Below are 114689 nucleotides of genomic sequence, written 5' to 3'. Positions count from 1 at the left end.
CTCCACCACCACCACCACCACCACCACCCAATCCGCCCCTCTACCATTGTATAGCTTCCTCGTCCTTCCTCTGACCATTGTTTTTTCAACAAGCTAAATTTATTTACATATTATGCAGAAAAAAATTAAATATGAAATGAGTAATTTATGCAATCAAAAGTTCCAATTACTGTATCCAAAAATAAAAAGAGAGATTACCATTTGCTTTTGGAGCAAATGCTATCTCTATTATTGGGTCATGAGGTGGACTCAGCTGGGTATATGAATATTATTATAGCTTTTTGCCATTATCGGAGGTGATGTTTGAAGAAGAACAAAAAAAATAAAATAGAGGAGTTTATCAGAAATTAATAAAACCCATATTTCTTTAAGTTGAAGAGTTTGTAGTGTATTCTTTGTATTTAATCCCTCTGTTTTTCTTTAGCATGGGGCTTGAGTTGTTTAACTTTTAAACCCAACGATCCCACTTGATTTCATAAATTGGAAGTTAAGGTATGTTCATATTTTTGACTTGTTCGTTGATATTGTGGGTACTGATATGACTTTTTGATTTTAAAACATATATGCGTGATATCATGTAAATTTTAGCATCATCATAGAATTAAAACATATAGCCAAGGAATAAAAAAGAACGAAAAATTGAAGTCATTTGTATTGGTGGTGGTGGGTCAATCACAGAAGTGGAAGGTTGAAGACAATAAAAAAAAATATAGTGTTGGTAGACTATAATAAAATCTGTGCTCTTTTTTGATCCAATGGTAGAAAATTAACTTTCTCAAACTTGTGCATGATACACAAATTTGTGTAGTGTGTATACTAAATGCCACCATTATTTGGGGTGGCATTTAGGGTGGGTGAGGAGAAGAGTTTCCCACTATGGAAATTTTTTTTTAACCATTAGATTAAAGTGGTGTATTGATTTTATCATGGTCTATCAATACTATATTTTTTCTCTTTCTCTTTCACATTGTCTTCAACCTCCATGCTACTTATTTTTTCAGAGATCTGGAATTTTACATGCAAAATCTTAGTCTACCGTGATTTAAAACAAAAAATTGTCAAAACATATCTACTGCAAATTTTTTTCTCAACATGTACAGATCCATTAACTCACCAACCAACATCACCGCCCACACCGTAATGCGCCGACATATAACCATTAGATCTAATCAAATGCTGTAATACAGCTAACTAATATGTTTTAGTCACTTTTAAGTGTAGACCAAACTCTAGTCATCTTCATAGTTTTATTAAGATTGCTTCAATTCATGGAACATAACAGTACTTTTCTGTTTTCAAATTCTTCATGGTTTCTCATTAATTTACTTTGAATCACCTTGTTCATCAATGGTTTTTCAATTCCATGCTCTGAATCTTATTATTCCGTGCTACTTAGCCGCATCAACCAGGTACATGTTTCAAAGACAGAAAAAATAGGAGGAAGACGATCAAGAAAAGGGGTTATAAATTTCTGGGTTTTTCTATTAAAAAAACTGGGTTAATTTGAAGTATGTTCAAGAACATTGCAGAAAAACAAAACCCACGATAAAAGAGAGGCTGGAATTGAACATTCAATAGAAGTTTATTGTAAATTTATCCATTGTAAATGTGAATTGTAAATTTTCAGATCTAAAAAAGTCAATATTGATGAGGTTGAAGACATCATGAAAGAGGAAAAATAATATATAGTGTGCACAACCCATGGTAAAATCGGTAGTCCTCTCTAATCTAGTGGCAAAAAAAAAACTTTTCCATAGTAGAAAACTCTTCTCCTCACCCACCCTAAATGCCACCATTATTTGGTCATATTGATCAATTCAAGACAATTTATATTAGTTTGATGTAAAATTTAAAATCTATGGACTATAACCCGTAGCACGAAAATATTCAAAGCCTACAGACAAGAAATAGTAAACAGTTAAGAAACTTAATGTCAATAATTGACAATTATATGTAAACAATTTTATTTTTCAAAGTCTATCTATTATAGTCTCTGTTTTATTATTTTGGGTAACACAATAATCTTGTACTCTCTTTGACGGAGCCAAGACCATTATTGACTTTAAAGTTTTTTTTTTTGACGTTAAAAGATAATTTCATTAATGAAAGTCTGGCAATAAATCAAATCCCGAGACTGCAGAAATACAAGGCGGAGTTTCTTCAATCCATATGCAATCTAAATTCTTAAGAGCATATTTTGCTAAATAATGAGCAGATTGGTTGGCTTCACGCCTAACATGCGAAAAATTTAAACTACGAAAACTACCCTTAAAACTAATACAATCTCGAATAATTGATCCAACATAGTTTGGAGATTGTTGGTGAGCATTCAACGCTAAAACCACATTAGAAGCATCTGATTCTGCTATAAGATTCATAAAAGACATGTCTTTTGCAAATTCCAAACCCTTCCGCATAGTTAAAGCTTCTGCAACCTCTGAATCTGGTGATGAAAAGACTTGCCAACAACTAGCACCAACGACAACACCTTCATTATCTCTCACCACAGCACCAATACCCCACTTATCACCCTCTATCGGACCTGCTGCATCAACATTAAGCTTATTGACTTTAAAGTTTGAATGAAAGGTTTCCAATAATTTTTAATATACAAATACAAGTATATTACTTCTGACGTCCGTGTGAATCTTTAAATAATTTAGTATTTTTTTGGAAAGGAATTTACTAAATTTTTTAATAAGTTCTAGTAAAATATATCAAATTTTATGAAATAATGTTTTGTTTAGTCACTATATTTTGTTATTTAAAATTTATATTTAAAAATATATTAGTAAGTTATGAAACTATAAATGTTCTAATTATAGCACTATTATTTATTAAAAAAACATAGTACTATTATAATAAATAACTAAAAATTCACTAATATAGTGTATCTTATAACTTTTAAGTTTAATCGATCAATAACTAAATTGGTGTGAATGAATGTGTAATTATATAGGTGGAATTAATTGACTAACTTGACATTGACAGCAACCACATAAGAAAAAGGAATTTGTTGTGCTGTATCAGCAAGTCATTGAAAATATGAAAATCAAATTAAGCTGACCACAAGATCTTAAACACCATTTGCATTGCAGCAAAGCTGTTACTTGGATTTGGATTGAAATTAAATTGAAAAGGTTAAAAACTTAATAGTTATTATAGGAACATAACAAAATTCTATCACTCTCAATGAGTCATCTTAGACCGGTTTTAGCATTTATAGTTTTTAACTTTTTTTCCTTTGTCAATGACAATTGACAAGGTCATACAAAAGCGTTTTTAGTTGTAATAAAAAAATAAGAACAAAGATAAGCAAGCAGGGTCCAATATAATTTGAATTCCAAAAATTACCGAATCTGAGTTGCAAAAGTAGCTATTTGACTCCATGCCTAAACCACGGGTTCAGAAGTTCCATACGGTTACACTGTATCTATGCTTGTCAACCAAGTTTTTTTTAGAGGACACTGAAACAAGTTTTATACGTTCAAATGTTAGGCGCCCTTTAGTTTACACCATCAAATAGAATGGTCCAACTTACACCACTAAAATAATACCTTGTAACAACTTTTTCATCATAAGATCTGGACCGTTAGAATAAATTTATAATATATCAATGGCTTATATTGAAGTGATATAAGTTGGGGCAATGTATTTGGTCGTCCAAACTATGCTTTGCCCAAATGTTAAGATATAAGTGTGATACATATAAAAAAAATTAAGAGCGGGGGTTTGTGCCTCTCTGTGGGTGATCTCATCATCTCTCTTTTAGATGGGTGGATTTGTAACATATGTTTATAGGGGTGTCCAGCACCCGATAATTGTTGTTCTCACTTTGCAATTTGCTAAAAAACTCATCCGGAGGTAGTTAATTGCCGATATTTCTTGTTCCTTGGTAGTCAATTGTTGAAATGACATTTTTTTAAGCATAGATCCGGCAATAGTTAACTATCGATGGATAAATGTGTAATTTATTGATGTTTCATAACAAAGACTGAAGCGGGAACAACATTTTTCCCCGCACCCTCTTGGTGTTTTTTGGCTTACTTTGGGCCTTATGCTTTATTTTCTTTGTTGCCTGGTCCGTGTGTCAGATCGAATTTTTTTGGCTTAGTTTGGTGTATGACTTGTATCCCTTAAATTTCATATTTGTCATTAAACAAAACATATAGAAAATTTAGAGGTCAGTTCGACCAAAATCCTAAATATAACCACCAAACCAATTTTTCACATATGACCAAAGGTTTGTAATAATTCGAGATCTATAGTTTTAATTTCATTTAACCTTAGAAAAAAGATATTTACAAATGTTTGTTCAAGTCGATGATAGATGGTCATTAAAAAGACAAATCTGACTGCATATTGACAAGTCATTTGTGAGTACGAGTAAATGTTGAATTTCATGATAGCTACCATAAGACTCTCTCTCAAAACATAGTATAGTATAGGTAAAACGAGCCCACAAACATTTTAGCAAACACACGAGGTGTAAACTTGACATCTTAAAAACATCAACAAAGACATTAGATATCAAATCCGAAAATGATAGAGTAGGCAAAAAAACAACTTTTCTACGATGGTTGAGGTGGAAAGATGATTCATTGTAGAAAGACTTGTAAGAGTAGGTTTTACTGGGGTAGAATTTTGACCGTAAGATTTTAACTTCAATTTGCTACATGTAAAATAGTTATTTTTTTCTTAGAAGAGTATTTATTATATTAATATCTTAAACAATTTTCATTTGATATACGTACTGTTTCATTTGATGTCGGACATTTCTTAATATTTTTTTTTTGAAATAAACATTTCTTAATAAAATTTATTCCCCATAAAAGTAATATTAAGAAAAACAATGTTGTCTCGTAAATATAACTACAATGTCATCTAATACGTTAGGTGCAGATTTAAACGTACAATCTTTCACAGCATTCATTTTCGATGAGTTTCGTCATTAAGCTATAAAAAAATAACAAATTTGACCAACATAGATTGGGTCTAACAACATAAGACAATTAATAGACTCTTGCAACGTGGAGAATTAGGGTTTGAATTGCGACCAGGATATATATACACTTTCAATACCCAACACGTCTCAAACATCTGACACATCTCAAATAATATTCTTTAGCGAAGAGACATTGGCTGACGTTAAAAATCCAAATGAATATATACGAGACTTGAATAATTTATGGTCGATTTTATCATGCAGTCCAATTTTTTTTCTTTTTTCTTTTTCTTTTAAGGAACGTGCAGTCAATTGTAGGCCTTTAAATTAATAAAGAGGCAATATTATTTTCACTCTTAATACAATATGTTATTGTTATGTTAGTTGAACCGTAGAATTGGTTGCAGAGAATCTATAATGGTAAATCTTAGTGTTTTTAAAGTAAATTATGAAGATTTGAAAAATTGATTTTCCAAGTTAATTAGGACGCAAACAATATTTTAACACTTCATAAAGTGAAACTGAATTTGTGTATGAGATTTTGTTCACATTTACAGAAACCCAAAATTAATTATCTTGTTCACAAGTGCTTTATACAGAAATTCAGGATGTGGTGTTGGGTATTAAACTCTGGGCAATCGGAGCTAACAAGGGTGGTTTGCTATTGAGACTCATTTCAAGAAATGCAACTGATTACTACAGGAAACACTCCTTAATTTGCACCATTGTGTTAACCTATTGGAGATCATTCATGATTATATGAAGAAGGATTGAATTTTACTGTCCATCACTATCCATCATATTCTTTGGGAGGAGAATGCATGCACAATTTTTTTTTTTTTGCTAGATTGAGATCCAATTTATAGTGATAGACAATTTTGGCGGATCAAAAGTGATTTCAGAGGTTGTAGAATTGATTTTATCATTTGGATGATTTTAATGAGAGTTGATTTTGAATGTATAATTGATTCTATTTGAAGTTATAATTTATAGTTTTTTTTTTTGGTACATAATTTATAGTTTTTAACTTCTATACTTAAATTTTAGGGAAAATTACATCAACCTCCCTTAAAGTTTATGCAAATGTAAGATACACCCCCTCTATTTTTTCACTATGCACAAACTTCCCTTATTTATTTGATAAATCACGTGTGAGACCCCCTTTGCCTAACACCGTTAATTGACGGCCATTATAGTAACTTTTCTCTAAGTGTAAAGAGGTATGTTTGATCTTGGTTCCTAAGAAAGGTTGTGTTGTTCCTTTTCTGCGTTCCTATTTCCGTTGGTTCCTTAGAAAACTTACAAAAGGGAAATATGAATTGTTACTCGACTTGAATTGAATCCTATCCAACAATTGTTGTGTTCATTCAATTGTTGAGCAATTAATTATTTGCTTAACAGTGGGCTGTTGTTAGGTTTAAAATCTATATATATATATATATATTTACATAGTTCAATCAAGTATTATTTGAATATCCTTTTATTCAAAATTACCAATATCAGCTTAATGGGGCTTTGAATCTTGCAAGAATTACTGGTATGTTTATTAATTTGTTGAATTGCATTAATCTGAGATGTTATGCTCTGAATCAATTTAGCGATTTGGGTCTCATATAAGTGATATGAATGGTAGTGGGGATTCAGTTGGCTGATTTGATAGAAAGGATGAAAGATTGTTGTACAGAAAACTTCACTTCATATACTTAGAAAAGGTTAAAGAAGATTTTGATGTTTTTTTTTTTTGGGTCATGTTAACCGGGGGCACTGGTTAAGGAAGGCAAAAGTGGAAATTTTAAGTTAAAAAGAACACTTTTTAAGCTTTTAATGCAATGACAGCACAACTTTCAATACAAGATACTACTATATTTAACTCCTTAACCAGTGTCCGGGGGCACTGTTAACATTTCCCTTTTTTTTTAATAAAAAACTAAGATTGCTTTTGATGACCTGGTTCCATATACTCGGTAGTTTATTGATTGACGTCCTTTGGGTCTTCCAATCGAAGAGTGAGAAATGCCTTTTCCAGAATAGCATGTTTATCCTTTTCTCTTTAACAGAAGTTGGATGGTTCTAACAGCAGGGGAGGTGAATGATTTTTGGGAATATAGAGGGGGTGTTTGTTGTATTTACACTAACCTCAGGGAAGGTCAATATAATTATCCCTAAATTTTAACCTACACGAAATATATTTTTCGAAGGTGGTTGGTTGATGCTTTAGGGATGTTTTGTTAAGGATCTAGTTTCTAATTTTTCTATTGTTTCCCTTATGTTTTTCTTTTCCTTTTACTCATGTAACCGAAGAAATCTAATAAATCAGCAAACTAATTCCAAAGGTTATAAATTAATTAAAATGAACTACAAAATTTATCAACTACAAAAAAATGATCGATAAAATAAAACTATAAAATTAAATTTAAAAAATATTTTCTTAAAAAGTGTTACTATGATCGTTCATTGTTAGTATAGAATATTTTTAACCTTACATCCAATGAGAACCATATATTTTCTAACATCATATCATTAATTTTTAACATATAGTTACACTAATAAGGTAGTGTGACAATATTGGTTTTGTATTTGATTTAAGTGTAAAATTTATTTATACATGTCTTCTAAAATACAATACAATCTAATACATCTAATTAATCTTGTTTAGTGGTGTCGGTATGCCATGTGTGTCATCCCCAATCTCTCTTGTTTTTCCCCCTCTGTAATCATACATTCATACTGGTAGTGGTACTGTTACTACTATTGGTTGGATATTTGAGAGAGAATAAGAGAGTAGGTACAGTGTACAGTCATAGACACTATGCGGGTGCAGACTGCGTGGTGCGTACGGTACGAAGCCTAAGAAAATCAGCAAAGAATTTGGGATGGGAAAGTGGGGTCAATCCAAAACAATGTGGGCCCAAATGGGGAACTTGTGCCTTCACTCCAACCGACTGGCCCTTAGCCTATAGTTGGTGGTTCATGATAGTGACACCCATTAAAACGGTGGAGAAGAGGTGCTACCAAAGAGAACCATCAAATATCATATCTTTTCCAATCTCAAAGATTGTGAAAGCATCACATATTTGCATATAAGTCCATATTTACAAACACCCCCTTAAAATAACTTCCAATATTACCTTAATTTTGCTTTCACGCTTTCATTTGTGAACAATCTTGTGTAACTAACTGTTTGCATAGGATAGGATCATTATAGATTGAAAATGAATGTAATAAGCAAACACAGTCACAAGCTACCTAGCAAAAGCCTTGAAAATTTCATAATAGATAGATGTGGACAATGACAAGTACCGGTAGACCTAAATGGACCGTCCATGTGCATGTGAACATGTTCCCATCATATTTACCTGTTCACTCAACAAATCACCGTCACTTCCCTACGTTTTCGCTTGATTTTGTTGGAGTCTATGTCTCACACTCACTCTCACTCTTGCATTACTACTTATTACCATTCTTATAGTATTGGATCAATTATTTGACCAATGTCACGTACCTATATCTTCTATGGAAGATAATCTCATTCAAGGCAAATTTAATTGTGGAGTTAACCTAGCCATAATGTGGATATATCGAGGAGCTATTACTTTAAGCGAAATACTAACGAGTAATTTGGGACACTCTTTAATAACCTTAAATGGAGGTATTGCTAACGAATGTTCTCATGACATTTTTTAGCCTCAACTACTAACAAATGTGGCGGTCAATATCCTGACCTCAAACGCATGCTATTGTGTTTTTAAAATATTGTCCGGTTTAGACCATGAATGAACTTTCACGATTTTGTCATTTGAAAAAAAGACCTCTTTAAATTGAAAAGTGTAAGCATTATTTATAAATTATCAATTATTAAGAACAACTTTACTTGTGACCATAGTAGAACTCCTCCAATTGTTAGGCACAATTACCACAAAGTGTAAATTGCTTGAAACAACTTTATTACGGCAAATTATTTTCAATTTGATTTAGTTTGAATTCATTGCTCCCTCGATATATCGACATCATAGCTAGGTAATTAACTCCACAATCAAATTTTGGCTGAGAGATATCTACAATTAATATTGAATGAAATTATCTTAAATAGATAGAAAGAAAATATAGGGAAAAAAGGACTTGATTGGAATCCTACGTGTTTATTTTTGTCACACACATTGTTAAAGAGGTTACATAATTAGTAATAGTATGTAATCCTCCAACTATTTATTTACGTTTGCTAGTAGTAGAGCACAAAAGATCTAGTGTATTTGGCTGCATACGAAATTCCTAATGGAGTGAAAGGACAAGTATTACTACTAATTGGTCAATATGAACGGCTCTTCATATACCAATCATACCACAGAACAGAACTAGCTGATATTGCAGTTGTAGGGCCTGCAACGTTACCATATCAAACCATGAATCACACACTCTGATATGTTGTGATCCGATGAAGATGGAATTGATCAACAATAAAACTCTTACGTAAATAGCAGCTATATGTTGCTCACCAGTTCACGTTAAGTTGATGTGGTACAAGGCAATTATGATACTATTTACTAGCTGAAAAGTTAAGGGTTGCAGTTCATAACTGTGTTTATAGCATTAGAGTTATAGAGGGAGACAAATAGTAACAAGTGCTGTAAAAGCATCTCTAATGAAAGTAATTTTAATGGTTATTTAACTTACTTTTTTTCTTAAAAAATAAATAAATTACTTTTTGTGGAACTAATTGTTGTAGAAGTGACTCAAAATTGGAGTTTGGAGTGCAAAATCATGTTTGCTGGAAGTCCCAAAATCGGCGCCCGATTTCTGGAAATCGGGGCCCGATTTTGGCTGTCTTTGGGAGGCTTCCTGTTCTGGAAAAATCGGCGCCCGATTTTGCGTGCAGTATTTTTCAGAAACGTATTTTTATGGGCAAGATTTGTTCCAATTTTATGGGAGTTACTTTTACTATAAATATAGGCATTGTATCAGTGTAAACCTTGAGATAGAGGAGGTTGACACAAGGGTTTAGAAAGGCAACAACAAAACTAAGGTTTGTGTAGAGTTTGTCTCTTTGGAACAAAGACTAGGGTTTGAGGGTTGATTCACCTTGGGAAACACTATTAGGATTGAGTCTCTTGGTTACGGGAAGAGATTGGGGCTTTGGGTAGAATTAGGCGGGAGACTTATTCTTGTAACTCATTGACATCTCTTTTGTAACGTTATTCATCATATAGTGGAACAGAGGGTTGCTCTCTCCCCCAGACTAGGTCAATTTGGACCGAACTGAGTCAACAAATTCTTTTGTGTTCTCTCTTCTTTTCTCTCTCGCCGTTTTCTACTTTTGGCTTGTGATTATAACTGTTTCATACACTTTGTTTTGGTTGCTTGATTATCCTTTGCTCCACACATCAAGTTTGTTATTGGTGTGTTTTCTCATCGAATTCACAACACTAATGTCATCTAATATTTAGGCAATTCTTAGATAATTCCTATTTCTTAAAGGTTATTTATATAGATATAGATTTCACGTTTTTTTCGACGGAAGATATAAATTTCACGTTAATTCTTGACATTTAAGATGTAATATTTTATTCAAATATCGCTATGTGCATGTATCTATATCTAGATTTTAATTATATTTGCCATTTATCATTTATGAGGCATATATTTGTGACCAAATTAAATAACAAAGCTAACTTAATTTTTAATTAATTAATTTAATTGATATAAACTCAAATATGAATAGATCATTGATGCACCATTTTAAAATAATGAGAGCTTCTAAGGCATAGAAATGGGACAAAGAAGTGGCTTTGAAAAAACCATTCAAAATACAAACTAGAACCTTCCTTTCCCTCTCATTTTTTTAGTGATAAACCACCTCCAAAAGATAGATTTAATCACATCTATAATCTCTTCAACCTCCAAATTATTTGAAGAAAAAATAACTCCGTTTCAAGCCTCCCAAATCTCATAAATTGTTGCATGTTAAACGAGAGTTATATTCCTTTTGGTGTTTTGTTTGTAATTACTAAATTAATTTCATGGGTTGTTTAAAACATACTAGTACTCCTATGTTTATAGCATATTTACTTATTAAATTTTACTTCTCTCCTATACACACACACGTAACGCATGCATGAAAGTGTATCTTCTATGTGATTATTTGTTTAATTTTTTAAGTAGTTTTATTTTTGCTATATTTATTTATTGGATCACATGTATCATTCCCACAACTTCTATTATTGGTTTTCCTCATGAAACAAAAGTCGAAATAAAGTGATAGACATTACAAAAGTAGTGGAGTACTCAAACATTCAATAAAATAACCAAAGTCATTTACCCAATAAGGAAGAAAAAGGAAAAACATTGTGCTATATAATATGAACACATGATCATTAATTAAGAAATGTCTGGAGTGATGTTTCAAGTTATTCAATTTACAATATAAAATTTTGATTTAAATTTTCAGTTCAAAAGTGATATTATCTTTGTAGGGTGACATTTAAGGTACACAAATGATAGAGCTACCATACACAAATGCAATGTTAGCCATTGATTTATTATAACTTTAAATTTCAATGGTAATTTTTTTATAAGAATAACTTGTACTGAAAAGTATGAGAGTGGGAAAAAGAGTGAGCAACCACAAACTGAGAAGGTTGGGGGTAGAAAGTGAAAAATCTAGTGTGCCGCCACCACATAAGCCTAAGATACGATTTCCACAAAGGATTGTCAAATCAAAATTGGATGAGCAATTTAAAAAGTTTGTTGAGTTGTTGAAAAAGACCTACATTAACATTCATTTTATTGATGTTCCGTCTCAAATGCCTTCTTATGCAAAAAAAAAAAAATTGAAAGAAATTTTATCAAAGAAAGGAAAGATAGAGGACAATGAGACTCAAATGTCTTTTTTTGCATAACTAGAGAATGTAGTGTTGTAATTCGTGGGAGGCAACACACATGTTAATGTTATTTCTTTTGTTTGTGTTTTTGTAAAATAATAAAAGAAGAGTCGCATGATAGATATGTCTTGGATGCAACATTCTCATAGCCAATAGGTGTCTTCGCGTGAGCAGCATTGAATCATGTGAGTTTTCTCATCCCTTTTGTGTTGTTTTTATTTGAATCATTGAGGACAATGTTTGTTCTAAGCATGAGGCGGTTCAATTTATTTGGTATTTTTAGTATCTCTAAGTGCCTTTTGTTTTAAGTGCCTTGTTTTTGAATTCTGCTTGTTTGAATTTTTGTTTGTGTCAAGTTAAAAGGCGATGAAGCAACATTTTCTTTAGCAGTATAAAAAACGGGGCTAAGTTTTATGAAGAATTTCTGCACATAAACAACTTTTGCTTTAAGTATTTTACCAAACCCGCATAAGTTTAATTGTGAACTCTTCTCTTTTAGAGAATCACAAAGTTGCAGACTTTGAGTAAGTGTGTAAATAGGCATTTTAAGGAACAATGAGAACTTTGGTATTAAACATAACTGTATAATTTAACAATAAAAGTAGTATAAATTAGTGTTGGTGGTCCTATATTAAAGGATCGGAGCACAAAAAGAAAAATATATAATAATAAAGGATCACTGCCAAATATAGTGTAGGTTGTCCTAAAAACAAAGAGAAAGCGATAATAGGGTCTTTCTCTAATAAAAAAGTGATTATGAGTCTCCCAAAAAAAAAGGAAAAACACCAAATGGCTGAGGAAAAAAAATCACCTAGTTTATATGTAATGATAATGACATTTTACTCGTATGTTCACTATCAAGGTTAGGATTTTTCCCTTATAATGTCGTTTACACAGAAGCAATAAAAAGCTAGACTACACACACGCACACACACACACACACACACACACACACACACACACATGTACGAACGATGCCTAAATTTTAGCGAATATACGAACATCATTCAAATTCAAAGTTTTAGTTTTGTTACGCATTGTGACTTTGATATTATGTTCTTCAAAATGTATAAATAGGTCAATACCAATGACTATAAGGTTAGGTAACTTTTTAAATATTTTTAACTCTTACCGTTCATCATAGTTTCTTGCAAAAGAAAATTTATTCAATCCTTAAATAAATATATTAATATTCAGGGTTAGAAATAATGAACAAAGTCAAAACTTTTTTAGAAGAGTATCAAAATTGTTGTTGTACATGTTATTGATTTTATTGGTAGTATGTTATTGCTTTATTGTTATGTTAATTTCAATATGCAATACACTACATATACTAAAATTTAAAGGAAAAAAAATTACATTATCGAGTGTTTATTGTATTGTTTTCAACTTAAATCATAGGTTAAAATATATTATCGTGATAAATATATTATTACCATACAAACTTTCTTATTAAATATACACAACGTCATAGTCATAATCAATAGTCACTCTAGTGGGACAACTTTATTCTAGATCACCCATACCAAATTCCATTTTTGACACTGATCCAACACATAATTATTGACAGTTATAAATAGTTATTCAAACTCATCACAACTTTTTACGGTTTTTCTGATATGATCTGACAGATTTTGCTAGCATGTATTGTTTGCAGACAATTGAGTTTGGTTTTAGAGTCTCATTTCAATCACCACATCCTAAATAAAGAGATAGCGTTATGTATGGTGTGCAGTGTAAACAATAAAAGGAAAAATCTATTCACAGTATACAGATTGCGAATGTATCCCCATTTTTAAGTAGCGGCACAAAAATACTTCAAGTCAACGTACTCTGGATCCACATCATACAAGAATCTTGATGTTGTTTGTCAAACACCTTTCGGTTCTAACACCACATTTTCGTAGGAGAAATAGGAAGGGTTAATGGTATTTTCGATCAATTTTCTACGTATAATTATAAAACATGGCTCATTAGGAATGTCAAACTCAACCACTGGATTAAGCAGACTAATAGTTCGAACCTCCTTCTCCTAACATAGTGTTCTCGTCTTTAACTTTCGCCTTTTCTTCCGAAAGACTTTGTATTCATAAAGACTGCCTTTTTGGCTTTAGATTCCCATAACATTCTAGTTGTAAAAAAATATGTGGATAAAAAACAATATCAACAATCACACCAATTATTAAGGAAAACTAAAGTTAAAAAATTGATGTTGTTATCTATCTATTTTGTTAGAATCAATTGTAAACAACTATTATAGCGAGATGATGGTTATTCGTTGATAAATATGTGCGACTTGTAGACATGGACAAACAATTAAACATATTTCAAATGAATCCTTACTAAAATCATCAAAACCACAATAACTAAACCTTCATAAAACATTTGTTTCAGATAAGAGTATAAATATCTTCAACCTTCGTTTCTATTTTAATCAACCGTTTTGTTTTTACGAGGCAAAAAACTTAATAGTTTAACCACATGACATTCTTTTTTTTGAAAGAAACCACATGACATACTTATCAACTATAACTTAACCTAAACCACATATTACAACAAATAATTAGTTAGAAATTTAATGTCTCAACAACACTGCATTCCAAACTTAATACTTACTTCAAATTTAATGAATCATCAAATCAAATTCATAAACAAATCAAAAACTTCAAAAGTTACTTCAAATTTGATGAATCATCAAATCAAATCAAAAACTTCAAAAGCTAAATTAATATCAATCATATATGAACATATACATAATAAAATTATTGAGTAATTATTGCTTCTTTCACTGGAGATAAATAATTATTTGATTAGTTTTTTGTACTTATGTGGTCAGTTACTAAAGGTAAAAATATATGTACTAATCATTTAAATACAAACGCAAATAGAAAAAGAATCTTTAAACACGGTGCTAAAGTATAACAATATTGTCATTGACGGATAGCGAATTTAATTACGATTTCTTCAAACATGTACAAGATCGTTAATGAATACAATGACATGATCATAATTAAAGACACCTTGATGTTTGGTTTTGGTACATAACGGACGATGCCCAAATTTTGGTGAATATACGAACATCATTCAAATTCAAAGTTTTAGTTTTAATATGCAAAGTGGTTTTGATATCATGCTCCATCAAATTTATAATTAGGTATGGACCAATAACAACAAAATCCAGCTAGGTAGTTTTTTGTTTTGTTTTGGTACCACTACAAAGTTAGGTAGTTTCCTAAACATTCTTAATTCTTAACTTTTATCGTAGTTTATTGCAAATTAAAATATATTCAATTTCTAATTAAACATATACAGAATGACAAATAATAAATAAAGTGATAACATTTTTGGAAAGGAATAAAAATTATTGTTGTATATGTTTTTATTTATTTTTAAAAAAAAATACTATCAATAAAATCAATAACATATACAACAAATTTATTTATTTATTTATTGTTATGTTAATTTTAATCTGTAATGCAACACATACACCAAATTTTGAAGGAAAAAATTTACATTGTCGAGCGTTTATTATATTTTTTTCAACTAATATTATATGATAAAATATACTACCGTGATAAATATATTTTTATTATCGTCAAACTTTTTTATTGAATGTACATAATGACATAGTCATGATTAAAAAATACTATATGGGGCAACTTTATTCTAGTCCACCCATACAAAATTGCAATCCTAACACTGATCCAACACATACTTGTTAACAGTAATAAATTGTTCTTCAAACTCATTACAACTTTCTACGGCTCCTATGATATGATCTTTTAGTTTTGTGCTACCATAAAGACAATTTAACTTGGTTCTAGGGGATCATGCCGACCGCTACCTCCTTAGTAAAGGGAACATGTCATGTATGATGCACAATAGAAGTGATAAAAGCGGGAATATATTCACAATGGGGAACTGTGAATATTTTTCCGCTTTTGAACTGCATCATAAAAATACTTTGAGTCAACTTTCTCTGTATCCACATCATACAAGAACCTTGATACTATTTGAACTTACAGTTTCTTCAAGCATGTACAATATTGTTAATGAATACAATGACATGGTCAAAGTTAAATGACACCTTGGTGTTTGGTACATATACAAACAATTCTCAAATTGTGGTTAATATACGAACATCATTTAAGTTCAAGGTTTTAGTTTTAATATGCAACATGGATTTGATATTATTTTCATTCAAATGTATAAATAGGTCAAGACCAATGGTCACAAAATTTGTCTAGGTAGTTTTTTTGTTTGAGAACTACTACAAGTCTAAGCAACTTCCTAAACAAAATATTGACTCTTAACTTTAATCAAAATTTGCTGCAAATAAAAATCTATTCGGTCCCTAAATAAACAGATACAGGGTGGCATATAATAAACAAAGTTGTAACTTTTAGTTTTGGTGAATATACAATCATCATTCAAAAAAGATTTTGGTTTTGATATGCAATGTGCCTTTGATATTACGTTCTTTTAAATGTATAAATTGATCAAGACCAATGGTCACAAAATTTAGATATGTAGTTTTTTTGTTTTGGTACTACGTTTCATAAATAAACATATACATAATTACAAATAATAAACAAAGTTGTACTTTTCTAGAATGTAATCAAAATTGTTGTTGTACATGTCATTGATTTTATTGGTAGTATGTTCTTTATTTATAGGTATGTTAATTTTAATATGTAACACAATAAATATACTAATTTTTTTTACAGTGTCGAGTGTTTATTAATGGTTTTCAACTTAAATTATAAGATAAAATATATTATCGTGATAAATATATTTTCAATTATCACACAAACTTTCTTATTGTGTGTGATAAGACCAAAATATACGCTCATAAATGGAAAACATACTTCTCCTTGAATGTTGATATTGTAAGAGTTGAGTTACATCGTTCAGATAATAACATGAAAGATAGTTTCAATTCTGTCAAATGACACCCATATATGTTTATAAATTGATCATAATTTTTTCGTCTACAATAACCTTTTTTTTTGTCCGCAAACATTTGCTTAAAATCTTAAAAAGGTTTATATAAACAATCATATGAACACATTGCATCCTGACAAAATCATTTGGACATTTAGAAATAAACATAACTAATAGTTTTCTATAAACTTTGAAAGCATTTCGATTTTGGAAGACATACATGCTCAACACTTTAAGTTTCCGAACAAAGCAATCATCCACTGCAATTTACTAAGTGAATGAAACAATGAAAAAGGACAAATGAGTTTTTTTTTAAATGAAAAATATATTGATAGGATCTACCCTAAGCACAAGGAGTGTAAATAATATATCAAAATGAAAACACCAGTACATAATTCATTTATAATTAATTGTGCTAAGACATGCAACATATAATCAGACTCCCCCTTGCGAAGACCATGCCATACCAACCACCTATATTACTTGTACAATTCTCCAGACTAAAACGACAGAAGCTATATAAACAAACGCCAAAACCAAGTAAGCTATACTCTCAATTCAGCAACCTGACCACGACTAAATGATAATTGAATTGATGAAAAACGAGTTATGGAAGAAATGTGTAAACGTTGGAATGGAGGTGGCGTTGAAATTGAAAGATATGGGGAAAATGTTGTAGAGCCAACATTTTTCCTAATTTTTCTTTCTTTTCGATAAGCCCCATTTTAAGTTTTTTATTTTATCTCTCTTGCTCTCTTTTATTATTATTTTTATACAAAAACTCATTTGTCAATTCCTTTCTCTCTCTTCGCCAAATGAATTCTCAGAAGCTCTCATCCTCTTAGAAACCCTAGCCGTCACAACACTGTTGATGACCTCCTTAATCCATTTATGTCCGCCTTCTGGCGAGCCACTATCACAATCTTCATCTACTCCTTCTCCTTTATCATTCTATTAAATATATTTGGGTTAATTATTGAAATTGATCTTGTAATCTACGTGAAGTCTGAAAAATGACCTTATAAAATAAAAAACACATGTTCTAACCCTGTAATTTGAGATAGTTATTATATATGACCCTGTAATATGCGTGAAGTCCAAGAAATCTAGTTATGACCCTTTAATATATGTGAAGTCCAAGAAATCAACTTAGAGATTGAATTTTTTCATGATTTTTTAAGGCATGCTAAGAATGATAAAATTGGATTTTACACAAAAAAAATTAGAAATTTTTGACAAACGGCAAAAACTCAAAAAGTAAAATAACGGAAATCTCAATCTATAAATTGAATTTTGAACTCATTGTTTGCAGAGACATCTATAAAATACATAAAAATGATATGCAAAGTTTCCTACCATTTCGAAGACGTTTCAATTTATTTTTATTTTTTAACCAAAACGTGCAAAATTGAAATTTCGTTCCTAGTAAGTGTATACTCAGAGTCATAGGTCAAACGTCGTTCCCTAGTTTTGTATGCATGGTTAGAACATAATAAGAATCTTCACAACGAAGTTTTGCAGTTTTAAAATGAGAGACAAATTAATTATAAATTGTTTAAAAAATTCATAATTATGGGAAATAAAAATTCATAATTAATTTGTCCCTAGTCGAAATCAATTTTTTTTGTGTAAAGCCATATTTTAACTTCCTAAACATGCTTGAAAAAAATCATGAAAGAATTCAATCTCCAGGTCACTTTTTTGGACTACACATATATTATAGGGTCAAAAATAAGAAGAATATGAAATTACAAGGCTAGAATATAAGCTTTTAATTTGATTGGGTCATTTTTCAAACATAGTGTATATTTCAGGGTCAATTAGAACAATTAACCCAATATATTTTTAGACGAGATAAATTTTTAAACATTTCAACCACCACCTTCTCGGCAAGATCTCGACCAACTTAGACAACATTTTGAAAAATCATCACAGTAAAAAGTCTCTCCTCCATCTCCTCTACAAAGCCCATAGAAAAGATCATAATTTAAAACACCTTTGTCGGCGACCACTGCGCTGGAAATTGCGGCCACCATTGTGTCACAGTCTGAAATCTAGGTTGTTGTTTTCATTAAGGTCATGTTTTTTACATCTTTTGTTTCTATTCTTTTACTTTCGCATCATCTATTTTTCTTCTAAGATCATTGATTATTTAAAGTTTAACTCACTTTTACACGAATATATCTAAACACAAGCAACTTTTAATTGTAATTACTTGTAACCCAAATCAATTATACATAATCAACTATGAGAAATGATATTTGTACAACTATTTTGTGACAACTTTCTCTCTCATACTCACATACTCCCTCCGTCCCTCAATAGATGATCTAGTTGACTCCGACACACATACCAATGCATATGTTTTATCTTTGTTATCTTCAATTCTCTACTTAAAAAATTTATAAAAATTTAATATTTGAAAAATATTCATCGAGACGAATCCAACATCTTACATGATATTATTTATTTTTGTGAATTAGTAGAAAAATATGGTCAAATTATTTATTTTTGTGAATTCGTAGAAAAATATGGTCAAAATATGTCAAATCAATAATATATATTGTCAAATAGGTCATCTATTGAAGGACGGAGTGAGTATATTTTGTACTTTATCTTTCAATTACGTTGATTTTCTTGCTAAAACCTAGTACATTTTCTTTTTAATTTATGGTTGTCTAAAACACTGTCAACAAAAATATTATTCAAATAACATCCATCATAATAAATTATATCAAAATCACAATTATTCTCACAGGATAACTAAACACTTGCATAATCTCCGGTGCTCAAAGAAACTCCTTTATAATCCCCCAATTCCCAAACAAACCTCGATAACTCTCGATCTACATGTGAAAATGGGGGATATTTTGGTATATTTGACAAGTCACTAGGTAGAACGTATTTACGACCAAGTTAAAGGGGTAGTTGAGTAAAAACAATCTTAAAATAATAAAAAACGAAGATAGAGTACATTTTGGGGGATATTTGTCAGTGAGAAGATCACAACACCCAATGAAAACTCTTTTCTCTCTTTTTCCCTCTGCTTCTTCTCCACACTCTTCCCAACATATTAACATTCATTAACACACTGACACACACCACTTCTCAGGTGCCGATCCTTTCTTTTTCTTCCTCAAACCCCACCACTTTCCCTCGCCCAAATGCAGGAGATACAACATTCCATCGGAGGCGCCGGAGGAACCAGATTCTTCGGTGGCGGAGGCGGTGATCGGCGTCTCAGACCCAACCAAAACAACAATAACCTGAACCAAGAAGTCATGAAATGTCCTCGCTGTGACTCCATCAACACCAAATTCTGTTACTACAATAACTACAACCTCTCTCAGCCTCGTCACTTCTGCAAAAACTGCCGACGTTACTGGACTAAAGGCGGTGTCCTCCGTAACGTCCCCGTCGGTGGCGGTTGCCGGAAATCCAAACGCTCTAGCAAACCAAAAAAATCTTCCTCCTCAGATTCCACTGTTTTACCGACAACTCCACCGGAGGCGCCGGAGAATAAGTCTAACTCCCATTCCAGCAGTGAGAGTTCCAGCCTCACCGCCGCTGCGGTGGCTGAAACAGTTTCAGAACCAACACCACCGCCGGAGAAGAAAATCAACAAAGGTTTTGAGAATGATTCACTTGAACAAGGAACAGGTGATTGTGGTATATTCTCAGAGATCGCAACTTTCACAAGCTTGATCACTTCCTCTAACGAGACATTGCCGTTTGGTTTTGGTATCGGTAACGATAACCGTAACGGTAATGTTAACGTTAACGGGTTTAATGATGCGTCGTCGTTTCAGTGGCAAAACCAAAAGCTGATGAGCGTTACCGGCGATCAAAAACATCATGAAGAAGACGCATTGAAGTTGTTACCGGAGAATATAGGTGCTGGTGCTGGTGGGGGTGGTTCTTCTGGTCCTGGATCGTTGCTGGACCATGGTATTGATTTCTCTTTGCTCACTACTAAAAAAATGTCATTTTCGGACGAAATTTCGGATGGTTTTGGGACGGAATTTACGGACATTTCCCACGGAATTCGGACGGAAATGTGTTTTCGGACGGAATTCGGACGGATAAGGCGTTGTCCGAAAAAGCCGCGTCGCAAATCATAATTCCGTCCCAAATTTCGTCCCAAAAATATTTGGGACGGATTTCGCACGATTACGTTTGTGGGACATGTGAATAGATTTCAGACGCATTTCGGACGGAATTAAGTTTAATTTCCTACGAATTTCGGACGGAATTAAGTTTAATTTCCTACAGTTTTCGGACGGAATTAAGTTTAATTTCCTGCAGTGTTCAGACAAATTTTCCAACGATTTTCGGATGAAATCTTAAGGAACCTTAAAATATTTACCACGCTTTTCGGGAGAGATTATATGCTTTTTTTTTATACAGAATTGCAACAAAATTAATTTATTTTAATGAGTTTAAAATAAATTGAAATCCCAAAATTATATTCAATAATACATACTAGATTCAAATAAAAATAAATAATAATTCAAGAGTAAACAAATGCTCATTGTCTAAAACAAAATTATACAAACTAGATTCATATATGTGCTCAATGTTCTAGCACAATATATCACAAAATAACATGACTAAATTGTTCACTAGTCAATACTCAAAAGTAAATTAACAAAAATTTGAGTAATACTTTGTTCAAAAGATGACGTACTCGAACACAAGACAAACATATACCCATAGATATAGAACCATCGGTATGAATGGAGCTCCCTTGAGTTGAGGCACTATTTGCAATGTTTGCCACTGATAAATTCTTAAAATTTTTATCGGATGCCCAATAAAGTATTAATTGATTCCATATTGGCTCAGGGATGTACTTTAGCCATTATTTGGAATTTTCTGCATAGTTTTTCGTCTCTTGATACATCATACCTCTGAATCTACCTTCTCCCTTGATTTCAAAAATTTGGCGAATCCTAGCATCATATTTAGGTTCCCATTTACAATACTTCTACAAAATTGCACCCAATTAACCTGTTAGCAATTCAAAATTTTCAAGAGTCTTTAATTGTTCAATAACTAATGGAAAAAAAAAACACTTAGATAAAGTACTTTGTGCACTGTTTGTACTGTTCTACACTAATATTCATCTTAACTACCAAAAACTTACGTCAGCAAAGGCATTTTGTATCTATTAAAACAAAGTCGTTTAGCGAAATTTATGTTAACCGACTGAATTGTATATAAAGCATTGTAGCTAAGTATTCTTCTTAAAGAAATATATTACTAATTAACTATAAATTACTAATTATATAACTATTACCTTAAATTCAGTAAACCATAACAACTTCTGGTCAAGAGATGCATGTCCCCATGTAGGACAAAACCAATCAAATTTGCTCTTAATGGATTTCGTCAAGAAACGAATAGCAGTTGATGGATTGAACCTGTTAATACAAATTGTTAATATACATGCATCAATTATTTTCTACAAAAAATTAAGTTAATTTCTCAAAAGTATAATATTTAACTTACTCATTTCGATACGGCTCTATTTTCTCAAGGCATTCTTGATCAATTCCTTCATCTTCATCAGGTTCAATGGCAGATGATTGAGTGTGTGGCAAAGTTTGTTCAGAATTTTGAGGTATGGTAGTTGATGCGTTCGGAGTGTTTATGTGTGGTGATGGTGTAGGTTGTGCATGTGATAATGATTGACTTAGAGATACATGTGGAGATGGTGTAGTAGGCGTAACTTATACAGCAATTCGCCCTCTACCAGTTGAGTATCGACCTCGAGAGGATAAAGTCCTTCCACCTCTGTTAGTACCTCTTCCAGACATCTAAAACAACAATTTGATTAACTGCCAAAATAACTTTTCTTTTTAAATGACAAATTTATTCCCAAGCAAAACAGACCTAACAAACCTAGGCAATTAGACCAGCACTAACAATAAAACCACACCAGAAAACCAAATGGCATAATGTACATATCAAGGCTGAACATAGTAAAAAAAATTATTAGAAATATTTACATTTTAATAGCATGAATGAAATCCAGACATAAAACCATTACAGCAATTAGTGATGTCAATGCATGTTTTTTCCTCTCATTTTTAAGTCTCTATGATAGTCCATAGTTTCTATACACAACCTGTCTACAATTGAAGATTCACTTTAAACATGAATTGTGATCCGTAATTTATTACTCCCAAGTCTAATTATGCCATGTTTTGCGCCTAACAGTTGGTAAACTGGATTCACTTTTCAATAGTTCAACCAAGTTATGTAAAAAATTCCTTTAAACTTATAGAATGCACCAAAACAAAATTAAGATGATAAGTTGAAATTCCACTTTTTGAAAGTTTATTCTTAACCTCTATCAAGTGTATTCTTTCAACTATCTTGAATTCTAGAGTGCCTGACATGCTAAATTTCAAAATCTCAAGACCAACTCATACCTTCCAATGCAGCTAAATTTAGCATCGCTATAACCAGTATTTGACATTATTTTTTACTAAATAGAACACTGAAAATTTCTTCAAATTCTCCTATGTTATAGCGCCAGTATCAACATAAACTCTGATTGATGCTAAAAATAATTCAACAATGACATGCATGATAATTAAAATTGGGCAAGAGCAATTTATTTCTTTAAAGAAGGACAAAACACAAAGTGCATTTAATTGTAAACAACGGAAAAATTGTGACACCATAAGGATGGTTGCTTCTCCTTAATTGCAAAACCATAGTCCGTAGCCAGGTATTGAGTTGCAGAACTACTGCCACAGCTGGTAAACCCTTGAAAACTTAAAAAAAAAAAAAAAATTTGATCATTATCATGTCCAATGGAGATAATCTATAACTAGGTGTCACCAAAAATATAACACCCAACATCAGGTATATCTAGCTACCAAAATACAACACCAAAAGTATGCCAACAGAAAAACAGAACTGAGATACACACACTTAAACACCAAAACAGAAAAGAAAAAAACAGCACAAAAACACTAACTGCATCTAGAAAGAACAACCACCTAGAAAAAAATACACTAACAACCACAACAGCAGCACTCTAGCTGCACAAACACACTAGCTGCACCTAGAAACAGCAGCAGCAAAGCAACGCCCCATACACAGCTGCTAAAGGCACCAAAACTGGCTAAAAAGAAAAGAAAACTCAGCACTAAAACAACCACAACAGCAGCACTCTAACAACAACGCCAAGAATCAACACCGGGTACTGTGAAGGATGTAGAAGCTAGTCAGATTCAACTAACTTCATCTAAAGTCAATTAGGACAGTTATCCATCTGTTAGCAGTAGATGTAACTATTATTAGTTAGTAGTTTAGTTAGCTAGCTATTGTGATTTGTAAGCCGCATATATAGCTCAAACACTTGTATTTTTTCTGCAGTCTATGCAATATGAGATTTCTCTCAATTCTCTATACTTAAAACACAACTAATAAAAATTGCATTGCAATGACATTTAACCGCGATATCAATAATTGCTCTGTGATCGCAACCACAAACAGGTTATTTCTTGCTAGCATCTTAAAAAAGTGGCTGCATTTATCCGCATTATCAATGATCAAAACGTAATTGAAACCGTAACTGTAAGTCTATAACCACAGTTTAGAACTTAAAAGTGAATCCAAGTCTTTCAACAGAAAAAAGTGAACAAAGAAATAAACCCACAATTATTTTCAACACAAAACCCACAATTAACATGATGCCTAAGAATATATGCAAACGACATTAATCTATCTTTAAAGAAAAATATATATGAAATTTATCATTATAAACAAAAAAATTCCTAGCACAATCCAGCATTTAAGTCTAAGAAACTCTCCCTCAAAAAACAAAAAAAAAAAGTCTACGAGACTCAATTGCATTCATCTAGTTTTTTTAATGTTCATCTAGTTTTTTTTTTTTTTTTTTTTTTAATGTTCAATTTAACCCTTCTTCAAAAAAATGTTCAATTTAACCCTCCTAATGTCTAACTGGATGCAGTTTAGTCCTATCGAAGAAGAGAGTAAATTACGTTAAATTGGAACTCAGAAGAAAAAGATGGGAAAATAACAATACTCAAGAAACAAAAAATGAAATTTTATAAACTACAGTAACTAAAAGAGATTCTAATCCTTTTCGATTTTGACAACGAAATTAATCTTCAAATTAGTAAAAGTAAATACCACAAATTACTATTCAATCACAATTATTTTCAACACCAAACGTGAATCCAAGTGTAGGTAGTTAAGCACACTAAAAACCTTAATAAGTAAAACAAAATAAACCCTAAAATTGAACCAAGAATCAGGTACAAGTTTATGGGAACATGCTTGATTTGTTGAAGAAAACACTGAGAAATTAAAAAAAAAATACAGATAATCCACAGATCTGGAGAGAAGAGAAGAGAATCTTGGATACCTTGAAAGATTGATTGACCAGCTTGAGAAGTTTTTGGAAGAAATTGATTGAAGAGCAGCACAGGAGAAGTTGATTGAAGAGCAGCACTGAGAAATTGATTTTGAAGTTGGTTTTAGGGTTATGAAAGAGGGAGATGAAATTTTAGGGTTATGAGAGAAGCACACGAGGGAAATTTTGTGAGATAAGCGGGAGATGAAATTTTCCCAATTAAAACCCTCAAAAATATTAGCCGTCCGAAATCCGTCTCAATATTTCACACGGTTTTGGGACGGAATTGTTTTTTTAAATAAATCCGTGCGAAATCCGTGGGAAAAAACCCTGTTTGAACATGTGCTAAAATTTTCACACAATTTTGGGACGGATTTGAGACGAAAATTCCGCTCCGTTAAAACCGTCCCAAATCCGTCCGAAAAATTCAGACAAATTCGTATCCGTCCGAAAATTCCGTCCGAAACCACTGTTTTTTTAGTAGTGGCTGCAGAGTAAAACAAGCAACGGTGGATTTGGATCGTTGGATTGGAATGGTGATGGTGGTGCAGATCATCAAGGTTTGTTTGATCTTCCTAACACCGTTGATCATGGTTACTGGAATCACACTCAATGGTCTGATCAGGATCATTCTTCTCTCTTTCATCTTCCATGATATAGTTACTATTAAGGCTCAAATCAACTTTTTTATTTTATTTTAACCTTTCATGATTATATATATTTTAACTTTAAACAAGAGCAAAGAATATTTGAAACCAAAGTAAAAAAGTGAAAGAGAAGAATGAAGATATGAAAGCACTTCGTATTATTAATCAAGAGGTGTACTATATTATTATTTTGTTTATTTTTTCTTCTTCAAATCTTGGAGGCCGGTGTGATTGAGCTTGGTTTTAATTGCTGATGTGCATGCACAACTAACTTCCATGTTAGTTTCTTATCTGATTTGTTTTAATATATGTAATGTTGAATTTGATTGATTAGAGAAATAGAAAATATAATCCAAATGTGTTTTAATTAATGTATGTCGGTTGTTTACTTCCTTAATCTTATTTTACCTTGTTTAGATAATAATGCAAATCCTTCAATTAACGGCTACGAGTATTACTATGGGTATGAGTATGTCTATGGCATCACTTTGATAATTATAAATCAAACTAAACTCACGAATAGTTAATAAATAAGAAACCGATTGATGGAATATGATTTTGATCAATATTGTTTATTATTCCATTGAGAGGCGAAGACGTTATTTAATTTTTTTACTTTGAAAGTAAAATTAAAATATCTTGCATATGTTTTTTAAGGAATTATCTTGTTAATTAATGTTAAATAGTGAATTATGAATTTAGATGTATTTAGTTCAACATCGATGGGTTAGTTAGTAATGAGTCACATAGGATAGCATGCGCGATGATGAGTGCGCGTGCGGAAGAGAGGGTAGACACGTGGGTTAGTGTGACAAGACAAGAATGTGATGTGAAGAGTCGGTTGTCTTGTGGTGGTTTATTCTGGTCCTTACCCTACTGATACCATTGTGTGATTAAATCAAGTCTCACTCACAGTGCCAATTTCATGGAACAAGGGTAACCAAATAATTAGGATGGTGGGGAAGTTGTGTTAGTGCATTCATAGTGGAGAAGTGTCAACTCAATGGCTCTTAATATGCATGGAATGGGTGATGATGATGATGATGGGTGCATGTATGTATGTTATGCCGGTCTGGATAAATTTAAGATACTAAAAGCTTAAATTCACACAAACACACCAAGCTGTAGTATTAAATTTCCAGTTTGACGGATTGAAACTATAAGGTGAAAATTGGGGTCAAATTTTTCATAAAAATGTGAATCAACGAGGCGTGGTGCAAGTGATTGATCTCGTGATGTGGATGCCTCGTTTCAAATAGGAAAAGCGATTAGCACTACATCGACATGGGGTGGGAGAGCATTTTTAATGCAGTTCTCACTAGGTTCTAGTTGCTAACGAGATTATTAAGATTAAGATGGGTTGAAGGTGATGTCACATCTAAGATTAATTTTCCTAGATAAGATTTGGTTATTATCTCAAGAACGTCAAAAAAATTCATTTCCTTCATTCAAAATGTAATTTTCATTTCTTTTGTTTCAAAATCGAATCATATTCATCATTAATAGTAAACTGTCCCCAATTCATCGAGGGTAACGTAGGCGTCGCCCTTGAAACCACAAACACGATAATTTAGTAACAAGTGTCATGCTAACAAAAGTAATAGGTGCTCTAAAGATATTATTTTAAGAAACTAAAAGTAATACATCAAAAATTACGTCAAGCAAAATGGTCAAATATGAGAAAACGTGTTTTGACAATCAACATGTTTTTATACATTTGCATTTGACATAATTGACTTTCTAGCATTAGAGATTATTGACCTTATACATAGAATTCGAAGGATCATATATAACAATGTCATGGATTTTAGGTTCATGAATGTTGTGTTTATGAGGATTGGTTTTGTTATCCAAAAAGTCTAATGCGCAGCTTATTACCCACTTACTTTTTATTCATGTGTATATAAAAAAATACTCGTTAATTTAAAAAAAAAATGAATTCATCATTTTTACCTCTTTAACACAATACTTTTATTTTTGTTTCTTTAACAAATATCTTAAAGGCTTTTGAACATTTTTTTATAGGAATAGTGGGGCAATTCCTCGCCATAACTCAAGCAGTCAAGCTATAAAACGAAATCTACGATGAAAACTCCAAATTGTAAATATCATCTGAGGATTTTTAATCCTTTTTAAAGGGGTCCTATATACATTTAGAAGCATAATTACTCCTTCAAATGTCTACATTTAGAATTTATATAATGCTATTAATGTAGAAAATATAACTTCTAAAGTAGACTTAAAAATGGTAACTGATGGTAAAAAAAACCTATCGATAATGTCTACAATACCTCTTGATGAATTGAAGGTAATCTACCCATAATGACAAGTAGAATTTGATTCTAGAACGAATGAGATTAAGATCACAAATTGAATGTAAAAGATGAAGTAGTTTGATTTTCTTTGAAATGAAAATGATAATCCAATATAAGAATAAAGATGAAGAAAATACGATGTTTCTTTGATAGGATAAATTTCCCCAATTCATCGATGCGTAACGTAAAAAAACCGATTTCATACATTTCATTGAAACTCTAGGTAATCTTACAAAGTTTTGATCACGTATGATCTCTATAGGTGATTACGTCTTAGACTATTATTGATAATTGATGGGGTTGAAACTTCGACCCCGGTGAAGTGGTAACTAAAAAGTGCATAAACTCTTTGAAGTGTTTTTTTAGTGAGAAACAAACCTTTCTACAAGTGTTGCCAAACGAGTAATCGCTTTCATTTTACCGTTAGAATTCATTTGCAATGGTCAAATGTGATTTGACCATATTTTTATGATGTTAGACTTTGTTTTACCGTTAGAATTCGTTTGGAATGAGTAATTGGGTTGAAACTAATTTGAGTTTTTCTAATTTTGTTATAAATGTTGGAACTCTTTTTGATAATCACACAATCTTATAATTTTGATCGACAGTATTCAATTAAAAAATAAAATAAAAATAAAATTTTAAGTGAATTCACTCTACATTTAACAAAACATAAATCAAAATTAATTTTATAAAATAAATTAATACATTTTTTTTTGTTCAAGAGAATGAATTCAAAATTATTATTTATCACCGTAGAACAAACACATCAATGCATAAATTAATTTCAAATACTAATAATAAGTAAAGAGTTTTTCTATCATATGCAAATTTAATATTAAATATACATATTTTTAATGAATATTTGTTGTTTTTCAATAATTTTTTTTTTACTTTTAGTTGTTTTAACATGTGCAATGTTTTACACATGTTAAACAAACCCCTTAAGTTAAAAGGTCTTCTTAGTGTGAATTTTTCTTACTTAGAACATAATGGCTTTTTGATGGTTTTAAAATTTTTATTCGGGTATTTTTAAAATTTTAGTGTGTTAAACCATTTCTTAGTATTTTTATGTCAATGATTTTTTCGTGACTTTTTTTTTTGTTGTATCACAAATATCTCAACATATGTGATGAGTATGTAACATAATACTCCCTTCATTTTTTTTTGGTCAGAATACTCTCTTCATTTTACTAATATTATACTCTCTTCTTTTTACAACGAGTGTCGTTTTAAAAAAAAGTAAAAAATATTTGTTTTAAATTGAATGTCATTTTTAACTTATACGTCTTTTTGACTACGTTATTGTATTCATTAGTCTATGTGCAGTAACCTTAAACAACACTCATTTTAAGTTTGAGGGAGTAATATAAATGGAGTTATTTAAAAAAGAACATTGGTTAAATATCTTTAATTAAAAATGTAATCCAACACGTATTGTTAAAGTTTTTTCCTTATAAATAGTTTTTAGCAAGAAAATTCTTGTTGATAATTTTTTTTCTGGTTGTTAGAAGCTAGTGGTTTGGCTGTGAGGATGTTTTTCGTAGAATTTTGAGTTCGAACTCTGGTCACCACATTCTTAGAACATAGTTTTAAAATATAAGTATACAACACCAAGAATGATCACTCAATATGTTGTTTCCATGCCTTCTCAATCATTGTCATACCCATACCTAAATGAAGGAATAAGTTCATTTAGGTATAACTTCAAGACAAAATTAATAAGGATCACTCATCCTCCAAGAGTAACGAACTTATTCCTCCAACTACTCGATCTTTTATCCAAAACTTCAACAATTGTTGAAGTTTTGGAGAAAATATCGAGTAGTTGGAGGAATAAGTTCGTATTGTTTAAGTTTTGGAGAAAAGATCGAGTAGTTGGAGAAATAAGTTCGTTACTCTTGGAGAACAGGTGATCCTTATTAATTCGGTCTTGACTTCCATCCCTAATTTCTGCCCTTCTTACTTGAAAATATCGAAAAAGTTAATGTAAGGTATTTACGAGGATATTTGAAAATCTAAAGTAGAAGGGGGTTGGGGGTTCAAAGACTTGAAAATCTTCAATTTAGCACTACTTGCTAAATGAAGATGGAGACTGGTAAGTAACGACCATGCACCTTCGAATTAAGTGTCGCAAGCTAAATGTCGAAGAAAAATTACCTCCCTCTCCATCCTACATTTGAGCTCAAATTTTAAGTATCCATCACTTTGGTTGAATATGCGAATAAAATTCTAGGTAACAGAGAAAAAATTTATTTTTTGCTTGACTCTTGGATAAGCACTCTTGCGGAGGAAGCAATTCTTCACATGAGAAGAGAAAATCTACTTGGAATTGTGGAACCTTATACATGGAACTCCCGTTCATCTTGGTAGAGATAGGTGGAAGCGGGAATTCGAATTGTGAGACATATTCATAGTTAAATCTTTCTATTTGTCTTTATGTGTGGAAAATTTCTTCCCCTGTGTGTTAAATGCGGCTACTCTTAGGTGTTTGAAAGTTATATGGGATAGTTGTTCTCTTTGAAACATAATAACTTTTTCTTTGCAAATACTTTTTCATCGGTTATCCACTCGTAGGAGTCTAGTTAGAAGGAAAGTTTTGAGTGAAGGGGCCAACTTTCGTTTGTGTTTGGTTCCCAGGTGTTTAAGAGGTGGAGGATCACCTATTACGCAAATGCAGTTTCGCAAGATCAGTATGCTATCATACTTTCAAATAGATTGAAAACACTGATAATATTGTTAGGTAATCTCCTTACACTTTTTTAATGTTTTACGACATTTCCTTAGAACAAAAAGTACCGAAAAAGGTCTTGATCTTATTTGGCACACACTCATCTCGAAAATTTGAGAGGCCAGAAACAAAGCTATTTTTTATTCAAAGGATCCGGTGGTTGAAGAGTTTTTGAAGCTATCAAATTTATCTATTGAAAATGGTTTCAATACCTCTTGTAATTTTATCAATTTGGTGGATCTACTACTCAAGGCACTTCTTTCATTATCATCTAATAAAAATTGCTTTTGATGTTAAAAAAAAATTACTAAATGAAGTTTCAAGCCTTTTTTGTGGAAACAGGAATCTCTACACCAATATCATATTCATATCTGTGTTTTACAGTAGGGTTATAGGATTTTTGGTCTTCACTTTCAAACGACGGTATACCAATTATATGCAAAATATAAATTTAATTATCCACGTACAATATTGACAAAACTAAATGGACAAACCATATACGAATACGAAGTGAATGTTGTACCACGATTCACAACAAAACAATAATTTGAAGTTAATCATTGTTGTCCGGAAGCTATTGTAATAATGGTACATAAAAATATGATTACAATAAATAACCGACCAATTTTCCTGTGTTTGAACATTCAACGTCAAAGCTGTTGTGTTGCCCATACTATTGGTTGAAGTTGATGTATACTCCTATATAACTAGAAGAGTAAAAAAACAACGTAAGTAATAAGCCAGGAAAATGCACAGGGAAATGGTACAAAGGAATGGGAAAATTCAAATACATCAAAATAAGGAAATGGCAGCATTTGTTTAAGAAGTAGCCAATTTTATTGCCAAAATAGGTCCGGGAAAGATGGACTATATGTACAATTGGACTATGTTGTGGTGTTTTAATGTGACAGAGTATCATGGATTGTGACAACACCCATGTTATGGACACAGAACAAGCCACATGCTTTTCGTGGTCCTTCATTTTTTGCCATGGAGTACATGTCATAGCTTCCCCTTATTCAACCTTTACGTCTGAATTTGTGCAACTGCAACCATTATTACTTACTTCCCTTTCTATGCTGCCACTAATAATCAAACTTCAACTACTATACATTATTGGAATTGAATCAGAGTTTCATGATTTAGAAGAGTTTGTTGAATCTGATCATTATGTTGATGTTTGGAAATGCTTCATATCCTGCCAACAGATATACCATGATATTTGCCCCTTGTATATTCATCTTGGCAGTATATATTTGGATTTATCTTAAATATATTATAGTGTTCGTCATGACAATAACATATGATATGAGTTATATATACCTTCATATCATGAACATTTTTTATTTTTTATTTTGCATGAATTAATTTAAGCATGGCTTGTTCAATTTAGGGTCGATCCAGGGAGGCCTTAGCCTTAATTAAGCCTATATATGAAAAAATTAGACAAATATTTTGTTTTATTAATTAGTATGCCCCTCAGTGCATATTCAACATGACCTTTACTATATGTACATGAAAGCCTCTAATCCAAATTTTTTTCCTTTCTGAAGAAACTCTAATCCATTTAATTTCTTGGCACCAATTAAGAGCTTTACATTCACACTTTGCTTTGAATGCTACTTTCCTCACCCTAAGACTAGTTTGAAAGTTTTTTTTTTTAATAAAAAAATGGAGAAGGAGAAATTAATGTTAATTAAAGTGAATTAATGATCATTTTACGAGTTATCATATAAAATTTGAACAATAGACCTTGAGATTACAAGAGTTTGATTTTTATTTTTTTTTGAGGGAAAGAGTTTGAATATATATATATATATATATATATATATAGAAAAAACATTAAATTTTACATGTCTGAATGTGTGCGTCTTAAGAATTTCTACGATCGGAGGCACACTTCTAAAAACACGAAAGATTTTTTAAGGGTTTTATCAATGAGTACCTCATGCTAACTCTTTAATGATTTCAAAGCATAAAATTATTAAATTAAGAAGTCAAATATGGGAATTTCCCATAACTTTAACACTTCTAAAATCATTTATGGTCTTTAAAGAGTGTTCTAGATACGTTCGTTAAGATTTTCTAGTATTTTTTAATAGCAAAGGCAGGAAAATGCAACATCTTTTTTTTTTGACAAAAAAATAATATTCGTTCATTTAAATTAATAGATCGTTCTCGTGAGCTTAGCTCAGTTGGTATGGACAATGCATAATATATGCAAGGTCTGGGGTTTGAACCTCGGCCACCACAAAAAAAAAAAAATTAATAGATCAAAATTGATCATAAGTTACCTCTTTTTGTTAGATCAAGAAGAAAAGTGATGATGGATTACAGCTCGTTAAGGAGAAAAGGGAGAGTTATTAACTAACTTCTTTTTTCTTTAGCCTTCAATTTGTAATAATGGATTCCCCTGTATATAAGACACCAAATTTAATTAAAAGGGATTATTATCTCTTTCTTCACAACATCTCTTTCTTAACAACATCTTAATAATTGGATAAGATCATATCTTTCTTAGCCTATAATGATCTGAAACCTATGATTACAACTTTGACCAATTTTCAAAATGAACAAAGTGTTCAGTTAAGATGTTTGACGCTTTTAACCTTTGATTAATCATTTAGTCAAAATATTAGGGATAGTCAAATTTTAAATACAAGAAGTGTTTGGTGTTCGACAAAATGACACATCAACTTACTTTTTAAATTATTATCGGTGACGAAGTATCCATGTGTATGTGTTATTGCCTGTTTCTTTTCACGGTAGAACCACATCAAACACACGTCTATGCTGAAGCTCTATTTTGTAGCTTTGCACAAAACGTGGCATTGGGACGTGCACCCCGTTGCCGAAAAACCAATCCAAACATACTATTAATACTTCATAGAACACAGTCTATTTGTTGAATGCACGGTTTGTAATAGACATGGATTGTCTAACGGACCCAACTCAAGTACTATTTGTAATGTACATGTATCTCCTTGATCCTCTTCCTTCGGATTTTGTGTTTGACATGTATGTATGTGCCTCCTACCAATGGGATAATAATTGCTGAGGGAATGCAGAGGATTTCTACGGAATCCAAATCCTATTTGGACGAGTTTCTAACTTCTCTATATTAGGTTGCTCAACTAGAAATCCAAATTTGGAAGAAATATGGCACCAAAGTCAAATGTCATTAATTAGCATTGAATTGAAGAACCAAGAGTTTTTCAACACTTACCATCATTCGTGCCATCAAGACATGTATTTATAGTATTGTTACACTTTTACGAGTGGTCTGGTCTGAATGAGGAGAATAAGATAATTAGTACGTAGATTTTTTTCTTGCAGGCCACATTTTATATACTTGTTAGTTTTTCTTCTTACAAATATAGTTATCACCATGGTTATTTAGATTTAAATTGTATATTAGAAGTACCTCTTTTTTAAATGAAAATCAAATCTTATTATGAATTATAAGATACATTGTTGATAAAAATGCCATTAAAGTTGGTATATCATATATGAAAATTGTTTGGTTATACAAAGTTGACAAAAAATAGTTGACTTAATTAGCTAGGTTTAGATAGTGATTCAATAGAACAAAGGCTTAATTGCACTTTTACCCCCTATATTTTGCCAATTGTGCGATTTTGCACCCCATTGTTTCAAACGAGCGATTTTGCACCCTATATTTTGCCAATTGTGCGATTTTGCACCCCATTGTTTCAAACGAGCAATTTTGCACCCCATAGTTTTCCCCCTTTCTGATTTTGCACCCCAAAGAATCATAAAAATATTCAGTTTTTTTCCAAAAAATTTAAAAAATCGAAAAAATTAGAAAAAAAATCAGAAAATATAATCAGATTTTTTTAAAAAAATTTTGGAATTTAATTTTCAAAATACAAAAAAAAAAAGTAAATTTTCAAAATTTTAAAAATATCTGACCTTTTTTTAAATTGGTATCCAGATTTTTAAAAATTAAATTTTTTTCCAGAATTTTTTTAAAAAAATCTGACCTTTTTTTAAAATTTTGAAAATTTACTTTTTTTGTATTTTGAAAATTAAATTCCAGAATTTTAGAAAAATCTGATTATATTTTCTAATTTTAAATTTTTTTTTTCGATTTTTTAAATTTTTTGAAAAAAAACTGAATGTTTTTATGATTTTTTTGGGTGCAAAATCAGAAAGGGGGAAAACTATGGGGTGCAAAATCTCGTTTGAAACAATGGGGTGCAAAATCGCACAATTGGCAAAATATAGGGGGCAAAAGTGCAATTAAGCCAACAATTGTGGTTCATCATAGTCAACTGTGTTTATTTTAGTATCGTTAGATATTGATAATTGGCATAAACAATTCAGACAAGTATAGCAAACAGCTTCTCAGTTTTCAATATTAAATTCAATGGAAGTGGGGCTAGGATTTGGCCTTTTTCATAGTACGATATATATCTCTAAACTCTATATCTTGTGTCTTGTTTTGGAGAAGAGTTATCCTCTCAATATTGCAGGACTGGCTCCAATCTCTCAAGCAAAATTGCACTTTTTCATAAAATATATATCTTCAAAATCAAACTAGTAGATTGTAGCAACGATAACTATCCATAAATAACTTAAACCTCAAACAAACAACGATAAAAGTAATTTTACACTTTTATTGTAGAAATGAATTCAGATTTGCTTTACCAATCAAAATTTATTTATTGTCAATTTGCGTGAGAGATAGACACGGATGATAGATTAATCTGATCCATTTTAATAAATGGATCTCATTAATTGGCGTAATTAATCTTCCAATTGTGTCAATCTTCTTATTAGATAAATAAAGAAAATCTGAACTCTGCAAAAACACTAATGACATACCCTTAATCAAAAGTTTTTTTTTTTTTTAAAATAAATGTATTTTCAATTTTTTTTTTTGAACAATCAAAAATGGAATTATATTAACAACAAGAGTCTCAGTAGCACAAGGCGTGCCACAAAGACTCCCAAAAAACAACAAAGTTCAGTAGTCTGTACAACAAGAAAACCAACTCAGCCAATACCCAGACATTGTAAAGGGCTTGACCACCATGTATTAGTGCCAAACAAAAAAGTAGCTTTTCTAGCTTTCAACCAACCTAAAGACAAATATTTTACTTTGTCGAGCAACCTGGGCAAAGGAGTAATAGTATTATTAAAACACCTGTTGTTACGTTCAGTCCATAAAACCCAGACACAGAGTAACCAAATAAGCTGGAAAAAAGACTTTGTAGCCTTACTGCCACCTGTTGAATGAACAAACTGGACAAAGTGTTCAGACAAAACATTAGTATCCACTCCAACAAAACCAATCCAATCACGAACCATTGGCCAAAGTAAAGCAAAGGAAGAGCAAGAAAGAAACAAATGTTGCGCCGATTCCAAAGCACCGCATCCAGAGACACACAAACCAGCTTCTGGTGAAATGACACCTCTGTAAATCAGATTCGATTTGATAGGCAAACGATCACGAAGAAGCCTCCAAGCGAAAACTGATACCTTCAAAGGAACTTGTCTGTGCCAAATCATCTCCGCTGCTGAGTCCACCAGAGGTAAATCTTTAGAAGTCAACACGGAATAGGCCCCCCGAACAGAGTAACCCTGCGTGGGGTCCGGGATCCACAGCCACTGATCTGAAACATTAACATGCAAAGAAACATCAAGCAGAAGAGCCCTACACTCCTCTAACATCTCCTCCTCCCACGCCCACAATCTCCGCCTCCACTGCCACGCCTCACCCCCCTCCTCAACCCCAAGAGAAAACAAACCTGCCACTGTAACAGATTTATTTTCATAAAGCTCAAACAACCTACGAAAACGAACACAAAAAGGAACCGATCCCAACCAAGTATCAAACCAAAAAAAAGTATCATTCCCATCCCCCACCTTCTTAGTAACACATTCCTGAAACCAACCTCCCCCATCACCACCGTCCCCATCCCTAATCCTCCTCACCTCCCGCCACCAAGAAGAACAACTCCGGCCCCCATCCTCCAACCTCCCACAGACCTCGCCATAACGAGCGACTAAAACTCTATACCAAAAACCACCTCTATCCACTAACATCCTCCAACACCATTTCCCTAGTAAGGCACTATTAAACTCCTTCAACTGTCTAACCCCTAACCTTCCAAACTCCTTTTGGAGACAAACAGAACTCCAGCCTATCCAAGATATTTTCCTGTGTTCCTCACCCCACCCCAAAAAAATTTATTAAAAAAAGATTCAATGGCAGAGATTATACCTGACGGAGCTTTGAAGAAGGAAAGAGCATAGACAGGCAGAGAAGTCAAGACAGATTTGAGAAGAACCAAACGACCACCAAAAGAAAGGAAACGACTATTCCAACCCGACAGTCTAGCTTTTATACGATTCACAACAGGATCCCAGAAACACAATCGTCGAGGATTACCACCAATCGGCATACCCAAGTATAAGAAAGGCACCTTACCCACTTTACAATTTAGCACGGACGCGGCCTCAAATAACCAGGAAGGGGCGATGTTAACCCCTACCAACGAACTCTTGTGGAAATTTACTTTCAAACCAGACATAGCCTCAAAGATAACAAGAGCCGCCCTCATAGCACGAACATTGGCCCAACTTTTAGTACCCAACAACAAAGTATCATCAGCAAATTGGAGGTGAGACACCACCACCGGATTGACGTCCCCAATGCTATAACCAGTAAACAACTGAGTCTGAACCAGCGACCTCATCAAGACATTAAGGCCCTCTGCCGCCAATAAAAACAGAAAAGGAGACAACGGGTCCCCTTGCCTCAACCCTCTCTTCAACGGAAACTCATCAGTGGGGCTGCCATTCACTAGGACAGAAGCTGTAGCGGTACTAACACACTCTCTTATCCATTTTCTCCAAAGAACCGGGAAAGACATTTGGGACAGAACAGAATCCAAATACCCCCAATCGACCGAGTCATACGCCTTTTCAAAATCCACTTTAAACAACATAAGGTCTTTTTTCTTTTTCCGAGCCTCATCGACAACCTCATTAGCTATTAGAATCCCATCCAGAATTTGCCTATTTTTAACAAAAGCCGATTGAGAGTCGGAGATAACAGAGTCAATCACCCCACGAAGTCTATTAGCGAGCAATTTTGCCAAAATTTTGTACATACTCCCCACCAAAGAGATAGGACGAAAGTCATTAAGCTTCTGAGGACTATCAACTTTAGGAATCAAAGCAATAAAAGTAGTGTTGATACCTTTTGATAATTTACCGTTGCGGTGAAATTCGGACACAAATCTCATGATATCATCCTTCATGTCCGACCAGAAATCCTTGATAAAGCCAAAATTAATACCGTCCGGACCCGGACTCTTGAAACTATCACAATCCCACACAGTTGCCTTAACTTCATCAACCGAGAAAGGCCTTATTAAACTCACCCCCTCCGCCACGGATAAAGAACTAAACTGCATATTAGACACAGAGGGGCGGTTAACGGTCACTGACTGAAAATGAGTTGCAAAGTGAGTGAAAACAGCATTACGGATAGGTTGAACTCCCTCCACCACCACATCATCAACCAAGATAGAGCACAAAGCATTATGGCGCCTCCTCCTTGACATAACTGAGTGGAAAAATTTAGTATTTGCATCCCCATCGCGCAACCACTGAACACGGGACTGCTGCCAACAAATACTAGTATTGAGACGGGACAAAGAGTGTATATCCGACGAAACACCAAATAATTCAGCACATTCGTCTTCAGTCAACATCTCCACTTCACCTTTACCATCTAAAACTGCCATACGTTCCTTGAGGTCGAGAATTTTCCTTGGCAAATTTTGAGTATGGGAAACATGCCACTCCTTCAGAGCTAATTTTATCATTTTCAATTTTTCCTTTAACACACAACCCCCCCATCCATCTACCTGTAACGATTTCCATTTGCTACTCACAAATTGATTGTACCCCGGAATATCCTTCCAACAATGCAACAACCTCGTTGGCCTCGGTCCCCAATTTTCCTCATCCACAGACAAAACTAAAGGACAGTGATCCGATAATCCTCGCAACTGCGCTATTTGTAAGCAGTTAGGCCACATCAAACACCACTCCTCAGACAACAAGAACCGGTCAATCCTACTCATCGACTTACCGTCCCTTTTGAACCAAGTAAACATTCTTCCTCCCAAAGGAAGATCACACAGAAAATTAGAGTCAATAAATGCATTGAAATGAGAAAAATCTAAGTTAAAATTTCCTTAGGAAGCGGACCTCTTCTCCTCTCTACAACGAACTGCATTAAAAATCCCCACATACACAAACTTTCTTCCCCCTCAAAAGATGTAACCGAGGAGATAAAGAATCCCATAAAAGTCTTCTGGAAGCAGCGTCACAAGGAGCATAAATATTGAACAGATAAAATTCCTCATTGGATTTGATGAAGCGACCATTAATGATCAAATAATGCGGACAACTAATAGAAGACCACACTTCCACCTCTGTATTATCCCACAATGTTAGCAATCCTCCGGACGCCCCTTAAGAAGGACGGAAAGAAAAGGAAACCGCAGAGCTCCCCCACAGAGAAGCACAAAAACCGTCATCACACACTTGCATCTTAGTTTCTTGTAAACACAAAATCAACGGACTCTTTTCGATAACAAGAGAACGGACTTCCTTTCTTTTTTCTAAGCCTCCTAACCCCCGCACATTCCAAGAAATCAGCTTCATCCCTAACACCCTCACCCTTCCTCACACCCTCCACCTCCGACACCTAACAACCCCTCTCAACCGCACCCCCTCCTCCCACAGTGTCCTCACTACTAGTTTGACTCCTTCCTCTACCTCTTCTAGCTAACACCCCAAACATATTATGGGACTCCCCATCAAACTGAACCCCAATAGCCTTACCAATACCCCAAACATCCTCCACCGCAACCTTCTCATTCCCCTTTAAAACCACCCAGTGAGACCAGTCATTATTCACAGAGTCAGATGAAGAATTACCATCAGAAACACTTTGAGACACCACCTCCACCGCTTTCTTAAGCCTGTCAGAACCTTGACGTTTCCGAACATTTTTCTTCAATATTTTTAAAACAGAAGAGCGGTCTTTACATGGTAACCTAGCCACTTTTTTCAGACTGTGCACTGAATGACGCAAGACGCCATTCACCTTCTTACGTTTCTTAACAATGTTGTCAGCCGGATGAGAACTAGGCCGCACCACCTTCTTAACTTTCTTTCTGGATGAAGATATAACGCCTGCAGCCCCATGATGTTGATCACTCAACCACTCAAGACTCCAAGGTCCCGTCTCTAAAGAACGAGTACCCCGGGGCGGACATGATAACCCACGGCCTTTTCGACTCTTCTTCGTAGGCACCAAAACAACATTATCATTCGGATCCATAACCTGAGGAGCATCAATAGCAACTTGTCCCTCTTCCGCGTTATTAGGCAAGGACGTACTCTTACTAGTACTAGTTACAAAATGATCACAACAGACACCATTATCATCAACACACAAACCCTTAGGCACCCCTTTTGGAGAAGAGGAAACATCACAAGACTTATTGGACAACATAACATCTTCATCTCTATCTGTTGACAAAACTTTTCCTACATGCTCAACTATAAGTGTCTCGGCTTTACTCCCCTCAACTATGTCATTCACAATTTTTTCCACAACAAAATCAGCGTTTTCACAATTATGTTCAGGGTCAATACCAAAAACATCACGATCAGACTGCGCAGATTGTGAGCCATCATCATTTTCATACAGACATACATCATCCACCATATTGAAACCCCACTCCTCAGTAATTTTTATCTCCACAGTCACACCGTCAACAATAATATTCTCAACACAATTGACAACCTCCAAAGAGGATGTCGCAATCAAAACACGAGCATAATCAAACCTGAATTTATCCAACGTACAACTATCAGTTCGTAAAAATCTTCCACAATCAAGCACACAAAGTTTGAAAAAATTCTCATTCCAGGCGTGTAGCGGAATACTGAACAGTCTCAACCAAGCACCTCTCTGAAACGGTAAAACTTTCTTATCCCACCTCGAAATATTAGAAAATAAAAGTGCAAAAAAATCACGAGCACTTTCAATAATTGAAAAAACATCTTTACCAAAATTACTACGGATAAATACTCTGTCAGCCCCCAACGGACGCACATCTAAATCACCAAAACCCGCATCTTCAATTCTATTCTGAATCACAGGAATAGCCTCACCATTAATCACAGACGCCGTCAAACCATTACGTGCCCATTCCACATCTTTCTCCGTGGATCGATAAGAACGTAACAATTTTTGGATTGAAGGTTGTCGCCCTACTTGAATAACCTTTTGAGCCTTCACCCCATTACTTCCACTCCCTCTATTTTTTACCAACAAAGCCTCATCAGCAGCCTTCGAGACCACCTTCCCCTTCGCCTTATCCAGCCTCAACGTCACCTTACCCACTGTCACCCCATCTCTCCCTACAACTCCCTCATCCACCACCAGCACCGCTTTCGGGTCCTTACCCTCACCCACTCTCGGCCAAGCTCCTTTCTCACCTATCCTCAACATGTTTTCTCCCTCACCATCACCTTGCTTCCCCTTCTCCTTAACCACCGCTCCCTCACCCTTACTCACCCTCACCGACGCCTCATGAACCGACCTATCGAATCTTGCAACCTTTGCCTGAACGCGGAAGTTACCAAAACACACTGCATTAACTGCCTTAAGCAACTTACTCACATCCCTCACATTTGAATATCTCACAAAGCCATAGAATTCCCCATTAACATTGCGTTTACTAGGAACAACGACATCCTCTAACATACCACATACTTCAAAACCCTTCCGTAAATAAAAGTTCGATAATTGAGGCGGAAAATTTGTGAAGTAAAAAGTGACAAACCGTTTGAATTTGGTACCGAGAGGTTGATCAATTGCTTGAAAGGTTTCTGTAGCTGCATCTGGTATCACCACTCGGGCATCATGAATTGTAGCTTGCTGGGATTGGTTTGCTTGCTTATTATCAATCCTGCGAACACAGATAGCAGCCCTGCGTAGTACTGTATGAGACTTGTCTGCCTTGCGATGGTCTACATCTGTTCTACCATACTCAGCATCTCTCCGTCTAACCTTCGTGTGACCCTTCCTGAAAACAGAATGCCACGCCTTGCTGTCTGGAGCTTCCCTAACCTGAAGACGATCAGAATAGAAACCCCCGTCGTCGTAATCGCTGAAATCCTCCCATGAATCCCTAAACCTAGACTGTCGGTTGTCTCGATCATCCCAATCTCTGCGCCGCTTGTTCTCCCGCTGCCTATCCTGACCTCGATCACCCTGTCGCTGTGCTTTCCTCCGTCGCGGACTCACGTCAAACCAATCATCCCCATTCCCACCCCTTTGTGGCACCCTGCTTGGACCCCTTCCCCCCCGAATGGACCTCACTTCCGGCGAAAAGGAACGCCGGCGTGACTGTTCGTGGCGGAACCGCGACCAGTCATCTCGCTCTCTCTCAAAGTCGCACGCTCTCATGTTGTACTAAAATGCAAAAAAAATTGTATTTTCAATTGAATTCAAAATAATATTATCTAGACTATATTTTCTGCCAGAAAAAATTATTTAGCCTATATTGTGAGGATATACTGCAAATAAGATTTAAATAAAAGATTAATTGATTTTACATTGAAAAAAACATTAACATTTTTTTTTGGTACAACATTAACATTTAGTTAATATTATTATTCGATAAGTTATCATTTATTTGAATAACAATTAGACAACTTTAAAGAAGTCGATACTATTAAACTTGATTTTGATTCAACAGTTATAATCTTTCTAATCAATTTCAAAAAATTTATTTGACAAAAATGACTTTTAACTTTTGATTCAACAATTATCATCTTTTAGTCTTTTAGATAAATTTCATTCTGCTTGCAACATAATTCTAAGTCCTTATATCAATTTTTTGGCTGGATAAGTCCTTATCAATCTAATAAAAAATTTAAATATACTTGTGAGGCTATATAATTAAAAATATTCTCATGTCTAGATCTCTAATTAACGCAAAATTAAATCTTTAAGTGTTTGATTAAAAATGAACAAAAAAGTGTTCATACCCCCTAAAATATTAGGTCATGCTAGTAGAACATCCCAAATATGCATAGAACCGGCCCGTGACATAGTACAAGATGCTGGGCCACATAGAGTTTCTACAACACCACAAGAAAATTGCTTTTTACACATATGAACTTTCTTAAAAACACATGAAAAATACATTTTTGTCTTCAACGTTAGTTAGCTATTGTTCGGTCTTTCCAGTGATAGTTAACTACCGTTTGATATATACAACTTAAAAAAAAAAAAAACTTCAACAATAGTCAACTACTAAAACTAAGACATGATACATAATTGAGTTTTGCAACTAAGACATGATAAATGAATCATGAAACCCAAACTAATATTTTTATAAGAGGAGGAAGTTGAAGGGGTAAGTTAGTCATTTGAGAGTTCATATGACTAAGTTAAAGTTGTATGATATCCGTTGTTGCAAATCGAAACGAACTGAGCCGTTTTCAAACTGTAGTCATTTCCAAGTCTCTTACTCTCTATCTCGATCGATCAATTCTACAGTGAGAAATCAAAATGCAGCATTTCGCGGATTTGCAAAACAGTTCAGAATTCGGTGACCCAGATTCATCCACCAATGCTGTTTCTTCAGCACCTAATTCCAATTTGAATCGTGACCTCTTTAACGATCTCGTCGAAATTGTCCCTCTCGTTGAATCCCTCATGGTAATTAACCATCGAAACCTTTCTCTTCCAAATTCAGGGTTAAAAATGATATATTTTTTACTTTACTGTTTTTATTTGTAACACTGAATGCTAGTAGTGAGTGTAATAAAACTTGTGCAAGTTTGAATCTTTGATTTATCAGTTTTTGTCAACTGGGTTGTTGAATTTATGATTTTAATTTTAGGATCGTAAAGCGAGCCGTTCGTTTACTCGTCGTGGTTCCATGATCTACACCAAGGCACCCGCAAGAGAATCATTGTATAAAAAGGTAGAATTTGCATTCATAGTAGGTTTATTTATGTTAAAATTTCAAGGAATTAAGGATTTATTTCCTTTTGATATAGTTTACACTATTTGGATTGATTTGGAATAATGCAGACTCATGTTTAGGGTTTGTGATACTTCATTCATACTAATATTTGTATATTTGTGCTATTCTTTTCCTATTTTCATGAATGGAAGACAAAATAAAGGTGAAAGATGAAAAATTGCAGAACTAATTCATTTCATTTTTTGAGCATGGTTTTTGTAAATTCACTGCATTATGCATATTTCTATTATCATACCATATTAAACACTTTCTGTTGCTCGGTAATTCGGCTTACATGTTCATCTAGAATCATATATTAATAGGCTGTGACAGTTATCTTTGGGAAACGCTGTGCGGATAAGTTGCTAAGTGATAGTTATTCATGTAAATGACATGTGTTTTGTGAGTGACATGACATTTTTTAAATTTTGTGTTGTTTCTTCATCCTTGCTTTGGAATGGCAATGTTTTAGTACTAGGGTGGCGCATTATATCTTGTGAAAGACATTGCTGCATTGTTGACTGTCCTGTTTTCACATTATAATGTTTGCCTGTGCAATGCATTATAACCTCTTACATACTTTGTCTTTTGATTACAATACTTTCTTTGAATTTGCAAACTTTATTATTTTATTTAAAGTGAAACCATTAGGTGTCCTTATAGGTTAGGTCAATTTGAATTGACGACGAGACTAATCCCTATTTGGCCACGGCAGCAACCCAATTATGCAGCCTCCTATCTATAAGTGCTTCATTTAGATTCGGACTTGCCTTCTTGTCCTTGGTGGTCAATGTTGCGTATCACCTTGACATACTTGGTATGGGTTGGACTATAAACTTCCTTTCCCTTAAGGATTTAGACTAGAAAAACCTCAGGAAGTTGGTTTACAGAAAGTTTTTTTTTTTTTTTTTTTTTTTTGAGGGGTAAAAGCCTACAGAAAGTTCTTTTTGTTTATAACGTGATTTTTCAATATTATTTGGTAACACAAGTGAAAGATTGCTAGGCATATTGGTATTACCCTAGACTCTGGAGATATATGATTTTGTTATTCTTAGTTTCTACTCAATAATAACATAGTATTCCTAGACTATGGAGATGTAAGATTTTTTATTCCTAGTTTCTGTTCAAAATAACAGTATTCATTTGGCTTACAAGTGACAAGAGAAACTTCACTGAATGTTTTTTGCCAACCGTATATTGTCTGTACCATATAGCACCCTAGTACTCTGCTTCTAAAAATGTTCAAAAACGATTTTACAAATGAGACTATATTGCTAAGCTAACCGTTCTCAGTGTTATTGTTATATTATTTTTGTTATTTTTTTGTTAATCTTGATCATATGGCAATCTAAAACCGTCCTTTCAAAGTAATGACTTCTTTTGTAAACTGTAATCATAATAACGTATAAGTTTGCTGTGCACAGAGCTTTATGACTGATATTTTTTGTTGTGATCACCATACTGAATCTTTAATGTGTACTTTGATAGGCAATTGATTCAAAAAGCAGGAATGTTGCTCAATCTACTCCTTCCGGGAAGATAAACGACCATGGAGCAAAAGAACAGGGAAAAAATGACAACAGTAATTTTGATGCTGATAGCTTTTCTATGTTTTCTGGAAGAACTTTTACATCAGAGAAGGACATTGAAGAGTTAGCTAAATTGAAGGAACAGGTAGAGGAACTTCAGCTGAAGTTAAGGGAGAAAGATGAACTTTTAAAGTCAGCAGAAAATTCGAGAGATCAGATGAATACTGTTAATGCAAAACTTGATGAAATGAAACACCAGGTTTCTGAAAAGGAACATTCACTAAAGTATGCTCAACAACAACTCTCTGATGCTAAGGTACTGATTTAATTATGTGTTTTCATTAATAGTTTGGCACAACTAGTTGCAAAGTCATTTACAGTCAAGCATGGTCCATCTCTCATAGTTGTCGAAAGCTCTATTCTGTAATTCTTAGTGCTAATCTATTTAGGTATGTGTTAGCGTGGAGCATGTTGAAGCTTCACATTGCAATGAGTTTAACTTTGACGTGGTCTATTGTTTTGATTGTACTCAAGATTAGTGTTTTTCTTAGACACTTTGGATATAGTTAAAAAATTTGATGTGTTGTCCTATTTCAGGCTCATACGATAAAATAGGGGGATAAAATGACCATTTCATTCAAGAGAATGTTTAGAATGTTTTCTTCTTATGCATTTACTGGTCTCTTTCCACAGATTAAACTTGCAGACAAGCAAGCTGCCCTTGAAAAGATACATTGGGAAATGATGACATCCAACAAGAAAGTGGAGAAACTTCAAGAAGAGCTAGACTCTGTGCAAGCAGATGTTTCGACATTCACGTTGCTGCTTGAAAGCTTCGCAAAAACCGACACTGCTAAATACACTGATGATTATGACACCAAGCCTTATGTTTTCAATCACGTGCCTGATATTGTGAGTTTGTTAACATTTTTCCAATTAATATGCAATACATTTGCACATGTTGCTATTTATGGTGACAATTTCAACACAACACTATGTTAATTGTGCGGAAATAACTAATCCTTGCATGTTGACCTTTTCAATGTAACATATCTGGTTTGACAGGATGATATGGATGAGATGGAATGCCAGAAAATAGAAGAAGCGAGAAAAGCTTACATTGCCGCAGTTGCTGTTTGCAATGAAAAACGAGATGAAGAATCTGTTGCTGCCGCTGCTAATGCTAGGTTACATCTTCAGTCACTACTTTTCAAATCCAAAAATTCCAACCTGTGATTTAAACTAATTCAGTTTACACGTCGGGCTATTTAGTCACTAATGGTAAAGCAATCCAGTCTGGGAAGGTGGGGTTTGTTTGTTTACATGCCTCCCTGTGAACAAAATATAAATATGTTCCATTTTATGTAACAAATCAAAAAACTAGAGCTTGTTTGACTAGGGTTAAATGTGAGTCTTTGCATTCTAGTTTTTTTCTAGTAGCTGATTCTAAGATGCAGTGGCTGTATTTGTGTTAGCCTGTTGGGGCTTCGGTTATTGTTCAAAACAGCAGCAAACTGTTACTATCATGATTCTAATTCCTGAGTTGTGTCTTCCAATTTCCCCTATGTGGCTATGTCTATGTGTGGGCGTGTATTCAAGTTGTCTTCTGGTTTCTTACTTCCATTATGTGCTCCATAGCTATGTATCGACAAGCTAAACCAGTCATCTGTATTGTTAATATTTGCGCTTTTATTTTTGTATAAATTCTGCAGTCAATTTGGTTTTTGTATACATTCTAATGAAAAGGTGAAAATGTACTTGATACTTGTTCATATTTTTACTATCTATCTATTGTAAGAGAAAAACAACAAAATTTGCTCATTTCCTTGCTGTAAAATAACCTTGAACGACTCTTGAAAGCGAACATTGATAGTACCTTCAAGTATGTGATCAAGGGTGAAAGTCACTAGTTTTATTGTGACCACCAATACTTTTAGTTATGTCTGTTGAAATTTCATTTCACTACTTATTTTAATGTTGATATATCATCAAACTAAAAGATAAATTCCGTCTACAGTAAAACTAAAGAGGAGTTGAAATCATAAATTAAGAACTATATGTATACATGTTAGAGTCATGTAACCCCTTTCGTACCAGAAAAAGAAGAATCATTCAACCTTTGGATTAAAACAAACAAATTAAGAACTTAAAAATAAAAGAAAATTTTCCTGGACAAACTCAATTCTAATGAGGAAAGGGACAGTAATACATGTAGAGTTTAGGTTAACTTTTGAAGCAAGGCAAGGATGAAACTGAAAGAAGTTCTGAACAATTCTCTGTATGGATTTGCCTATTATGAACTCGAGCTGTATTTAGTATATACATATAGCAGCAACTGTATAAATAGATGAATCGAGTTATGTAAATTCAATAAATTGAAAAAGGCAATGAGAAACGTTAAGTGAAATTGTCCAAGCTGTTAGTACTTTTCAGAAGAATTAGAACTTCTTGATTATGTGATTTCAAGAAAAAGAATTGATTTTCTAAGACCTGTTTCAAAAAGTTTAAAAACTTTTGGTGATATTTGTTGTTGTGGTGGTTGTATTAATTAAAAGTATTTTAGAAGAATTCTTCTTGGGTTTGAGAAATCGAACTTTTGACGCCTCTTAGAGGTGGGGAGATTTTTTGCAAAATTATTGCACTGAAGTGCTTGTTGTTTTGTTAATGATTTAGGAAATCCTTTGGAATGTGCATTAGGATATCCTGATTCCTTCATGTTTTAACAAAGTGTACTTAATCAAGTGGTTCATGAAGGAAAAGAAAGGACCTGTTGCCACAACAATGAAGACCAACTATAATCTAAAAATGAACTGAACATATAAAATAGCAATGCAGGTATTTTCCTCAGCTCCCAGATATATGTCAGAACGAGTTAGATTTTACAGATAGGGAAATCATGGCGAAGGGACAAACAAACATCACTTCTACAATGCTATCAAACAAGTAGTAGATATGCAAATTGATCATCATAATAGTTCAAAGAACACATGCAACAAAACTTCAACAACCAAGTGCATGTTTTGAAATTCATTTTAGAGATCTTCCAATTTGTCTGGGCCAGAGTTTAAGCTCTCTCTAAGTCTAACCTCATATCTAAACATACTAGTATAAATTACAATAATCAAAACAACGAAATGTGAATGTTCAGCAAGATATTATGCTTAACTTTCTCCTCCTATCATCCAACACAACCCTCTTTGATTCCCCCATCAATTCCAAGCCCTTTTTCGCGGCACCTTTGTTCAGCCCAGCCAAACCCACGGAATTATCACAACAAACCATTTCACTCAAAGCCAAACTTGAATTATCAACGTCATCTTCAACTTTTCCAGATTTCTTCTTGGCAACTAATTCTTTCTTAGCAGAACCACTGTTTCTAACAGTAGCATCCGTCTTAGAACTCTTTGGAGTTTTCCCATTAATTTTTCCGTTTCCTTTGGCTTCATTGGGTCCATTATTGCCCCAAACATTTTTGAAAAGTCCAAACGTTTTTTTGTCACAGGATTTAGTATAATTGTCACTGGTTTCAAACTTCTTGTGAACCTTCTGCTTCAGTTGTTCGCTGGTAGGGTCAACATGCGGCGATTTCTTCACGAAATTGGGAAATGCGGCTGTGTCCTTCTGCTTCTTTAGGTGATGTTGACCTTCTGGTTTAGGCATTTGCGTTGGAGTTCCAATCCCTTCCCAATCTAACCTGTTTTGCAACGAAAAACCACCATCTAGTACTTGAGAAAATGTAACAATAAAGTTCTATATATGTTTGACCATTATTATATATGACTTCAATTTTGATAGTGTAAAATAACATCATCGACAAATCACAAAACTAGTTATAAAACGTTTTGAATATGGCAATAATGACTGATTAACAATATTTTTTTTTAAATAGACAACTGATGATTATGATTGACTGATAGTATAAGATTGACTTACACAGGGAAAGCAAATGAACCAGTACTGCCTTCAGATTGAAAAGAGTTCCTTGATTCTGCAAATGACATCTCATAGTCTTCAATTCCCTCAACCTGCATAAAGCATATTTTAATTAGTCATAATTCTCTTATTATATCAAAGATTATGACGCGGCATTGCGGCCGCGATTTAAAACCTTAGTTGCAACACTTGAACACAGACATGAAAAAGGTCAAAGGTTGTGTGTGGTAGGGTACCTCTTTATAAGGGGTTATTCTACAATCTTGATCTTTTTGGTCAGTATCATGATAATTTGTATTCGATCTTTTGTTATTAATGTTGATGTTGCTAGCTTGATCTGCATCCTCATCATATTTCACCTGCTTTTGAGTCATGTAAAGTAACAAAAACAAATTTTTAACCAAGATCATTCAACATTTTTTATTATCAATGCTATGGTATCATACGAGAATGTAACAGTTTAGCTAGGTGAACAATTTCCTAATAAAATGGAAATAGCTACATACCTGAAGCTTCAAAGGCCTTGCAAATTTATGCACACAGCCTTTGTCATCTTTCACCACGTCAAACGGTCCATCTTTATCAAAGCAGAATACTATATAATCTTCATCCGGAAAAAATGACCTACTTGATTCATCAAACTTGTTCACAGTTGGAACACCATTTTTGTCATCAACCATCGGTTTGTCGTTTCTCTGTCTCTTGTTGCATTTTGTGCTTTTCTGTGAGGAATTGTTTTTGTGGAAACTACTATTAAAGCTTTCTTCTTTTCTCTTGTCAAATGTTTTCTTTCTCACTATCACTCGAGGTGATGAAGCCATTTCGTCAGCATCTGCGGAGAGATTAGAAAATCAAGAAAAAAAAATATTAAAAGTGGTTTTTAGATATATAGTAGATAGATAAACATACATACAAGGAGATGAGAAACAAATAAGTAGTCCTAAACAACCGAGGAAAACTAACAAATGATTAAAAGCGAATGTTTGTCCTTTTCTATCTTTTTTAACCAAAAAATATTTGTACTTTTCTAATGTACTTTAGATGTGACGATAATTGACTAAATATAATAAAGAAAGAAAAAAGAGACAAAGCATACTTGAAGGAAGCCTGCATGGCAAGAAACATGATGTGATCCATCTAGCAAGCCAAGCCATTGTGGTTATTTTTGTGTGTGATTTGTTTAGATCTTTGTGAGGATAGTGTTGTAGATCTTGGTAGTAAAAAAGAGACTGTTATTATAGAAGAAAATATGAGTAGAAGAAGGATCATAAGGAGGGAATTTACCATCTGAATTCGGAAATTTTTCACGGGGATTACGGTATTTAACGTAATTAATTATGAATGTTATTATGCATGTAAGAGGTGAGAAATTTGTGGCAAAAACCAGCTGTATTATTTATTTGCTATCGATCAAGAGTTGAAAATAAAAGACAAAAACCAAAGGATTAGGACATGATATATGCCATTATTTTAATGTCATTATTTTAATTGTTACACTTTTTTTTTTGGTGGAAAATTGTTACACTTTATTATGAAGATATTTTTTTTAAATAGACAAAATGATAAAACCATTATAAACTCACACACATGTACTAGTGAAAGAGCCGGGAGTCGAACCCCTCTCGTTGTGTTTGGGTTAACAATTTCTTTATTTTTACAGCTAGGACTTGTGAACTATGAAGATTTTAATTGTTAGTACACTAAAATAAAATGATGCTTAAATTACGACTAGATTTCTAATCATTTGGACCTTGAATTCTTCATCAAACGTTTCATTATTTAGTACTAAATAAATATTGTATCATGGTTCCTAAAAAAGGAGATTATATATTTGCAATCAATCGAGAATCGGAATATGTTACCAAAAAAAAAAATCGAGAATCGGAATAAAAAGGACATGATATATGTCGGTGTGATACTAATCTTCATTTGTGTTTATCTTTCTCGTGAATGAAATGATAGATAAATACGGAAAATATGAACTAAAAAAAATGATGCGTAGATTACTTGACTAGATGTCTAATAATTCGGACCTTGAATTCCTCCTCAAATGTCTCAGTATTCAATAATAAATAATCAAGAGTTGAAAATAAAAATAAAACTAAGAAAAAGACATGATATATGCCATTACTTTAATTATTTAATTAATATGCAATTATTTTAATTGTTACACTGTTTATATGAAATTTTTTATTTGTTACACTAAAATGTTGCATAAATTACGACTAGATTTCAAACAATTTGGATCTTGAATTCTTCATCTTCTTCATCAAACGTCTTATTATTGCTAATAACTAAAAAATGTATTATGATTGCTTAAAAAGGAGATTATTTATTTACCATCGATAGAGAATAGGAAATTAAAAAAATGATACAAGTCATTGTGAAACTAATTTTTTATTGGGAAATGCTAACCGGTGCCCCCGGGGCATTGGTTAAAGATATGAAAAAGGAAATTATATAGTAGTTAATGCATTGAAATTGTGTAATTAATTTATAATAAAGTCAAAAGCAGTTTCCTTTTATGATAATAATTCTCATTTATGGTATATTTAACTAGTGCCCCAGGAGCACCGGTTAGCAGGACCCTTTTTTATTTTTTATAGGGATTGTTAAACACAGCAATGAAATCTTTCAAAAACTATTCTTTTATACTTGTGCCTATTTATCACACATTAATGAAATCTTTCAAAAACTTTTCTTTTATACTTGTGCCTATTTATCACATTAATGAAATCTTTAAAAAAAATCACTTTTTTTTGGTGGCTGAGGTTTGAAACCTTGCATATATTATGCATTGTCCCTACCAATTAAGTTAAGTTCACGATAACAAAAAAAATCACATTACTGAAATAATATATAAATGGACCAAACTTGAATTAAAAAAAAAATGGTAGATTACTTGAGGTCTAATAGTCCGGACCTTCCCTTAAAAAAAATCATAATTCGAACCTTGATTCCTCCTTACGGGTCCGTTTGATGGTCAGGATAGGGAGACAGAATATGATACATTAATCATATGCTGCTTAAATCTCATGTTTGATTCACCAAAGGGATAGGATAAAATAAATCATTTTCCTATCCTATCCTGACTTTCCTTTGTAATTTCTATCCTGAGTATAAGCTGGGTTAGAAATTATCCTGATGGGATTAGAAGATCATTCCTTATTTATTAGCTTGATATTCTTCCATGTTTAAAATACTGTCATTTTTAAAATATTGATAGCATGTATTTTCTATTATAATTAATAACATGTCATTTTTACAATATTTATGAGAGCAATTTTTTCATTTAATTACAATGATATCCTGTTTGTTATCATGTGTGCATCAAACACATGATAGGATTAATGCTTATCATGTCTTTATCATATCCTATCTCTATCCAGCTTTATATCATATCATGCCTCTCTCCTATCATGACCATCAAACGGACCCTACATGTCTTACTATAAATAAATAATGCATTATAGTTAGTGAAAAAGAAATCAAACAATTAAGCAAAAGTTGTTAATGGGAATATGATGCTCGAACCCCGATCCCTACATATATAATATGATATCCCTCTACCAATTTATGGACATAAGACATCTAAATGATGCTTGCTACTATAAACTGAGGTTGAAATGTTTAAATTGATTAATCAATAATTTGGATAAAACAATCGGGTATGAATTGTATGTTTCAAAGGCTTCATAAGTGACTTGTTTCCCGAAAAAATAACTTGAATAAAATAGTGCAAAAAGAATTTAAGCTAATGTGTCATAATTGTTACATGTATGATTTTTATGATAAACATTTAAGTATTTTGTCAAAAGATAAACATATAAGTATTCTTATTTTTAGTTAGAAGATATAAAAAATGTTAAACTTATTTTTTATTATAAAAGGTAAAATTTTATTAATCGATTAATGACAAACAATTGTCGCATGTGTGAATTGTACGCTCCAATTAGGGGTGAGAATAGGCTAGGCCGAGCTAGGCTTTGCAAGGTCTGAGCCTGACCTGTCAAATTTTTTGAAGGCCTAAGTCTGGCCTGCGGCCTGTCATAGGCTTACTTTTTAGGCCTGAGTCTGGCCTTCTGAAAGCCTGATACGGCCTGCTAGCCTGTTTAAAGGCCTATTTCATACGAACATCTTTAAATAAGTATTGCAATCTAAGTTTAAATAGACTAGCGAACTAATATATCAGTTAGATTAAACTCTCTTTTGATAATCAACATGAGTTTTTAGGGAATTTGACTATATATTGTATCATTTTTCAATTCTAGTTTATAATAATACATTTAAATATACAAAAAAATTAATGTATACTAATAAGCTTAAATTACTGAAAAAGTTAACAAATTTTTATTTTAATTCAAAGTACAAAATATAATATAAAAATAAATAATATTATTCATATTTACTTAAATAGGCAGGCCTAATATGCCTAAGAGTCTTTTTAAATGACATGTGGCCTGACCTTTTAAGTTAAATAGGCTTTTAAAAAAGCCTAGGCCTTCTCTGTTTAAGAAAAAAGCCTGGCCTGGCCTGACCTATTCCCATCCCTAGCTCCAATGATACTATTTAGTGGCTCATTTTGAGAAAAACAACGTAAAAACGATAAAGTGTGCAAAAATTATAATTGTTCGTCTTTTCATATCAAAGACATGACTAAAAACCTATTCAGTATATATTAATTTTAAAGGAAATACTGACAAGTGTTCTAAGAACTTTTGTTAAAGAGTGTTCTAAGATCATTTGTTAAAAAATTTAAAATAAAAACTTTAACTTAAATTTTTTGCATTAAACACAGTTGAAACAACAAAAAGTAATTTTTTAATACTTAAATTTCATCAATCTTTTCTTATTTTAAATTCTTAACCAGTATTTTAAGGATATTTGTTAGTATAACCCTAATTTTAATATGAAGTAAACTCATACGAGTTTCTTTAGTCGACATGAGGTGAAAACCCGAATTTAACAACTCACGCATTCTCCCAGTGAGCTAAAAAACTCATTTTTGATGACATTTTCAAAGTTTATATACACCTGTCCAGAAATGTTAGGTTGTTTTCTTGAGAGTCACATTTCACATAGAATCCTTTTTGTTTGCAATTTGCAGTGCATACTATACGAAGAAAACGTTAAAAATAATAATTAAAGTTGGTCATTTTGTTTTGCTATAGTTTGCGTCAAATAATTAAAATCTGAATATGTGACAGCTACGTACGGTACACATACATCATCATGAAATGATAAGTGAACACAAAATATTAGACACAAATACAACACCATGGACAGTTTAGCCATTTTAACCATAAAACAGGGGTAGTTTTGTAAAATCCCAACATCCCATCTTCTTCTCTCATCTTCTCTGCCTTCTCTCAGTTTCTCCTCACCACCACTTTCCTCTTCACCACCACTGTCCTCCTCCGTCGTCCATCCTCCTCACCACCACTGTCCTCCACCGTCATCGCCCTCACCACCGTACCCTCTATCCTCAACCACCATCGTCCTCACCGCCATCGATCTGTTCGATCTTCTCTCTGTCACACCGCGGCCGGCGACATCCTCTTCTCCCTCACACCACCAGCGATTCGTTCAGATCAGAACAATCACGCCGGTGACAACCTTCTCAGCAACATCGCCTCCTTAATCTTCTGTGCAGATCGGCAAATAACGACAGCGGTGAGACGACTGATGACCGGATCTGAGACGAAGGAAGACCACTGGAGTGAGAGACTGGAAGATGACAGTTGTGGTGGTGTTGTTGCAGTTGGAGCATGAATGACAGGATGAAGAAAAAAAAAACGGGTTCTGTACAGAGGGAGATGGTGGTGCAAGGAAGAGAAGAAAAGGAATTAAAATAAATAAATGTATTAAGCAACAGTAGAATACACATATGGTGTCGTATATGTGTCCAGTTTTTTGTGTCTATTTATCATATCTGCATTGAAAATTGAGCAAGCGAGTGAGAGAGTTGTGTGAATCAGAAATCAGAAAAAAAGCAATTGATGGGTTGGGCAATAGCTCTACACGGCGGCGCCGGCGACATCCCATATTCACTTCCACCGGAACGCCGTCAACCACGCGAAGAAGCTCTCCGTCACTGCCTCCAAATTGGTGTCAAAGCTCTCAAATCCAACATGGCCCCTCTAGACGTCGTTGAACTTGTTGTATGTATTCATCATTCACAATATTTATCACTTTCAAAGCACAAACACTCCACAGTTTAGGCTTGTCCCGGTGACACCGACACGACACCAACACATATAATTACATTAAACTATATGATTTTCTCGAATTATTAGCAGTGTCGTCGTGTCACTGTTTGTGTATGTATCCATGTTTCATAGCTCTCTTCTGTTTTGAATGTGATTCTTATAAGTTATAATAATCATTGTTCATAGGTTCGTGAGTTGGAGAATATTCCACACTTCAATGCTGGTAGAGGTTCTGTTCTTACCAACAAAGGCACGGTTGAAATGGAAGCTTCTATAATGGATGGAAATACTATGAAATGTGGTGCTGTGTTTGGTCTTACTACTGTTGTGAATGCCGTTTCTTTGGCTCGTTTGGTTATGGAAAATACGCCTCATATTTATTTGGCTTTTGATGGTGCTGAGGATTTTGCAAGACAACAAGTTGGTTTATTTCTTTTCTCAACTCATTTTCAAGTTTCTGCATTTAAGACATGTTTGGATTGATTTATTATTTGAGTTTACCTACTGTCGTAATCATTTTAGATATTGTTTGTGAGAACTTATAGAAATAATTTAGGACATGTTCATAAGTTGTTTTCAGGTTATTTCCATAAGCTCTTCAGGATTGTTTATGCAAACAGTTTAGAGCTTATATATTATGGAGACTGTTTGACTCTGTGTTATCTCTTGTTGTAGAAATGACTTTTACATTAGCACTTATTGATACATGTTTATGTTACAAGCGCTTAATTAAATTATATATCCAAACAAAACTTTAATATAATGTTTTACTATAACCAATGTCTTCAATCACTATACTGGTTGCAATCGCGTTGTGAAACTTGATATTGTTGAGAATGCGATTAATCAAATGTGGCTCATGTGGCCTTAATTGCGATCACATCGCAGTTACGTCACAGAGACATAAAAACCCTGACCCTTAAATGCAGAAATAATGTATATAGAAATACATATGTTTCTAGTTTGATACCTTGTGAAAAATAAATATCTTTAGAGAAGTTCATTATTCAATAGGCTTTGTTTGAAAAAAAACTAGTCACCTTGAATTACTGGTGAATTTGTAAATAATGATCATAGTTTGTGGCTCATTTTCATTCATGATCATGTAGCCTTATTTTGCAGGGGGTTGAGACTGTAGATACAAGCCATTTCATTACTCCAGAAAATATTGAAAGGCTAAATCAGGCAAAAGAAGCAAATAGGGTCCAGGTATATAACTTTCATAGAACTAGTAGCATATATTTATGTTACATTAATCACCTTATGTATTTTTTCCCTTCTCCTATGATATTGAATTTACGTATATTCCTCACAAATATATAGATTGATTATACCCAACCAATCCAAAATGATCCTACCAAGAGTGAAACAGAAACACCAGTTGCTAATGGTGATAGTCAACTCGGAACTGTTGGATGTGTAGCTGTTGATAGTAATGGAAATCTAGCTTCTGCAACATCAACCGGTGGATTAGTGAACAAGATGGTTGGTCGGATTGGCGACACGCCACTCATAGGTGCTGGAACATATGCCAATGAATTTTTTGCAGTTTCTGCAACAGGAAAAGGGGAAGCAATAATTCGCGGGACAGTAGCAAGAGATGTGGCTGCAATGATGGAATTCAAAGGTCTTTCTCTAAAGGAAGCTGCTGATTGTGTTGTACATGAGCGTACACCAAAGGGTACTCTTGGTTTGGTTGCTGTGTCTGCTGCTGGAGAAGTTGCAATGCCTTATAATACAACAGGAATGTTTAGAGCTTGTGCTACTGAAGATGGGTATTCTGAGGTTGCAATTTGGCCAGATACTAAAATTGAGTGATTTTTAGACCTTTATGATTTCCAAACTTAATTTTATTATGACATTTAATGTTGATGATTCATGTATGGTTATATCATCAGGAAATCTATTTAATTGTAAAGGTACGTATTGTTGTTTGGTCCCTGCGCATAGTCTTCTTTAGGGCCTCATTTTTAATTTGTAGGTAGACGAGATGACAATAGCCATTGAAAACTCAAACCCATAAGTGGAGAAGCTAGGGTTCAAACTCCTTTCATGACATCAAACCTAACAATTTGGACATTTTATCAGTTGAGCTAGGACATATGGATTGTGGGTCCAAGTATGCCATGTAGGATTTAACAATCACTTAGTTTTTTCTCTCCAATGCTAGAACTTAACACATTTCCTATTTTACTTTATGTAGACCCCTCATATTTCTTCTCATTTTCCATTATACCTCTTCTCTCTCCTTTTTTTACTTTTTATGATGCAGTCACTGCTTGCTAGATCGTGTTCCACTAGGAGAATTGTTCTCCACAGTGTCATCCAACTCATTGATCTCCAATGCATATAACATAGAAATATTTTCTTGTTTGCTAAGAACACTAAGAAAGAATGGGTGCTGGAGATGGGTGCTAAGAACACAGAGAAATATCTTAGGGTCTCATTTTACACGACCTTGCTTGCTAGTATAGTTTGTCATATAAATCAATGTTTAAAATGTCACTTATTTTAAAATATGTGCCTATATACACATAATTATATCAATGCTACTATTTCTATTGAGAAATGAACATAATCCCTAGTGGCAATTATTTCTTTTAGGCAAAGAGAAGTTGAATACTCTTATGTATATTATAAAGCACCATGATTATTCTAGCACAGATCAGGTCACGAAGCACCTTGATTATGTACATTACAAAGTTCACGGTAGTATAGTTGCCTTTTCCATTTGGAGGGGAACAATATTCATTCTTTGCATGTTATAAGTTATAATTCATTCATTGCGTTGTAATTATCAGTCGTTTTATTTCTCTCTTTTTTTTTTTTGGGTATAATGTCAAAATTTCCTTATTATTTTTTATGACATTTCGGATTTGTATATCTAGAAATGAGAGGGTTGTTAGGTAGTTTTCTTGCAAATGCATACCATACGAAAGAAAACGTTAAGAATAGAAAGTTGGTTGTTTTGTTTTGTTTTACAGTCCGTTAAATTACTATTTTTGAGAGAAGTCTACGTGAAATTATTATTAAAATCTGAACTAACTGCACTTTCTTCTGTTTATTAATCATTTAAACGTAGACTATTCAAAACACATACATCATCTTTGAAAATTGAGCAAGCAAGCGAGATAGTTGTTGTGTGAGTCAGAAATCAGAATCAGAAAAAACCAACTGATGGGCTGGGCAGTAGCACTACACGGCGGCGCTGGCGTCCCATGTTCACTTCCACCGGAAGCCCGTCAGCCACGCGAAGAAGCTCTCCGTCATTGCCTCCAGATCGGTGTCAAAGCTCTCAAATCCAACATGGCCCCTCTAGACGTCATTGAACTTGTTGTATGTATTCATCATGATCATAATATTTATCATTTTCTTTTATGAAAACTTGGTATCCGGTCTAAGGAACAATTAACCCAGAGGTCTAATCCTACCGTCTATTTGAACTTTCTTCTGTTTTGAATGCGATTCTCATAATAATCATTGTTCATAGGTTCGTGAGTTGGAGAATATTCCACAATTCAATGCTGGTAGAGGTTCTGTTCTTACCAACAAAGGCACGGTTGAAATGGAAGCTTCTATAATGGATGGAAATACTATGAAATGCGGTGCTGTTTCTGGTCTTAGCACTGTTGTCAATGCTGTTTCTTTGGCTCGTTTGGTTATGGATAATACTCCTCATATTTATCTAGCTTTTGATGGAGCTGAGGATTTTGCAAGACAACAAGTTGGTTTATTTCTTTTCCAATCTCATTTTCTTAAGTTTTCCCTTGTAGGATTTGTTTGGATTCACTTATTTAAGTTTATTCACTAACATAACCATTTTGGATACTGTTTGTGGGAACTTATAGAAATAACTTACGACATGTTCATAAGATGTTTCCAGCTTATTTCCATGAGCTCTCGAGGATATGTTATATGGAAACAGTTTGACTTTATGTTATTTCTTGTTGTAGAAGTGACTTGTACATAAACACTTATTGATACATGTTTATGTCATACGCGTTTAGTTAAGTTATTTATCCAAACAAAACTTTAATATAATAACATAACAACGTTATTGTATAACCAATGTTTTCAATCACGATAGTGGTTGCAGTCGCGTTAAGATACTTTATTGTTATTGTTGAGATGTGATCAATCAAACGTGGCTCATGTGGCCTTGATTACGATTGCAATACACATTGAAATCGCAGAGACGTAAAAACTCGGACCTCTAAGTGCAGAAAGAATGCATAAAGAAATACATAGGTTTCTGAGAAGGAGCATACATGTGGATTTCATCGTGAAGAAACTAGTCACCTTGAATTGCTGGTGGATTTCTAAATAATGATCGTAGTTTATGGCTCATTTTCATTCATGATCATATATCCTTATTTTGCAGGGGGTTGAGACTGTAGATACAAGCCATTTCATTACTCCAGAAAATATTGAAAGGCTAAATCAGGCAAAAGAAGCAAATAGGGTCCAGGTATATAACTTTCATAGTACTAGTAGCAAATTTATGTTACATTAGTCACCTAATGTGTTTTTTCCCCTTCTCCTATCATATTGAATAACTTATATTCTTCACAAATATATAGATTGATTATACCCAACCAATCCAAAATGATATTACCAAGAGTGAAACAGAAACACCATTTGCTAATGGTGATAGTCATCTTGGAACTGTTGGATGTGTAGCTGTTGATAGCTACGGAAATCTAGCTTCAGCAACATCAACTGGTGGATTAGTGAACAAAATGGTTGGTCGAATTGGCGACACGCCACTCATAGGTGCTGGAACATATGCCAACGAATTATGTGCAGTTTCTGCAACAGGGATAGGCGAAGCACTAATACGCGGGACAGTAGCAAGAGACGTGGCTGCAATGATGGAATTCAAAGGTCTTTCTCTAAAGGAAGCTGCTGATTGTGTTGTACACGAGCGCATACCAATGGGCACTGTTGGTTTAGTTGCTGTGTCTGCTGCTGGAGAAGTTGCAATGCCTTATAATACACCAGGAATGTTTAGAGCTTGTGCTACTGAAGATGGGTATTCTGAAGTTGCAATTTGGTCAGACGCTATAATTGAGTGATTTTTAGACCTTTATGATTTCCAAACTTAATTTTGTTATGACATTTTATGTTGATGATACATGTATGGTTATATCATAAGGAAATCTATTTGATTGTCGAGGTACATATTGTTGTTTGGTCGCGCATAGTCTTCTTTAGGGCCTCATTTTTTTTATTTTTAGGTAGACGAAATGACAATTGTCATTGAAAACTCACACACATAAGTGGAGGAGCCGGGGTTCAAACCCCGTTCTTGATGTCCAACCTAACAATTTTGATATTTTACCAATTGAGTTAGACATGTGGACTCTTTAGGGTCTCATTTTACATGACCTTGCTTGCTAGTATAGTTTGTCATATAAATTAATGTTTAAAATGTCACTTATTTTAAAATATGTGCCTATATACACACAAAATTATATCAATGAAACTATTTTTTTTGAGAAATAAACATAATCCCTAGTGGCAACTATTTCTTTTTGGAAAAGAGAAGTTGAATACTCTTATGTACATTATAAAGCACCTTGATTATTCTATCACAGATGAGGTCATCAAGCACCATGATTATGTACATTATAAAGTTTACGGTAGTATATTTTGCCTTTTCCATTTGGAGGGGAACAATATTCATTCTTTGTATGTTACTTATAATTATAACTCATTCATTGCGTTGCGTGTTGTAATTATCTGTCGTTTTATTTCTCTAACCACTGGCTAAAATAACTTGATTTGGTAATGATGCCATATAACAAGATTAATTTTAATAGACTAAGACATTGACTTAAAAGGTGTAGAAAACCACTATCTTCCACAATTCCTAACCACTTAAACTTCACATGCGTGACAGAACCACTTCCATTTTGTTAATGAAATTGTCCTACTTGAGAATAATAACCACCTGCCACCATAAAGTTAAAGAACTCTCTAATTATGTCTGATTAATTAGTCATGTACCAGAGTAACTAAGAACAAAAGATACCACTAAAGAGAAAGAGTGGCATTTCAAGTTACCTTAAAGCATAAAAGATGATATATTAAATTGACAACAAAACATATAAAGTTGATACAAGTCTACACGATTATGTTATTATTATCATGTATAGATTAAAACCGAAGATTTGAAAGTGCTAACATGTGCAAAGTCATTGTCTTGCTGCTGTGGTAATTTACTTTCTCCTACGTTTTGGTTTTCCCTTGATCCTTGTCTTGTTTCCCACCAGATCTGGATCTCTTCCACAACATCTCTCTCCAAATTTCTCATTCACCTAATTCATCTTTATGTCTGTTTTCTTTTTCTTATCAATTTCCTACCTCTAAATTTCTGAGACCGGATCATCCTGCCCTACAAGCTCCACACCAGGGGATACAAGAGAGTGAAAGAAGAAAAATAAGTGTGAAAAAGGGAAAAAAGTAAAAGTGTGAGAGAGATAAAGAGAAAGACAAATGGATTATGGATCCTTTCCTGCAAATGCAAGAAATAGGAATCACAATATCATGTATTGATCATAATCATTCATTAGTCCAAAACCGTTAAGTGATGAATGGACTGTTCATATTTTAAGCTCAGTACATCAAGTTAAAAAAACTAATAATTTTAATGAATTGTCTGATCTTCATCTCACAAATGATTAATCAATTTGACTGATAGAGTAATATTTTGACTGCAGTGAATCCATTTTTTTTTAATCAAAAACTCCAACATGGTAATCCAAACATAAGCAAATGATGTTAATTTCTTAAAAGGACTTTCACACCCAATCGAAATATCGATGGCTTTGGCCTAGTAAATAATGATCTGTTCAACTGGCAACAGGAAGTAACTATAAGATTTCATTAACTCGTAACAAGAGGAAGAAGAGAAGAAAAAAATTGTTTCCAATCGATTACATTGCTATTTGAAAGAACTGATAAATTATTACAAATTTTTCTAAAGAACAATCATTCTACTACTTGCAGAAGGGGAAAAGATATCCCCACCAGCCAAAAATGGATTTTCCAACATCTCTTCGCCTAATGCATATCGATTTTCTATTGTATAAGAAATCATTTTGTTCTCTTTCAATAGTGGTTTAAAAGAAAAGCAAGTGAAGAAAAGAGAAGGGTAAAGGAGAAAAAATCCCTACCAGTCAAAAATTTCTACTTCTTACTCTGCTGCAAGGCAATCACCACAGATCAAGAGTTTAAAATAATCTGAGATTGCACAATCCATCAGAAATCTAGAAGTAGTGCATTTCAACTCAGGACACAATCTTGAAGATGAGGGAGACTTTGATTTATGTACTTGTCCCACAGTGGCTTATACCTGCCTATAGCTACCTTTAGCCATGGCTTCATATTCCCATTGAAATGAATGACTGCCGCACTTTCAATAAGGCGGTTGTCAATATTTAGGTCATAACCCAATCCTAGAACATGCCATCTTCTGTCAAGTGGCTCTGTCAAACCATAAAAACACAGAAGAGCAGGAGGAAGTGTCCCCAACTTCCAGAGTGTACCATCGGCATTCTGCTCCTGCCAATAGTGATATCTTGCGGTCACATTAGCCTTCCTCCATGCCACCAAGTCAAAAACGTTCATACCAAATGCCCATGCGCATGCCTGTGGATCAAACCTCGAGCTTATAATTGAATTTGAGAAGTTGAGATACTTGTAATACCGATGAAATGCTTCAAGACAAGTTTCAACTGCACCATTCACATTTCCATGCAAATCCAGTGAGAAAAGAGGGGTCAGATCTTTCTGGACAACAAGATCATCATCCAGGAAAACAACCTTCTCAAGTTGTGGATAAATCTCGGGGATATAAAACCGAAGATGATTCAATAAATACAAATACTTTGGATTCCGCATTTTCGGTTCAGCGTTTACATCTTGATATAGCCCAAAGTAGAAGGTTCGTGAGTCAGGATTGTGGAGCTGCTTGACAGTTGGAGAATAAGATTCATTCAACCAATGGAACTCCTCAATGTTTTGTACCTCTACAGTAGCTCCTTTAAAGTCATTACTAAGGAACCATGCTTGCATTGCTCCGTAATTGATTCCATTGGTGACAATGTGAAAGACCAACTGCTTCGGATGATCGGCATTGTAGACGGTTGAGTTAACAACTACAGATGTTGCCAGTACATTATCAGAAAATATGCAGAAATGATATAGATTGTTGTCTGTGAGCCTTGGGGAGTTTTTCCTCTCATCTGAGAGTTCCTGCAGGGATGGCACCTTTAGCCAGTCGGAGACAAGTTTCACATTCAGGCAATGGAGACTCTTGGGTAGTGCTTCAGCTGCTAGTTGACCAAACACAGCGCTTTGAACTGTTGCTGCATTGGCACGCTCTTCAAGAGCATGAATATGTGATTTCATGGTCACTATTGTAGTTGCAATGTCATAATGGATATCTTGTGCCTTAAAAATTAGAGAAGTAAGGCTTTTAATAATTGGCTCTGCCTCTTCCAGGGTAACAGGCTCCCCAGACATGGCAGCTTTTGAGAGCAAAAGCTGGCAACTTCTGATCTTTGAGCTAAGCTGCCAGGCAAGGTGAAGATTATTGTGTTCTTTGGCAATGACCACATAAGCTTTGGCCAGAATCATTTGTTGCGCTAACTGCCGAGAAAATGATGTTACACTTAAAATTTCTTCAGTAAAATTCAAACTCTCTTTGGCAAAATGGTCAACTCTTGCATTTCTCTCCTGCAAAGGAAAGTCACTTGTTCTGTAAGCACTCATAATTTTGGGAACAAAGGACTAATTTTAAATTTAATGACAGACAGTGATAACAACCAAATAAAAGAATAATGACAGAAATTCAGTCATATTGGTTGCAAAACATAACCATCACAAGAGTGTGAATGATTGAAGCACTAATAGCTACAAATATGCCTCTTCTAGTAGCTGGGGTTTATACAAGTGGATAATTGTCTGAGACTCTGAGATCTCTCACATTTAAGTAGGAATTTGTGATACTTTCCACATACACCAGTTAGTAACCAAGACCCGTTTTTTTACACTCACAGATTATCTAGTCATACTTAGGCACGTGTACTACTATACGACGACCGACCAATCACTCAATTTTTGTTTAACTATCATCCTGAAACTTAGTATGCACTTCAATATTTCACAGTATCATTTATGCATATGGACACAAATTCGTATAATTATCACTATATTTTTTAAGAAACTTTCTGGAAAACATGTCATGGTTTTAGAAATTTTACTGAATGTTTGATGACAAAAAAGAAACTGAGAGACGAACGCTATAATACCAGATCACAAAAACAGATTTAACAAACACAATAACTTAACAGTTGCTACAGAATGATTAAAAGAAGATAATTTTTGCAATGTAACTGGATTTCAGAAAATAGGTCAAATGAGCTGGAGAACATGATCACAAAGACAATCAAATAGGCAACAAATCTATGTTGAAAAATAGAATAGATATAGAAACAATTTCTAAAGATGGGGTGTTCTGCATATGAAAGTTGCAAACTTGCAAAAAAAAAATAGGGTGTTCTGTTTCCCATTCTAGTAACCTAAAAGACATTATGTTCCTATATTTTGTTTAGCTACCGTCCTACCCTGTTTCAATAGGTTTGAAACAGAAATTCCAGTAAAACCCACTAGAAACAAAAATGAACACTATGAATTGAGATCTCAAGATACATTACTATTGCAACCTATGTGGCTCCTCTTAACTAAAGCCTCAGTGACCAAGTAGACGCGATCCATTTTCGATTTAATTGAAGGGCGGATAGACCTTTATGTTAGAGAAAAATGTCATCTTGCATCAACCATGAATCTAGTTCACACTATTAATCAACTATTTGAAGAAAAAAATGGTTCATCTGCACCCCCTTCTACCTTTCCAGCAGCACCGGAGTCATTCGATTAATGTAACGGCTGAAATCTAATACTTCTAATACTCTCAGCCGTTACATTAACCAGATGACTTTAACTTATGCACAGGATCAACACACTTTTTGATCCTGAACTAAAATAACTATAATATTAAATCACAAGGCCAATAAATTGGGATCTCCTAAAAGGGTTTTACGATGAGACAGTAGAGTAATGAAGAAATTGAGAGGAAGTGGTAACTTACGAGTAAAGAATATTGAAGTGGATCTTGGTGATGATTATGTTGAATAATGAAGAGAACGGAAGCGAGAATGAAGAAGAAAGCGAGAAGAAGGCAGATCCAATAAGATAACCTCCGCCGTACCGGGCGCCGATAATCGGCAGCCCGTCGTCGCATTTTCTGAATTTCACTTCACCACAGCAATCCAATCAATTTTGATGGATGTTGGTTCAATCAATCTCACTAGTATTGTTCAAAACTGTGAAATGAAATGATTGATTATTTTTGTTGGTGATGATGATTGTGAGAAATACAAGAAAAGACCCAGAGAAGAGAATTAGTTAAATTAATTAGGAGAAAGAAAGAGATATATGAGCTGCGGCTTGGTCTATTCCTATTCTGTAAGAACTCTCAATTCAATCAAACAAACTAAGAAAGGGAACCATATGCCTTGCTGTTTGCTCTTCACTGTTTATTTTCTTTTATTTAATTAATACTAAAATATAAAATTATTTTTTTAGGGAAAAAAATAAAATTGATGTTTGAGAATTGCTCTTCTCCCCTTTGTTTTTGCTCACTCCCGTGTTACCTAAGTTAACTCACGCTAGAAAAAAAATGTCTGACTGAATACACCTACATGAGTTAATTCACGTTCGGTTTTTTTTTTTTTTATGGGAATGGACAATTCTACATGGGAGAAGAGCAATTTAATTCATGCACAATTTGATGACTCGCAATTTTATTGAAGATAAATTAGTCCTTTATTATAATGAGACAAATATATTATAGATTACTTTGATAATTTTTTATAAGAATTAAATTGGGTTTTGAAATTCCTAAAAAGATATTGCGATTTAAGCATCTAGCGATCACTTACAAACATCTCAAATTACTGAAAGTATTTTATTTGATAGTCAATTACCGCTCATTTTACTTTTTAAACCGGTTAAATTAATTTAAAAAGTGATGAACGTAGGTTAACTATTGTTCGACAACAAATGGTAATTAATTATCTTTCGAAATGTTTTTTTTAGATGTGTGTGATCAATTGTTAGATGTTCAAAGAGCAATTTAAAAAAAAAAAGGTTTATTAGTTCAACTAGTAAAAAGGATAAAATTACTTAATCAAGTGTGGTACTCGATTATCTTTATGAGCTTTTAATGGTTTTTTTTTTTTTGAAATAATCTTTAATGTTTTTTTTTTATTTTGTTTATATAGAAAAGATTGTCCATGTGAGATTAGTACAGTTGGTAAGTTGGTAAGGACAATACATAATATATGTAAGGTTTGGAGTTTGAACCCTGAACACCACCAAAAAAATATAAAAAGGAAAAAAAAAAAAAAAAACACCCAAACCCATTCTCATTCTGAATAAACAAATAAACTTAAATCAAAAGACCCGATGTGATGAAAGTGAAACCCACACAAGAGACGCAACCACATGATCGCATGTGATGTCTCCTTTGAGATGGCCTTTTAAGTTAATTAATACCATTTGTACCAAAAAAAAAGTTAATTAATAACACATAGTACGGGTAAAAAGATTATTAAAAAAATTTGTTGGATCATAAATAACAATTATGTGTCTTAAATCAACTGTAATTAAAAAATCATGTAAATAGTTTTTGTTTTTTTAACTCAATTGGTAGCTCTAGCTCAATGAATATTAATACATAGAGGACGAGATTTAAGTTCGGAATTTCTACTCCTTCACATAGTTTAGCTATTAGATTATTTGACCATGTGTTTTATAATTGGATTGGTGGATAGGTTTATACGAGGGGGGTGGTCCTCACTTAGAAGCCAATTTTAATTTATAAACGTTGAGTTAAGACTTAACCAAAATTCTGAAATGTATTTTAGATTTGTTTGGTCATACCTGCTGTTGAGTCACCACTTTTAAGTGGGTTAATATGAAATATCTTTCAAGGCAAAGACATCTCATTTATTTAATTAAATTGTTCAACTCATCACGGGTTATTCTTAAACAAAGTATGATCAAACAATTCATCAATAGTTAGTAGTTCACAACAATTGACTACAATTTATGTTATTAATAATTTATATATGATTGATTATATCAATCCAGTGATTAATTAAAATAATTAAACATATATTACGCATTGGATATGCACTTTAAAATTTGGGTTAAGTCTTAACTCAACATTAAATTATTTTAGAATTTGGAATTCAACCATAACCCTGTGTTTTATAATTGGATTGGTGGATAGTTTTTTCAATCATTTATTGAATGATAAATCACTACAAGTGACAGAGATAGTGGAAACAAGACCAAATATACACAATTTAAATAAGACCAAGTCCAATGAGGGTATTGAAAGGGTATTTAAGCTTGTTGAATCATTGGAGAAGAGGATATTGAAGATGAGATGGAGGAGGGAAGTGATGAAAGCATTCAATATGTTGAGACCTGCACCGGCCATGCCACGCGGCGCTTTTCTGTTGGTCCAGGCGAGCGCGTGTAATAGACGCCCCGACAGGGCGCGTGAAACATTGTGAACGCGGAGAGAGAAGAAGCTTTTGAATAAAGTTGTGACACGTGGTGCTATCTGGTTGGCTGCTTGGATTTTTATCTTCTTAATAATTTGGACTCAATTATTTCATTGAAAATATTTTTTTTTTATTTTTTTACCAAAATTCGTGATTTTTTTCTCTCTATAATTATAGACTTGGATCATTTGATTTGGACACAGAAAAAAATCAAGTTTTTCACTCTCTTAATCTTATTATTAGCCTTTCTTTTGAAGTTTTAGTCTTTGATTAGTGAAATGGATCCCAATAACACATATGGACAAAGTTTGGAATGTTTCGTAATTGAAGATCATTTGTATCGTACTAAATAAATTACGTGTGTGTTGTGTGCTTGTTTGTTGTCTTGCATTTTAAGCTATTTGTGTGTTGCGTGCTTAGTTTGTTGTATTGCATTTTAAGTTAAGAAAATAAAAATAAATTATTTAAATAAATATTGTTTTTAATATAGATAAAGAGAATATTTAATAAAACTTGTCAAACAAAGAGAAGATATTTAACAAAATATTTAAACACCTATGTAAAACTTATAATTTACACACTTACATTTTTTAAAAAAATTTAGAATAAAAAAAGTATAAATAAACTTATTTTGAACAAAATACATTTTTTTAAAAGTACTAAGTCATATGTTTTAATCAAGTTTAATACAAAAACATTTTTTTAGAGATCAAGTTTTACAACTGAGTCATTCGATTCAATTCATTATATCATGTGGTTCAATCAGTGATCTAATGGTTTGACCAACGAACCATTAACCTTTGGAGGGTTCTCAAAGAATTCTCGAACAGCTTTTACTATTATATGGATTTCGGTCTTATTTGTTATATGGAAAGATCGCAACAGGAGGATTTTTCAAAACCACGGTGATCGTCTGGAAGCTCTTATTGAAAGGGTTAAACTTCAAACATATTGGTGGTTGAAAGCAAACTATATCACTTTTGTTTTTGACTATTCATTTTGGAGACAAAATCCCTTATGTTGTTTACAGACTGTCATGTAATGTCTGTTTTGTTTTTGATTTATGGCTGTTTTAGCCTTGCTGTTTTGTAATTAACTTTCTTCAGCTCTCTCCGGCACACCTTGTGCTTGAGGGACTGATTGTTTCTTTAATATATTTCATTTAGTTTCTTCAAAAAAAAACCTCATACTATCACTGCACCAGTCTGATTTTTTAAATACAAACTTAATTGTTAAGCGATTAATACACTAATTAATAACTATAGTAAAAACAATTAACTATTTTTTTTTTCCAGAAACAGTAATCAAATTTAATACTTATTCAAAATAGATTTGATCACAAACAATTTAAGAATCCCTTTTAAAAAATTGAATCTTATCAAAGATTCAGTGGTTAGTGTATTCTTATCAATTTATGAGCAAAACCCAAATTGAATCAATTAAATAGAAAATTAAGGAGATAAAGGAGAAGAAAGATGAACATCGAGTTTCATAGTCGCTCACACACACTATCCTCACAAGTGAACAAATCCACTAAGGGATTTCTTCCAACATTAACTTTAAGATGTTTGTTGAATTGCTACAACCAAATCATAATTTCATTGGCTAGGCCATTTAATCCCTATAATTCTTTAGTCTTCGAGTGCTTGGTTTAACCTTCAAACCTTGTTTCTTGAACTTCAAGAGATCTTTGATTCCACCTATTTCTTTGAACCATTTAATCCCTATAATTCTTCAGTCTTCAAGTGCTTGGTTTAACTTTCAAACCTTGTTTCTTGAACTTCAAGATATCTTTGATTCCACCTATTTCTTGAGCTTTAAACAAGTCCTTGATTTTGAGCAATGAAACCCTTGATTCATAATAATCTTGTCAATCATCAAAAATCTTGATAACCTCAAGAACAAAAGCCCCCCAAATTCCCTCTAGAGGCGGTGAAAGATTATCTCAATTTTTTTTTTGTTTCAATTGCCTCCAATTGTAAAATCTTGTAGTATCTACAATGATTTTTCTCTAATCAAAGTAACCCTTAAAAATCACTACTCCGTCTCACAATATTAGAGGAAAGAGGAGAAGAGAAACAAGAGGCATACTTAGAGAATAAAGAAGCAAAGCCAATTACTTGCGCGCCAAGTTAACTCACATGCATTTCATTTGTAATTTCATTTTACATTTCATTTGCATGTAGTTAGTTACAATCTCACAGCTTCTATAAAAGCTGCACTTGTAACCGTTTTTCAGATCAATGAATCAATACAATTCTCTTTCTCTATTTTCTTCTTTGTTAAGAGCTTCAAGCTTTTCCATGGCTGCTTCCATGGTGGTTTTCATTCTAAGATGGTATCAGAGCAAGTGAATCTTGCTCTGCTTCCGCATGATATAGATAGAACGTTGTTCAGTTCATCTTTTCTCTTTCTTCGCATTTCATTGCGTTTTTTTTTATTACTCTGTTTCTTCGAATCTTTTTTTGATTCTTTGTGATTCTTCGTTTGTGATTGAATCTTTGGTTCAACAATGGTGAGAAATAACAATAACAATAATCAGGATCAAGCTCTTGATCCTTACTATGTTCATCCTTCAGAAAATTCTTCAACGGTTACGGTTACGCCTCAACTAACCGGTGAAAACTATCACTCTTGGTCTATGAAGATGCGAAGAGCTCTTGCGATGAAGAACAAATTCAAATTTGTTGATGGATCCATACCAATACCTGAAGAAGATGATTTGTTATACGCAGCTTGGGAAAGGTGCAACAATCTAGTTCATACTTGGATAATCAATTCTATTTCGCCTTCAATTGCTCAAAGTGTAGTGTTTATTGAGAATGCTGTTGATATGTGGAATGATCTCAAGGATAGATTCATGAGAGGTGATAGAATTAGGGTTGCACAATTGCAAGAAGAAATTGCAAATCTGAAACAAGGAACTAAGAAAGTTACTGAGTTTTTCACTGATTTGAGAGGTTTGTGGGAAGAGTTGGATCAGTTCAGGCCTATGCCACAGTGTACCTGTCCAATTCAATGTACTTGTTTTGCTATGAGAAATAACAAAGTTTTTCGAGCAGAAGATAGAATCATCAAGTTTATGATGGGATTGAATGATAATTATCAGAGTGTAACTACACAAGTGTTGTTAATGGATCCTTTACCTCAAATCAACAAAGTTTTCTCTATGGTGTTGCAGCAAGAAAGGAAGATGCAATATAATGTTGTTGCTACTCCTATAGATGATACATCCTCTGGTCTTATGAATGCTATGGATGGCCAGAGACAATTTGGGAGAGGTAGAGGATATTCTCCTCAAGGTAGAGGAAGAGGAAATCCCAGAGTGTGCAGTTTTTGCAATAGAACTAATCACACTGTGGAAACATGTTACAAGAAGCATGGTTATCCTCCCAATTGGGGAAGAGGAGGAGGAAATACTTTTGCCAATGCTAATTTTGCTGAAGGTGAAGAAACTGAGTCTAAAGGGAATGCTTCCACTGTGAAAAATGAAGAAGGTGGAATGATGTTGACCAAAGACCAGTATCAAAGTCTGATTGCTTTGCTAGAGAGAAGCAATACTGAAGCCAAAGGCTCTGCAAATTTGATGAAGGCAAGCAGCTCAACTATGAATGCTGCAGGTAAATTCTTTACCAGTAATGCTAGTTGTAAATTTGATGATACTAGCTGGATTGTTGACACAGGAGCAACACATCACACTTGTCATGATTGGAACTGGTTTATTAGTTACTATGAAATTAACCCTATAAAAGTAACTTTACCAAATAAGAGTGTTGTGGAGGCATGTTACAAAGGAAATGTGAAGTTGTCTGATACTTTGCATATTCATGATGTATTATACTTACCACAATTTGCTGTGAATCTGATATCTGTCTCAAAGTTGTGCAAAGAGCAAGATTGTGTTCTGAATTTTGAGGCTAATCAGTGTATTATACAGGACAAGAAGGATATGAGGAGGATTGGTGTGGCTGAAGAAGTGGATGGACTCTATTACTTGAAGGCTAAGAAAGAAAAACAAAGAGTAGCCAAAATTTCAAGTATTTCTGTTTTGCATAATAAAGAAAGTAGTTCAGTCCCTTCTGGAGTTTTATGGCATCTTAGACTTGGGCATCTATCTCATGATAGAATGCAATGTATGAATAAAAAGTATAGTTACATTTCAACTAGTTCTCATGTAGCTTGTGATGTCTGTCAATTGTCTAGACAGAAAAAATTGCATTACTCTATCAGTCAAAATAATGCACAGCATGTGTTTGATCTTGTGCATGTTGATATTTGGGGTCCTTTTTCAACTGAATGTATACATGGTTTTAGATATTTTTTAACCATTTTGGATGATCATAGTAGACATGTGTGGGTTGCTATGTTGAAATCTAAATCAGAAGCTTCATCAAAGGTTAAGAGTTTTGTGTCTATGATAGACAATCAGTTTGAAAAGAAAGTTAAGACCATTAGAAGTGACAATGGACCTGAGTTCTTGTTGAAAGAATACTATGCAGAGAAAGGGATATTACACCAAATAAGTTGTGTTTACACACCTCAACAAAATGGAAGAGTGGAAAGGAGGCATCAACACATATTGAACATCAGCAGAGCTTTGATGTTTCAGTCCAAATTGCCAAAGAAGTTTTGGTCATATGCTGTCCTGCATGCAGTGTATCTCTTGAATAGAATACCAACCAAACTTTTACAAAATAGGTCATCTTATGAACTTTTGTATAAACATGCTCCTGATCTGAGTCATCTTAAAGTGTTTGGGTGTCTCAGCTATGCTTCCACACTACCTGTTAATAGACACAAGTTTGACCCCAGAGCAAAGAAATGTGCATTTCTGGGTTATAAGTCAGGCATGAAAGGTTATATTCTGGTTGATGTCCATAACACTGAGATCCTGGTTTATAGAAATGTGAATTTCTTTGATTTAGAATTTCCCTTTCATTCTCTATCATTGAATCCTCTTCCACATAATCACATTTACATAGACAGCAGTTGTGACTTGTCTGCTAAGGCACCTGCTGTCACCAATGAACCAGTTGCAGACACTTCATTTGTTGAAGATGTCAGTGATAATAATGGGGTTTCTGATGAAGTTGAGCACTTAAACAATGATGTTGAAGATGTTCAACCTTCATCTATTAGAAGGTCACAAAGAATCAGCAAGCCTCCATCTTACTTGCAAGACTATGTTTGTCAATCTAATCATTACCCCATGACAAACTATGTGTGTTATTCTCAGCTTGCACCCCATCATCAAAGTTATGTTTTCTCTATTACACATGATGTAGAACCCACTACTTATCATCAAGCATGTAAAGATTCCAAATGGTTAGTAGCTATGCAGAATGAAATAGAGGCTCTCAATGCTAATCATACTTGGAAATTTGTTGATTTACCTCCAAATGCTGTTGCTATTGGAAGTAAATGGGTATATAAGATTAAGAGACATGCAGATGGGAGTGTTGAAAGGTACAAAGCCAGGCTTGTGGCACAGGGTTATACACAAACTGAAGGTTTGGACTACTTTGAGATATTTTCTCCTGTTGCCAAGATGTCAACTATCAGGGTGCTTCTGGCTCTAGCATCAATTCATGGCTGGCATCTCCATCAATTGGATGTTAATAATGCTTTTCTACATGGAGATTTGAATGAGGCAGTATACATGAGAGTGCCACAAGGAGTTGATGCTCCTAAATCAGGCCAGGTTTGTAAACTCCTCAAATCATTATATGGTCTGAAGCAAGCTAGCAGGCAATGGTTTGAGAAGCTCACTCAATTCCTTCATGCACAAGGTTTTGTTCAAGCAGCTTCTGATCATACCTTATTCATTAAAACCACTGCTTCCTCTTTTACTGCACTTTTAGTGTATGTAGATGACATTATTCTTGCTGGCACATCTCTCACTGAGTTTGATACATTAAAGCTTGCTCTTCATAATACTTTTAAGATTAAAAATCTAGGGCAGCTTAAATTTTTTCTTGGGCTTGAAGTAGCTCGTTCCTCCAAAGGTATTACTTTGTGCCAAAGGAAGTATTGTTTGGAGCTCTTAGAGGATGCAAAGCTTACAAATTGTAAACCTGCAAGCACTCCTCTTGATCCAGCTACTAGATTACACCAAGATGGAGGTTCTCTTCATCCTGATGTGTTTGCCTATAGAAGGTTAGTGGGCAGATTGTTGTATCTCACTACCACCAGACCTGACATTGCATATGCTACACAACAATTGAGTCAGTTTATGGCTTCTCCCACTGCTCTTCATTATCAAGCTGCACTTAGGGTTCTTAGATACCTCAAAAGATCCCCTGGGCGTGGCTTGTTATTTTCCCAATCATCTGATCTTCAGCTGTTAGGGTTCAGTGATGCTGATTGGGGGGTTGCCTAGATAGCAGAAAATCTATTTCTGGTTATTGCTTCTTCATTGGTAGATCTTTGGTCTCTTGGAAATCAAAGAAGCAAAGCACTGTCTCATGTTCCTCTGCAGAAGCAGAATATAGAGCTTTGGCCTCTGCAACCCGCGAATTGCAATGGCTGTGTTTTCTTTTGCATGATTTGCAGCAGTCTCCCTCTCGTTTGCCTGTACTTTACTGTGACAATCAAAACGCTTTGCACATTTCAGCCAACCCAGTGCTTCATGAACGTACCAAACACTTGGATATTGATTGTCACCTTGTACGAGAGAAGTTGCAAGCAGGTGTTATGAGATTGCTCCCTGTTTCTTCCCAAAATCAAACTGCAGATGTCTTTACAAAGGCTTCAGGACCACGCCAGTTCTATGAATGCATCAACAAGCTAGGCATGCTTGACATTTATCAACCTCCATCTTGTGTGGGGGGGGGGGGGGGGGGGGGGTATTAGAGGAAAGAGGAGAAGAGAAACAAGAGGCATACTTAGAGAATAAAGAAGCAAAGCCAATTACTTGCGCGCCAAGTTAACTCACATGCATTTCATTTGTAATTTCATTTTACATTTCATTTGCATGTAGTTAGTTACAATCTCACAGCTTCTATAAAAGCTGCACTTGTAACCGTTTTTCAGATCAATGAATCAATACAATTCTCTTTCTCTATTTTCTTCTTTGTTAAGAGCTTCAAGCTTTTCCATGGCTGCTTCCATGGTGGTTTTCATTCTAAGATAAAGATTTAATGTTTTAACACGTTTCAAAATCAAACTAATACAAACATAGTCTTGAGTGTTTTAATTGATAAGTCCCCCACCCCAAGCCAAATGGAGTCAATTCTAACCAAATTCAGATCTTACCTGACAATGAAAATATTTTTGGACACAAAAAGTACTACGCAATCGCATATTTTGGTATTCCTTGTATTTTTTTTTTAATCTTCTTTTTAAAGGTTAAAAATATATTGTGCCAACAAAAAAAATAATATTAACACATCTCATTTGCCATAAGATATGTAAAAAAGAGACGAAAAAAAAACAGATTACAATAAGGATTCGTTCTCAACATCTAATTCATTTACAATTCATCTGAATTTGGGCAAATTTAGACTATCGTAGTTTGGAAAATGATGTGGTATAGGGCTAAAATGTTAAGTTAATATCACTCATACTTTAACATCCCATTCTAACATAGCAAGTGTGAGTGATAGGATACTTAGAATAACGAGTATTAATATGGTGAATAAGTTAGTTCTAGAAGTTATTATGACTCACCTTAATCTAGAAGGATCCAGAAGGTATATTGTTAGGGGATAATATTGAGTATGTTAGGGTGCACTTGTCTTATTATGAGTATGCACAAGTCTATATAAGCATTGTATGCCTTATTATGAGAATCAATGAAAAATATAATGAATTTCCTTTCTTTTATCTCTAGTTTTCTCTCTTAATTTCTGGAGTGTGATCCCTACTCGAATTGGGTCGTATCAGTGAGATTTGGGTTGTGTGCCATTAGAATCTACTACAAGGTTAGTAACATTGGTGACTATTGAATATGATCAGACAATCCAGAATTTAAACGTGATATTTTAAATTTAAAAAGAATCAAAATACATATTGAAATATGGATTACCCAATCTTAATCCAATAATATCACTAATTGGGTGACTACATACAATCTAAATCTAGTAAATGTCGTGTATATTTTCTAGGAGCAGGTGTAATTAACCAGAAGAAAGCTCGTTCAAAGTGAAGGACAAAAATATTCAAGTAAGGGAATATCAATATACTAATCTAGTTAATAGTTCTAGTTAATAGTTTGAACTTGAAGTACATTAATTGTGACATAACATATATATTCAAATTTTAAGATAGATACACCCTTACTTTATGTGTATTAGGCACAAACCCACAAACACCATAACCAATTTCATTGATATAGTCATACTAAGCCAAAAGCCAAAAGTTTTTATGGCGTTTGGTAGTAATCAAATACCCTCCAAGTTTTTTATTCTTCCTCCTCACTGCAATGGTCATACAAGGTGAGTTCTGTATACAATACTCAGCAACCCCACTTTTGGTTCTCTTTCTTGTCCACTTCCTCATCAAGCACCACAAAATAGAACGTTTTCTTTGTCCCACCACCAATAAAGACACCCTTTGTTGCTTTGCCTCTTGCACTATTGCAGCACCCTTTTCCTCCCCTTCAAGCAATACTATATTCACTAGCACCTGAAACCCATAAACTCCACATGTTACCATATGCATATGTGTGTGTGTGTGTATATATATATATATATATATATTCAAACTTCAATGTGTAATATATATGTTTAATTATTTTAATTAATCTATGGATTTATATAATCAATCATATATAAATTACTAATAGCATAAATTATGGTCAATTGTTGTCGACTACTAATTATTGATGAATTGTTTGATCAGACTTTGTTTAAGAATAAACCGTGATGAGTCGAACCATTTGATTAAATAAATGAGAAGTCTTTGCCTCGAGAGCGGTGACTCAATAGTAGGTATGACCAAACAAATCTAAAATACATTTTAAAATTTGGGTTAAGTCTTAACTCAACATCTATAAAACTGACTTTTAAATGAGGACCGCCTCCTCTTATAAACTTATACCCAAACTATATACTCCCTCCGTCCCGGTATATCTGAGTCAGTTGCGTCAACAAAAGTGAATGTATTTGGTCCACGTTTTTAACCAAATACATTAACTTTTGTTGACCAAAATTTCTCTTATAAATAGGACCGGAGGTAGTATTAATTAGAGTTATATTGTATTGGAAATGATGAAAGTTGTATTGAAAATTGAAATGACTCAGTTATTTTGGGACACTTTTTTTTAGTAAATGAGTCAGATATTCCGAGACGGAGGTAACATCATTTAATGTGAACCCTTAACACAATATCAAGTAACATTGACTAAAATTCAAAATCTTGTTTGAAAACTTACCCCAGGTTTCTTCATTTCACACATACTCTTCATATCTAGGAGAAGTTGATATGCCTTCAGATTAAACTTCACATCAGACTCGTCGCCTAGTAATGAATCAATAGAACAAAATTAATTAAACTTGTTTACCCCTTTTCACATTAGTCCAATTACAATTTTAGAAAGAAAAAAAAGTACAAACATAAATAGTATAGAATCAGCTTTTTTCTGACCTTCTCTGAGGGGTCTAGCTACATGAACAAGAACAACAGTATCTTGGCTCTGAATAGTGTGTGAGAGTGCCCAATCAAGAGCACCTTTAGCTTCAAAGCTAGAATCCACAACAACCATCACTTTATTGCCACTTTCATCCCCTTTGTTATCTCTTCCAGAGTCTTGAACTCCGTTGCTTGAAAACTCAGTTCTGTTTGCAAATTTTGATCCAAAAGAAGATGCAGAACATGCTCGAACACGAGGTGTTCTAGCATGACCAACGCACAAACTATGCAACTTGAAACGTGGTCTAACCATGTCTTTGATTAATTGATTCTAAAGCACTCAAGCTCAAATTATGTGTATATATACATATTAATATATATATATATATATATATATATATATATATATATATATATATATATATATATATATATATATCATTTTATACATGCATTTGGGGAACAGAATTGAAGAAGGCCAGCTTCATTGTGACACTCACAACTCACACCCTTGACTTTGAACATTTTATTTTGTTTTTATGATTATTTTTCAAATGTTTATTAATGATTACTTTGTTTTTTTGTTAGTGTGTTGTGGGACTAATGTTGAACGTGCATAGCATCAAGATTTTGGATGATGGACAAGAGTTGACAATATTGACAATTGATATGAATTCTTTAATGGCTTCCACACGCATGTAGGAATAATTATATCAAAATAGTATGTCACAAATTAATAGAATGTTGAATAAATTAAAGTCGTACTCACTTCTAGTACATTAAAAGCAAATTATATTTGAATATTATGAGTAATGGAGAACACGTTCATTTAGAATTTTTATTAAGAGATTGAAACTTGGAGTCACGTACTATACAGGAGTCAACAAATTTCTCAAAGTTACGGAACATCCTTAGATATTCTTGGATGTGAAAGAGTTTTATGTAAGGAAATGATGAATCAACACCTTGCGGTGATGTCGGAACAAGGACGACGTGCTGTCACTGATGTATTTCATGATTCAATTGATTAATCGAAGATTTTATACTAATTTTGGTGAGGGCTAGGAAAGATTATAGATATCTTAGCTTCCCTCAAAAAAAAAATCTTAACTTGCTACCAATGAAAATTAGCCACATAAATAAATTGTTACAAGCAAGTTATGTACAATGAACTAATTTTTATCTTAGTCTCTACGAGTTTAAATTAACAAGCAAGTTAATTTAATTGTTAGATACATTGCATGATATATGTAAGGACCGGAGTTCGAACTCAGGACACCCACTTCTCTATATTTAAAATGTGTTAGTTCTAACTATTAAGCTATTTGACAAAAAAACTAATTTGTAATTGCATTTGCAAATTTGTTCATGTCATTATTTTTCATTCTTTGTTGGATAAACTAATTACACAGTATTGAGTTTAACTCGGTTGGTAGGGACATTACATAATATATACATGGATCAGAGTTCGAACTCAAGACACCCCACACTTTTTCCTCAACCATTAGGTTCAAAGTTCGGTTTTGTTAATGCTCGTTAAACTTAAGTTTGTCTGAACAATTCGATATCCATAGAATTTATTAACCATTTGAGTCATCTTGTTCCGTCAGTCTAATATGTCTAATATCAATTTTTATTATTATAAAATGTATTTTTTGTAACAAATGGAAAAGATAAACTTTTCGATTATTTTTAAAGATACATATTAAACATCCTAATTTTTAAAAAAAAAAATCAAAACACTTTCACTATCTTTACACCGACAAAAATAAACCCATTCTTTTTGCCACTTACTACTTTTTTTTTTTTATTACTTTACTTGAGTAACTCTTTATATAGATGTAACGTTTAATAACTCAAAGTAGATATTTAATTTCAAAAATCTCATAATTAAAGAGGATAATATATATATGTGTGTGTGTGTAAAAATGGGTTTTATATCAATATTGCACATCTATTAATAAAAAGTCAGATGAATCAAACCCTCTAAATTTTAGTAAACACGGGCGTTTTTTTCCTTCTTTCAAATACTCCAAATACAAGCGAAACAAATAAGATTTAGACCAGATTGGCTCTTTTTATGGTGCACAAAAAACCACCAAATTAAATGACATGATCATAAGCAGAATTAGAGAGAAAACCATAAACACCGAGACAACTTAGAACAAGGATTCGATTTTACCAAACCAACCACAGTGAAAAAATAAATGGTCAACAAATTTGTTTATTTGAAATTCTGTTGTTCAAAAGTCGTCACGTAATCAAAGACACTTTCATCAGAGCTTCCTCACATAATATTTGTAAGTGAAGAGGGCCCATCCACCTCCAAATGAGTTAACATCTGATAAACATGTTTAACAAATAGCCATCACCTGTATCAAGTTGCCAATCTCAATTATTTGATTCGTTATCATGCAAGAAAGTACTAAACATCAACGGACTACACTCCTCCAACTTATCCTCCTCTCAAGAAAGTACTAAACAACAACGAACAACACTCCTTCAACTTCTCCTCCTCCCAAGAAAGTAATAAACAACAACGCACGACTCCTGGTCCACTGACTAGAAATGACTAGAGAAAGCGATTATTTAGACTTTAACATATTCTAATATATGTGAACATGATGGAACACTGGCTAGAAATTAAATATGATTCTTTTGACTAAATTTTTGTATCTCATGAAAAATAAAAGTAAAGTGCTTGGCACGTTTATTTTTTTTTTTAAGAAAAATAAAAAAATCAATTCAATAAGAATATTAAAATATTTCTTAGTGATAGAGGTACAAAGTACAATTCTCATATATTTAATGATTTTTATGAAGAAAATGGAAATATGCATGCATGAATTGCATCATATTCCTTGAAGAGAACCATAAACAGAAATAAAAAAACAAAATCTTTATCGAATTAGTTGTTGCTATTATGCTCAACCGTAGTGTTGCATCTCATTAGTGGAGGTAACTTTTAACAACCATTTATTTTGTGCTAAACAGAGTTTACTAAGTTTACAGACAAAATTTCTCCCTATGAAATTTTAAAGTAAAACATAATTGAACTTGTCTTATTTTCAAACTTGTGGTTGCCTAGCTTGACTCATCTTTGACCCCAAATGAGTTAAACTCGACAATAGGGCTTATGAATGGATATTCAACGGCATGCAATTAACAACTAAGCATATACTCCCTCTGGTCACATTTATAAGCAAAAATGTACTTTTTAGATTCATTGAATACATAATGTATTTGGTCTCTATATTGACCAAATACATTAAGTATTGAATGAATCTAAAAAGTGTTTTTTTGCTTATAAATATGACCGGAGGGAGTAAGTTTTATGATCTAAAGTGATTATAGAGCCAACCGATGCTGACTTCTATAAAAATAAATTCCCCTTCAAATTGAGAAATAGCGGGGGCACCACAACTGATGCATTCTGGTGATCACGAGCATTGTGAACATTAGGCAAGATGAAATAGAACCTAGAAGAGGTGAAAAAGCAAGAGTTGCAAAAGATTATGGACTCGATTACATGCTCTATACATTAGAGTAAGATCGAACAAACCTCCAAGAAGTTTTTGTCTTCCTTGAATGTATATTTGTGGCCAGAAGCCGTAAATGGTTTGAGTCTAACAAGACCTATCATTTAATGAATTTTCCTCGTTGTTGCTAACCATTAGATTGTAAATGGATTTTAAATGGATTGTAAATACAAGGCTTGTGTTGTATGCGTCAAATATTTTAGACAAGAAGAAATTGTAGATTTCTTCAACACTATCTCTCCCATCACAAGGATTATATATATGTATTAGGGGTAATAATATCCCTTGTTGCTATTCACAACTTAGTGGTACATCAAATATATGTTAAAAGTTAAAAGTACTTTTCTCAAAAATTATGAAATTTGTTTGTGTATCATTAGCGTGTATTTCACTCTCTTACTTAATAACAAATGACCATTTTGAACCATATTTTATCAATTGAATGAAGTTTAATTTACTAAAAGGAGAAAAAAAAAAAAACTAACATGAACATTTGATTTGGTCTGCAAGTGTATTGCCTACCTATCTAGTTTAGTTGTATTAAATGCTGCTTTTGTCATTCACTCATGAACATTTTAGTCTACAAGAATATGTTTTTAAAATTTATATATAATATTTTTTAGATTGACGAAATGACAAATAACTATAAAACTCACACACACAAGTAGAGGGACCGGTGTACGAACCCCGATCACGGCCTCCAGCTTAACAATTTCAGTATTTTTTTTTACCGATTCAGCTAGTATTTGTGGACAAAAAATATGTTTTTAAAATTTGTAATAACTTCAGGATTACTGTATTTTTTTCACATTTGTTTTTAAAAGGAAAATATTTAAAATTTTCAAAACAAACCCATCTATTTTTTACTTTTTTTTTTTCCAATAACAAACAGTAAAGTTCCTCTAAAAAAACAATAGTAAAGGTTTTTTCTTAACAAACACATTCTAAAGTTGAACTGTTTCTTTTTATCAAGCACCGAATAGTACATTTTTCTATTTGTTTTTGTTGAACACTTTGGCACATATCAGTACCAAACAAAAAACCAGGTATTAAAGATTTTTTTCTTTTGGTTACAAATAGTTCCTTTTTCCTTTATAATTAAATAAATTTGTGATAAATTGAGTGTAGAAATTATCTTAATTATCACCATGAATAATGTTAACAACACAATTTTTAACGCACTTTTGTTATTGGTTAAAAATTATGTTGTTAAAACTCATATAATTTGATTTGGTATAGCCGTATAAGCCATGCAAATTTTAACAAATAAAAGAGCGTTAGAAAGTGTGAATGTAAGAGTTTGTTAGTTATTAAGACTCCTCTTATCAGTATCTATACATTGATTTATGAAAGTCACATATTCTTCTACTAAATAAAGAGAAATATTGATCAAACACAAAAATTAGACACATACACTAATAAAATACCATTTCTACTATTTTAATAATTTTTCCTGACATACATATTCCAATGCACAATCTTCTTTTAGTTGATCTTTATGAATTCTATCAAATTTGTATAAAACTCATAATTTGGTGATATCCGTATAAATTTATTTGTAAAACAATGATATATTGATATATTCTAATAACTTCTAACTAACTAGTTAGAATAGAAGTTCAACTAACCGGTTTACTTGTAAAACAAATAACCTCTAATAACTAACTTCTAACCAACTAACAATGATATATCCTAACAACAAAGTACAAACACTAATAAAATACCATTTCTACTTTTTTAATAATTGTTTCTAACATACACACTCCAACAAAGTGTCTTCTTTAAGTTAATATTAATATGAGTTTCATCAAATTTATAAAATAAAACTTATAATTTAGTGAAATCGATATAAATTTAAACAAATTTAAGAAAATATGTTAGAATACGGGTTACTAACACTCCTCAATATATCTCAAAAAAAAAAAAAAAAAAAACAACACTCCTCAATATATATAGACTTGTATTTATAGCGAGACCATATAGTATGGCCGGCCCAGCAACAATGAAATTCAGTCAGACATGTTACATAATTACACAATTACAATGCAGGTTGTGAGTCATCACCCATCATATGCCTATATATCGATGATATACTATATCTATAGGCTTCCTACAAGCTGTATTTGTGTTTTGAATAAAGAAAAGTGGTACAATACTACAATGTACGTAATTTATCTTTTTCTGCTACTATTCATTTATAGGACGAATCATCCAAGGTGGAAGAATGGCACCACATCTTGTTTGTGCTGCTGTTTCTTCATTGCAATTCGCATGTTGGGACCCAGATCTGCATCAACTCAGTAAAAATACTTTGTTTTATGTTATATATATGTTGCATATTCAAATAGGAATTGAACTATATTAAGACATGGTGCTTAAAATGATGACTCTAATCGTGCATGATGCATTATGCATAGCTAAATTTTAAATTAAAATATGCATAGTTATTGAGGTTTGTTACAAGCCACCAAGATTTTGGCATTTGGAATGGATTATAAATAGAGCTAATTAGAGGATGTGTTCAAAGCTAAATCTAATATATTTGAGCATAGGTTCTCATATTGAGAGCATTAAATCTCTTATAGGGGGTACCAACAATTTTTAGGTTGTTTTTACCATGTGACAAATTAATAGCACACTCAAAGCAAAGCGTTTATCTCTTATAGGAGAGAGAATAAAATATTGTAGGTGATGAAAATATCAAAAATACCCTAATGATAGTGCAAATGTAGGAGAATGCAGAAAAATTGAATGTAGTGGCCAGTGAATATAAGAGTATCCAAATCAAAAAAATAGTACACATTAGGTACATAAAGTCAAATATAAATTCATGCAGATGCATATGCACTATACACGGCCAGAGAGGTGGGAACCTTTGAATTCAATTATACATCAAAGAAAATACACTAACCCTGTAGTATTCATGGATTCCAATGGTTGAGTTTCAATTGGAGTCACCTCCACACTATTTTGCAGTTCCTCTTGAGCAAGTTCCTTCTCTTTTTCCTTTATCTGCAGGTTTTCACTCAAATCATTTTGTCATGTACTGTTAGATTATTCCAAATCCAAACACCACATTCGGCATAGTTGTTAAAAACAAAAGCAAGAAAACATCATTACCTTCTTGGCGAGCAAGTTGTTATGTTCTTGGAGGGCCTTATCCTGCATGATATAGAAGAAAAGGGCAAAAAAACTCAACCAAATTATAATGTATGACTATCCAATGTGTGTTTGGTCAATATTAAAAACAATGTTCACATATTATTACATAAAAGTGGAGGAAAAATAGTTCTATCAATTTAATATATTCAACAGAATTTAGAAAACATAAACTATGATTAACCAATGTTCGTCCCTAATTTTACTATAAAACAAGTATGTTTGGTTTTGTTTTGCCAAGAATTGATTCCGTAAAATTGATTCTCACTAAAAGTGAGTTGAAGGTAGAGTGATTTGGGTTTGGATACATTTATATAAAAGTGAGTTCAATTATGAATTTGTGTGTTAGAATCAGTTCTAAAATCAAAGGAAGTAGAATTGCTTTTAGTACCCAAAATTGTGTTAGGAGTCCCACATCGAGTAGATTAAAGTGCTTGGTGTGGTGACTCCCTCTTAATGGACTAGTCATTTGGGTTGAGCTCTCCTCATAGGCTTAAATCCTAACAATTGGTGCTTTCATTGAGAGTTGGACCACAAAAAGGGCTACACGAATTACCAATAGGCGAGTGAAGCGGTCATAAAGGAAATGGCTACAATCGGGTCGATGCCGATAGAGTGAAAGTCGTCGTGGACACCGGCTCTTAAAGGGCGTGACAATGTTAAGAGTCCCACATCGTGTAGATTAAAGTGCTTGATGTGGTATTTAAGTCGTGAGGCTCTTCCACCAAGTTGACTTCTCAAAAAAATGTCAAACATAAGTCGTGAGGCTCTTCCACCAAGTTGACTTCTCAAAAAAATGTCAAACATAATTTTGTAGAGTTATAATTGCTTCTGACACTTATAAAGCTTTTGATGGATCTCAACCATTTGGTAAAGATCGGATAATTTGTATTCTAACTTCGCCTAATCGAGCTAACGAAGTTGAATTATTTTCTAACGAAAAATGCTAAAGTTTCCGACATATATTATCCCGATAACATCAAGAAATTGCATGATTCCTAAATTATAACCACACCCTCCCTTGAATTCCGGCCAAGGAGCAACTTAACTGGACAGCACCTCTTCGTGATCAGCTCGGGATAATTTTCATCGGGATGTATAGCAATACTCTTTTCTAACTTCGCCGAATCGAGCTAATGAAGTTGGATTCCTAGCAGTCAATTTAATCACGCATTTAGGACATCAATGACAATCCGATCTTTATCAAATGGTTCAAAGAAAATCAAGTTTTATTTATATTTATATTTATATTTTACAATTTAAGATACCGAGCTTTAATCAGATTGTATTTATTTTTATATATTCAAGTTTCTCTAGTAGTGTAGGATTTTATATGAAGATCTGACTTCACCAAATTTTAAGCTTGTTATGTTAATTTGATGGTGCCAAAATATGATCCCGTCTGATCACTTTTCGACATTTAAGATCTCTTGACTGCATGCTTTCCCAAATTGATTGCAAAATCCCTAGAAACCATCTACCACATCTTTTGCACCATTTTTTCAAGGGAAAGAGAAAAAATAAACAAATATTGTTCCCTATCGTTTGTATACACATGCATAATTATCTCGATGAAAAAATTTAGCAGAAGAAATTACTCACCTTTTTCTGAAGTTCTGAAATAGATTCATACATAACTTGGTTCTGCGTGAGAATCCAAATTAAGTGAGTATAATTCAATTAAAACATCAAACCACATCACCAAAAGTATTCTCAATGTAGCATAGTTTAACTTTACCTTCCGTGATCTAATTTGTTTGAGAGCTGAATCAAGTTGTTGCTCCAAACTTTGAAGCTCTTTGAGACCTAAACCATCCAAGTCTTCTCCCATAAAATTCCTGAAACAAAGCAGTTGCCATTGCATATTAATTTTATTCCTGAAACAAAATTATCTTTGCTTGTAAAAATATTAATTAGTACCTTTGATTTCTCTGAAGCACTTCCATCCTAGCCTTGAGTTTTGCGTGCTCTAGAACCCAATTTTCCTAACAATGCATGCATGCATGCAGATAATGATATATCAGAGTCCAGTTTCAATTAATCTAATGTAGCACTGTCCAAAGTTACAATCTGTACTCTATTGATCTTGTATTGTGTAAATATAAGCAAAGAGTTTGGATTTGGGAATTTATGAGAATCAATTATGCATTATGTAAATATAAGCAAATTTTCTCTCAAAAAAAAAAAAAAGAAAATTTAGGTGTTACGCGTATGGTGGCACCGTGGTATTGTCTCTTTGGTTAGCGGATTGTGTTGTACAGGTTTACCTTAATATTGCATATTCAACAAACAAAAAAGTAAATGATCAAATACGTCATCGATAGAGAATTGGAATCATATGTTCTTTTCCTCGTCTCTTCAATTAAAATATATAATTAAATATTTTTTTGTCCCATTAAAATTAGCAAATTGATCGACTCATTTTTTTGTTACAATTGATCGACTCATTTAATTGTTTTCAATTCTTAAAATATTTCTCGTAAAAGTCTAAAAACGCTATATTTGTGTTAACATAGACTAAAAATGAATTAAATTTGTTTCCACCACGTAACATGAGTGGTTTACCTATGATACCTCAAGGGATTTGAGAAAGAGATTCAGAAATCAAACTCCGAGTATTAACATAACATAGATAGAATTTGGAGTAAATCAACATTTTGGTCCTAAAATTGAAAGGGTCATCAATCTAGTCTCTAAGATTTTCAAAACATGAATTTAGATCTTTAAATTGAACAATGTCATTCAACTTAGTACTTTTTTCAAATTTAGCACCACGATTTTAAATGTTCGATGTTTGTCATGAGAGAATTACAAGAGACCATTCAAGTTAATATGTTGATCTTTTTTTTTTTTTTTTGATAGATGTTTATTACAAAACGATTTAGGGGGGAGGATGGACGTTTTTTAAATAATTTAAGAGGCTAACTTGCTATTTCATTGACCCAGTTAGATTGGTCTTGTGGTATTGGACTATTTGTTTTAGACCTTGGAGTATGCTTCTCTTAAGATTTCAGGTTCGATTCTTCTTAGTGTCAATTTTGATGGGCTAGTTTGGTTTCTAAAAAAGAACTTGATTTTCTTGACGAAATTGTTTGACACCCTTAAAATTTTGAGGGTTGAAATGGTCATTACTCCTAAAATTTGTATGGACATTAAAATTGAGATATATAACAACAATGAACAAATATCTCTTTATTTAGAACTAGACTCTTTCTTTTGGTTGTTAATATTTTTACTTGGTATTCTATTTTTGGATTGAAAGGACATTCATTGAAGGGTAACCAAAAAAACCAAACCAATTAAGAAAACCAAGCTCAAGGTTCATTGAGATGAGGAGATGAAGACCTACATTTGGTGACTGGTCACTTGTAACAAGCTGCCTTTCCATATACGAACATCTCTCGTATCGTTCAAGAATTTTTTCCATACTGTTAACAAAAAAAAAAAAAAAAAAACAGTGAGCTTATATATTATATACTACTGATTACATGCATGCATCTTCAGGAAACCTAAAATCAGAAAAACTGCACATTTGAAGGAAAATTAGTGTCAAGTGATATACTTGAATTAACTAGGAAAATACATCAACTCGCACTATTACTATATCCGTATTTGATCCTATACTGAAGGGAAGCTTTCATTGTCATGGGGTTTTGTCACTTTATGCAACATTTGTTCCTGGTTTACATGGTGTTCATTTGGAAGAATTTATTCGGTCCTTTCTTCCATAACCATGAACTAAGTTGTTGTTTATTCCATAACCATGAACTAATAGGGTTGGAAGAGAATTAATTAATGTCTCAATAAGAATGAGTTTAGGGTTGTGATTATTGATGCCATGAAAAGGGTGTAAAGAATGAGAAGAAGAAAAAAAGAATGAAAATTAAGAATAATGTTGCTATCTACGTGTGTTGATTTGATTGGAGCAATATTAATGAACAGCTACTATAGCATAAATATTTGATGACATATTTGAGCCATTTGAGTTGTTGCAGCACCCGTTTTCTGATAAAAAAAAATGTTGAGAAGTTACTTCAAACTGACAACTTCCACAGACTAAAATTAGCATGTCAATTATACATCTCCCGTTGACACACTTGATCGGTCAGATTTAAATAAAAAACTGCTCAGCCTTTTTCTTTTTTATTCTGTTAATCTCATAATAATAATAATATATGTCAATTGTTAACTAAATTAATCAAATTTGTTTAAGAATATGTTTTAAAGATTTCAAGGTGGAGAGATCGATCTAGTTTTCTTCTCTTATAGGAGGAAGAGGAATCTAGTGGACAATTGGGAATTACTCATTATCATCAATCAACCACGTCACCAACCAGCAACTTTAAACAAATCAATTCACTGTTTATAAATATTCATCATGGAATTAAAGAGAAAACAGCAGTATAGCCGTAACATATATTATTATTATATACTGATACTAATGCATATATTATTATATATTGTATTTTAGTATATTCAAGTATAGGACAAATTAAAATTGAAGGGAAAATACCGTACAATGGAAGAAAAATTGACAGCACAAATAAAATATTACAGAAAACAGGTATATAGATATAGATGTGTGGCATATCATATAGTAGACAAATTTCAGTAAGATCTAATAATAATATTTACACAGAAATTATGATGTTTGGATTTAGATGCATGATGTACCAGGAGAGAAACCATTATTAAGTTAAGTTGAAAAAATAATCATAATTAAATAAAATAAACTTATATGAGAAAGAAAAAGAATTGAAGAAAGAAAAAGAACGTACCAAGGATCGCTGGAGTATTCAAAAAGCTTTCCTTTAGTAGAGAAAATAATGAGAGCAACATCAGCATCACAAAGCACAGAGATCTCTTGTGCTTTCTTCAACAAACCAGACCTTCTCTTTGAAAAAGTGACTTGTCTATTGATCTTGTTCTCAATCCTCTTCAACTGCACTCTTCCCCTCCCCATTTTTGGTTGGAATTGGAATCAATCACACACACTAGCTATCACAACATGAATTGGAGGAGAGTTAGGTAGGTGCGTTATATATACGTACGTACACTATTTATATAGTATATATAACAAAAGTTTAATTTGAATATATAATTTTTTGTTGTTATGAATGAATGCTGATTTGAAATAATGAAGGGCTTTGAGCACATACACCGCAGCTCCTTGGTTCTTTTTTCGTTTTATATAAAATAGGAAAATATCAGTGGTCAGTATTATAACATATTCCGGAGAAAAAGAGCAAAAAAGGACAAATTATGTAAAACCACTGATAGGATCTCGATGGTGGTTTTGATGAAACCATGGTGGTTTCGTTAAAAGCGTTGTCTCGTTACCATTGGCTTAGACTATGTCCTTTTTGTTTAGGCCCCACTGTTTCTCGTACCATTTCGTTTGTTTCTTTATTTATTTATTTGTGTCATGGAAAGATAAAACATCCCGTAACTTTGTTAAAAGTCTGTTCAATGTTTTTACCAAACAAAAAAGTTTCTTCAACTACTTTTTCTAATTATAAAGTTTGTAACGTAGTAGTCTCTACAAATTTATCAATAATTTATAATTTTATTTTATTTTATTTTAAATTAAATTAAAAGGTGGGACTCTGAATCTAGTCCAAATGTGGTCTTACTATTTTAGTAAATTGAAATCAAATACTATTTTATTTTCTTTATTCATTTCTACTAGCATTCTCCTTGTTAGGGTCTTGCTAACCATTGTTTCCAAATGCATTGGTTAAAGACTCCATAAATAGAAGTTTTGTCTTAAAAAATATAAAGTTGTTACATTTGATCAAGTAATAATCAAACTCTTTTTTATTCAAAAATTTCTTGTTTTAGTTGTTTAACCATTGCCACCGGGACTCCTTATTATTATTATTATTATTATTATTATTATTATTATTATTATTATTATTATTATTATTATTATTATTATTATTATTATTATTATTATTATTATTATTATTATTATTATTATTATTATTACTACTACTACTACTATCGAAAAGACGGACACTCTTTTAATTGAGTTAACGTTTGAAAATTATGAACGGTGTTTTTTTTATGAAATTTTGATTTTGATTAAAACCTAAAGTATAAATATTTGTTGCTTTCAAATTATAACAAATCATAGTAACCATGACTATCTATTTCGATGACACAAACAACAATCTTTTTTATAAAAAAAATTGTTTAAATGTATAATTGAAATGATGAAAAAGTAAGTATAGATATACTAATCTAGTTTTTTTTTACATATATACTCATCTAATTTGTTACTCATATCGCGTTTGTTACATGTTTATTTTAATATTTGAATTTACACTTATCTAATGTTATATGTGTTGTTTGTATTAAAAATTGAAGATAATTTTGAAAAGAGAAAAAATCAGCCCAAAAGAGTCAAAACATGTTATTTTCTTTATATATAGTATAATTTTTTTTTACTTTATACGTTAAAACGAATAAAGAATATTGTATAACTCTTAGAAATTTTTAATTGTATATTACATCTGCCCTTATTTAAAGACTTTTTGCAAGATTTTCTTGTCCCTTTTTATAGGACTATTTTCAAAATTTAAGATACATTGATTAATTTTTGTATAAAAATATATACCCTAATAATTTTTTATTTGAATAAGCTGAATTAACCCAGCTTAATATTTTTGTATAAAAATATATACCCTAATAATTTTTTATTTGAATAAGCTGAATTAACCCAGCTTAACCCAGCTAAATTGGCACCGAAGAGAATCGAACTTGAGATTTCGAGGACAAGCACACTCCCAAATCCGAAGCCAATACCACTATGCCAACTTAAGTGGGTTTTTATATCCTAATAAAATTGGTAGAATAAAAAGATCAACAATTTCTATTTCTTAATAATTGAAAGATAATTTTGAAAAGAGAATGCATATTATTTACAAATTTAATGCAAAAACTTTAATTTTTTTAATCTTTCTATGTTTGCTAAAAGAGTCTTATATTTACGGACGCAAATATTACTAATAGATAACATGATCTTTTATCTTTGAGAGAACAATACAGCTGATAAAGACATTGTGATATTCAAAGAATGGAGTTCAAACTCCAAATTCATCACTTATTCATTTTAATTAAGAGTTGAATTTCTAAAAACTAAAATACTTCAAAATAATTATAAAAAAAAGGAAATGTTAACTTGTGTCCTTAAGACACAAGTTTAGAAGCCAATTGTAGAAACTATGTTTTGGAAATTGTGCTTTCAATGCTTTGAAAGTTTAAAAACTTGTTTTTTCAATACAAAACTTATGATTTATTTCTTTTTTTAGATACTTAACTTGTGTACTAAGGGCATAAGTTAACATGACCCAAGAAAAAAAAACATGGTTTTTTGGCCATGTGGTCAATTTGATCCGTAAGTGCATATATATAATAGCCGACGCCTGACAGTCTCTTAAATAATTCTATGTACCTAGATGAATATGGTGGACAACATGTGGTGGTAATTATTTAGGCCAATTTGGAACGTGTTGTTAAGGAGGATGGGTTGGTAATAGTTCTTTTAAAAGAATAAATATTAGAGAGTGTTGGTATTTAATAGCTTTAAATGTTTATTTTCAAATTCTTCGATTTTTTTATATGGTGCGTTTGTTTCACTTTATATTTATAGATTTCTGAAAAATAAAATAATAGAAATACACATTCATATTTTTTTTTTTGTGGTGGCTGATCTTCGAACCCCGGACCTTGCATATTTTATGCATTGTCCATACCAACTGAGCTAAGCTCACGAGGACATACATTCATATGTTTGTTACAAGTCTACTAAATTTTATTCCCGGGTATAAAATGTTTATGGGAATAGAAAAAATTTCCCAAAGAAAATGATGGAAATAAAGTTCCCGTGAAGATGGAAATAAATTCATGTGTTAACTACCTATTATAATCTCTATTTTAAGGTTCTTAGGAATAACATAATGTTAACCAAATTAAACATATATTTTTTAAATACCTTGGAATAAAATTCACATCATTATATTCCAAGGAATGTTATTCCTAGAAATAAATTTAGCAAACTTGAAACAAACACACCTTAGAGCATCCATAATGGTAGTTCCCTAACAAGGATTCCTTAAATGGACCCCACGTGACACATCACTTATTTATAATTTTTTTAGTAAAAGTACATATTAAGGACTCAATAACTCCAATGACAATACACTAATAAGGACTCCAATGAAAAGTACTTAAATATGTCCCACTATCTTCACATATTAAACAAAAATAATTTATCTATTTCTCATTTTTACAAGTAGGACCAAGTAGTACACATTTTATTACTCCTTTATGCAAGTGGGACCAAGTAGTACACATTTTATTACTTTTTTAAATGTGGGACCCATTAGTTACTCAAGAGAGAGAGGGTCCTTATATAGTTGCTCGTTCCCTAACGGGGACTCATTTTTTCTTCCTCCAATGGAGAGTCCTTAACGGGGAGTGGTCCTTGTTAAGTAAGGACCCCTCATTGGAGATGCTCTTAGAGCATCTCCAATGGGGGGTCCTTACTTAACAAGGACCACTCCCCGTTAAGGACCCTCCATTGGAGGAAGAAAAATCGAGTCCCCGTTAAGGAACAGACAACTATATAAGGACCCTCTCTCTCTTGAGTAACTAACGGGTCCCACGTTTAAAAAAATAATAAAATGTGTACCACTTGGTCCCACTTGCATAAAGAAGTAATAAAATGTGTACTACTTGGTCCCACTTGTAAAAATGAGTAATAGATAAATTATTTTTGTTTAATATGTAAAGATAGTGGGACATATTTAAGTACTTTTCATTGGAGTCCTTATTAGTGTATTGCCATTGGAGTCATTGAGTCCTTAATAGGTACTTTTATTAAAAAATTATAAATAAGTGATGTGTCATGTGGGGTCCATTTAAGAAGTCCTTGTTAGGGAACTACCATTGTGGATGCTCTTAGGTTTTATTCTTTTTTACTAGAGTGTTGGTATCTAATAGTTTTAAATGTTTAAAACATTGACACTATTTGGTGCGCTAGTGATATGATAACACTTATTCTATCATGTATTTGATGCACGAATGATAACAAATAGAATAACAGTTTTACTATTTTTTTAGGTTTAAATACGTACCATTTTTTGTTTTTAAGCAATAGTGATACATAGTAGAAAATGACATCTTCAATCTTGTCCACAACACCTTTGCAATTGGCTATCTTCACGCACTATCTTTGAAACTGTCATTGCTTTCGTTCTCAAAGTTGACCTCTTGACAGGGGCGGACCCAGACTTTTGATATTGGTGTGGCTAAAGTTTCAAAGAGACTATATATATTAATAAAGTAAAAGTTTAAAATGATAAGCACTACAACAAAATGGCTTAGGCTTGTTTGTTTAGAACATGTGTTTCAAGATTGATTCCCTGGAACCTAGTTTTATGAATGATTTACTTTTTTTATGCTAATAATTTAGGGAAAAAATGTTAAAAACTGAAGCGCGAAGAGTTGAACCGAAGACACGACTTTAGTTAAGGCTACATCTAGCGCTACGCATTGCATGGAAATGTGATATATTGACAACACATATTGTACATATTTAATTGTTTGGGCATAGTATAATAAAAAAAGAGGTAATAATATGTTGTGGCTATAGCCACACCCAACCATACGGTGGGTCCCCCCCTGCCTCTTGACCATCTTTAAATAACTAAGACTCATTAGCTTCTTGACCTCTTTGACCATCTTTTTGCTGTAATGCATTATCCAGCAAAGAGACTACTAGAAAAATCAATTTTAGAGAGGGTAGAAATCCGTCACTAAACTACCATAATTCCCTCACTAACGAATTTAGTGAGGGATTTAGTGACGACCGGTAATCCCTTAAGAATATTGGCCTTGCTAAATTTTTGTGAGGGATTTTGGTTTCCGTCCCTAATTGACACGGATAAAATCCCTCACTAATCATATAAATCCGTCACTATATATGCACCAGAAAACTTTGGCAAATCCGTCAGTAATCAGTGAGGGATTCTTGTTCCCTCTCTAATAGTGAGGGACTATTCCATAGTTGTTTACCAATATTTCCGTCTCTAATTAATGACGGATTGCTATTCCCTCTCAAATTGTGAAGGCATATTTCATCACTAATTGTGATGAAACTAAATTCCCTCACTAATTCAAACAGAAATTTAATGACAAATCTCAAACCAGATTTCATTAATTAATTATATTAGTATTGTAAATATATTTACTATATTAAACTTGTTGAAAATTATAAATATACAATAAAAAACAATTGATAAATTGTCTTCATACCCATCACCATAAAAGTCATGAGGAAACTTAATAAGTTTACAACCATTGTTCAACTCTCAAAATACATGAGTCATAAGGAAACTCTCAAAATAAGTTTCATAAGAAACGCATAAACATTTTTAATGGTACTAGAAGTAGCACATTAACTAAGTTTGCAACCAAGCTATCAAAATAACCATATGTTATACATACTATATATCTATATATCAAGTAGATGGAGGTAGAGGTGGGTGTAGATGACCTTGAGAAATCATTTCCATCAATTTAGTCATTTGCTCCCGCGATGCACGAATCAACTTCTCATGAGCCTTCAATTTCTCTTTAAGTGATGTGTTTTCAGCCCTCATTTGTTCAAATTCAGAATGTAAGATGCCATCAGATATGGAAGATCTAAATGGCTTATATTTCCCAGCTTCCGGGCCCAAACCATATATACGACCCTTCTTATTTACTCCTCCAACAACATCTAAGAAGATAATGTTGTCACTTTCATGTCTAGAAACATCATCCCCTAGTGCCTCCTCATGTGAATCCCTCTCAATAATCCTTTTTTCAAACTCATCCTGCAAAATAATAATATTTTACTAACAAGTAATAATTTCATACTTCATTCAGTCAACAAAAACAAACTAACATTCTGATATATCTTCTTGTCAAGACAATTCATTATTTTTCCCACAAGCAACATTATTATACTGTGTTCACTGCTTGCCTATATTACAAAAACTGAAGCATCAAGTGGAGTTAGGATTGGTATGGAATAAAAAAAAAAAGAATTGAAATGTCAGTGCTCAGTCTAAGTCATAGGTACATTTATATTATTTCTTAATATCTTTTAAGCTAATTGATTAAACATACACTTGCAGACTGCTACATATGTGCTTAACATTTAGCATCAGTGTAGAACCTCCATAAAAATAACATCAGTGTATAACTAGTTCCCAACAACTAGCATAAATGAACAATTATTTCAGTGCAGATCTATTAAAACAATTAGAAATAGCATCAGTTCTTAACAATAGACTAAATACTAAATATTCATCAAGTTCAATAAGGTCATGAAGTATTAACTTACAGCAATATCCTTTGATTTTGAGGATATTTTATCTAGAGATAGTTTATCACACACAACTTCAAGATAAGAAAGAAAGTTATCTAGCTCCTGAAATTCAAGAACTGTGGTATAGTCCTATCGAAACAAGTAAAGAATGAATTTGGAATGGTACAATAAAGACAACAAAATAAGAGGATATTCGCATGTAATGAGGAAATTAAACAAAAACAGCAACATACCCATTTCTTCTTGAACATGCCAATCTTGAGACACTTTGATTTGGGAACGCCATCTACAACCTTGTAGCCATATACTTTGGGCATATTAGGAAGGTCATCAACAAACATCTTCAGCTTGGATGCATTTATATGTTTCACTGTAGCTGATGATGATGATGTTGATAAGGTAACAAAACATAGTAAATAAGCTAAAAGAGTGAGTAGCTTCAAGAGCAATGTTTTCTCCATCGCTACCTTGTTGGAAGGTGGATTTGAGATAGACTAATATAAAGAGAGGAAAAGGAGAATGTTGTAGTGAGAACTCTCCTTACAGCAACATCCTTTTATGTGTGTTTGTTGTTGTATGAGATGTGGAAGGATTTGTTGCTTGCCCAACAATAGAGTGTGATGGAGTAGTGGCAGCCATACCTCTCCCAGATGAGTGTGGTACCCCCAACTCTCCTACCTCTACTGATACCTATACCAGTACCTCTTCCTCCACCCGTCATAGTAACATTTCATGCCATCTATATATACATATAAAAAAACATATATTTGATTAACACATCAAAATCTGGACATATCTAAAACATATAACACAGATGTCAGAAGAAAGTTCAATGGTTATTTGTAAGAAAAGCTTCTTATCATGTCGGTATGAGTACTTCTTATCCTACCAAATGCAAAAACAGAAAACTACCAAGGGAACAAACATAAAAGGCTGGGACAGCAGGCCAAACTACAATTACAAAGCAGCTGCGCAGGTACCTCAGCACAGAAGAACAGCAGAAGGTGCTGTTAAGGTCAGATAGAATCCACCAAAAGCAACAGAACAGCCAAAAACCAGCAGCTTGTTTGCACCAAAAAAAACTCCCATGCCCCATCAAAAAGTGGGCATATATCAAAAGTTGCATACACCAAAAAAAAACAGATTAGTTCATTCTCTAAAAGAGCACAGTGACCTACTTAAAGTGGCTATATCAAAAGTTGTTGATTTTTTAGGGAAATAACAGGTGTACATACAAAACATAACTCATTTCATCAAGAGGTGGAAGTTGGAAAATGTACACTAATCAATACTGATGCTGCTCTCGATATTCTTCTTTGTCAAAATATATATTATTTGGTTTTTCACTTGTGTTTGTCTAAAAATGAATAGCAAGTAATCTTTGTCAATGATATTTACAAAGAAGTTACATGGAAGGGTTATAGAAAATTCAAAGGAAGTTTCTGACTCTGCAAAGCCAAAAAAAAGCAAGAGGGTCAGTGCTAATAATAACTAATCCATAAAGATTACTAGCTAATTAGTCAACACAATAGAAAACGAGTTGTGTTATTCAAATATACAAAAACTGAAGCAGTTTTCATACATAATGTACAATACATACATTTTTATGCGCTGTATGTTCTGTTTTGAGTGTAAATAAATTCAAATAAATATCAAAATGCTATCAAAGTTAAAGCAACAAGTCGTATCTTTATAACTAAGTTTAAAGTCATAAAAGCTTAACCAAGTACAAATTTGACGATTTCTTAAAATTAAATGACCTATATCAGGGACAACACCCTGCTCTAAATTGTATCAACACCATATCACATATCAACAAAATTCGAACCCAAAATCCAAGTGTCACTTCAAGTAAGGCCATGATGAAAATCACAGTTAATATATATAAATTAAAACAACATCAGTATCACAAACATCAATTTCACTGAAGAAAAAAACTCTGAAAAAAATAAAAATAAAATAAAAATAAATAACAAATAAATTCTGAGATTGAGAGAGTGGTTACCGTGATTCTGAGATTCACTGAAGATTTGAGAAAGGATTTCGGGAGAAGGAAGAAGATTCACTTTTGGGAGTGAGATTCAGTGAAGATCTGTATTGTGAGAGCATGAGCACAGTGAGGAGAAATTCAACATCAAATTCAGAAGAATCTACAAATTAAACACATAAATTAGTAAAGATGAGAATGGGAAGAAATTTAAAATTGAAACCTTGACAAAAGAATCTGAAACTAACCGATTTTGGGACTGAGAAGAGCTTTTGCGATTTCGTGAAGATGAATGCGATTCCGTGAAGATGACAGCGATTCCGTGAAGGTGTGTGCGATTCTGAGAAGAAGAGAGCTTGCGATTAGTTTTTGAGAAGAGCTTGCTGTTTGGGATCGATAGATTTGGTTCAGATTTGGAACTTTGGAGCGATTCATTTTTGGATTGAGAAGAGCTTTGGTTTAGATTTGACGTGAATTGGGAAATTTTTTTATCTGAAGAGTGGTTGAGTGTTTGGGAAATTTTTTTGGTTAATTTAGGGTTTGTGAATATTGAGTTCTTGGGTTTGAGTATGAAATTTTGTTGGATAATTATTTTAGGGTGTTTGTGAGCCAAAAAAAAAAAAAAGAGGGGGGATATTTTAGTAGAGAGGAGGGAAAAACCAAAACGTGAAAAGAATTGAGGGGGAAATAATTCAGTTTTGATAGTAGTGAGGGTTTTAGTGAGGGATGCCTTGGATAGAGTTATGTAAGTGATATTAGTGAGGGTTTTAGTGAGGGATCCATTAGAGAGGGATAAAGTCCATGCCAAATTCCGTCACAAACATACAGTTAAAGAATTTAGTGAGGGATTTAGTCACGGAATTTTTGTGACGGAATTTTTGTGACGGGTATTTAAACATTTCCGTTACTAATGCTTGGCAACTCATGTTTTGTGGAAAATACAAAAATCCGTCCCTAAATCCGTCCCTATTAGTGAGGGATTGTCTTCCCTCCCTAAAATCCGTCTCTAAATCGCGTTTTTCTAGTAGTGGATGGTGACGATTGATGACTATGGTGACAGTGAAGAGAGAGGCTGAGAGTGTAAGATATGGAAGGAGAAAAGAGAGAATGTGACAAGTGAGTGTCATCTAAAAGACTGAGATTTTGACTGTGTGTGTGAAATGCTTTAGGATTTTGGTTTTTATTTATATAAAAGGGGCAATAAATTGACTTTCTACGTTCGGAGCGGGTTTAGGTATGGGTTTTGGGTGGGTACTTATATCCCCGTTACCCATTCCGTACTCGTGTTTTGAAATCGGAGAAACCCAAACTCAAATCCAGTCAAAGCGGATAAAACCCGTCAAATTGAGTTTGGTTCAGGCGGGTATCCACAAGTATGAGTTTTGTTGTCATGCCTAGCAACACCATTACAAAATAATCACCAAAGTTCTTGTTAATCACCTTAGCCCCCTCATTGACAACATTATTGACCCCTACGAAAGAAGTTTTATGCTTGGAATATATGAGTACTTTTGATAATGCTATTATTTTTTTCATGAATTGTTCATGCCACAAGGAAGTCCAAGAAGAAGAAATGGATGTTGCTTTCAAACTTGATCTAGAGAATGCTTTCGACAACGCCAAGCGGACTTTCTCAAAGATTGTCTCAATGACTTTGGCTTTCACTTCATCAGCCCATTAAGCTTGTCATGCACGATGTTACTTCCTCTTTTTCCATCCTCTGGATTAGTAACACGATACCCATCCTTGAGGGATTTTACATGCATTATCTATATTATAATATCTTTCAATCCAACAATCAATTTCATAATATAGTTATCCACTAAAGAGTTATTGATGTGTCATTAAGTTTGACACTATGATGTCAATTGATTTTAGAATAGGGTTAATATGGTATCACATGATTGTCTCTTATTGGATAAATATTAACATAAAATTCCATCATAATGTCTTTGATATATAATTTTATTTTTGAGAGGGGGCTTATGGTTCCACATCCTCTCATGTGGATTTCCTGAACAAAGTTGGCATACTCCCAAGTATCAGTGACCTTTTCTCAATCTGGAAGTATCTCATCTCTTTAGTTTTGAACCTTGCATGATCATAATTATGTGGTCCTCTGAAAGAATTGGCAGGAGTGGTTTCTCTTTCTTTGAAGCCTCCGCTTAAGATTGTTTTCTTGTTCCCATTTGAAACAACAAGATTAAACAAAGCATAAAACACTAAACATACTAGTCATACTTCACAATAGATTGCACGTTACCACAAGGTCTCAACGTGGACAAACATTAGCAAACTAAGGAAACTAATGAAATGGATTAATTTCGTTTTGCCTAAAAAAAAAGAATTTATTTTATTTATTTACTTTTGAGTAAAAGTTTATTTTATATATTAAATCTTTATGTCTCCTAGTAGATTGAAATTCGGAAACACACAATATATTATAGTCTATAATTTGATGGCAGGCCCTTGGCTATAAATACACAAAAATTATTGGCATGTCCTAAACAGGCAACAGCTCATACACAATAGGACTACAGAAGTGAAGTTATCACCAACTTATAGCAAAAAAGTAAGACATGAATTGGTATCTGTTGCACCATTTTGGTGACATGGAGTATTCATCAGCTGTGCTTAGTACAATGAATGACCCAACATTTAAAAAGAAGAAAATATAAACAAGAAAAAGCTTGTGCTTTTGACAGAGTTATGTGGTGGATACTCTTATTGATTCATCCAAGGTAAAACGCCAAAATAAGACCCCGCAGAGAAAAGGGTTAGTTGTTACTGTCTCATGTCCACGTAATTTTGTTTGGCCAAATTGGGATAAAAGAGATAAATGAAAATGTAAAGGGGGATTGCATCTTGTGAATGTGAACAAAGCCAGGAAAAGGAATTGAGTGAATAGGCAATTTCCCCCCGAAATTGTAAGTTTCATCAATTACCCCCCTGTAGTTAACGAAACATCAATTACCCCCCTGAAATTGCATAACGTTAATCAATTTACCCCCTCCGTCAATTTTTTCTGTTAACTGTTTACGGTTATGATCAATTACCCTCCTGAAATTTTACACTTATGTGCAAAATGCCCCCTGAACTTGAAAAATTAAAAAAAATTGAAAAAATTCTGGAAAAATATTAAAAAAAATTAAAAAATTCTGGAAAAATGAAAAAACAATAAAAAAAATTAAAAAAAATATTAAAAAATTCAAGAAAATTGAAAAATTAATAAAAATGAAAAAAATCTGAAAAAATTTAAAAAATTTGGAAAAATTAATAAAAATAAAATAATCTAATAAAATGAAAAATAATGAAAAAATTCTGAAAAAAATAAAAAAGATTAAAAAATTCTGGAAAAAAATAAAATTTCTAAATTTCTAAAAAAAATTAAAATTCTGGAAAAATGAAATTTTCGAAATTTTAAATTTTAATGAAATTCTGGAAAATAAAAATTCTGGAAAATAAATTTTAATGAAATTTTAAATTTTCGAAAATAAAAATGAAATTCTGGAAAAATGAAATTTTAATGAAAAAATTTCGAAATTTTTGAAATTTTCATTAGTATTTCTCAAAAAAATTCCGGGAATTTTTGTGTATTTATAAACCGAGAATAAGGGAAAAAATATGTGTATTTATAAACCGAGCTTAGGTTTTTTATGTATTTTTCGAAATTTCGAAATTTTCATTAGTATTTTTTCCGGGAATTTTTGTGTAATTATAAACCGGGAACTTTTTGTGTATTTATAAACCGAGAATAAGGGAAAAAATACACTGAAAAAGCCTAAGCTCGACATATATACTAATAAAAATTTCGGAATTTCGAAAAATACATAAAAAACCAGAATTTCAAAATTTCGACATATATACTAATCAGAATATTTTTTATTTTCCAGAAATTATTCATTCTTTTTCATTTTATTTGATTATTTTATTTTTTTAATCATTTTTTATTTTTATTAATTTTTTCAGATTTTTTTAATTTTTCCAAATTTTTTAAATTTTTTCAGATTTTTTTTATTTTTATTAATTTTTCCAGATTTTTTTAATTTTTTCCGTTTTTTTTCATTTTTATTAATTTTTCAATTTTCCAGAATTTTTTAATAATTTTTTTTATTGATTTTTCATTTTTCCAGAATTTTTTAATTTTTTTAAATATTTTTCCAGAATTTTTTCAATTTTTTTAAAGTTCAGGGGGCATTTTGCACATAAGTGTAAAATTTCAGGGGGGTAATTGATCATAACCGTAAACAGTTAACAGAAAAATTGACGGAGGGGGTAAATTGATTAACGTTATGCAATTTCAGGGGGGTAATTGATGTTTCGTTAACTACAGGGGGGTAATTGATGAAACTTACAATTTCGGGGGGAAATTGCCTATTCACTCAAAAGGAATTGGTGTATGCATGAAACTAATCACTACTTTTTTTTTAATTTTAAAAATTAAAGGAAAACAGAGTGCATTGTTTATAATTGTATAAAATGTACTCATAAAAATAAATAATAATTAGTATACATTGTATCTTCTAATTTCTAAAATGAAACAAAAAAATTAGGATACTTAAAGCGGTGAGATTCAATTTGGAACCATTTTTGTTAGATCATACTTGAAGTACTCAACAAGCTATTTGAGTATCTGATTTTTTAAGTTCATACTTATTTTTTATCTAAGTTAATCAATACTTTTCGAGTTAGGTGAACTGGTTTAAGAAAAAATGACCTTTACTTATGATAATTTTTATTTTTATTTTTACGTATAACAATTAACAAACATATAGAAGAGAATATAAATTCAATATTTTATTGGACCGGTATTTTTTTTTTGAAGAAGCTAAAATGAAATTTATTTAAAACATAAAAGAATCCTAGCAAGCACAAGGAATGCTAGGCTAGGAGACTTAAAAAGTAACATACAATGGAAAAGTGTGCCGTATATATATGCGGACACCCAAACAAACACCCTCCACTGAGGGCCCTCGAAACCAATAAAAAACTAAACACCAAACAAAGAAGTCATCTCCAAAAACCAAAGTTTAAACGCCTGCGCAATAGCAGAAACAAATCTTGAACCAAACCTTTGAAACCTCTCCAAAATATCCATCAAACTTACTAAAAACCCATGTAACCGCACCTTAAACAAGCCACGTCGTCTAACATGAAAATCTCATCAACAACAAAACTCATGGAAGAAAAACCACAAAAAACATAACCACCACTAGCCACCACAAGCACCACCACCAAAACTACCATTAACCACCACAAAAACCACCATCCATCCTCACCAAAAACCAGCACCAGCCACCAAGAGCATCACCACCAAAAACCAACACCATCCAACACGAGCATCACCACCAAAAACCACCATGAGCACCACCACAAAAGACCTATTATCAACACCACCATGGAAACCACCACGAAGCACACCATAAACCAACACAACTAAAAAACAACCTACGAGCTCCTCAATATCATCACCACAAACAAAACTCACGGAAGTCATGTTAACCGTGTTTCAAACCACAAAAATTAAGAGACCGTGTCACAAATTACGCCCAAAACCATGAACTACGTCGAGAACCACCACAAAAAACTAACAGCACCACCACCACAAAACCGCTCCGAAAACCATCACAAACCACCACAAAAACGCAGCAAACTAACACCACCATGAACGCCAGCGATGGAGAAAACAACCGCTGAGAGAAACCGGTGGCCGAGTGATGCGGACTGCCAAAGCCAATCATCGCACCACCAACGGTTGAATCTACATCGCGGCGGATATAGGTTGGATTGGAAGGCAGGGGGATGACGGTGGAGATCTAGAGAGTATTGGACCGGTATTAGCTTGGAACCTGAGAGTGTGCTCCTCTTGAGGTCTCGGTTCGATTCTGATGTCAATTTGAACGGGCTAATTTAGTTTTTTTAAAAAAAAATTATTGGACCTTTTCAAATAATTATACTTTTTTGTTTGTTTGGAAATTGCATTGAACTCTCATGAGTGTTGGTTTTCAAAATGCACTTACCCCTCATGGTATTAAAAAAAATTACGCCTAGTATATTTCATCCATCACACTTACGTGTATATCTCTTCTTTCTTTTTTTTTTTTGACAAAACTTACGTCTATATCTATAATCATACATTTCAAATTGCACATATCAGATGTGTGTGTGATATTACATTTCTAAATTAAATCAAAAAATCTAATTGTATCATATAGTGACTGATTGGAAGAGATGTAAGCGTGGCAAAAATAATAATAAGGGGAATTAGTCATTTTAGTCCCTTAATAGGAAATGAGTGGTCACTTTAGTCCCTGAATGCAGATAAATTGCAAAATAGTCCCTTAATGTAGACTTTGTTAGTCAATTTAGTCCCTGAATGTAGACTCTGTTAGTCAATTTAGTCCCTGAATGCAGACTCCGTTAGTCAATTTAGTCCCTGAATGTAGACTCCATTAGTCACTTTAGTCCCTGAAATTGACCAACAGAGTCTACATTCAGGGACTGTTTTGCAATTTCTCTGCATTCAGGGACTAAAGACTACTACTTTTCTATTTAGGGACTAAAGTGACTAATTCCCCTAAAAATAAATATGTCAGATGCATTTTTTATAATGAATGTAGAGGATGGAGGGCTTTTTGATAACTAGAGAGGGGTGTGAGTGTTATATAAAGAGATCTCAGAAGAGGTATATGCAATTTTTCCTATATATATTTTTCATCATTTTCTTTTACGGATTTTTAAAATAAATCTAGTTTTTTTTTTTTTTTATAAATTTTGGAAATTTCAAAACATTATTTTCTGCAAAATATTCTACCTGACTTACTTCTATATTTTCTTTATGTAAAATACTAATAAGTGTCTTAAGTACATTTATTTGGAAGTCTAATGAGAAAATTTTATTTTTGAAATGATCCATTCGACACAATAAAAATTTTAAAAATATTTTTTTCTACATAAAACTTATAAATTATTTCTATTTTTAATAATTAACAAGTGTCCTAGAGACAATTTTTTAAAAAAAGGAAGTGTCACAAGGACAATTGTTAACAAGACCCTTTCTTTTATTACAATTGTTTACTATATGGTTATTTAATTTTCTTATTAATTAACTATTTAAAATAAATACAAACTTTAGAAAATTGAAACTGAATATGTTTTTAAATAAAACAAAGTGTTAGTTTTTCACTTTTATGTTCACATGACTTTTTTTTTTTTTACAAAAACAAAACGATATTCATTCACTCAAAACGATAGATTACATTATTCAACATCTCAAAAAATGCGAATGATGAATTGACGAATATACTCACAACATTCAAGATAATAACATATAACAATTCCTTAAAAAAAACATATAACAATAAAATCATTGATAAAATGCGAATGATTGGTTATACCAATTTTACTTTTGCTTCTAATATTGTGAAGTAAACTATGAAATCTTCAATCGTAAGGTTGAATTGTTATGTAGTTTTTAAACATTCATATTTTATTTAAGTGAATTCAAGGCTTTCAATGACCGGGAATCTGATTAATGGTGTGTTTGAAAGTATTGGTAGGAGAATAGAGGAGCTGGAGTTTGAAACGAAGAAAATCGATGATTTAAGCAAGAAGCATGACCTTGATGAATCCTCGATGGCTAGATAAAATGCTTTATTCTCTCAATTGTGGATGAGGTTAAAACAGAAAGAAAATTATTGGTTTCAAATGGTGGGGTCAAAGGCAGCGACACTAAAGGAAGAAAGCGAATGTAGATTGTAACAAAGCATATGTGTTACCAAAAGCTGGTGCAGTTCGTAATGAAGTTTGGTATGTTGACAATTTTTGTGTAGGTTTCGGGACCAACCTGAGCATACAATGGTGGCTAGTATGCAATGTTTTTTGATAGATGAATTTTTTTTTTTCTGGTGTGGATCAACCCCTGCATTGTTTTGGTGTGTTGTGAATCATGGTGATGATATACTAAAGGCAACGACACTAAAGGAAGAAAGCGAATGTAGATTGTAACAAAGCAGATGTGTTACCAAAAGCCGGTGCAGTTCGTAATGAAGTTTGGTATGTTGACAATTTTTGTGTAGGGTTTGGGACCAACCTGAGCATACAATGGTGGCTAGTATGCAATGTTTTTTGATAGATGAATGTTTTTTTTTTCTGGTGTGGATCAACCCCTGCATTGTTTTGGTGTGTTGTGAATCATGGTGATGAGATACTAAAGGCAGCGACACTAAAGGAAGAAAGCGAATGTAGATTGTAACAAAGCAGATGTGTTACCAAAAGTCGGTGCAGTTCGTAATAAAGTTTGGTATGTTGACAATTTTTGTGTAGGTTTCGGGACCAACCTGAACATGCAATGGTGGCTAGTATGCAATGTTTTTTGATAGATGAATGTTTTTTTTTCTGGTGTGGATCAACCCCAGCATTGTTTTTGTGTGTTGTGAATCATGGTGATGAGATACTTTAATCATGTTTGAAGTCTTACTCTACAAACTAAAGGTATAGCATGCAGTTGCCCCCTTAGAAAATTATAGTTGCTTACTATGTTGTGTGTTTGGACCTTGATCAATGAAATGAGATTTATTAATTGAAGTAAATTTTTTTGAATCCCATGGTCTAGGGTCCTGGCAACGCCACTGGTTGCAGATCCGGAGACATGTGTATTTCGAAGACTTTAATATAATCATATTTGTAGATATATGTACTCTTCCGTTTTATGTTATAAACATGAATGTTATAAGTTTGTTTGCAAATTTATCTTTTTTTTAGCGGCTTTGAATTTGTATTGTTTAGATATACTTTATCAATTTAAAAGAATGGATATTGTTTATTTTTGTTTGTCAAAAAAAGTTAAGTTATCCATATTTTCAAAATGCATATAACACAAAATATGATAAACAACATCATTGATAACATCCTTAAAAAAAACATCAATGATAATTTATTTTTTGTATTGTATAAATAAAATATAGATTAGGGGAGGTATCTTTTTTTAGTGGTGGCTAAGGTTTGAACCCCGGACCTTACATATATTATGTATTGTCCATACCAACTGAGCTAAACTCACAAGGACATTAGGGAAGGTATCTCATTGAGGATTTACAATTAAATTTATATATAATTAATTTTTTTTATTAATTGTCAACTCTACATAATCTTTCTTTTTCCATCAAATAAAAATAGACAAAAATTAAAGAAAAGAGTGAAGTTAATTTTCTTTACCGTCTGTAACATTGTATACTTTAGAAAAAACTACTAAGCTACATAATATCACACAAGTATTCTCCAATTTCTCCCTACTCTACGTTAACAGATTCCATGGGCATATATGAATTGATTCTTTCCTCATCTGGGTATATGTAAGCAGTAAGCCAAAGAGGATGAGATATATATTCATCCATCTTCGTGATTGGATTCACTTTGTGCCTCGCAATCCAATCATAACGATATTCTTAAAAGATAGGGAAAATATACTGTGTAAAGGAACAGGTCAAAGAAAGTATATGGATCATACATTATAAAGGATGATGTTGGGAGGCAATCCAACCTATAAGAAAAATGAATGTTTTACTGTCGATTCAAAAATTGTGGATGCCATTGTAATTAGAATAATTTTTTTTAATAATGGAAAACTATAAACATTTTATATTTAATTTAGTATTTTTTCCAGTAGAAAAAAGTTGCTATCAGTCCTACTTGAAAGTTTAACCTTAACTCATTTCAAAACATAAAAGTTAAAATATTTTCTTAAAAGATAAATTATCAAAATAACATTAGATAAAAGTTAAGGATTTAATTTATATACACTATCAATATAAATATTTTTATACTATCAATCAATCGTAATCATTAAATTATTGACTTGAATGAGGAGTATTGTAAAGTCATACAAATTTTTCATTGTGATTTGTTGATATGATGATACTGTATTTTTTTTCTTTCTTCATTGACCGTGTAACACAATTGAATTGAAAAGTCAAAAGGGGCAAAAATGCATAGGTTAACCTTTTGGATATTTGAAATGATACATCTCTCACTCCTTTATTCTAGTAACCTAATCGAGTACAACTATATATAGGGAAAAACTTAAGTTCTAGGGTTAATGATGTGTTTCGTCCTTGCAATTATGCGTCATTTAAAAATTAGTTCCTGTAATCGCTAATCCTGGCAATTTACCCTTGCATTGTTTAATCATTTAAAATTTCATCCTTTGACCAACTTAATCACTGCCACGTCATCAAATTAGCAAAATGGCATGGGAATGGACAAAAATACCCTCAAATTCGTCTTCTTCACTTCTTCAAGCTTCCCTTTCAAACCTGATTCATTTTTTTCTTCTCTGAGAAATCATCAATCTCCCTGCTTCATTCTTTTTCTTCTTTCTCACTTGAAACTCGACCATACACAGTGGAAACAACAACAACACTGCTCGCCAGCATTCAACATCTCCGTTACAAAATCAAAAACATAGAGGAAAACATGTAGAATCAAAATCGAAACTCAAAATCACGGTTCCACCAAAATCGAATTTGAAGAATCATGCGTAAATGATGAAGAAGATGAAGGTTGAAGGGTGTGAAAAAATCCAGTGCATCTAAAATCCTCAAATCGGCCTCCATTAGAAAAACAAAATCCTCAAATCTCTTCTCCTTGTGGTCCGCAGAAAAACCTCAAATCTCTTTCGCTTTAAATCCAAAATTCAAAAGCCCCAATTTGTATGAGTTCTGCAACATCCATCCTTCAGCTATCATATGTGTTTTTACTTGAAAAGAAATTATGCAGAATATTAATTGTTGCAATTGGTACTGTTTCAAAATAATACATGCGTAACAAAACTCAGAGAGGAAGGGTAGGGTACGAAATGAGGATGAGGAAAGAACCAAAACAAATTGGACCATTTTGATAAGATATTAAAGGGAAGGGTCTGCTATTTGGTCAAAGAAATGTTATTCTGGAGGTTTCCATTCATTGCATTAAGCGCAACAAAGTGTTTATAATTTGGTAATATTTCATCTAGTGATTGCTTTTGCATTCTACTATTTGGTAATAATTTGGTAATTTGGTAGAGGTTGTTGTTATTAGTGGTGGTGGTGATTATGATAAACATGTTTGTTGTTTTGTTTCCTAGATTCATGGATATTTATAATGATAATTTGGGAAGGAATGTTGTTTACAGATCCAGTAAGAAGAAGAGGGAATGAGAAGAAGATGAAAATAGGGGTAAAAATGTCATTTCACGAATGGATGACGAGGGTATTTTTGTCCATTCCCATGCCATTTTGCTAATTTGATGACGTGGCAATGATTAAGTTGGTCAAAGGACGAAATTTTAAATGATTAAACAATGCAAGGGTAAATTGCCAGGATTAACGATTACATGACTAATTTTTAAATGACGCCTAATTGCAAGGACGAAACACATCATTAATCCTAAAATAAAGATAAATCTTGAAATGAGTTTATAAAGAGTGACACCTTTCACATTACAAACTTATTTTTAAAGTTGAGTTTCATTCAATATAAAAATGAAATATGGTATGAGAGCTTATCAATTCGGGCTCTCACCACCTAAATCAACGTATGTTGACCTTACAATCTAATTTTGTAAGGATGATTTAAATTTAATATAAAAACCTAAAAAACAAGAACGAGATGAACAAGAAAACACTAACATTAATAAATAAATAAATAATGAAAAGAGAAATGTGATCCGACTGAATCTTGATAAGAAACCTCAAGAATCTAATATAAAATGAAAAAAATTAAATCAATAAAGCATCAATTCAAATTTTTTCATCTGCATTTAAGATTGTAGTTTAGGAGGGGAAACAAACTCTTGACCATAGATGTGAATATTGTTTTATCTTGGTTTTCGGGTGTCAAACATTGATTACGTTTGAACCTTTTTAACCGTTGATATCTCATTTTTTCTTGGGAAGGGAAAAAATAAGCAAAACCCTTGAGAATCGAGGTCCGGGAGTTGTTTTCGCTACGGGAAGGTGTTAGGCACCCATAACGACTATAGTATCCTATAGGAACCGTCTTTATTTTCTACGCGTGCGCTTTATTTTTAAATGCTATTTGAAAAGTGTTATTTACACCTAAGGGTTTACTAAGTGAAGAATTGGAGGGAGAAGAAGATATTTGAATTTTTATTTTATTTGAATTGAAGGAATTTTGTTTCCTTGCCTACGTACCCTTTTAAGGGATCAAATCCACCGTAGTTCTCTTCCAAAAAATGTTTTTGTTTTTGTTGGTTGATTTTAAGTTTGAAAATTGGAATTTTGAAGAATGAGAGAGAGGCCTCAAGGGCATAAGATTGTAAAATTTGTGAAGTTTGATTAGTGATTTTGGAAAAAAGGTCAAGTATGATTAATTTTCATTGAAATTTGATTAAGAAAATAAAAGGAAAATACAATGGGATTTTGATCTCAAGGTTTATTTAGAAAATGATTTGAGTGATATTGTTCATGTTTATTTGAAAAATTGATTTTTCATTAAGTGTAAATCCTAGGCATTCATCTAAACATCCAATCCTAACATACATCTAAACATGCATAACCTAAGCATATATCTAAAGATATCTATGTGATGTGTGTGCATGTGTCGGTGCTTGTGTCGGTGTACATCATTAGAGTCCATTGTCCTTTACATCATTGGCCTAGATACATTCTATGGTCTTGCAAGAATTTAAAAGCATAAAGTAAAATACAAAGATTCCTAAGTATTACATTCTAATTTTGCATGAATTTGAAAATAAAGACCAAGGATAGAAGATGGAGGATGAAATGCTTTATGGAATGCATGAAACATGAAGTAAAGTGGTTAGTGGCATAGGGCATTATAGAATGGAAATTGCAAGCAAAAAGAAATGCTAAAAACTTGGCAAAAAGTAATGAACCCTTATCCTAAAAGTGGCAAGATATATCTAAAACTTATCATGATATCAAAACAAATGTATGACCTATAATCCTCTCATCATGCCAACTCTCCTAAGGGTTTTATCACATTCTATAATATGAGGATTATAAGGATACGCTCAAGTCAAGAACCATGATATGTTTAGACATACTTGGCATTTTATTTAATCAAACACTCACATGACTTGTAAGACAAGTAAACTCAAACAATATATTCACATGCAGTAACAAACACTCCAAAACAGCAAGAAAACCATTATAAATTCTCACTTCACAAATCAATATCATGTATCATGATTAGGGATCAAGAACATGTACTTTTCACAAATTTTTAATACAAAAACATCACAAAATAACAAGAAACACATCACATTATTTTTTATCAGTTTTAACATGCAACAATTATCACAAAAACCACCACAAAACTAACAAGAAATATACATGAAGATTTTTAGAATTTTAAAGGATTTTTAGATGCACAACTTCACAAATTTTAATAAAAAATAGTAGACAATTAGCAAGAAATTCCACATATATTTTCCTCAGGTTTTAACACACAAAAATATCACAAAAATGTCAAGAAAAATATCAAGAACATATGGAAAAATTTATGGAATTTTTTCAAGAATTTTTGAACATATAGGGGTGCAAACAGCAAGAAACAGTGTCAAAATAGCAAGAAAATAAAGAAAAAACGAAATCCAGTACAACAATAGGCCCAAACCCACGCACACATGGATCTTGGATCCCCAGGGAGCTCAGGGACCGTTGGATTGATCTAGAAGGTGTAACCCTAGATCTAACGGTTAAACACATGGTTCAAGGGCGAACCAGACTGGTTCAGGTGAACCGGTCTAGTTCACTCCCTCTATAAAACCTAAGAGGCCGGTTCAAGCCTCATTTGTTCCCTTCATTTCTCTCTCTAACTCTCAGATTCTCTCGTCTTCTCTCATCTTCTCTCGTCTTCTCTCAGAGGCTTATGGTTTTTTACTTCGATATACTCATTTCCTAACCCTAATCATGAATCTAACACTGATTTTCACAAATAACACCTGAATCAACATAGATCTAAAGACTTCGCTACGGTTTTGAAATTATTTTTAGGTTTTCAATCTTTTCGAGTGCAACTTTCCGAAAGTCTGAAGATCTATGTTGATTCGTTCTTGTAACTTGTTTTTGGAAAAGGACGATGATATTTGAGTGTTACCTGACAATTTTATTGGAGATTTTAGATGAAGATCTTCGGAAAACTTGAGTCCTAATATGTTCTTGATGCTTCTGGTAAGCTTCGAAACCGAAAATAAATCGGTTCTTGATCTTCCTCTTCTTTTTCACCGATTCAATTTCTCTTTGATTTCGCTCCTTCTCTTCTCAAACTTTCTTCTCTGTGATCGTACGGGAACGCCATCGTTTTGGTGAGCTCGTGCTGGAATTGCAGGGAAAAGTGATTCAATGATGAAGATTCAATTGAATCTCTGAGAATCGCGAAGAGCTTCACTTGATTTCGCTTTGAATTTGGTCCTGGAGAAATTAGGGTTTGTGATTGTTTCTTCGTGTTCTTGATTTGATTTTGAATTTTTGTTGTTCTGTGATGGATTGTTGTGAATTGATGTGTTTTGGTGCTGAATTGATGAGGATTTGGTATGAATTGAGTTCGGTTAGGGTTAGAATTGGGGATGAACATTCATGATGTTCATACCAATTTCTGGAAATCTTTTGTGTTTGATCTCTGAGGAGATGAGAGAGAAAATGGACTTGTGTTTGTTGAGTTGGCGGTTAGAGAATGGATCTGTGTGTACTGTTGCATTGATGAGTTGGCTATTTATAAGCTGCCATGTGTGATAGTTGGACCAATACCTTGTTGCCACGTGGATTTGGACTTGTAACAAACTTTTGACTAATCTGCAATTTTTAAGAATTTGGGACCAATCTGCAATTGACCTAAAAAAAAGACTAAAAATAAAAGCTTGACTTGGAGGACTAAAATGTAAATTGGAAAAGATTTTAAAAGGAAAAAAACTTAAAAATAAATTCGAAACAACAAAGGACTTGAATGCAATTTTTTAAAAAGAAAAAAAATGAGGACTAATATAAAAAATGAATTAAAATTTGATAATTGGAAAAAAAACTTAAAGTGAAACAAAATAAAAAACACAAAAAGGACTAAAATGAACCCACTACTTAAATGAGGTACTTCAAAGTAACCTCTCTCTGCCAAAATTTCGTGTGAAAAGACCAAAATGCCCCTAGGGACTAAAACGACTCAAAACGACTCAAATGCAATTTTAAAATGGTTTTTGACATGGAATTAAAGCAAGAGTTTATGCAAGCAAAATTAAAAGACTCAGAGACAATTTTTAAGGATTAAACAGTGTTTTAACACAGGAAAAGACTAAAATGCCCCTAGGGGCTAAACTGACTCAAAATGACTCTAAATGTAATTTTTGCAATGGATTTTGACATAGAGTTGAAATAAGAGCTTATTCCAACCTTTTGAAAAGACTTAAACAATTTTCAAGGACTAAAATGAGTTTGGATGCAGGAAATGACTAAAATACCCTTTTTCATGAATTTTGCAAATAACTTTGAAATAAAATGCAGAGGGAGATGCAATTGATCCAGGACAAATTCAAATGACTTGGAATGCAAGAAAGATGTTTTTTTTTGGATGACTTGAAATGCAAGAAAACATGGACAAATACACAGTTGGAAAGATTTGTAAAACTAAGTTGAGAGAGAAAGCAGAGTGAAATGTCAGTGTAATCAATAACAAATTGGCAAATGTTCAAAAATAATAGACATATATCACAGATGAAAGAAAATTTTGAACAAGTATTTTTAGGTCCAAAATTAGGATATAACAAATATGTTTATGGGTAAAATATGCATTTCATCCCTGTAATTATAGGCCGTTTGATTTTTCATCCCTGAGCTTACTAATCCTCCCATCTTGTCCCTGTAAAAATTAATCATTTAAAATTTCGTCCCTCACCCCATTTAATCACTGCCATGTCATCAAATTAGCAAAATGGCATGGGAATGGACAAAAATACCCTCATCTTCATCTTCTTCTCTCACCCGTATTCTTTCCTTTCTTTCTTTCTTTCATTCTTCTTCTTCTCCAGACACATAAATCACAACCCATTCTCTTCTTCTCTAAAATCTCTCCAACAACTTTTTCTCTCAAAAAATTCATCATCAAGAAAATGGAAGCTTCATCCATACAATTTCTAATGTTACAGACACATTCATTTGAAGGAGCAAGAACAAGCCAAAGCCAAACCAAATCAAAAATCAAAATGGCTCTCTCCTCAGCCTCCGCTTCCACCGCCGTGGTCGTCGCTGCTTAACCGGTGCGGAAGTGTAGAAATCGTACCCTTGATTGTTGTTGTTTTGGTGTTCAAAGTTGCTCCTATTTCTATTTCCAGCTAAGATGGTATTTCCCTTTTACTATAGATATTTATTGAAGAGCAATTTTTTTGATTCATAATTGATGATTCATGGCAAAAAATAGAAACTGCAAAACGTTGGTTCCATGGTTAGGCGGGTCCATCCAATGGAATCTTGCAAGTGTTTCTTGCAACTTTGCAAGTAGCCTTCCAACTCGGCAGAGCAACTCCTAAGCATAGTGTTTTGTACTGGTTTGCAGCATCCTCTTCTGCAGTATCTGTATTGTACCTTTGGCTATTTGATTAGAGTTGGAACAGTACTCTATGTTCCAACAATATTTGACTTTGGCATTAGTTGTGTTGATTTTCAGAAGCGGTGGTGTTGTTGTAGCTGGGTTCATGATTGAGATTGATGGTGTTGGTGGTGGTGGTGATGGAATACATTCAGGAAATGGAAGAAGATGAAGCCAAGATGATGAGGGTA

The 114689-nt window shown here is 33.0% G+C and overlaps 10 protein-coding genes and 1 long non-coding RNA gene across 16 annotated transcripts; 4 read left to right on the top strand and 7 right to left on the bottom strand.

Annotated features, from left to right (window-relative positions):
- The first annotated feature begins 19752 nt into the window (after positions 1-19752).
- LOC146902014 (dof zinc finger protein DOF5.4-like) lies at positions 19753-25971 on the top strand. Its single transcript, XM_085731363.1, has 2 exons — positions 19753-20728; positions 25646-25971. Exons 1-2 carry the CDS (start codon positions 19929-19931, stop codon positions 25812-25814), a joined length of 969 nt encoding a protein of 322 aa, XP_085587489.1. The 5' UTR covers positions 19753-19928; the 3' UTR covers positions 25815-25971.
- On the bottom strand, positions 21494-23226 carry LOC146902016 (uncharacterized). Its single transcript, XM_085732864.1, has 4 exons — positions 23202-23226; positions 22276-22495; positions 22064-22187; positions 21494-21751 (listed from the first exon to the last, which is right to left on the bottom strand). Exons 1-4 carry the CDS (start codon positions 23224-23226, stop codon positions 21626-21628), a joined length of 495 nt encoding a protein of 164 aa, XP_085588990.1. The 3' UTR covers positions 21494-21625.
- On the bottom strand, positions 23363-25311 carry LOC146902015 (uncharacterized). The gene is made up of 2 exons (XR_015021066.1): positions 25172-25311; positions 23363-23549 (listed from the first exon to the last, which is right to left on the bottom strand). It is a non-coding gene; the product is annotated as an uncharacterized LOC146902015 (long non-coding RNA).
- Positions 25972-43395: 17424 nt separating the features above from the next.
- MPB2C (movement protein binding protein 2C) lies at positions 43396-47255 on the top strand. Its single transcript, XM_085731362.1, has 5 exons — positions 43396-43642; positions 43827-43910; positions 45441-45797; positions 46175-46393; positions 46547-47255. The coding sequence occupies exons 1-5, from the start codon at positions 43493-43495 to the stop codon at positions 46715-46717; spliced, it is 981 nt and encodes a 326-aa protein (XP_085587488.1). The 5' UTR covers positions 43396-43492; the 3' UTR covers positions 46718-47255.
- A 1292-nt stretch (positions 47256-48547) lies between these two features.
- On the bottom strand, positions 48548-50235 carry LOC146902012 (uncharacterized). The gene is made up of 4 exons (XM_085737098.1): positions 49921-50235; positions 49651-49773; positions 49415-49506; positions 48548-49175 (listed from the first exon to the last, which is right to left on the bottom strand). Exons 1-4 carry the CDS (start codon positions 50233-50235, stop codon positions 48626-48628), a joined length of 1080 nt encoding a protein of 359 aa, XP_085593224.1. The 3' UTR covers positions 48548-48625.
- Positions 50236-54796: 4561 nt separating this feature from the next.
- LOC146902011 (isoaspartyl peptidase/L-asparaginase-like) lies at positions 54797-57557 on the top strand. Its single transcript, XM_085738916.1, has 4 exons — positions 54797-55575; positions 55810-56043; positions 56746-56832; positions 56947-57557. Exons 1-4 carry the CDS (start codon positions 55414-55416, stop codon positions 57439-57441), a joined length of 978 nt encoding a protein of 325 aa, XP_085595042.1. The 5' UTR covers positions 54797-55413; the 3' UTR covers positions 57442-57557.
- LOC146902010 (isoaspartyl peptidase/L-asparaginase-like) lies at positions 56746-60802 on the top strand. Of its 2 annotated transcripts, none has more exons than XM_085738918.1 (5): positions 56746-56832; positions 58706-58959; positions 59114-59347; positions 60005-60091; positions 60204-60802. In XM_085738918.1, exons 2-5 carry the CDS (start codon positions 58801-58803, stop codon positions 60696-60698), a joined length of 975 nt encoding a protein of 324 aa, XP_085595044.1. In that variant the 5' UTR covers positions 56746-56832; positions 58706-58800; the 3' UTR covers positions 60699-60802. The 2 variants fall into 2 exon arrangements, with proteins under 2 accessions (XP_085595044.1, XP_085595043.1); XM_085738917.1 differs by lacking the exon at positions 56746-56832 and adding an exon at positions 57269-57408.
- Positions 60803-62482: 1680 nt separating this feature from the next.
- GAUT11 (galacturonosyltransferase 11) lies at positions 62483-66173 on the bottom strand. The gene is made up of 2 exons (XM_085738915.1): positions 65780-66173; positions 62483-64365 (listed from the first exon to the last, which is right to left on the bottom strand). The coding sequence occupies exons 1-2, from the start codon at positions 65930-65932 to the stop codon at positions 62911-62913; spliced, it is 1608 nt and encodes a 535-aa protein (XP_085595041.1). The 5' UTR covers positions 65933-66173; the 3' UTR covers positions 62483-62910.
- Positions 66174-76491: 10318 nt separating this feature from the next.
- LOC146902008 (uncharacterized) lies at positions 76492-78236 on the bottom strand. Its single transcript, XM_085738914.1, has 3 exons — positions 77853-78236; positions 77641-77726; positions 76492-76892 (listed from the first exon to the last, which is right to left on the bottom strand). Exons 1-3 carry the CDS (start codon positions 78148-78150, stop codon positions 76608-76610), a joined length of 669 nt encoding a protein of 222 aa, XP_085595040.1. The 5' UTR covers positions 78151-78236; the 3' UTR covers positions 76492-76607.
- A 5083-nt stretch (positions 78237-83319) lies between these two features.
- On the bottom strand, positions 83320-89692 carry LOC146902007 (agamous-like MADS-box protein AGL8). The gene is made up of 8 exons (XM_085731243.1): positions 89314-89692; positions 87885-87963; positions 86456-86520; positions 86274-86373; positions 86138-86179; positions 84497-84538; positions 84288-84388; positions 83320-83663 (listed from the first exon to the last, which is right to left on the bottom strand). Exons 1-8 carry the CDS (start codon positions 89496-89498, stop codon positions 83564-83566), a joined length of 714 nt encoding a protein of 237 aa, XP_085587369.1. The 5' UTR covers positions 89499-89692; the 3' UTR covers positions 83320-83563.
- A 5128-nt stretch (positions 89693-94820) lies between these two features.
- On the bottom strand, positions 94821-98869 carry LOC146902006 (uncharacterized). Of its 5 annotated transcripts, none has more exons than XM_085731248.1 (6): positions 98151-98869; positions 96896-98065; positions 96383-96654; positions 96149-96291; positions 95931-96044; positions 94821-95418 (listed from the first exon to the last, which is right to left on the bottom strand). In XM_085731248.1, exons 4-6 carry the CDS (start codon positions 96254-96256, stop codon positions 95062-95064), a joined length of 579 nt encoding a protein of 192 aa, XP_085587374.1. In that variant the 5' UTR covers positions 96257-96291; positions 96383-96654; positions 96896-98065; positions 98151-98869; the 3' UTR covers positions 94821-95061. The 5 variants fall into 5 exon arrangements, with proteins under 5 accessions (XP_085587374.1, XP_085587371.1, XP_085587370.1 ...); XM_085731245.1 differs by having other exon boundaries at positions 96149-96654; positions 96896-97363; positions 97921-98007; positions 98151-98508; XM_085731244.1 differs by having other exon boundaries at positions 96149-96654; positions 96896-97363; positions 97921-98065; positions 98151-98453.
- Between the last annotated feature and the right edge of the window lie 15820 nt (positions 98870-114689).

This window comes from Medicago sativa, chromosome 8 (genome assembly GCF_051527215.1).
Source record: "Medicago sativa cultivar Bolivia chromosome 8, Bolivia_mono, whole genome shotgun sequence".
NCBI classification, from domain to species: Eukaryota; Viridiplantae; Streptophyta; class Magnoliopsida; order Fabales; family Fabaceae; genus Medicago; species Medicago sativa.
This window is presented reverse-complemented; position numbering and strand designations above follow the sequence as displayed.

Coding starts and splice junctions, on each gene's coding strand:
- LOC146902014 (XM_085731363.1), top strand. CDS start 19,929: ATGCAGGAGATACAACATTCCATCGGAGGCGCCGGAGGAACCAGATTC. Junction 20,729..25,645: donor CATGGTATTGATTTCTCTTT/GCTCACTACTAA, acceptor TTTTTAGTAGTG/GCTGCAGAGTAAAACAAGCA.
- LOC146902016 (XM_085732864.1), bottom strand. CDS start 23,226: ATGCTAAATTTAGCTGCATTGGAAG. Junction 22,496..23,201: donor AAATTTAGCTGCATTGGAAG/GTATGAGTTGGT, acceptor TTGCTGTATAAG/TTACGCCTACTACACCATCT. Junction 21,752..22,063: donor TATGGTTTACTGAATTTAAG/GTAATAGTTATA, acceptor GCAATTTTGTAG/AAGTATTGTAAATGGGAACC.
- MPB2C (XM_085731362.1), top strand. CDS start 43,493: ATGCAGCATTTCGCGGATTTGCAAAACAGTTCAGAATTCGGTGACCCA. Junction 43,911..45,440: donor GAGAATCATTGTATAAAAAG/GTAGAATTTGCA, acceptor GTACTTTGATAG/GCAATTGATTCAAAAAGCAG. Junction 45,798..46,174: donor AACAACTCTCTGATGCTAAG/GTACTGATTTAA, acceptor CTCTTTCCACAG/ATTAAACTTGCAGACAAGCA.
- LOC146902012 (XM_085737098.1), bottom strand. CDS start 50,235: ATGGCTTCATCACCTCGAGTGATAGTGAGAAAGAAAACATTTGACAAG. Junction 49,507..49,650: donor GAATAACCCCTTATAAAGAG/GTACCCTACCAC, acceptor TGCTTTATGCAG/GTTGAGGGAATTGAAGACTA. Junction 49,176..49,414: donor GGTTCATTTGCTTTCCCTGT/GTAAGTCAATCT, acceptor GTTGCAAAACAG/GTTAGATTGGGAAGGGATTG.
- LOC146902011 (XM_085738916.1), top strand. CDS start 55,414: ATGGGTTGGGCAATAGCTCTACACGGCGGCGCCGGCGACATCCCATAT. Junction 55,576..55,809: donor TAGACGTCGTTGAACTTGTT/GTATGTATTCAT, acceptor CATTGTTCATAG/GTTCGTGAGTTGGAGAATAT. Junction 56,044..56,745: donor AGGATTTTGCAAGACAACAA/GTTGGTTTATTT, acceptor CTTATTTTGCAG/GGGGTTGAGACTGTAGATAC.
- LOC146902010 (XM_085738918.1), top strand. CDS start 58,801: ATGGGCTGGGCAGTAGCACTACACGGCGGCGCTGGCGTCCCATGTTCA. Junction 59,348..60,004: donor AGGATTTTGCAAGACAACAA/GTTGGTTTATTT, acceptor CTTATTTTGCAG/GGGGTTGAGACTGTAGATAC. Junction 60,092..60,203: donor AAGAAGCAAATAGGGTCCAG/GTATATAACTTT, acceptor ACAAATATATAG/ATTGATTATACCCAACCAAT.
- GAUT11 (XM_085738915.1), bottom strand. CDS start 65,932: ATGCGACGACGGGCTGCCGATTATCGGCGCCCGGTACGGCGGAGGTTA. Junction 64,366..65,779: donor CACTTCAATATTCTTTACTC/GTAAGTTACCAC, acceptor TTTCCTTTGCAG/GAGAGAAATGCAAGAGTTGA.
- LOC146902008 (XM_085738914.1), bottom strand. CDS start 78,150: ATGGTTAGACCACGTTTCAAGTTGCATAGTTTGTGCGTTGGTCATGCT. Junction 77,727..77,852: donor AGCTAGACCCCTCAGAGAAG/GTCAGAAAAAAG, acceptor ATTCATTACTAG/GCGACGAGTCTGATGTGAAG. Junction 76,893..77,640: donor GTGAAATGAAGAAACCTGGG/GTAAGTTTTCAA, acceptor TATGGGTTTCAG/GTGCTAGTGAATATAGTATT.
- LOC146902007 (XM_085731243.1), bottom strand. CDS start 89,498: ATGGGGAGGGGAAGAGTGCAGTTGAAGAGGATTGAGAACAAGATCAAT. Junction 86,180..86,273: donor AACAAATTAGATCACGGAAG/GTAAAGTTAAAC, acceptor ATTCTCACGCAG/AACCAAGTTATGTATGAATC. Junction 83,664..84,287: donor GAATCCATGAATACTACAGG/GTTAGTGTATTT, acceptor GAGTTGATGCAG/ATCTGGGTCCCAACATGCGA.
- LOC146902006 (XM_085731245.1), bottom strand. CDS start 96,376: ATGGAGAAAACATTGCTCTTGAAGCTACTCACTCTTTTAGCTTATTTA. Junction 96,045..96,148: donor GCATGTTCAAGAAGAAATGG/GTATGTTGCTGT, acceptor TTGTTTCGATAG/GACTATACCACAGTTCTTGA. Junction 95,419..95,930: donor CAAAATCAAAGGATATTGCT/GTAAGTTAATAC, acceptor ATTATTTTGCAG/GATGAGTTTGAAAAAAGGAT.